General features: G+C 34.7%; 1 long non-coding RNA gene across 1 annotated transcript; it reads left to right on the forward strand.

Annotated features, from left to right (window-relative positions):
• The first annotated feature begins 4,775 nt into the window (after positions 1 to 4,775).
• On the forward strand, positions 4,776 to 93,421 carry LOC103007373 (uncharacterized). The gene is made up of 3 exons (XR_452550.2): positions 4,776 to 4,976; positions 82,856 to 82,940; positions 92,820 to 93,421. It is a non-coding gene; the product is annotated as an uncharacterized LOC103007373 (long non-coding RNA).
• The last annotated feature ends 50,758 nt before the right edge of the window (positions 93,422 to 144,179 follow it).

The raw sequence follows: 144,179 nt of genomic DNA on the forward strand, positions 1-144,179 counted from the left end.
TGTGAATTCATTTGGATTTTTCACGTGTTATTAATAGGTCATTTGTGAATAATGACTATTTTATTTCTTTCCAGTGCTTATGATTTTGATTTCATTTTCTTGTCTTATTGTACTAGCTAGGAACTCCAGTACAATGCTGACTAGAAATGATGGATAGTGAGCACCTTTGTCTTGTTTTGAATTCTGCCATGGATTTTTGTAGATTCTCTTAATCAGGTTAAAGAAGTTCCTTTCTGTTCCTAGTTTTTATTATGAATGGTTATTAAAGTTTATCAAAGCCAAAAAAAAAACCCTATGGAGATGATCACGTGATTCTCCTTTTTCTTTTTCTATTAATACAATGTATTACATTGATTGATTTTGAAATGTTAAACTACCCATGCATTCCTGGAATAAACTTCACTTGGTCATAATTTATAATAATTTCTCTATATTACTGGGTTCAATTTGCTGGCATTTGTTTAGGATTTTTATTTCTATGTTCATGGGACAGATCAGTTTGTAATTTTCTTGTGGTTATCTTGTTTGGTTTTAATATCACCTTTCTTATATTTTTAAAAAGTTTCTGGTGAAATCACAAGAGCTACTTTTGGCAAACTGCAAATTTTAGTGAAAACTTGAGCTGCTGTACTTTATTATGATGGCACAGGGAACTCTGATACTTATGACTTTTTCTTACTCTGCTCTAAGTTCCCTAAGTTTCATGACTCCCTATCCCCTAGCACTTGCTTCTATTATACCAGCTTTTGAAGATACATCTAAATTTTCTAAATTTCATTTTATTTCTCCCTCTGGTGAATTTAAGTGTTCACAGTAAGGATTTTTTTTTTTTGTCAATGATTACATATTAGCCTGGTACCATCTGCAAGAAAAGGTATTGTGGGAAATTAAAAGAAGGAGAACTTATATTCTCTGCCCTCAATGAGTTTATAATGCAGTAAGCTAACTCAGCCACTTTAAAAAATTACAAATTAATTACAGAATAATCTTTAATTAAACTTCTTTATTCAAATTCATGAAGCTTTAAAAAAATGACTTCTGTTATAATGGGGAAAACAAGTTAATGAAAGAAATATTAGAATTCAAGAAAAGCACAAAGAAGGTGCAAAATCACTTGTAGCCACACCAAGAAATATAACCATTTACTAACATTTAAATTTTGTTGAAATTAGATAATCTTCAAAGTATTCATTCTCATATTTTCTTTATAGTAGACAATTTCATAGTTAGTATTTCCTATTAATTTCATCTGTGCATATTTTTTCATTCTGTGTAGTATTATAAAAAAAACTTTTTAAAGATAAATTTAGAAAATAGCTTCTATAGTTTGTATCACTACAAAACGAGCAAAAAGATTAGGAAAAATTTTGAGTGTGTGAAATGAAATTCCCCTCTCTTTCTCAACCAATGAGATATGACACTATACTATGGATCCCATTTCAGAAAGCTTCTGTTACATGTTTGGTAGGTCCAGTATCTTGGCACCTCTCTACATTGAAACTATCCTCCCCTCTGATATATGACAAATTAAGACTTGTGCAAAAAATACTTTTAAATTTGTTGTATAGCAGAAGTACAGAATTGCTATCTTAGAGCTGATTTAGCATAGCGGTAAAGGGCACAGGCTCTGGTGCTAGACTATCTGAGTTTGAAACCTGGCACCACCACTCACAAGGCACATAACACTGGTTAAGTTACTTACATTCTCTATGCCTCAGTTACTCATCTATAAAATGGAAGAAATAATGGTAATGACCTCATAGAGTTGTTATGAGGATTAAGTAAGTTGAGACAAGTAAAGTACTGTTGGGTACATAGTAGGTGCTCAGTAAATGTCAGCTTTGCATAGGCAAGCTAAAGGCCTGCTCATCTTAAATACACACAAGAACAACTATACTTACTGTTATCAAATTGAAAGACCTCCTTCAATTTGCCCCCATTGACATCCCTCTTTTCTTTAGTCTGGAAGACTTTGTCTTTTTAAACTAGTTCACCTCTATTCTTTTTTTTTTTAATAATGAAATGTAACATTTTATTTTATTTTTTAAATTGGGGTATAGTTGTTTTACAATGTTGTGTTAGTTTCTACTGTACAGTGAAGTGGAGTTCCCTGTGCTATACAGCAGTTTCTCATTAGCTATCTATTTTATACATATTAATGTATATATGTTAATCCCATTCTCCCAATTCATCCCACCCCTCCTTTCCCCCCTTGGTGTCCATACATTTATTCCCTACATCTGTGTTCCTATTTCTGCCTTGCAAACCAGTTCATCTGTACCATTTTTCTAGATTCCACATATATGCATTAATATACAATATTTGTTTTTCTCTTTCTGACTTACTTCACTCTGTATGACAGTCTCTAGGTCCATCCATGTCTCTACAAATGACCCAATTATGTTCTTTTTTATGGCTGAGTAATATTCCATTGTATATATGTACCACATCTTCTTTATCCATTCATCTGTCGATGGACATTTAGGTTGCTTCCATGTCCTGGCTATTGTAAATAGTGCTGCAATGAACACTGGGGTGCATATGCCTTTTTGAATTATAGTTTTCTCTGGGTATGTAGTGGGATTGCTGGGTCGTATGGTGGTTCTATTTTTAGTTTTTTAAGGAACCTCCATACTGTTCTCCATAGTGGCTGTATCAATTTACATTCCCACCAACAGTGCAAGAGGGTTCCCTTTTCTCCACACCCTCTCCAGCATTTATTGCTTGTAGATTTTCTGATGATGCCCATTCTAACGGGTGTGAGGTGATATCTCATTGTAGTTTTGATTTGTATTTCTCTAATAATTAGTGATGTTGAGCATCTTTTCATGTGTCTCTTGGCCATCTCTATGTCTTCTTTGGAGAAATGTCTATTTAGGTCTTCTGCCCATTTTTTGATTGGGTTGTAGTTCATCTCTATTCTTGCTGTTTCCTATCTGTCATATTTTCTGTCTCATTCCTGAAACAATGTAAAAGTCCTCTGCTTTTAGAATCTATTTCTATTATGAAGGCCCCATCTAAGCTAACAGCACTCAATTTAAGTGGATAAAAGCTGGAATTGAAGAAATGAGGACAAGGGACATGTTAAAACTGGTACCACTGTCAGGGTTTTCCTAGTTTTCTCTTTTGTTTGGCTAATCTAGAATTCACAGAGTACAGCCTATATCTGTTCAATGAAAGGATCAATTAAAGAGCTGGGAAGAAAAGTTTATCAGTCTGAGTTATACAATTAAATATGGAAGAAATTAAACTTAAAAAATCAGGCCAGGAGCAAGAAAGAATTTTAATAAAAATTCAAAATACAAATCCTAAACAGGTTTTTTGAGGCTGTGATGCTTTATATCATCACAGGAGACTGGAGAGATTAGAGTGAACTGGTTTAAAGTCTTAAAATCTGAGAATGGAGGCTTTCTTTAATCTGCATGCAAGACTGTTTAACACTGTTGCAATTACAGCTTAAGTACTATACAGTATGTGTTAATTTCTTTACTAAATGGCATTGTTATTTTGTAAAACATAAATTCTGTAAAACATTCAGAGGCAGTCAAGGTTATGGGTTCTCTCAGGATGTCTACGTAAAAGAAGGAGTTATAATGGGATAAGGAAGCTTTAATTATAGGCTGGTTCTCACACTCTGAGTACCACCTTTAGATAATCACTCTTTTTGTGGACTCCACATAGTGGCCTCACCTGTTTAAAAAAAAAAAAAACTGTTTCAGAATCTGAAGGATCCTGTGGTTTATTGATTCTTGTAACCACACACTTTGCCACTAATGTTCATCATTTGTGTTTCTCCTGACTCCCGCCTCTTGAGGAGAATGAAAGGTGGAAAATGTGACACAATAGTCTCAAACTGGATGACTCAGTTTAAATACCGAATAGGAAAAAAAGTGTCTTAAACCACCACTAGAAACATTTTCCTTTCAAATGGAACTGATCTTGAAACCCAGTTTAATCCAGCAAATAGGTAAAGAATAACTGAAGTGGGTACTTTCAGGACATATTGTGGCATGTCAGAGATCAGTCTTCTACAGAGTAACAGAAAAACTTTTAGTTCTTTAGTGTTTTTATACGTGCTGATGTTATTCAAATTTAATTTTATCCAGCAGCAATCCTCACTGGCCAAAATATTGCCACTTAGATTAATTCTTTCCTATCCTTTAAGTTAGCCTTTTAATTAAACATTTACAGAAAGTTTATTCCTTCAATATAAAATTTTTTTCACATACGTGTATCTTTTACAAGCCATCTTCCCCCTCAAGTCAGTGATCTACCACAAGTGCCATCCTCTACACCTAAAACTACCTACATAATTTATTTCTATTACAATTCTATTCTTTCCATTACTTCATTGGTTTTATGTACTTGGTGGATCTTAACATTTTTAAGATATACACACCCACACATTCCTCATAGTACCACCCTGAAGTACAAGAGGCAGTATGACATTTTTGTTAATTAAGAGTGGAAGCAATGAAGTCAGACTGCCTGGGTTGGAATCCAAGCTATGCCATTTAGTGGCTGTGTGGCCTTGGGCGATTTACTGAACCCCTTTGTGTTTCACTTTCCTCATTAGGAAAATGGGAGATAATTATGACCTATTTCATAGTGTTGTGGTAAGGATTAAATACATGAATATTTGAAAAATACAGTATAGCTAATATTTATTAGCACATAAATATTAACTATTATTATTATTGTTGTTGTTGTTACATTTATAAATTTATAAAGGAAGACTGACTTACAGGCATCTTCTTTTCTCCACAGCCAAAGGTCCCTTCTTTGATCAAAATCCTTCAGTGGCCTCCTGTCTCATTTGAAGTCAAAGCCAAAGTACTTACCTTGACTTACTGGGCCCTACTTGATAAGACCACACCCCCACCTGCACTCCTCTGACCTCATTTCCTACTAGTCTTCATCTCCTTCACTCTACTCCAGCTTCCAGTGGTCTCTTCGTTGTTCCTGGAACGTGTCAGGTACACTCTTACTTTCTGAGCCCTATAACTGCTGCTCCCTCTAGCTGAAATATTCTTTCCTCAGAGCTACAAGTCTCTCTCTCTTTCTTATTTCTGGTATCATTCCTGATCACCCATTATAGAAGAGCAATCTCTCCCTGCCCATGGTACTCTCTATTTCCTTTACCTAGATTTATTTTTCTCTATAACACTTATCACCACCTAGCATAAATAACATAGATTTGTCTATTGGTGATAACAGAATCTGTAGGGCTTTACTAAATATGATTGCTGATTGAAAATTTGTCCTGTTACCTTATTGTGCTGGCTTGGAAAACCATGGCATAGAATAACAAAGTCTTTCAATTTTAAGATGAATCAGGTAGAATCCTCATAGAATCACATTCTATGTAATATATTACATTAAATGGGTCTGATCCTCTCCTATAGGAATTAACAAAGGATTTTTTGTGTATATGTTTAAGGCTTATATATTAGCAAATTAGTAGCTCTTTGAATAGATCACAAACACATGACACACATACCTGTCCTGGTAGTGAACTTCAACAGAGAGAGCTTTCTATGTGAGGAAGGCTAGAGATAAAAGGGAAAAGAGAACTGGTTTCTACTGGAAGATCCTGAAAATATTACCTCCCACTTTTTAGGAAAAAAAAAAAAGCCCCTTTGAGGGTTTTTATAGGCACAGAGACTTGCTTTAAGTCTCGTGTGTGTGCCCTTTGACTTAGAAAAGGGATCAATTGAAATAAAGAAATGTTTCCTGCTTCTCATCAACAGATGAAAGGACAAAACATTAGACTAGCATCACATCTAGGGAAGAGGGAGGAGAAAGAGAGATTGGAACACAGATAAAGAGAGATGAACAGCAAAAGAGAATAGCTGTCATGGGAGGCTCAGCCTGTGGGCTCCACAGGTACCCAGTACCTCAAATATAGAGGTTTAAACTGAACATTTATTAGCCAGCTACACAGGTACAAACTGATTAACCTTACATACACTGACTATATCACGTTCTTTCACAGTGGTCTTTGATAATTTTTACTTTGGGATTCCTATTCTGTATGTGGTTCCTGGGTCCATTAGCAAAATACTATCTGTTTTTAGTTTTTTAAAAAAATTTATTTATTTATTTATGGCTCCATTGGGTCTTCGTTGCTGCACACGGGCTTTCTCTAGTTGCGGCGAGTGGGGGCTACTCTTCGTTGCGGTGTGTGGGCTTCTCATTGCAGTGGCTTCTCTTCTTGTGGAGCATGGGCTCTAGGTGTGCGGGCTTCAGTAGTTGTGGCACACGGGCTCAGTAGTTGTGGCTCACGGGCTCCAGAGTGCAGGCTCAGTAGTTGGGGCGCACGGGCTTAGCTGCTCCGCGCATGTGGGATCTTCCCGGACTAGGGTTCAAACCCGTGTCCCCTGCACTGGCAGGCGGATTCCTAACCGCTGTGCCACCAGGGAAGTCCCTGTTTTCATTTTCTTTTTAAGAAGTTATCAAATAGGGCTTCCCTGGTGGTGCGGCGGTTAAGAATCCGCCTGCCAATGCAGGGGACACCGGTTGGATCCCTGGTCTGGGAAGAGCCCACATGCCACGGAGCAGCTAAGCCTGTGCACCACAACTACTGAGCCTGTGCTCTAGAGCCTGCGAGCCACAACCACTGAAGCCCGCGTGCCTAGAGCCTGTGCTCCGCAACAAGAGAAGCCACCGCAATGAGAAGCCCACGCATCGCAACGAAGAGTAGCCCCCGCTCGCCGCAACTAGAAGAGCCCATGTGCAGCAATGAAGTCCCGACGCAGCCAAAAGAAATAAACAAAAAATTTAAAAAAAATTATCAAATATTTCAAGCATACAAAGAAGTAAAAAGAATAATGGCATTAAATACCTGGATAGCCATCATCTAGTTTTGTTAAATTTAACATGTTTCCATATTTGCTTAATATTTTTAAAGAAATAGAACATTACAGTTATCGTTTAAGCCTGATGGGGAACACTTCCTCACCTCATTTCCCTCTCTCCTTGCCTCCCGAGATGTAAACTGCACCCTGAATCTGACATCCATCATGCTTTGCCTGTTTTAGGAGTTATACTGATGATATCATGCTGTGCATAGTCTGCAATATTTTCATGCTTAACATTGTATTTTGGAGTTTTATTCCTAATGATACATGTACCTCTAGTTCATATATTTTAAGTGCTATATGTGTGCCATTGAATGAATATTTCCAAATTCATTCATCCATTCTCTTATTGATGGACAATCAGGTTTTCCCAATTTTTCATTATTATTAACAACATAGCAATGAACATTAATTTTAACTTTCTTTGTGGGCATATATGAGAGTTTTGTAAAGGTACATATGAGCATCTTCAGCTTTTTAAGATATTGCCAAACTGCTCCTCAAAGTGACTGCACCTATTTATTGCTACCATCTGTAGTTTTTGAGGTTATTTCTCCATATCTGTGCTTATAAACATTTGTAATCTTATTTTTTTGTCAATGTGATGAGTATGAAATACTCAATTCAAATGCACAATATTTGAATCCCATTGCAATGACTAGGGCTAGTTTGGGGGAAACTATTATATTTACGATATTTAGTCTATTAATGAACATAGTTTCTCTGACCATTTATTCAGATTTTTAAACTTTTAATAAGGTTTATCATTGACTGTAAAGATTATGTACCTCCTTACGTAGATTTATTCCTCTATATATACTTTATGTTTTTTACTGTTGTTGCAAATTTAAAAAATTATATAGATATAGATAGTTTTTGGTATAGTAAATGGAATGCAATAAATTTATACTACTAACTATATACACTAGAAAAGAAGAAAATTCTCAAATCAGTAATCTAAGCTCAATCTCAAGAACCTAGAAAGAGAAGATAAAAATAAACCTAAAACAAGCAGAAGGAAGGAAATAATAAAGAGTAGATAGGAAGTCAATGAAATTGAAAACAGATAAACAATAGAGAAAATCAATGAAACAAACTGTTTTTTTAAAACATCAATAAAGTTGACAAACATAGTAATTACCAATATCAGGAATAAAACAGAGAATACCACTTCAGACCCTTCAAACATCAAAAGGATAATGAAAAAAAGCTGCAGACAACTCTACACATACAAATTTGACAACTTAGATTAAATGGACTAATTCCAAAAAATCTTAAGTCACCAAAAATCACTCAGTATGAAAGACATAACTTGAATACCCCTGTGAGTATTAAATAAATTGAATTTATAATTTTAAAAACCACCAAAGAAGAAATCCCCAGGCCCAGACAGTTTCCCTGAAGAATGCTACCAAATGTTTAAGGAGGAATTAACACCACCTCTACACAATCTATTCCAGAAAACAGAAGAGGGAACATTTTCTATCTCATTTTATGAAGCTAGCATTAACCCTGATACCAAAATCAGACAATGACAGTACCAAAAAAGAGAAAAAGGAAGGAAGGAAGGAAAGAAAGAAAAGAAAGAAGGAGAGAAAGAAAGAGAGGAGGGGGGAGGGAACTACAGACCAATATCTCTTATTAACATAGATGCAAAAATGCTTAACAAAAATTATCAAATACAATTCACAATATACCAAAAGAATTAGAAACCATGACCAAGTGGGATTTATTACAGGGATAGAGACTGGTTAAATATTCAAAATTCAAAGGCTAAATCACATGATCATATTAACTGATGCAAAAAAACAGCATTTGACAAAATTTAATACCTATTCATGACAAAATTTCAGAATGACAAGAAGAGAGGGGAATTTAGAGCAACTGTAAAAAAAACCCTACACCTAATATTATACTTAATGGTACCAGACTGAATGTTTTCCTTCTAAGATTGGAAACAAGAGAAGGATGTCTGCTCTCATTGCTCTAACTTAACATGGCTGGAAGTTCTAGCCAGTGCAATAAGGCAAGAAAAGGAAATAAATAGCATATGCATTGGAAAGGAATATCTGACAAAGAATTAGTATCTAGACTATATAAAAAACGCTTAAAACTCAACAGTGAAAAAAAGCACACAATCCAATTAGAACACAGGCAACAGACATGCAGAGACATTTCCCCAAAGAAGATATATAGATGGCAGATAAACACATGAAAAGATGTTCAGCATCATTAGCTATTAGCCATTAAGGAAATACAAAGTAAAACTGCAATAAGACATCACTATACACCTATCAGAATGTCTAAAATAAAAAATAGCAACATCATCAATTGCTGCTCAGGATGCAGAGAAAATGAAGCTCTCATATACTGCTGGTGGGAATGTAAAATGGTAAAGCAATTCTGGAAAATACCCTGGCATTTTCTAAAAGAAAAAAAAAAAAAACTGAACATGCAATTACCATACAACCTAGCAACTGCATTCCAGGGCATTTATCACAGTGAAATGAAGGCTTACTTTCAAACAAAATCGGGTACCTGAGTGTTTAGAGCAGTGTGCTGGGTTGAACGATGGCTCCCCAAGAGATATGTTCATGTCTTAATTCCTGGAACCTGTGAATGTTACCTTATTTGGAAAAGGGGTTTTTGGAGATCTAATGAAGGATCTTGATATGAAGAGACCATCCTGGATTATCTGTGGGCCCTAAATCTAAACACAAGTGTCCTTATAAGAGACACAAAGGGGACAGTTGACAGATAGGAGAGAGGAAGTCGATATGAAGACAGAGGCAGGACCTGGAGTGATAGAGCTACAAGGAAGCCAGATAAACTGTTAAGAGGCAAAGAATGGATTCTCCCCCAGGACTCTCAAAGGGAGTAGGGTCCTGCCAGATTTTGGACTCTGGGCCTCAGAGAAATGTGAGAGAATAAATTTCCAGTGCTTTAAGCCCGTTTGTAGTAATTTGTTATGGTAGCCACAGGAAACTAATACAAGCAGTTTTATTCAGAAACAGCTCAAAACAAAACAACCCTGATGTTCTTCAAAGGGTAAATAAACTGTGGAACATCTACTGAGTGGAATACCACTCAGCAATAAAATGGAAAGAACAACTGATACATGCAAAAAAACCTGGATGAATCTCCAAAGTATGATGCTGAGTAAAGAAAAAGCCAATCCTAAAAGATTATATATTGTGTATTCCATTTATATAACATTCTTGATGTGACAAAATTATAGAAATGGAGAACAGATTACTAGTTGCCAGGGGATAAGGAAAGCTGGAGACGGGAGGTACGTGTAGCTATAAAAAGCAGCATGAGAAATGCTTGCAGTGATGGAAATGTTTTGTATCTTGACTGTATCAATGTCAACATCCTGGTTGTGATATAGTACTGTAGTTTTGCAAGATATGACCATTGAGGGGAACTGAATAAAGGGTATATGGGATCCCTTTATATTATCTCTTGCAACTGCATGTGAATCTACAATTATCTCAAAATTGAAAATTTAATTTAAAAAAGTGATCTGCTTCGTGGGGGCAGGGCAGGGGGTAGAAAGTAAGAAGTAAAAAAAAAAACCAAACAAACAAAAAACAAACAAAAAAACCCAACCAAACAAAAAAACCCAAGAAGCATCATCTTAAAGATGCCAATGTAGCCCCAAATAAAATTCAGTCTATTTAAAATTGTAGTTTCCCTTTTGACAAAGAAGTGTTTTATCATATTTCTTAGAAGTGAAATAAGAAATGGTGTTAAAAGTAATATCACTTTTTCCTTTTTATTCTTCTCTTTCTGCAATATTAAGAAAGAAAATCATCAGTATGCTGTTATAAAATTTCCCCGCTGCAAACTGCTTCAGACTCAGTTCTGTAACTGACATTTGGGTGGTTCTCTCTTTTCTCTCAGAAATTCTGTTTTTAACTTTTATTTCATATTAAATTACAGGAATGCTTCATCATCTTTTATTTCTGTTTTTCACTCAGAAGTGCAGGTTATTTTAAATACCATAACCCAATTCCCATCCAGTTTACACTTACTGCTTTATTTGCCCTTACTTAATCAATGACTAAGTGTCTATCTGCAGTCTATTTAACCTTGCTAGTTTTCAGTTTCCATGACGCCACTAATTCCCAAATTACTTGTTTCCAACGTTAACTTCATATTAGGACTCCAAGTACCTTTAAATGTCCTAATGCTTTCAGTATTTTTCTTGAATCATTTGCATTTTCTTTAACATAAAGGCAGACCACCAACCTCAAATGAGGGTCACAATCTGTACCTTTACAATGTGTCATGAGAATGTGAAAACCTTAGGACAAAGACCAGATGCCACATTCTTCCATTTTTGTTAAAGGTTCTGACACTTGTTAGTAAAGCTCTTTCAGGACTTCCAAAGTCACAGGTTCTGCTAATTCTTCCTTCACAATTCTCTCAACTGTTTTTTCAATTGACAAGGCCATCATGTCTAACCTAATGCAACAGCTTTTTATCAGATCTCCCTATACCCAGAATCTATTCACTTTAAAATAGACTGCAGACTATGGTCAGACACATGTTTGGCTTATTTTTAATTTTTTGCATCTCACATTGCTATTTGAAGGCATTCAACTGCTTTCCATTTGCTAAGAACAATGTTTTTAAAGGGTACATAATATTTTGTGAAACTTTTTTTCCCAGTCATGTGTTTTGAGTCACAATGTAAATGTATCCTGTGAATCATGGTTAAAAACAAAAAACTGAAAAACAATTCCTTAAAGAATAAGGTCTAAATTTCTACACCAGACATTCAAGACTTATCACAATCTTATCCCTAACTACTTGTTATATCCCTACTGTTCACTTCTTGCTTCACAAATCCATTAACCCTCGCAAATTAATCTAATTGCCCTACCTTAAAACACACCCCATGCTTTGCCAACTGTCTTTGCAGATATGCCACAGGGGTTCACTAAATATATAATAAAGGGAAAAGGACAAAATAGAACCTTAAAAACAAGTCTATCAGAATTTTACCAATATCAAATGCCTCCATCTCCATGAAATTTTCTTTCATCACACTAACAGAGAAGCATTGCTATTTTATCTAAAATCGTACCATACCTGTTCTTTTTACTATTCTTATGGTGATTATGTAATGCCTTTTAATATAATAGTTTGTTATCATCTTATAGCCCTTCTTGTAATATAAGTACATTAAAATTGGTATTGTACCTTATATACCTTTCTTTAATACAACACTTAATGCTTCCAAAAAAGTTACGAGAAATTTAACTAGCACCCAGCTGAAGGAATAAAACATTAAAGATAAAACTGAAGTACCTGTGCAGTTCTCTCCATCCCGACCCCTTCCCCTAGTAGAGGTAACGGTTATCGTAAATTCTCATGCATGTTTTTCTACTTTTATTACATATCACTATCTCTGCATTTTACTTTATATTAATGACACCCCAATGTACACATTATATTTTGGCTTACTGTGTTGTACATTGCTTACCATATTTGCTCATGTTGCTGCAAATGGCTCTAGTTCATTTATTAACTGGGTATATAATACACTTTTACATTAACTGATCACAGGACATTTATTTATTCTCTTTTTGATGGATAGTTTGTTTGCAACTATTCACTCTTAGAGTGATGTAACAAATATTCTTGTACATGTCTCCCCACGTATATATGAGAGTTTCCTTAAGGTACTACCTAGAAGTGGATTTGCTCTACCATAGGGTATGATCATTTTCGCTCTTATGACATGGTATCAAAATAATTTCCCAGTGTCTGGATTGTATTTTCACTGTCTATCATATCTTCTAGTGAACAAAAAATTTAATTTCTTAAGAAGTTATGGATATATTAATTTCTTATAGAATTACAGTTCTATTTATATTTTCTAATGGCTCTTGAGTCAATTTTTTAAAGTTTTTATTTTTCTAAAATGGGAAACGGTCCATTTCAGCTACATTTTCAAATTTATTGGCCCGAAGTAATTTATGCCCACTAGGGGAAGTTTTTCTGTGCTTAACCTACAATTACATGCACATAACTATTATAGGCTACTCTTGGCGTAAATTCTTTTAGCAGAATACAGGTCAGGATATACAGCATACTGGCAGGGCAATATCATGCATTTTTCTTGAGTAGGAGAAGTCATCACAACAGGCCACTAAGCCAAAAAGGAGCTAATCTCAGAACTGAGGGAACAAAATCATATTGGGGGCTTTATGGAAGAGCGGCTGGAATAAGTTGCTGCTGCACATGGCCCGGCTTTAGGAAGACCAGTATAAACTCCATGAAGCCAGACATTTTTGACTGCTTTTTACTACTGAAATCCATGGACCTAGATTAGTACCTGGTTCAAAATTTTCAGAAGGAGTGGAGAAGAGCAGAGATGAGAATGACTCAGAATTATAGCAGCTTGGAAATCCTGAACAGAAGCCAGTCTGAAAAGGTAGAAAGGACCTGATTTCATGTCCAATACAAGAGAATCTCATAATTTGGAGAGGCTACCACATGTACAATGCTCTAATCACCAATACATCTCTGACGATAAATCCAGATACCAGATGAATCCTAGGAGAAAAACGCCAAGACACACATTAATCAAACTATCAAAAATTAAATACAAAGAAAAAATATTAAAAGCAGCAAGGGAAAAGCAACAAATAACATTCAAGGGGATCCCCATAAGGTTAACAGCTGATCTTTCAACAGAAACTCTGCAAGCCAAAAGGGAGTGGCAGGAAATATTTAAAGTAATGAAAGGGAAAAACCTACAACCAAGATTACTCTACCCAGCAAGAATCTCATTCAGATTCGATGAACAAATTAAAACATTTATAGACAAGCAAAAGCTAAGAGAATTCAGCACCACCAAACAGGCTTTACAACAAATGCTAAAGGAACGTCTTCTCTAGGTAGGAAACACAAGAGAAGGAAAAGACCTACAATAACAAACCCAAAACAATTAAGAAAATGGGAATAGGAACATACTTATCAATAATTACCTTAAATGTAAATGGATTAAATGCTCCAACCAAAAGACATAGACTGGCTGAATGGATACAAAAACAAGACCCTTATATACGCTGTCTACAAGAGACCCACTTCAGACCTAGGGACACATACAGACTGAAAGTGAGGAGATGGACAAAGATATTCCATGCAAATGGAAATCAAAAGAAAGCTGGAGTAGCAATTCTCATATCAGACAAAACAGACTTTAAAATAAAGACTATTACAAGAGACAAAGGACAACACATAATGATCAAGGGATCAATCCAAGAAGAAGATATAACAATTGTAAATATTTATGCAGCCAACATAGGAGCACCTCAATACATAAGGCAAATGTTAACAGCTACAAAAGGGGAAATCAACAGTAACACAATCATAGTAGGGGACTTTAACACCCCACTTTCAGCAGTAGACAGATCATCCAAAATGAAAATAAATAAGGAAACACAACTTTAAATGGCACATTAAACAAGATGGACTTAACTGATATTTATAGGACATTCCATTGAAAAACAACAGAATACACTTTCTTCTCAAGTGCTCATGGAACATTCTCCAGGATAGATCATATCTTGGGTCACAAATCAAGCCTTGGTAAATTTAAGAAAACTGAAATCATATCAAGTATCTTTTCCGACCACAGTGCTATGAGACTAGGTATCAATTACAGGAAAAAACCTGTAAACATTACAAAAATATAGACGCTAAACAATACACTACCAAATAACCAAGAGATCACTGAAAAAATCAAAGGGGAAATCAAAAAATACCTAGAAACAAATGACAATGAAAACACGGTGACCCAAAACCTATGGGATGCAGCAAAAGCAGTTCTAAGAGGGAAGTTTATAGCAATACAATCCTACCTCAAGAAACAAGAAAAATCTCAAATAAAAAACCTAACCTTGCACCTAAAGCAATTAGAGAAAGAAGAAGAAGAACAACAAAAAAACCCAAAGTTAGCAGAAGGAAAGAAATCATAAAAATCAGATCAGAAATAAATGAAAAAGAAATGAAGGACACAACAGCAAACATCAATAAAACTAAAAGCTGGTTCTTTGAGAAGATAAACAAAACTGATAAACCATTAGCCAGACTCATGAAGAAAAAAAGGGAAAAGACTCAAATCAACAGACTTAGAAATGAAAAAGGAGAAGTAACAACTAACACTGCAGAAATATGAAGGATCATGAGAGATTACTACAAGCAACTGGCAATTGTCCATGCCAATAAAATTGACAACCTGGAAGAAATGGACAACTTCTTAGAAAAGCACAACCTTCAAGACTAAACCAGGAAGAACTAGAAAATATAAACAGACCAACCACAAGCACTGAAATTGAAACTGTGATTAAAAATCTTCCAACAAACAGAAGCCCAGGACCATATGGCTTCACAGGCGAATTCTATCAAACATTTAGAGAAGAGCTAACACCTATCCTTCTCAAAGTCTTCCAAAATATAGCAGAGGGAGGAACACTCTCAAACTCATTCTACGTGGCCACCATCACCTTGACACCAAAACCAGATAAAGATGTCACAAAGAAAGAAAACTAAAGGCCAATATCACTGATGAACATAGATGCAAAATCCTCAATAAAATACTAGCCAACAGAATCCAACAGCACATTAAAAGGATCATACACCATGATCAAGTGGGGTTTATCCCATGAATGCAAGGATTCTTCAATATACACAAATCAATCAATGTGATACACCATATTAACAAATAGAAGGATAAAAACCATATGATCATCTCAATAGATTCAGAAAAGGCTTTCGACAAAATTCAACACCCATTTATGATAAAAACCCACCAGAAAGTAGGCATAGAGGGAACCTACCTCAACATAATAAAGGCCATATATGACAAACCCACAGCCAACATCGTTCTCAATGGTGAAAAACCGAAACCATTTCCACTAAGATCAGGAACAAGACAAGATTGCCCACTCTCACCACTATTATTCAACATAGTTTTGGAATTTTTAGCCACAGCAATCAGAGAAGAAAAAGAAATAAAAGGAATCCAAATCGGAAAAGAAGTAAAACTGTCACTGTTTGCAGATGACATGATACTATACAAAGAGAATCCTAAAGATGCTACTAGAAAACTACTAGAACTAATCAATGAATTTGGTAAAGTAGCAGGATACAAAATTAATGCAAGAAACCTCTTGCATTCCTATACACTAATGATGAAAAACCTGAAATAGAAATTAAGGAAACACTCCCATTTACCACTGCAACAAAAAGAATAAAATACCTAGAAATAAACCTACCTAAGGATACAAAGGACCTGTATGCAGAAAACTATAAGACACTGATGAAAGAAATTAAAGATGATACAAACAGATGGAGAGATATACCATGTTCTTGGATTGGAAGAATCAACATTGCAAAAATGACTATACTACCCAAAGCAATCCACAGATTCAATGCAATCCCTATCAAACCACCAATGGCATTTTTCACAGAACTAGAACAAAAAATTTCACAATTTGTGTGGAAACACAGAAGACCCCGAATAGCCAAAGGAACCTTGGGAAAGAAAAACGGAGCTGGAGGAATCAGACTCCCTGACTTCAGACTATACTACAAAGCTACAGGAATGAAGACAGTATAGTTGTGGCACAAAAACAGAAATATAGGTCAATGGAACAGGATAGAAAGCCCAGAGATAAACCCACGCACATCTGGTCAACTTATCTTTGATAAAGGAGGCAAGAATATACAATGGAGAAAAGACAGCCTCTTCAATAAATGGTGCTGGGAAAACTGGACAGGTACATGTAAAAGTATGAAATTAGAACACTCCCTAACACCATACACAAAAATAAACTCAAAATGGATTAAAGACCTAAATGTAAGGCCAGACACTATAAAACTCTTAGAGGAAAACATAGTCAGCATACTCCATGACATAAATCCCAGAAAGATCCTTTTTGACCCACCTCCTAGAGAAATGGAAATAGAAACAAAAATAAATAAATGGGACCGAATGAAACATAAAAGCTTTTGCACAGCAAAGGAAACCATAAACAAGATGAAAAGACAACTCTCATAATGGGAGAAAATATTTGCAAACGAAGCAACTGACAAAGGATTAATCTCCAAAATATACAAGCAGCTCATGCAGCTCAATATCAAAAAAACAAACAACTCAATCCAAAAATGGGCAAAGACCTAAATAGACATTTCTCCAAAGAAGATATACAGATTGCCAACAAACACATAAAAGGATGCTCAACATCACTAATTATTAGAGAAATGCAAATGAAAACTACAATGACGTATCATCTCACACTGGTCAGAATGGCCATCATCAAAACATCTACAAACAATAAATGCTGGAGAGGGTGTGGAGAAAAGGGTACCCTCTTGCACTGTTGGTGAGAATGTAAATTGATACAGCCACTATGGAGAATAGTATGGAGGTTCCTTAAAAAACTGAAAATAGAACTATCATACGACCCAGTAATCCCACTTTTGGGCATATACCCTGAGAAAACCATAATTCAAAAAGAGTCATGTACCACAATGTTCACTGCAGCACTATTCACAATAGCCAGGTCATGGAAGCAACCTAAGTGTCCATCGACAGATAAATGGATAAAGAAGATATGGCACATATATACAATGGAATATCACTCAGCCATAAAAAGAAACGAAACTGAGTTATTTGTAGTGAGGTGGATGGACCTAGAGTCTGTCATACAGAGTGAAGTAAGTCAGAAAGAGAAAAACAAATACCATATGCTAACACATATATATGGAATCTAAAAAAAAAAAAGAAGGTTCTGAAGAACCTAGGGGCAGGACAGAAATAAAGATGCAGATGTAGAGAATGGACTTGAGGACACGGGGAGGGGGAAGGGTAAGCTGGGACAAAGTGAGAGAGTAGCATTGACATATATACACTACCAAATTTGAAATAGGTAGCTAGTGGGAAGTAGCTGCATAGCACAGGGAGATCAGCTCTGTGCCTTGTGACCACCTAGAGGGGTGGGATAGGGAGGGTGGGAGGGAGGGAGATGCAAGAGGGAAGAGATATGGGGACATATGTATATGTATAACTGATTCACTTTGTTATAAAGCAGAAACTAACACACCATTGTAAAGCAATTATACTCCAATAAAGATGTTAAAAAAAAAAAAACCAAAAAAAAAAAATCACATTGGGTGGGTAAAGGAGTAACTGATATTTCCTTTAATATAGGGATACCTTAAAGTCACCACACTCAGAGAAGTTTAAAGCTATGATTTCCTACCAGGTATTAATAGCTTGTTTACAGCTCTCCCAGGCCAATGTTATTTACTCATCAAGTGTCATTTTTAATATAACCAATGATGCCTGGTATAAACATAGCTCACATTCCAAAAGTCAGCTGTGGTGATTATTTGTAACTCCAAGGGAACAGAGCTAGGTAATCCTTGATCCTCAAATGTATTCCCTTATGTTTTAAAATATGAATGTACCTTTAGCTATGACTCCCTTTTCACTCCTAATTATTTATGGCTTTCTGCTTTTCTTGATCAGTTTTGCTTCATGTTTCTCTATTATATTATTCTTTTCAAAGAAAAATCTTTTAATTCTATCTTTATCTTCTAATTCCTCAACTTCTGCTCTTTATTTCCTTCCTTTTACTTTCTCAGTTTACTTTTCTCAAGTTAAATATTCAGCTATAACTTTTCCTCTAAGTACCTCCTTAGCTTCATCTCACAGGCTCTGAAATACTATATTTTTGATTATTGTGCCATATTAAGTAATTTCCATCTTCTGTTGCAATTTTTATTTCTGACTCATGAATTTAGAACTGTGGTTTTAAATTTCCAAGGCTAAGGGATGTTTGAGATTATCTTGTTGGTTTTGATTTCTAACTACGCTGGTTAGAGAATACAGTTAGTGTGATACTGATTTTTTTAAAGCTTTTGTTAAGACTTGCTTTGTACCCTAATATGTTGTACATTCTTACAAATATCACACATTTATTTGAAAACTATATTCATTAACTATTGTAATCACTGTGTTAGTCTATCCATTAGATCACACTGTTAATTGTTTTGTTCAACTCTTTTCTAGCCTTACTAATAATTTGCATGCTTGAGCAATTATAGAAAAGGGTATTAAATCTCCCATTATGACTGCAGATTTGTCATTTTATTCTTGTAATTCTGTCAATTTTTGCTGTATATAGTTAATAGGTGCATACAAGTTTTTCTTTTATATTTTCTTTGGAGTTTTTCATTTTATAATTTGTAGTAGGCTCTTTTTCTCTAATAACGCCTTTGCCTTAAAGAACACTGGATCTGATATCAATATATTATATTAGCTTTCTTTTAGCTTTCTTTTTATTAGTGTTTGCCTCATACATTTCTTTCACTTCTAATCTCTGTGTCCTAATGTGTCAAGTATGCTTCTCATAAGTAAAATGTAGATAAATTTTAAAAAATCTGACAACATTGTTTTTTAATCTGATAAGATTAGTACATTTTACATTTCTGAAAACTAATATTTGAGTATATCTCTATCATCTTATTTTGTACCTAATATTTTTATTTTGCTCTTCCTTAGAACTTCCTTGTTTTTTTCTGCCTTCTGTTGACAAAGTTTTTTTAATTTTAAAAATTATATTAAATAATGAGGGAATAAAAAGAATATCTACAAAACATGTGAAAAGTAGGTCTAGCTCTTGATTTTAATGAGTGGTTAATTACAGTAACTAATTTATTAATGTAAGATGAATCTTGCAAAAACTGAGAGATACATGTTAAACACTTCAAAGAAGGCTGGTAAATTTGTCTATTTCTCCTACAGTTCTGTCAATTGTTGCTATATTTATTTTTTTTATTTTTATTTTTTTTTATAAATTTATTTATTTATTTTTGTCTGTGTTGGGTCTTCGTTTCTGTGTGAGGGTTTTCTCCAGTTGCAGCAAGAGGGGGCCACTCTTCATGGCAGTGCGCGGGCCTTTCACTGTCGCGGCCTCTCGTTGTGGAGCACAGGCTCCAGACGCGCAGGTTCAGTAGTTGTGGCTCGTGGGCTTAGTTGCTCTGTGGCATGTGGGATCCTCCCAGACCAGGGCTCGAACCCATGTCCTCTGCATTGGCAGGCAGATTCTCAACCACTGCACCACCAGGGAAGCCCCGCTATATTTATTTTTAACCTCTCTTATCATATGCATTTAGAAATGTTGTATCCTTCTAGTAGTGAAACTTTTATACTTATGTAGTAACATGTCCTTACCTCTAATACAGTTTTCCCCTTAAAGTCTACGTGAAATTTATATAGGTTTTCAAACTTAAAAAAAAATATATGTACATATATATATATATATATATATGTACATATATATATAGCCTGTCATTATCTTTCTTTTAGTAATTCCACATACATTTCTGCACACATACCTACATTATTACAGCTCAAGCTTAATAAAGATCTAAATATCCAATCCTTCCTTCTAAAGATTAGAGGAAACTTAACTTTTAATTCCAATTACTTTGTTCCCTTCTCTTTTCCTTTCAGGTTGCAGCCTTAAGATATTTACTTGGACAGTTCCTGGAATTTCCCTCACTTTCTTACCAACTCATGGATAGAATTAAGTTAAAAAAATTTTTATTCAGCATTTTAAATTGTTTTTAGTGGGAAGTTGCTGTTAGTACTTAGTTAACCACACTGCCAGAAATAAAATTCATCTCCTAAATTTTCTTTACTCTGCCCTATTCCCTTTCTTTATACTGGTTTAGAAATCACACATTAATTACAGTTTTATATTTTTAATGGATATACCTAAGCTTTTACTACAGAAAACTGACTTAAAATCTAAAATCAATCAGTATATCTTCCTCTCAAATAATACAAGGAATTTAAGACTCTTAAGGGAAAATCTTCTCCCTTCTTACATGATATTATTTTTCATTGTTCCAGTTCCACTTTTATTTTTCCTTTTTAGAGAAATTTTTATTTTGAAATAATTATAGATTCAAAAGAATTTGTAGAGATAATACAGGGAGGTCCATGTACACTTTATCCAATATCCTCCAATGGCTACATCTTAAATAACTGTGGCAAATAGCAAACACAGGAGATTTACATTGGTAAAACATCTGTATATAGCTCTGTGTCACTTTATCACATATGTAGATTCATGTAACCACGACTGCAATCAAGATACAGCATGTTCCATCATCACAAAGTTCTCTCTCATGCTACTCTTCTATAGTCACCTCAGTCCTCTCTGCCCACCCTCCACCCATCATCCTTAACCCCTGGCAATCATGAACATGCTCTCCTTCACTATAATTATGTCATTTTCAAGATATTGTATAAGTGGAATCACACTTTATATGATCTTTTGAGATTGGCTTTTTTCACTCAGAATGATGCCATTCTTCCCTCAAGGATCATTCTCCTATCACATGAAGTATTCTTTACTAATTCTTTCAGAGAGTCTATAAGTATATAAACTCTTTCACTTCTTGTTTGTTTTGAAAATTTATTTATTATGCTCTCATTCTTAAATAATAGCTTAGGTGAGATTATGTATCAATCATGGTCAGCCAGGAAAAGCGAAACTATTCCAGATAATTAAAGTTAAAAAGCCTTTATTATATGGGCTTCCCTGGTGGTGCAGTGGAGAATCCACCTGCCAATGCAGGGGACACAGTTTCGAGCCCTGGTCTGGGAAGATCCTACATGCCACGGAGCAATTAAGCTCATGTGCCACAACTACTGAGCCTGCGCTCTAGAGCCTGCGCTCTAGAGCCTGCGAGCCACAAATACTGAGTCCATGTGCCACAACTACTGAAGCCCGTGCACCTAGAGCCCGTGCTCCGCAACAAGAGAAGCCACCTTAATGAGAGGCCTGCGCACCACAATGAAGAGTAGCCCCCGCTCGCTGCAATTAAAAAGAAAGCCTGTGCGCCACAACGAAGACCCAACACAGCCAAAAATAACTAACTAAATAAATTTATTTAAAAAGTTTTTATTACAGAAATTTAGGTGTTTGCAAAACTGTTGGGAAAACTCTCAATAACTTCATCATCAAATATTATCTCTCTTTCATTCTTCCATGGTCTCAATCTGCAACTCCTATTATATGTATGTTGGATCTTCTCATTTTATTTGCCGTGTCTATGAAACTCCAATTCAATTTTTCTAACTCTATTGCCTTTAGGGTAATTTTCTCAGATCTATCTTCTGGTTGTCAATTCTCTCTTCAATGGCCAATTTTTTTCACCTTTAGATATTCTACTTTAATGTTTTGGTATTTTGTTGAAAATATTTTATACTTTTCTATATATATTCTCCATTCAATTATCTGAAGTTAATAGAGGCTAATCCTAGTGTATAATTGGGTCTACTGACTCTTATTCATATTGGCTATATCCTTGCATATTTTGTAACTTTTGTAAAGTGAAACCATGTTGAGCAGTTCATTTTCTGAGGAAACACAGTGTAGCCTGGGTTGAGGGTGCTTCATTCTAGAATAGCTTTTATCTTAGTTTCTTGTAAGGCACCTAGGGAATATTTACGTTCAATTAATATTTTTATATTGATTTCTCAACATACGGAATGTAAGGAGTGTAAGTTTAGACCTCAAACCTAAAAAATGTTATGCCTATTGGTTAGAAATTCTCAGGGAAGCTTTTTTATTCACTTAGACATACAGTCCAGGTTGAGAAAAAATGTACCTTGTGGTCTGCCTGTGATGGAGAGATTTAAAAAAAAAAAAAATTCTGTTCTTTGAACAAATTCCTAGGGTTCCCAATCGTGACTGGCTATTAAACCTATATGCTTGGGCCAGGACATTCCCCCACCCCCATCCCATTCCCAGGATAGCCCATGTTACTACTCATACTTGCCACTCTATTTTTTAAACCCTCTCCATTTTTAGGTCTTGAGGATTTTTCTTTCTGACAAGCACAGCTATATACTCAAAGGGATATTTGTTGCATTTTAGCTACCACTTCTGGATGTTGAGTAGTGGGAGAATTTTCAACTTAATACTAGATTCCCTGTCCAGGAATTCTCTTATAAATTTTTTTATTCTTCACTTAGCCCCTAGCATAGTGGCTGGCAGAGAGCAGTGCAAACAAATGTGTCATTGAGAGATAAAGTGAATCAATTATTATTCTTTATCAGTATTCCTTTCCTTCCTTAATTCTTTTTATCGAACATTTATTTCTCAAATCCCTCATTATAAATTTGTAAATTTATGTTTTATGGACTTCAGTTAGTATAATTTTCTCACGTTGACTACTATAGTAGTCATGGTAATCCATTCTTAACTTCTTTCTCCTTTCTTTTTGCCTCATGTAGAACTGCCAGTTATCTTTTTAACATGAAACTCTTGCCATATCATTTTACTGCCAATGGACTTGCAAATATCTTTTTTTTTTAAATTGCTTTTACCATCTTAAACTCTTCTTTCAACAGTTATACTCAACTATACTTTCCACTAAATAAGGCAGTGCCAAATGTGGGGAGCACATGAGTCTTAATTATTTGGTTCTATTATATTCTGCTTTATTCTTGGTATCTCATTAACTTGAGAGAGATTTTACACAAGGCTTTGGTTTAGTTTCCAGGAGTAAATATAGAAATTGTTCCATATATGCCTCTTTCATCATATTTCTGCCATGTTCATATGCATTAGGGATATACCGTATATTTGCTAAAACATACATTCTAATTATGTAATAATTTTCTTCAAATTTATGTGTATAAAATTATATTCACATAAATCTTTTCCCCTTTACACCTTAGCTCAATCCTGAATGTTATACACCATTGTTTATCTTCAGTGAAATCTCTGCAAAACTTAGAATGTCAAGAATCCAATGGACATTAATAAATATTCATTTGTGGCAATCATGATGACCTCACACAGGCTTTTTGAAAGTGATTTTCAGAAATCATCAGCTATTCTTTAACACAGATTAAGAAATCTTCCCCCAGAAGAGATGATTGCCTATCAGTCAAAGAAGAAACAAACATACAGTAAAAAAAAGTGAGATCAAGTGTTCATTTAAATTCAATTTTTTAAGCTAAAGATCCGGTGTAATATAGCATTAGACACCATGAACATTTTGGATAAATAAAATTGTATGGAAACTCCAGTTAGTGACATAAAATTATACATGGCTTAAAATATTTCCATATACTGTGGTTTGCACTATGAATTTCAGACTTGTGGTTTGAAATACACTAGCACCCAAGCACTGGAACAGAGCTGCAACTATGTCATTGGACATTCTACAAACATCAGTAGTAAAGATACAATTCCACGGCAGTAAGCTGATTAGCAATGCTAATGTGCATACAACACAGTCATATAATTAGAAAGAGTTTTACTCACAGTGATGCTGAGGTTATGGGGTTAGGACAGTTTCCATTTCAAAAGACAGGAGAATCTAGGTTACCACGCCAGGAAAAAGTAAATCATCTAATTAAAGCTGTTGAGAATATGATGGCTTATTTAAATAAAACCAACTTTACCTTTACTTGTGAAAATTAAGGTAGATTATGAGTTAGTTCTTCCCCAGCTAAAAGAGATTAAAAAAAAAGAGAGAGAGAGAGAGAGAGAAGGAGCAGACCCTCAATAGGCATGATAGCTAAAGAATCTCCGGCATGTAAGACTATGTTAGTACAACTAGGTTGTCACCTCATTATTCACTTAAGAGATAATGGAGCTTGACGAGGGAAAAAAATCATAAAAATGTTCACTTCTTCTCCTGAAAAGGACAGATGTACAGGGAGGTGGAGAAGAAGAGGAGAGAAGGCAGTCAGTAACAAATACTTGGTTATAATGATGAGAATCCATTTCCCTTGTGCAATTTCATTAGTGTTCCTTCTTTATATTCCTTTTCAGCTATAATGATCTACAAAACATCCTTAGGTTTGGAGTTCTGTAATTAGCTAAGATATACAGTTATCTTTGCTTTCAATGGTGAACTCGTTAGCTGATCACTGATAATATTTGCAGATGATTCCCACTGTCTCAAAATGTAGGTGTAAATACACTTAAAGTTTAAAGACAAGCTATTTTCTGACATGATTTATCACATTTGGAGTACATCACCCTCATCATGATACTTTATGGTGGGATAAAGATGTGTTGCCCCTCTGCTTTAGAGTAAGAAACTGGATCATTTAAGTCTTGTGATATTTGCATTTTATATACACGTCTTGAAATGAAAAAGCATTCTCACAAATCCTTGCATTACATAGGAAAATGTCAACTACAGCTTTAAATAACATTCTTAGAGAAAAGGAAGCCCAAAGTATCTGCTCTTCAGAAGGACTAAAGGCTAACACACACACACACACACACCACCTACTTCCTTAGAGAGCTATTTCTATTTTCATAATATGGTTAAGTTAGGATTATCCAAGGAAAAAATTTCAAAGGATTTATCATTTAACACTTCAATGGAGTTACTAATAAGAATTATATTGAAGTAGGTCATGCCAAGATCCACCCTCTAACTACAACAAGAGATCAGCAACCATTTCAAACACAACAGCCACAAAAAGGCCACAATTATTACCAGTGTATGTGGCGTAGTATACTGAGAATCAAAAGATTTGAATTGCAACCCAGACATCCAATTACAATCTTATTAGTATCTCAGTTAACCATCTACAAAATAAGTAGATGGTTCATATCATAATGGTTAAAGTAATCATATTAACAATAAAATAAAAATTTGCTTTTCCCTGAGTCCATGATACAAAATATATCAAAGCTAGAGAAATATGAATTCAAGCTGAGGACACTAAACAAAGGGTATTTCTCTTATCTAAATGGAGCACAGAAATAATTTCCTAAGTTGCAAATTCCTGGAGTTCATGGAACATATTTTTCCTATCCTTAGGAAAATGAAATCATTCACATAGAAGACACTATAAAGTGTTAATTAATATTAAGGATGAAATAGTTTTTAAAATCTGAAAAAGAATTATTTATCAGGGATTCTTAATTTACCTGTACATGCATGCCTAAGCTAATTTGCGGGAAAAAATATCCTATAAGCCTATACTATTCTCTGATGAGGGAAGAAGCATTATAAATAGGCTATGCCCTAAAGGAATAAAAATATGTAACGCTTCTTGTTAAAAAAATCTTGTTTATAAAGTAAGCATAAGATGTTAGAAGGTTCTTGTCTTGCATTCTAACTTCACATCAAAAGTTCTAGTTTGTGATCTTAAAATTGGGAACTGGACAAGTGCTTACTGTTGTCTCAAGAAGTCACTTATCCCTGTTTTTTGGCTAACATTTCTGGTTTGTTTTCTATTTGGAAGGGTTAACACATTTTGGCTATCACACATTACACTGGGCTAAAACTATAGCCAAGATAACTTGTCCATCAGTTTTCTAACATCAAATTACTCACATTTGTTCAACCACTTGTGATTAAGAGGGTATAGAGTTGGAGGAGGGAGGGAGGGATTCTCAGGGTTAATGATATTACACTATTTCTAAAAATTATTTCCCTTGTTGAATTAAATGAACTAAGTTTCCAGTTTAGCACTAGTCCCAAAACTTGCTCCTAAGAGTTTGAATATTTTATCTGTGATTAATTATATTATTCTCACTTCTAGTCAGAGATGCTGTATCCTCTTTATTTTAACAGACTTCTATGGACGTGTGTGGGTTCCCTGAGAAAAAAGCAAAGTGTGTGTTGTGTGCGTGTGTGTGTGTGTGTGTTTTTAAGGATTTTACTTTATTCCACTACTGAGATAGTGAGATCTGTTATCCAAAAGCCAAACTGCAGGCTTAGATGTCTAAATAGAATATTCAGGAAAGCTCTTTATAGTTCTTTCAGCATTCTTCTAAATAAGATTTGTTCCTTGCTATGTCCCTATTCTAACAGCTTTGTCCCTATTCTATTCAGCTTTTTTCTGAATGAATGAAAACTACTGAAGGCCCTGTTTCCCCTCAAATTCAAGACTTGCCTTTAATTGTGGGACATGATGAATCTTCTTGTTGACTGAAAATATACTTATATCTTCACTCAACAAACAATTCTCAGTAGTGGAAAGGAGGAAGCACAACTGGATACTTTTGTGCATTTAATATCATTATAATGAAAAAGAATATCATAAATATGACTAAATTATATAATAAAAAAGAATATAATACATAAAAGAATACCTATATTATATAGATATACGTTACCCTTTATATACTTCCTTATCTTGACCTTTTCAATAACTCTATCTTTTAAGCAGGGGAAGAAGTATCAATACTATTCCCAAATTACAGGTGAGAGACAGAAAACACTTTGCCCCAAAGTCTCAAAACTATTAAGTGGCAGAGTCAAGACTTGAACAGGTTAGACATTATTTTCAGTCTGCTTCACTGTGATAAAATTATAAGCACAGTTAGAAATGTTTAATAAAGAGTCAATTTCCTTAATTATATGTTTCAATAACAATTTTTAGTAATATCTGTACTAATTTTTATAGTAAATACAAATATTTGTATACAAATACACTTGTATACAATAAATGAACTTTGGAGGAAAAAACACTGATATTTGTATAGTTTGTAATATAAATCACTTTGTAAATGATAAACAAAATCTCATTCAACTAATAAGAATTATTAAATAGTATAAGAGCACTGAGACCAACTATATTTAAAAATTGATTGAGAGAGAGAGGGAGAGAGAGAGAGACACTTTAAAAAATATGTTGATTTCTTTGTCTGAATTGAGATATATAATTCCTATTAAGGTCAAGAGAGAAGAATAGTTTTTGTAGAGAGCATTATGGGATCACCCTTAGAGGGCTTGATGAGACCTAATTTATGAAAGTAGATATTCACATCATCTCTCCTTTGTCATTCACACATCATCAGCATTGGCTTCCAATTTTTCAACCAAATGCCCTCCAAAGAGTGCTATGCTTTTCCCACTTCAATACTAGTTTTTCTAACATCTGACTATTAAATAAAAGGTATAATATGGCTATAGCCTAATCAAGCCCAGCAAAACTCAGAGGCCAAAGTATCCCCAGGAAACCAAACTGGAAATAGTAATAAAGATAACATGTGTGTGTTTGGATGTTTTAGACATTCTTCTTATGTATTTAAAATTTATTAAAGATTATATAGAGCCTTTAGAAAACACTGCATTAACTTACAATATCTATTTTTTATTTAATCCATATACTGTATTAAGAACTTGATCATGTCCTTCTAAAAATACTACCATTAACTCTCCGATGTTTAATAATGTGTGCTCCAGTTTGCAGGTTATTCAAGGCCCCTCGGTTTTTAATACCCCTTCTTGAGCTCTAGACAAAGAAAGAAAGATGTCACAAAATATTAAATCAGAAAGGCTGTAAAAGGGGTTTTGGAAAAGAGATAAAAATCACATGGATAAAACGGTCTATCAAAAGTCTTCCTATCTACTATTTTTTTGCCTGGCTTTAGTACCTTCTCACTGAGGTATGGATAGGGTCAAGTAACCTGGGTAGAAATACTGTCTGCCAAGATAGAGGTAATAAGCTAGAGATCAAAAGAAGCGTGTAATGGTATTTCCCAACACGCAGCTCTTCTATTCTTTCAAGATCACCATTTTGCCATATATATATATATATATACACACACACACACACACACACAATCATTAAATTGAACAAGTGTAATAAAAAAAAAAGTTATTGTTGCCTTTCAATGTGATAATTTATTCTATGGGACTTCCCATGCCCATGCATGAAATTTAGGGCAGATTTCATGTTTCTGTTCATTTACAGGTATTAAAAATACTCAACAATTAATACATCTAGTCTAGTCTGGTAATAATAACTTTATATTTTAACGTATGGCTACTTTTCTTTCCCAATTCAGTTCTGCCATAGGCTGTCTGCTTGCAGCGGTAAAGAGGGTGTCTGACTCTCACTTGCAGATCCTTTGATTTGGGTGAAGCTCTCTTTCTGCTTACTGTTATTGACAAAATGGCAGTTCACTTCATTATTGGGATCACTGGGCTCCTCCAGGCAGTCTATGGGTCTAAGACAACCTTGTATCATCTCTCTTGTGCATATGGCCTACCTCTGATCCATGACATGACATACACTTAAGCAACATTTGCTCCAAAAAAACCTGAAATTGTAGGTTACCTAATACAGCTACCTGTTCATCACTCCACCTTCAAAGCAGCTGGCCAATCAATATCAAGCTCTAGATCTTTCAGGCATTAGTCAGACAGCAGTTCTTAAAATGCAGGTGTCAGTTATCAAGCTTTCTAGGTCATCTCCAAGGAGCTTCTCTCTTGGATTCAGATGAAAGGAGATGCATCCTTACTCCTCCTCCTTGGAGGTGTGATGGGACACTCAGCACACCAACTCTCTCCAAGAATCTTCCTTTTCTTAATTTCCACCCTCCCAATTCTTTTATACCCTTGACAGGGTTAAGTGGCTTAAGAATCACATAAGTGGTTTTCTCCCTCCTCTTCATGTAAAAACTGCAGTGTGTTTTCGTATTTTACTTTCAAATCTTTTCTTAAGACTCAGCTAAAACAAACAGGGATAGTCCCAGTTTAAGATCCTGTTACACATAGTTCCAAACTACATGAAATTTAGGTGGTGAGGAGAAATAATTATTTTTCACCAAATAAGAAACAGCAAATATTGGCAGATGATTTGAAAATTATTATAGCCAAAGTAAGATCACCAAATTAACAGTATTTACTTACCACCATGCTTTCATTTGCCAACCATATGCTCATCTTCAAAACAATTAAATAAAAATGTAGTTGTTGGTGATTTTCATGTACCAAGAATAAATTATGGCTCAAATTCTAAGAAAATAGACATGCAACTCTGTGCCCCAAGCTGCTAACCGTATTTCCACTGAATGTTGTATCTACGATGTAAACAGGAGTCCAAGGAGAGAAAAATGTCTTCCCTTTTGGCTGCATTATCTTAGGGAACTTACAAGCTCTTAAGAAATAATTAACATTATAGACGTTTAATAGATATTTTGTATCAAAGAAAATATTGGCTCTAAAAAAATCCCCAAATAAATTGACTCTATGTAGAATGAATAATCACGAGCTGAGTTTAAATCAACAGTTTTATAATATGGAGAAACAATTTTAAATGGACTCAAGTTTAAAATTTTTCTCAAAAACATTCAGTGGTGCTTAATGATGATCAAGCTTTGACTCCTGTAGCATTTGGGTTTAAAATTACTTCTGGAACATCAGAAATCTTACTGTTTCAACCTAACCCTTTTCCATTTTTCTGAACATCTGAGATACAATAGCCATACCACTATGGAATGTTTTCTTTACAATTTGCCATTTTAATGGGCCTTGTTTGGCCTTTTAATATTTTACTTTTTCTTTTACCATTACCTGTTTTTAAGGTTGCTCTACTTAGTTTGAATTTTAAGTATTTGTGCAGGGTTATCTAAGATGAAAGAATAATTTCTAGGAAAAATATTAATATTAATAATAATAATAATTAAAACTACACTTCAGTAAATTTCACCAAAACCCAGAAAGAATATAATTTATAATGAAATCCATCCAGAAATGGTTTTTGAGTGCCTGTTTTTGGTTGCTGATTATTCTATAGACCTAGATAAAGAACTGTATGAGCTATACAACTTGGGTACACAGTGAGCATGTGAAACCTAAGAGGCAACACTGACTTAAAAATCTTTGCAGAATTCAAACCTTTAATCATGATTTGAATATAGATTTTCATATCTAATATCATGAAGCCTCCTTAAAAATTTTTTTCCAGTCCCACAGCGTAATATTACTTTGTTTCTGCATTCACTTTCACAGCCTATGGCTTTTGACAAGGATAATGACAGGCAAACATTTATAAGCCATAGCTTTGTCATAAATTTGATCCAATCAAATGATCAGTAGGCACATTCTTTCTTTTTTTTTTTAGTTGGAAATCATTATTATTAGTAGTAGGCACATTCTTATTGCTAGTTTTCTATTTCTTTTCAAAGGCACTGGCAACTTTCATTTTGTTAATTTCAAACCAGCCAATTTCCTAGAACAAACTGAGGTTCCAGTGCCCAGTGAAAAGCTGAAGGAATCTAATATTGCTTCTTTCCTTCTTCACTCCTCTCTTATGTATGTGTATATATGTTTGTATGTGCATGAATGTAATGAAAACATTATTTTTGCAGCTTTTGGCCTGGATGCTTGTCACTCTATTTGCTATAATTCAATTTACCCCCTTACAAAAAGATAGATGGTTTAAGTTGCAATTCCTGCCTCTTTACAATCTTCATGCAGGCAAGCTTAGCTAATAAAAAATTTTGATTAATGTAGTCAAATACCAGCTCCTACCTCAGGCCCGCCCTACTTGGGATACTATCATCAGATAGGTTTACAGAAGAGAAGGAAATAACAATAAGGTTGGGAGGGATGGAGATGGGGTAAAACAGTAATAAAAAGTAATTATATAAAAATGTTAAAGATATAACATCTGTTTTTTTGCTTAACCCACTGAGCTTGACAGTTCCAGATTTATGTTATTGTCCATGTTTAAACAGATACAGAAATGGAAAGAGAAAAGAATGTTTATGTGAGATTATTAAATAGTGCAGGAAAAATAAGAGTCATTATTACACTGGTAAGGAAAAGAGAAACTCAGTGAAATTTCTTTCCACAGATTTGCCTTTGTGATCTGCAAGGTGCTGTTCCCCTGCTTACATCCGGTTACCCTGGCAACACACTCCTGTAAAATAAAGATTATTAAAGCGCATATGATTATTTTGCTGCTGAGTGAATAAGACAAGCCACTTCTGAAATGCCTTATCAGAGAAATTCAATTTTAGGCCAAATTATGTTTTTGCTTCCTTCTAGCTTTCTCTTCCCTCCCCCACCTTTCAAATAAAACTATCATCTCCACAGTTACTACATGATTTTTATTACTCATTCACACTCTTAGTATTTTAAATTAGCTTTATTTTATTTTAACTTCAGAAAAGCATTTTCCCCAATTTTTTTTATAGCCCCAGTCTATTTTTCAGCTATCTACCATCTGTTTGCAAATCAAAATTACAAGGCAATGTGTCTATGCCTTGATTTTATTATGTAGTAGTAATAGAAATATTGGGTTCTATACCAAGTATAAATGCATATATCACATATGGAATATGCAATATTTGATCAAAGAATGATGCAAAGAGCTATGATAAGCCTGCAGTGCCATTTTAAAGGCTGAATAACCAACTGTACCAGTTGTCCTTGTCCTTATGTCTAATGTCTTGTGCTTTCCCATTTGACACTGCCCTAAGGTAATGTTATAGAGATGGCTAGCTTTATGGCTGCTTTGACAGCCAGTCACATCTTTGTTGCTCGATACTTCTGCATTTGCCATTGAGTTACTGAAGATAATAGAGGGAAGATTCCTGAGAACTCTGAAATTACTTAGTAACAAACTTCATAAGGTTTGGTAGAACTATCTAGTGACTTTCTTAAAAACTGTAGCTTTTAGCATGTTCAGTGTCCAAACAAAGGTAGGTTAAAAAATGAATAAATAAATTGGTAACAGTAATCTCTTATTGTATTCATGCTGTATATGAAAAAGCTATAATTAAAAATTTTTTAATACAAGGGTTAAACTAGCTTTGAAGTAGAGGTGGAAGGAATGAAATCTGATCAGAAAAAAGCAAGGATCCAATAGAACCTACATAGAAGACTTCTTACATGTTTCTTAAAACTAATGAACATTATGGGAGGACAAGAATGTCTCTGGAGAACCTTCATCCTACGCTGTCCCAGCAGTGGATGGTCATGATGTATGACCTTGTTTCTACCGAGACTTTTTATAGGGCATTTTCCCACTGCTATGATACTGTTATATCAGAGCATGGAAAAGACCAATAGTGTACAGTGCTGATATTCTAATTACATGCAATTGTTAATTTTTCCTCTGTTAACATTATTTTCAGGCCCAACCAAGTACCATATCCTTATATTTATTAAGCAGGCATACTCACTGCCTTTTTATTTAGTTAACTACAAACCCCTGCTCATTGTAAGAAATGACATCAATATTTAACAGGTTTTAGAAACTGAGCAGAAGCAGAATGCTGTATCAGTTCTTTTGATGAAGCAAACTAAATTTCGTAGTATACACCAAATCTATGGTATGCTAACACCGCCATGGAACTTTTGGCTGTAATTCACTCCCAGTACTGCCCAGAAGGTGTCACCACAGCCTCATTGGCTTGAAGGACTTGGGGACATGTGGGGGAGTAGAAACCAAAGGGAGAAAAACAGACACAAAGAAAAAAATTTTCGTGCAGACAAAGGAAAATAAGAACTATCAGGCAATAATATTCCCAAATGTAGAAACCCAAACATTTACTCCATGCTGAAACTACAAATCACTATAGGAGGAAGGAGACCTCCACTCATCAGTAAGAACAGAAAGTGGGAGATTAGAGGAAGGGGCTAGTTGAGGTGGTTATTTTGTGGAAAGTAAAAAGAGCTAATGAATAGGAAATATCCATGTACTGAGCCTGGTCCAAGCTTCTCACCTAAACTGGTTTACCTCATTATCACATCTAGTTGTATAAGCTGCACCAGATCGCATGAAAGGGAAGGTAAAAGAACAGCTGGGAAGAGATGCTAGGAAGAATCAAGGAATATAAAACACAAAGTCTTTTATTGAGAATCTGTACAAATTAACTCCAAATTACTGCCACAGTCAGAGAAGAGGAGGCTTCAAGGCACAAAACTTGTTGCTGCTCTCCATCTTGCTTTATTGTAGTGTCTTCACTCAAGTACTAGTAGCTAAAAGCCATCCTTTTTACAGTACTACTTCTTTTAATCTCTGCTCTTGCCCCCTGTAGTTTAATTAAAAGACAATGAAGGTTTTAAAGTAGTCAAATGGAAAATATAAAATTGCACCATTTTGTCAAAGCTTAAGATATTTCTGTTCTCAAGCATGAGAAGAATTCAAAATAGCACACTTGGTATTTTATTACACTCCAATCCCTGTGTCATTTCCTCATCAGAAGGCTCTTTGTTGGAATAGCCTTTGGGAATCGGAAAAGCAGTTCAACCCCAGACTGATAAATAGAAGTAAAATTTTTAAAAAACAATGGCCGAATTAGATCAATTTAATTTAATTTGTTCTCTAGATCATTATACTTGATTTTTAGTTTCTAAGATAATATTATTGTAACTCTGTATTCCTCCTATGTTTAATTGACACAGATCTAAAAATTAGTAGCCTTCTTATTTAAGCATTATTTACTCAATGTGTTGTCGGTTTTAGGGCATCTTGACAAAAATAAGATAAATATAGCAAAATATTATTGGATAATAAGCAGACCTAAATGCTTAGCTTCCCTCCAAGTCTGCAGCCCAAATCTATTAATTTTGGCAAAGGGCAACAAGACAAATCCATGCCATTTGAAATGTTCCACGGGAGTCTTTAAAAATGAAGGTCTTGTCTACTCTTCATGGACATTAAAATGCTTCATCCCAAGGACCCCTTTATAGCAAATTGCAGGCTGTTCTGTTTTATCTGCTTTGACAGGATGAAGGGCTGAGCTGGCCCTAGAGGGATGGGATACAGAACCTGAGTAGTTCAAAATTGAGATTTCCAATAAACCATCTCCCACAATTAGAGGAAAGACATGGAAGAGATTCATTTCAGCAGATAGTTTCAATCCATTAAGAATTATTCTATTCCTTCTTACTTATTTCATCACTAAAAACCTAACTGAAAGCATGTCCCTCCAATGCTCCACTCCAAACTAGCATTAAAACTCTCAAAATCAGCCTAGTAGAGCACTGGCATACGTAGTTCCTTCTTAGTCACTTGATTCTGACACCTGCTATCTTACTTCTCGGTTTATTACAAATTAAAACCCTTTACAATACTACTTTTGCCCAGTCATTATTATTCTTTATCCTTAAGTTCAGCTATCCAGTATAGGGTGAAAACTTCTGAAGCTTCTTTTTTAATTACTGGAAATACCTACATATTTCTTTAGTTAATAAGTGCTGGCAGATACAAGATTTAAGTTTAATTCTTCATCTACAGATTCCTACTACAGGAATCGTGCTAAAAACTTCCAAAGATATCACTGAATTCATTAATGCCAACTCTCTGACTTTCTTTTGTCCTTCTGTAATTAGGTTTGTCTCTTATCCTTTAGTACTTCCCTTAGAAAGTAAAATTATAAAACATTAACCCTATTCCAAAAAAATAAAGTTCCCAAAGACACACAATCACAAGTAACCTTACAATATAAAAGTAAGAAAATGGACATCCAGAAAAAAAATTCTCTCAACATCATCTCTGAAAATTTTTTGTTATTTTTGATTTGATTTATATTAAAAAAATTTCCAGTTTCACTGAGAAATAATCGACATATATCACTGTATCAGTTTAAGACACACAGCATGATGATTTGATTTACATATATTGTGGAATGATTACTGCAATAGGTTCAGCTAACATCCATCATCTCACATAGATACAATATAAAGAAAAGAAAGAAAATAGCCAAGGCATGGAAACAACCTAAATGTCCATCGACAGATGAATGGATAAAGAAGATGTGGTACATATATACAATGGAATACTACTCAGCCATAAAAAGAATGAAATAATGCCATTTGCAGCAACATGAATGGAACTAGAGATTATCATACTAAGTGAAGTAAGTCGGACAAAGACAAATACCATATGATATCTCTTATATGTGGAATCTAAAATATGACACAGACTTTAATGAAACAGAAAGAGACTCACAGACAGGGAGAACAGACTTGTGGTTGCCAAGGGGGAGGGAGGGTGTGGGAGAGAAATGGAGTGGGAGTTTGGGGTTAGCAGATGTAAACTATTGTATATAAAATGAATAAACAACAAGGTCCTACTGTATAGCACAGGGAACTATATTCATTATTCTGTGATAAACTATAATGGAAAAGAATATTAAAAAAAGAATGTATATATATGTATAACTGAATCATTTTGCTGTACAGCAGAAATTAATACAACATTGTAAATCAATTAAAAAAAAGAAGAAAAAAAATTTCTCCTTGTGATGAGAACTCTTATGGTTTAGTCTCTTAACAACTCTCCTATATAACATACAGCAGTGTTAACTACAGTCATAATGTTGTACATTACATCCTTAGTACTTATTTAACTTATAACTGGAAATTTGTACCTTTTGAGCACCTTCCTACAATTTACCATCCTCCCACCCTCCACCTCTGGTAACCACATGTCTGATCTCTTTTTCTATAAGTTTGGTTTCGTTTTTTTAAATTTGTTTTTTGTTTTTTTAGATTTCACAAATAAGGGAGATCATACAGTATTTATCTTTCTCTGTCTGATTTGTTTCACTTAGCAATATGCCTTCCAGGTTTATCCATATTGTCACAAATGGCAGGATTTCTTTCTTTTTTTATGGCTGAATAATATTACATTGTGTGTGTGTGTGTGTGTGTGTGTGTGTGTGTGTGTGTGTGTGTATACATTTTCTGTATCCATTCATCCATTGATGGACAATTAGGTTGCTTCCCTGTCTTGGCTATTGTAAATAACGTCGCAGTGAATATGGGGTGCAAATACCTTTTTGAGATAGTGGTTTCACTTCCTTTGGATAAATACCCAGAAGTGGAACTGCTGGATCATATGGTAGTTTTATTTTTAACTTTTTGAGGAACCTCCATACCGTTTTCCATAGTGGCTGCATCAATTTAAATTTCCACCAACAGTGCACAAGTGTTCCCTTTTCTACATATCCTCGCCAGCACTTGTTATTTCTTCTGTTTTTATGACAGCCATTCAGCCAATCTAACAAATGTGAGGTAATACAGTATCTCATTGTGGTTTTGATTTGCATTTCTCTGATGACTAATGATGTTGAGCACATTTTCATGTACCTGTTGGCCATCTGTATGTCTTCTTTGGAAAATTCAGTTCCTCTGCCCATTTTTTAATTGCATTGTTTGTGGTTTTTTTCTTTCTTTTTTTTTTCTATAGAATTGTATGAGTTCTTCACATATTTTGGATATTAACCCCTTGTCAGATATACAATTTGTAATTATTTTCTCCCATTCCATAGGTTGCCTTTATTTTGTTGATGGTTTCCTTCTTGCACAGAAGCTTTTTTCTTTTTTCTTTTTTTTATCTGCACAGAAGCTTTTTAGTTTAATATAGTCCCACTTGTTTATTTTCTGTTTTGTTACTAGTGCATTAGGTATCATATCTAAAAAACCATTTCTAAGGTCCACGTGAAGCAGCTTTAGTCCTATGTTTTATTCTAGGAGTTTCACAGTTTCAGGTCTTATATTTAAACCTTTAATACATTTCAAGTTAATTTTTGTGAGTGGTGTAAAATAGGGGTCCAGTTACATTTTTTACATGTGAATATCCAATTATTCCAGCACCATTTATTGAAGAGACTGTCTTTTCGCCACTGAGTATTTTTGGCTCCTTTGTCAAATATTAGTTGACTGCTTGGGTTTATTTCTGGGCTTCCAATTCTGTTTCATTGGTCTATTTGTCTGTTTTTATGCCAGTATCATATTGTTTTGATTACTATAGCTTTATACTATAGCTTGAAATCAGGGAGTGTGATGCCTCCTGCTTTGTTCTTCTCTCTCAGGAATTCTTTGGCTATTTGGGGTCTTCTGTGGTTCCAAATAAATTTTAGAAGTGTTTTTTCTACTTCAGTAAAAAATGTCATTGGAATCTTGATAGGGATTGCATTGAATCTATAGATGGCTTTTGGTAGTATTGACATTTTAACAATATTAATTTTTATTATCCATGAGCACGGGATACCCTCTGAAAATTTTAACAATGACAAAAATGACAATTTATCAGGAAAGATCCCACCACTTCAGGGAATATCCCTCAAACATATTCTGAAATCCTATACTACAGTAAACACTAGCTAAAGCTCTGACCAAATGCTGAAAACATCCAGTCTGTTCCCTTCCCAGAGAAAGTTTTTTCATTTTTTGAACCAAAACATCATTCAAATTGTACTAATTTATCAAGAGGGAGAAGAGGATGCAAACTTCTCAACAATTAAAATATAAAAGCATAAAAAAGTGATGTAAAGCACAGGCTTTCAAATCAGACAAACCTAGATTTGAATATTGGATCTACTGGCTACTGACTGACAAGTTCTTGAACAGTCTAACATTCAGTTTCTTCTTCTATAATAATAACAACAATATCAACTCTGTAGGGTTGTTGTGATTAAATAAGTGAAATGCTCAGCACAGTGCCTGTCATAGAGCAGTGATACTTATTACCAAAAAGATTTTCATGGAAGAAAGGGAGACCTATCTGATAATGTAAATATAATATTCACTTTATATGACTTGTTTTATTATAACAAAATAACATTCCATATAGAAGAACAAATAATTTTGTTTCAACCTATTGACAATTTAAATTAACTTAAAAAGTAAATACTATTGGGCTTTCAGTAATGAAGATACAGTGACTTCACAATTTGATATAAAATTTGACATACATACTCTGCTCAAAATAGGAAACATAGTAGAAGGAGATAAAATATAAATAACTAAAAACAAAAGACATTAATAGGCTTATAAACAAGATATATGCCTTCATGGACCAGAATGAAAAGTGAACTGCAAAACAGTGTGCAGTGCTTGGGCTACTGGCTTGCTGGACTCTGCAGAGAAATAGTGGTGGCCAGGAATTAGGCTCCAGTGTGGTAAAGGAGACGACACAGGTTTTACATAAACAAGGAATAGAAAGTTATAGGGTTTGACATTGTGGGGTGGCGTGGGGCTCCCCCTCATATGAAAGATGGTTCAGTGACTGAATCTGCAGAACTTCTAATATCACTGGGCTGAACACCAAACTGTCATTGTAAGATCTACATCTGGACAGGAGCCTTGGGGAACCAGATGCAGATAACTGAAAGATTATCATAGGGAGGAATAAGTAGAGTCAAATAGAAAGAAAAAAACACTCATAAAACTTCTCATTCAAAATAGGCCTGCAAACCAAAATTCACAGAAACCTAATCTTAACAAATGTATCCAACAGAAGCAAAAAATCATAGAAAACAAATTAACTTCACATAAAATAAGTTTTATTGAAACAGTATGAAAAAGACTTTAAGAGAAGTAAGTTTAGGACGTTTAAAGACATAAAGGAAGAAATAATTTCCAGCAAAAGAAAATAAGAAATTATGAAATGAAAGAGGCAGAAATAAAATAAGAACAGGTAGACATGGAAAAAAAAATTAGAAGTGAAAAAACAGTCACTGAAATTAAAAACTCAATATGGATAAACTCTAAGCTGGATTTTGTATACAAAACCATAAGGAATCAACAATAACATAAAACTATTAGAAATATTAAGTGAGTTCAGCAACGTTGCAGGATATGAGACCAATATATACAAATCAGTTGTATCTCTATACACTACTAATGTACAGAGGACAATTTGAAAATAAAATCAAGTAAATAATTCCATGTACAATAGCATCAATAAAAATAAAATACTTAGGAATAAATGTGACAACAGAAGGGCAGACTTGTGCACTAAAGCTATAAAACATTGTTGAAAAAAAATTAAAGACCTAAATAAATGGAAAGACATCCAATGGTCATGAATTGGAAAACAATATTGTTAAGATGGCAATATTCCCCAAATTGATCTACAGATTCATCACTATCCCTAGCAAAATTCCAGATGCCTTTTTGCACAAAATGACAAGCTGATCCTAAAATTCATATAGAAATGCAAGGGACCCTGAATAACCAGAACAACCTTGAGGAAGAAATATGAAGCTGTACAACTCATAATTTCTGATTTCAAAACTTACCAGAAAGCTACAGTAATTAAGACCATGTGGTACTACATAAGTATAAAAATATAGATCAATGATACAGTTATTACGATCGCAGAAATAAAGCCTTATATTTATGGTCAATTGATTTTCAACAAGGGTGCCAAAATAATTCAATGGCAGAAAATTCCCCGTTCAACAAATTGTGCAGTGACAAAGGGATAACCACACAGAAAAGAACAAAGCAGGTCCGTACCTCACACCATATGCAAAACTAAGTCAAAATAGATCAAAGACCTAAATATAAGAGCTAAAACTATAAAACTCTTAGAAGAAAACATAAGAGTAAATATTCTTGACCTTGGCTTAAGCAATGGTTTCTTAGATATGATACCAAAAGCCCAAGCAATAAAATAAAGTTTGATAAATTGGACTTCATCAAAATTAAAAACTTTTGTATTTCTAAGGACACGATCAAGAAAGTGAAAAAACAACCTACAGAAAGGGGGAAAGCATTTGCAAACCACTTATCTGATAAGAAATATATATTCAAAATATGTAAAGAACACATAAAACTCAACAATAAAGACTAAAGACCCAATTTTTAAAAAGGTAAAAGATTTGAATAGAAATTCCTCTAAAGAAGATACAGAAATGTCAACAAGCATATGAAAAGATGCTCATCAGTCATTTAGAAAATGCAAACCAAAAACCGCAACAAGATGTCATTTCATGCCCACTAGGATAATCACAATAAAAAGATAGACAATAACAAGTATTAGCAAGGATGTGGAAAAATTGGAACCCTCATATATTGTTGCCGTCATTGTACAATAGTGCAGCCACGTTTGACAGTTCCTCAAAATGTTAAACATAGAATTATCATATGACCCAGCCCAACAATTCCAGAATATACCCCAGGAAATGAAAAAATATATATATATTCACACAAAAATCTGTACATAAATGTTCATAACACCACTATTTACAATAGCCAGAAAGTGGAAACAACCCAAATTCCATCAAATGATGAATGGATGGATAAATGAAATGTGGTAATATTATTCAGCAAAAGAAAAAAAAAATGAATGAAATACTGATACATGCTAAAACATTGATGAACCTCAAAAACATTATAGTAACTGAAAAAAGCCAGTTACAAAATATCACATACTATATGGTACCATACATACAAATGTTTAGAATAGGTAAATCTATAGAGATAGAAAGTAGATTAGTGGTTGGCTAGGTCATAAGCAAATGAAAGTAAGAGTAATGAAGAGTGACCGCCAATGGGTACAAGGTCTCTTTTGGGAGTGATGAAATAAAAATATTCTAAAATTAGCTTTTGGTGATGGCTGTAGAACTCTGTAAATATACTAAAACCCACTGGATTGTACACTTTATACAGGTGAACTTTATGGCATGTTAATTATATCTCAATAAGGTGCTTATAAAATGGCTGAGGATGGAGCTGACATGTAAATTGGTACAATCACTTTGAAAAACAACTCAGCAACATCTAATAAAGTTAAATATACACATATACCCAGCAATTCCATAATTAGGTATATAATCAGGCAAAAAATATTACATGTAAGCACAAGGAGACATGCCCAAGAATGTTCACTGAGGAAAAGAGAAATTATCCAAATGTTTATGAAGAGATGAATGGATAAATAAATTGGGGCATATTCTTTAAATGGAATACCATAAAAATGTGTCAATGAAAATAAATCTCAAAAATAGGATGTTGAGGTAAAAAGCAAATTGCAGAATGACAAACATAGTGTGATACCATTTATGACTCAAAAACATCCTTAATAATATCATGTAACAATTTTGGATACATAACTGTATAATAATAATGTAAAAACTCTTAGGAATAAAACCCACTAACTTCAAGGTAGGAACTACTTCTGAGAAGGAAGGTAATGAGATTTGGGAAGACATGAATTGTACCTGTAAGGTATCATTATTATTATTTAAAAATTCTGCAGCAATCATGACAAAATGGTAAGAATTTATTAACCTGTAAAATAGGCAAGTGGGTATTGCTTACATCAGTCTCTTTTTTACAGTATGTTAATATATTTTAATATACAAAAAATGGGTATAATCCAATAAATTTAAAGTTTCCCCAAACAGTAAAGCTCCTCAAAAAGATTTTTCTGTTTTTCAGTCAACATATCAAGGGCAAATATTACTTACTTGAGCTAGCATTAGAGTACTACTAAAAGTCAAAGGATTCATTTAGTCAAAATGTTACACTTTATTAAAAGGTGAAATTGCCATACATGAATTCAAACACTTTGAAAATCAGGTGCTCTCTGGCCTTACCAATATGTGTCACCTGACAAGGTCATTGTTTCAAGAATATAATAATTATTCAGGAATGAGAGAGAACATTCAGTGGGGTATTCTCCCTACTGTTTTCTCAGTAGAAGTCACAGAAATGACAACTGTAATTAAATCTTTTTAAAAAATTACCTATGGGTTTAAGTCAGGATGAAAATTATTTCTAACCTTATGAACTTTCACACTGCACTAAAAGAAATTCCTCTAGTTTTCCTTTATATCAGCAATACATATGACAGCTAAATAAATAGGAAAGCTTCACTTTCGACCTTTCATAGCTACTCAAATGGAGTAATTCTATTTGTCATTATTCCACTTACCAAAGATACAAATGAAACAAGTATAATATTAACACTTAGTCATCTCTATCCAAAAGAGCTGAATGCTTTAAGAAACACAATGCTACATGTAAATGTAATCATACAATATATGACCTTTTGTGACTGGCCTCTTTCACTAAGCATAGTGCTTCCAAGATTCATCCATGTTATGGCATGTATCACTACTTCATCCCTTTTTATGGTCAAATAATGTTTTATTGTATGGAGATATCACAGTTAACTTTTCCATTCATCAGTTGATGACTCTGGGTTATTTTCACTTAAAAAAATATTTTATTAGATATGTTAAGGAATGTAATTCTCCAATATTTTATCTTAGAATTTCAAAGCACTTGATAAATGATACCCCTTACATCTATGAAACTGGCATTATTATCATATTTTTATAGTTATTGAAAATTAAGGAGAAAAATCTATTCTGATTTTCACTGGTAAAACTTAAAAAGAATCCAGAATTATTGAGACTAAATTTACTGGCCAAAAAACTGAAACAGAATCACTTCCCAAGTATTTCATCTTTCATGATGTTACTGAAGACATTTTTAAGAGGCTCAGAATCTGTTCCAGTACAGAAATAGGGCCAAACAGCTTCTGTAAAAGAATCATTCAAAGTACAGAGAAGAGACCTATTATTCATATTGAACACTCACCCAACTCATAGTTCAGAAAAACACCAGTCTTATGGCACCCTACTAATGGCAGAAGCAAGGTTACCTCAGGACCCAATGCAATATAACGGCTCTCAACATAAGACGCAACTGCCCAGAATCTACCCAGAAATAATGGCTGATTCCACCAGTTCCTAGGAAGTCAGTTTTGATATATTCCCAGAATCTTACTGGGCTTACTTTCCATGTCTATCTCCCATATATTTTCACATTTTGACACAATGAAAAATGCTACTATGAACATGGCATACAAGTTTTTATGTTTTCTCTTGATTATTTTATTCCTAGAAGTAGAATTCCTGGCTCATATGATAATTCTGTGTAAGATTTTGTGAAACTCCTTTCGAAAGTGACTGTGTCATTTACATTCCCATTAGTAGGATTCCCACTAGTAGGGTTCCAATTACTCTACATCCTTGTCAACACTTGTCATTGTCTGTCTTCTTCATTTTAGCCTTTATAAGTAGGAATGAAGTAGTATCTCACTGTGGTTTCCACCTGGATTTCCCTAATGACAAGATATTGAGTATCTTTTCAGGGCTCATTGACCATTTGTATGTCTTGTCTTCTTTTGAAAAACTTCAAATCCTTTGCATATTTTTAATGGGGTGGTTTGGTGTATTTTATTGTTATGATGTAAGAGTTTAAAAAATATATATATGCCTGATATAAGTCCCTTATGAGGTATGTGATTTGCAAATAATTTCAGCCATTCTGTGGGTTGTCTTTTCACTTTCTTGACAGAATACTCTAAAGCACAGAAGTTTTTAATTTTGGTGATGTTCATTTTATTCACATCATAATACTTTTCTTTTGTCACTGTGCTTTTGGTGACTACAAAACCATTGCCTAAACCAAGGTCATCAATATTTACTCCTGTGTTTTCTGCTAAGAGTTCTAGCTTTTACATTTAGGCATATGATCTACTTTGAGTTATTTGAGTTATTTTTTATGTATGGTTTGACATAGAAGTCAAATTTCATTCTTTTCCATGTGGGTATCTAGTTTTACTAGCACAATTTATTGAAAATACTATTCTTTTCCCCACTGTATTGTCTTGTCACTGTCAAAAAATCAAGTTACCATAAATGCCAGAGTTTGTTTCTGGGATTTCAGTTCTATTCTACTTGTGTCCTTATGTCAGTATCACAGAGTCTTGATTACCAAAACTTTGTAGTAAGTTTTGAAACTGGGTCTACATTGTAGGAATGAGTGTATAGAAATACAATATACTTTTATATATTGGTCTTTTATCCTGCAACCCAATGAACTCATTCAATAGACCTAACAGTTGTTTTTGTGGATTCTTTAGAGTTTTTTATATATGAGATTACACCATTTGCAAAGAGAGTTTCATATCATTTTTTCCCCCAAATCTGGATGCCTTTTATTTTTATTTTTTGCTTAAACTTGCTAGAATTTCCAGTACAATGTTAAGTAGAAGTTGAGACTGGACAATCTCATCTGGTACCTGATTTTAGGTGAAAGCATTTAGTCTTTCACCATTAAGTATGTTGTTAGCTGTGGGTTCTTCATAGATACATTTTTTTTCAGGTTAAAGGATTTCCTTTTTATTTCTAGCTGGTTAAATGTTTTTATCATGAAAGGATGTTGCATTTTGTCAAAAGCTTATTCTTCATCTATTCAAATGATCATGTGTTTCTATCCTTTGTTCTATTAATTTGATGTATTACATTCATTGATTACCAAATGTTAAACCAAACTTGGCATTCCTTGGATAAAATCTCAATCAGAGCATATACTTAAAAAAATATGTTGCTAGATTTGGTTTGCTATTATTTTGTTGAAGATTTTTTTCATCTAAATTCATGAGGGATACTGGTCAACATCATTTTTTTAAGTTTGTCTTTGTCTAATTTTGATATCAGTGTAATCTTGGCCTGACAGAATGAACTGCAAAGTGTCCCCTCCTCAGGTATTTTTGGTAAGAAGCATTTGTGAAGGACTAGTGTTAAATGTTCTTTAAACGTTTGGTATATTACCCAGTTAAGCTACCTGTGCCTGGGCTTGTGGGAAGCTTTTAAATTACTAATGTAATTTCTTTACTTATTATACAGGTCTATTGAGATTTTTCATTTCATTTTGTCTTTCTAGGAATTTTTCCATTTCATCTAAGTTGTCTAATTTATTGGTATATGGTTGTTTACAGTGTTACCTTAGATTACATTTTCATTTAATTTCTGTATGTTCATTAGTGTTGAACATGTTTTCAGGAATGAATCATGTTTCATTCATGATTTTAGTAATCTGAGTCTTCTTTTTTGTTGTTAGTCCAGCTAAACTTTTGTTAATTTTATTGATCTTTTTGAAGAAGCAAATTTTGGTTTGTGGATTTTCTCTATTGTTTCTCTATTCCATATTTTTATTTATTTTTGCTCTAAATTATTTATTTTTTTCTACTTCATTGTGCTTAGTTTACTCTTTTTTATCACTTTTTAAGATTAGGTTTTGATTTCAGGTCTGTTTTTTAATATAGGCATTACACCTATAAATTTCCATGTAAGCACTGCATTAGCTGCATCTCAACTTTTCCTATGTTTTGTTTTCATTTTCATTCATCTCAAAGCATTTTCTAATTTCCTTTTTTTTTTTTTTTTTGATTGTGTGTTGTTTACCTTTCAGGTATTTCTGGATTTCTTAAATTTCCTTCACTTGTTTTTAATTTCATTCCAATGTGTCAGAAAACATACTTTGCATGATTTCAATCATTTCAACTTATTGAGATTTGTTTTATGGACTAATAGATGATCTACTCTGGAGAATACTGCATGTACACTTGAGAAGAATGTGTATTTGGCTGTTGTTGGGTGAGTGTTTTATAGATGTCTGTTAGTTCTTGTTAGTTGGTCATGCCATTAGGTCTCCATTTCCTTGTTAATCATTTTCCTAGTTGTTCTATCAACTATTGAAAGTGGGATATGACGTCTTTATCATTTTTTGCATTGTCTATTTCTCTCTTCAATTCTATCAGTTGTTGCTTTCTGTATTTGTGCATATAGGTTTATAATTTTTGTATCTTTTTAATGGAGTGACATTTTATTATAAATTATCCTGTTTTCATTCTAGCAACAATTTTTGTCTTAAAGTCTATTTTGTCTATTATTAGGATAGCCACTTCAGCTCTAGTTTGGTTACTGTTTCCATGGTTTATATATTTCCATCCTTTACATTTAACACATGTGTGTCTTTGAATCTAAAGTATGTCTCCTATAGATATTGTATGGTAAGATCATGCTTTTTTATCCATTCTGCAAATCTCTATTGATTCAAATATTTAATCTACACTTGTTTAATGTAATTACTGATAACACATGATTTAGGTTCGTCATTTGCCTATTTGCTTTCTATAGGTCTTGTAACTCTTTTGTTCCTTCATTCCTCTATCACTGTCTTCTTCTCTTCTTGCTAATACAGAGCATCACAACCAAACAGAGATGAGATCTTAAGGCCTGCTCAGTTATTTCTGGGGCCTGCAAAGAGCCTTCACGTGCAATGTGGCCTTCTAGATTTCCAGGAGTATGTTCAAGCTTTTCAAAGCATCCTATAGACATCTCATTCCCCAGATTTTCCATTTACATATTTTGGTCAACCTTTTGTTGGCTCCAACTATGTCACTGCCTTGGGCAGCTATGATATTAAAGATTTGCTTCTAACTGTTTTCAACAAATGCCCCAGCAATAGAGCTTTCCTCACTGGGTAAGGTCTGAGTCAGGTGAAGTAAAGATAAGCTCTGTGAACAATGCTTTTCAAGGAAGCTGTCAGACAGGTCAAATAGTGACAGTTCTCTGGGGATGGGGCTTCTTGGAGAATGCCAAAACCATTCTGCCTCTTTTATTAGCTATTAGGTTTCTAGTTTACACAGCTACTATGGTTTTGAGGGTGTTGGTTTTCAAGGCTACCATGAAGCTTGGGAGAGGATAATAGATATAAAGCAAGTTAAAACACCACAGAGCTTGTTGTTCATATCGAGATTCAGCCATTCTTCTTGATTAAGTGCTCCTCAGATTGTTGCAAGTCTTTGGTTAAATTCCAAATGTCTCCAAAAGTTTATTTTGACAATTTTTCACCACAGTTTTCATTGATTTAGTGGAGGAGAAGGTTTTTGGAGGTCTTTACTCTGCCATTCCAAAAGTACTTTACATTATTCATCTTAAAAGTATTATTTCATGTTTATTTATGTTTTAATACATGTTCTTTGCAATATAGAAGGATAATGAAATTCATATCTGATACTATGCATTTATCATTTCATACTGCATACAAACATGCTCACTGAGTTCATTATCCATTTTAAAAGTAGTTAGTTTTTAAAGGCTTTATGTTTTACACATACCCTTAGTGGATTGTTATATAGGTTGTACTTTTTTTCCATTTAAAATAACATGTCATTTGTCAATTATATTCAGCTCAATTAAGCTAGAAAAATAAAAATTAAATAAAATAATGCAATGTAGTCTCCAATTATCCAAAAATTTATTATTCAACATGCTTTGAGAAATGAAACACGGAAGTGAAGTTGTTATAAGAATAAAAAGTTGGGGCACCTCCCCATCCATGTTGGTGATGGGGAGAAAGTCCATGAATGGTAGCAGGTAGTCAGGGAAAACTTTCTAGAAGAGATGGTTTGCAAACTATTTTGAAGTATGAGTAGAAGTTAGTTAAGTAAGACCTGAAGTGGAATAGTGGGGCCTCTGAGAATCAGATGTTCCTGGCAGAGCAAAGAGTATGAAGAATTAAAAGAGTGTAGTCTATATGTGGTACTAAATGTTGTTTCTGAATTGCTATAGTAGAAATGGTGGTAGTGAGGTGTGGTTTAAGTTGCCATATATGTATAGTTAAAACTATTAGAGTAGATGATATTATCCAGATAAAAATTGAAAACCTGAACATTCCACTAACAAATTTTTTGTAGTGAGACAATGCGATCTAGTTTACAGTTTTATATTTGCAAGTTGAAATATTCATTAGTATTTGTGAAAAGTTTGGAGCAGTAACAAACCTATACCACTCAGCACTGACTTCTGAGAAGAGCTGCAAATGTTGCCACAAGTTTGTGGCAATGCTTTTTTACAAGAGCAGTAATTAGTTCATAATATCTTTTAACTGTGTACCTAAAAGTACCATATAGACAATAACCCATTAATCCTTACCATTCTGCTCAGAAAATAAGTCCAAATATAAGAAAATCTTAGCTTATTTCTTAGTTTTAAAAAATCTGTCAGAATATATACGAAATCCTATTACATAGTTATTACATAATGTTCATATGATAGCTACCTTAATTCCTTATTTTCCCCTTCATAGTTTTGCCTACTTGTCTATAGAAAGAACACTTTTAGCAACCCATCACAATTTTTATCTATGTTTTCTGTATTCCTTCATTATTTCTAAAATGCATACACACATGTGCACACACATGCACATGCACACACTCTACCCACCCACCCCAAGAACATCTGTTCCTTCAAGGTAAACCATGTAAAGAGAAATAGGAGAAACACCTGATTCATGTTGGTAACCATTTTATAAATTAGAATTTTTTTTTTTTTTTTTTTTTTTGCTGGTTAACATAATCATGAAAAAAGGTTATGAACTATAGAGAGTTATGCTGAAGGAAAAGGTCCTTCTCCAGGCCTGTTCTTTGCTATAGTATATGTGACTAACCACCACCATAGTTGCAGTGGCTTGCCCTTTTTTCCCCATCCAAAACATTCAATATACTGCTGATTTGGCAGGGTAGAAGTGAATACTAGTGACAATAATAGTATTTCTATCAGTGGCCACTTCTGTATTTTGAATATGAAATAGTTCATAACTGTTGGGGAATAAAAAAATATAACAGTTGTGGCTGCAAAAGCAGTCAACTTGCCATCTTCCTGAACTTGATGAGAATCTATTTGAACAATCCTACCTTGTATGTCAAGTATGAACCAGCTGAAAATGTAATTTACAATAACATTTTCCTTTCTATTCCTATGATAAACTGCATGTGTTCTATTATTATATTAAATTCAATGCTATTCTTCCTGCTTCTTGCTTTCATCCTCTACTCTTAAAGTGGCAAAGTATAAAATACTATAATAGTACACCTGAGGAAATTTAGTAATAAGGCACATATAGGCTTAACCTAGACTAAATGGTTTTAATAAATTACTTTTGTCTGTATCTAACAAGTCTGATCTAGACATTGTTACCTCAAGTTTCTTTCAACTCAGAACATCCTAGAGCTGAAGATCAACTCCAATTTGTCTTTTGTCCCATGTCTGTAAATTAGTTGACTCCGTATTTTTTCATGGTTTGAGGGAATGCTCAGGAACATTGCAGTACTAGTGAATCTAGAAATGTATCTTAGAGTTAAGGGAGAAAAGCATTACAATTCAACTCAACAAGTACTTCCTGAATATAATGTTCAAAACTGTGCTAAGTATAAATATAGTTATTCATAAAGCAACAGCTATGTTTAAATGTGTGTTATGTGTCATTAGTTTTATATCTCATTAAATCCGCACAACAACCCAATGAGATATATATTCATCCCCAATTAGCTGGTAAATAAAATGGAATTACAAAACTATTAAGTGGTGCTCATAAATTTGAACCCAGAGCTAACCAACTCTAAAGCCTGCATCTTCAAACAGTATATTAAAATTTTTTCCTGATGTTGTGTTCACTGGCTTTACAATCTATTTGTGATATCAGGTGTATTCAGGTTTAAACTTTCAAATTATAGTTTTTAAAAGGCAATATACTTACATGATTCAAAAGTCAATACTGGGCCTAGAAGAATTGAGAATCTGGTAATAATAAGCATACCTAGTATGTAGATCTTGATTTCAACCATTAAAAGAAACTAGGACTCCTTGGAGAAATGGCTTATTGAAGGATTGAGAGAAGGAATGTACAAGATAAACCTGGAACATCTTGTTAGACCAGAAAGAAAGAAAATGATAAAAAAAATTCTGGAGACATTCAAAGAGACACAAGAGCCAGGTTGAAAACGTTTCCACAGGCTAAATTTGGGACAGTATAAGCATTAAAATAATGTAAAATCCACGAACCATACTGATATAAATTTATTTTTAAATGGGAGGGAAGGAAAAGTTTTTCGTTAGGGTAGAACATCAACTAATAAATGTAGAAAGAATAATAGAGTTAGAATATCACTACTATTTGACCATATGGTCTTATGTTTTAGATAGTTCTTTTTTTTTAATTGAAGTATAGTTGATTTACAATGTTTCAGGTGTACAGCAAAGTGATTCAGTTATACGTATATATGTATCTATTCTTTTTCAGATTCTTTTCAATTATAGGTTATTACAAGATATTGAATATAGTTCCCTGTGCTATACAGTAGTCCTTGTTGTTTATCTTTTTTATATATAGTAGTGTGTATCTGTTAACCCCAAATTCCTAATTCGTCGCTCTCCTCCCCTTCCCCTTTGGTAGCCATAAGTTTGCTTTCTGTTTCTGTGAGTCTATTTCTGTTTCTCCAAAGGCATACCAATGGCCAATAGGCACATGAAAAGGTGCTCAACATTGCTAATAATTAGAGAAATGCAAATCAAACCTACCATGAGCTATCACCTCACACTGGTCAGAATGGCCATCATCAAAAAGTCTACAAATAACAAATGCTGGAGAGGATGTGGAGAAAACAGAACCCTCCTACACAGTTGGTGGGAATGTAAATTGGTGCAGCCACTATGGAAAACAGTATGGAGGTTCCTTAAATAACTAAAAATAGAGTTGCCATATGATCCAGCAATTACACTCCTGGGCATATATCTGGAAAAGATGAAAACTAATTTGAAAATGCACCCAATGCTTATAGCAGCACAATTTACAATAGCCAAGACATGGAAGCAACCTAAATGTCCATCAACAGATGCATGGGAAAAGAAGATGTGGCATATATATATATATAAATAAATATTACTCAGCCATAAAAAAGAATGAAATAATGCCATCTGCAGTAACATGGATGGACCTAGAGATCATAATACTAAATGAAGTAAGTCAGACAGAAAAAGACAAATATCATATCACTTATGTGTGGAATCTTAAAAAATAATACAAATCAACTTATTTACAAAGCAGAATATCACTATTTGACAAATAGCAAAGTAATAATAGATTTAGGCAAATATCATCAATATATGTTACAACTAGTGGGTGAAAGTTTTATGAGGAATAGGATGCCTCTATGGTCTCAAATTACCTCCCCACAAAATTCTTAATAATTACAAGGGAGAAAAAATTAACTTTACAATGGAGAAACCTGCCAACTATCACCTAAACAAAATGATCAAAGTTAACATCAACAATAATGGGACAAAAAGACATCAAATGTCTCCAAATATGATACATTGAGAAAGACACATCGCTTATGTGATATCTTTGCCAAAACTTCATAACCTGGATCTAATCATGAGGAAATATCAGACAAACCCAAATTGAAGTATATCCTTCAAAATATCTACCCTGTACTCCTTAAAAAATGTCAAACTCATGAAAAACAGACTGACAGAGAAATCACTCCAGATTAAAGGAGACTAAGACATATGACGATAAATGCAATGTGTGATCCTGGATTGGATCTTGATCTGAAAAAATTTATTTTATTTTCTATGAAGGCTACCACAAAGTAAAATAGGTATATTATGAATCAAGTTTATAGATTAAATAATAGTATTGTATAATGTTAATTCCTCCTGTGATTATGTACCAGAATATTCTTAGGAAATACGTACTGAAGTATTTTGGAGTAAAGAAGCATTATGTCTGCAACTTATTCTCAATTGGTTCAGAAGAAAATACATGCACATAATTCATATATATATTCAGAGAAAGGGTGGAGAGGAGATGATAGAAAGCAAATATGGTAATATGTTAACATTTTGGGTACCTGGGTGAATAGTATATGGTAAAATTATTTACAGGGCTTCCCTGGTGGTTCAGTGGTTAAGAATCTGCCTACCAATGCAGGGGACATGGATTTGAGCCCTGGTCCGGGAAGAGCCCACATGCCGCAGAGCAACTAAGCCTGTGCGCCACAACTACTGAGCCTGCGCTCTAGAGCCCACAAGCCACAACTACTGAGCCCGCATGCCACAACTACTGAAGTCCGTGTGCCTAGAGCCCATGTTCCACAACAAGAGAAGCCACCACAATGAGATGCCCGTGCACTGCAACGAAGAGTAGCCCCCGCTCTCCGCAACTAGAGAAAGCCCACACACAGCAATGAAGACCCAATGCAGCCAAAAATAAATAAATAAATAAATAAAATAAAATTATTTACAAATGAAAATTTATCAGTAAAGTGTACTACAAAGCCCCACAATAAACTCACACTTTATAAGGAGAGAGGCAAACAGGGCAACTGAAACATAAGGTAATGTTCATAAAAATGTACTCTAATTAGCTATTCTTTAAATTTCTTTGATATATAAGAAATTGTAACATTTGTAGTGTCATGATTGTTTAAAAATAGTTCTTATGTGTTAGAGATACATAGTGAAATACTTGTGGATATTTATAGATTCAATAATATGCCTGAGATTCACTTTAAAATAACCTTGTGAAGGGGTATGGGATTTTGCAAACTTTGGGGGTTTTGTCCATCTGATAGATGAGAAATTCTGTTCAGTACAGTTTTCACTTGCATTTGTCTTGTTCTGGGCAATATAACTGTTACTTCTGCTACCTCGCATGTCAGAGGATGAGGAATCTTTCCTGATTTATAAGTTTCCACTTATGCCTTTGACTCAGTTTCCTCCTATTGCATTTGACTTACTTCCTCAATTATTCACTATTTCTCCAGTATCTTTAATATTCCCCTCACTGTTTCCTTTCTTTTTAAGTTCAAATATTTATCTTTTCTTTATTTTTTGGCTAGATATTACATATAAACAATATGGTATAAAAGGCAGAACATGAAAAGTAAGTCTCTCTCATATGCTGAAACTGAAATCAACACCCCCAGGGTGAACCACCATTCTCAGTTTCTTATGTATTTCTTCAATCACACTCTATACATAAGGAAGCATATATTTATGTATTCAGTTTTATAGATACATTCAAATGGCAGCATACTGTTAGGCTAAGGTAAAGCTAGCTGCCACAATAACTAAACCCTGAAATCTCAGTGGTTTAACACAAAAGGTTAGTTCACACAGACAGTCCAATGTTCAGTGGGCAGGCTTCCATGTGTGCTTCAGGAGCCCAAGTTCTGCCACAGCTCAGGGCTTTAGAGTCTTCACGTCAACAACAAATAGGGGAAAATGAAAGAGAAGAGAAGACATAACTGCTTCTCAACCATCTTGCCTAGAAGTCACCAGATCACTCTGAACATATTCTACTGGATATGAATCATGTGGTCCTTTTAGATGTAGAGAGGCTGGGAAATTTAGTCCCTGGCTTGGCACTTAGTCAACTTTACTCTGTGGAAGGGTAGCATAAATCTTTGGGGAGTAGCTGTTTCTTAAACATACATTCTTCAACCTGTTTTATTCCACAGGGTGTGTGTGTGTGTTTGCTTAATTTATCTTAGAGATGTTTTCAATAGTTCATATATGGTTGACCTATGTAAAAACTTGAATAGCTGCATAGTACAAGCATTTCTGCCTGAACTAGGAAGTTGCATTTTCCATCTAAGCTGAATGACTGTAATAAATACAGGTATTTCTGCTACGACAGTTCTGAAACACCCGAGTTTCTGCAAAATCAGGGTGCTGAGAAAAATATTGGTGGGGAATTACCCTGAAGAACAGGAGTTTGCAGACTTGAAGACTAAGGCAGCTTCCTCTCTCCTAGTCCTTTTGGCATTGGCAATCAGTTTTGCAGCTTATCGTGGCAGATTTCATCCCATCTTACAGCCTACAGAAGTGGATATTATCCCCCCTTCCTACCATCCTGCCCCTTCCTCCCCACAAACATCCCCCCTTCTTGCTCTTGGCAGAGGGCTTAACAGAGCATGAAGGCTTTCCCCTAGGCCCTCATGTACACAGCTTGTACACAGCTGGTTGGAAGGGTAGAAGAATTAAAACAAAAACAAAACAAACAGTTAAAGCTCTCTACCAATGACTGATGGGATTCAGTGTGAATCTACACCTATATTTGAGAATAACTCTTAAGCACTATATTCCACTGTTACCCAGAATTTATACACAGGACTCCTCTAACTTGATACCGCATCCTTTATTGACTACTTATTTCCCTACTTCTCTACCAGTGTCCCTAGGGATCACCTCTGAAATAAAGTCTTCAAATCTTTTTATTCTAATTCTTGTCTCAGGGTCTTTTCTGAGCAACCCAAACTAAGACATTCCTCTTCCCAGCTTCCAGCCTGTAGGCTCTTCAACAGTCAGGGCTGGTTGGGGGCTACCAGGCAACGTTCAAGCCGCAGTCATTATTAATGGGCGAGATAGCATTTATAAAAAAGCACTTGAAACCACCGCTACTTGGCGCAAAGCATTAACATGCTAATGAATATCACATTAGAATCACCATGACTTCTGTTATAATGACAACACTTCCCTACTTATGAGGAATTATGCATAGAATTATATCAGAGTTTCTTTAAATAGTCCTCTCCTGGTAGACATTTATCTTGTTTGCACTCTTTTTGGTATTTATAGACAATGATGCAGGACTCCTCTTGTAGTTTTAATTCAAAGTTCTCATCTGTTCAGAATTTTAGGAGTCCCTATATTTCCTTTTTCATCACCTGTCTGTATACATTCTTATCAGACTGTTGGTATTTCTATTATCGATTTGTAAGAGCTCCTTATATATCAAGGTTATCTTTTATCAGCAACATAGAATTGTAAATTCATTTCCCCAGTTTTTAGTTGGCCTTTTTACTCTGCTTCTGGTGTTTTTTTTAACGTGGAATTTTTTTCTTTTATTTTTGTTTAGTCAAATTAATTAATCTTTTCCATTATGACTTTTGAGGTTTGTGTCCTACTTAGAAAGAACTTCAAACCTCTGTGATTAAAAAAAATAATTCTTCCAGGGTTTTTGCTAATACTTTTATGTTTTTATTTTTCAATATTAAATCTGAAATTTTTGTTGTAAGGTACGAGGCAAAAAGTCAACATTTTATGTGTATACAAATGGCTAACCAGTTGTCACATCATCATTTATTATTGAATAATCTACTCCTCTCAAACTAAGTCAAAACATTACCTTTATTATATGCTAAATTTCCACATGTATTTGAGTCTATTTCTGTACTTTCTATGCAATCAATTAATTTGCTTGTCTACTCATAGATTCTTACCACACTATTTAAATCAACAGAGCTTTATATTATTTAAGAGTAAAGTGAAATAAAATTGTGGTTTTCAAAACTTTTTTTTTTAGGAGTGAACAAAAGAGATTTTTTTTTTCCACATCTTTATTGGAGTATAATTGCTTTACAATGTTGTGTTAGTTTCTGCTGTACAGCAAAGTGAATCAGCCATATGTATACATATATCCCCATATCCCCACCCACCGTATCCCATCTCTCTAGGTCATCACAAAACATCGAGTTGATCTCCCTATGCTATTCAGCAGCTTCCCACTAGCCATCCATTTTACATTTGGTAGTGCATATATGTCAGTGCTAAAACCCAATAAAGCAAAAATAATCTGGAGTTGCCCTGGTTTAAACAGAGTGGAGATTCACACTCCTCCCACTCAAACTCCTGCCCTTTCTTAATATTGGCATCTAAGGAACCTCTTACAGGTTCATGGAAGAAGCTGGAAGTTCCAGCAAAAGGCAACACAAAGAGTAAATACAGCTAAGTAAAAACTCTGCAAGTTGAACTGTCTGTTACCCAGCAAGCTACCATACAACAATTGCTCACAATTGTCTTATGTTAGTAATATACAAACATATGAATTCTATTTATGTAAGTGAATTCTGCTTCTATGATTAAATTTAAGGCATGTTGTTTAGAAGTGTGAATTGTTCTAAAGTCAAGATTTATCTCTAAGTTATGTGGGGCTATTTTTTCTCACCTAGTTGGATTAGGGACTTTTGAATTTTGTTTATAACAAAAAATATGTAAACACCCCAAAACTAAAAAATAAGTATCCTAATTCTATGATGTTAGAAGAGCTGCTTTCCTAGAGCAACACTATTTACTCAGTCAAGAAGAAAAAACGGGCAGTTTTCAACTCATCTGAACTTATGTAACGTTTGTAACTCACCTCTACATGACATGTTATACTGCATATGTTTTAATTATACCAAAATCAGAACTGATCATTTATTTCCCTCAAAAATATTTTTAATATATTTAAGAGTAAAGTGGAATAAAATTGTGGTTTTCAAAATTGGTTTTTCAGAGGTAGACAAAAGAAATCTTTTTTGGAAACCAAATAAAGCAAAATAATCTTCTCAACTTCCCCATTTCCATTTAACAACTATTAAATCGCCAGACTGATATATAGCTTTAAACTCAAATTAGTAGTCTCTATTTATACTTGTGGCTTATGACCAAACTGTAATATCTGGTCTTCCTGTCTGATGGCCTTTGAACTAAAACATCAACTCTGCAGATTTTGGACTCGCCAGCCTCCATAATCATGATAGATAGATAGATAGGTGATCTAGACCTCCTTCCTTTCCACTTTCTTCCTTTCCCTTGCTTTCCCTTCCTCCTTCCCTTTGTCTTCCTTCCTTCCTTCCTTCCTTCCTCCCTTCCTCCCTCCCTCCCTTTCTCTCCCTCTCCCTCCCTCCCTCCTTTCTTTCTCTCTCCCCCTCTATCCCTTCCTCTCTCTCTATCTCTCGATCCTATTAGTTCTGTTTCTCTGGAGAACCCTAATACACTATGTCTATTCCAACTCTGTAGTCCCATTTCACCAGCTCATTTCTTATTAAACCTCAACAGATTCTCCACCCCACTGAATCAAATCTATTTGTCACCTTCTACATAATTTGCACAATTCCATTTAAATGCTTTTACGAAATTACTAATATTTATCTATAACACCTATATTTGCTTCTCACATATTTCTCTCCAGCTATTCTGTTAAGCACTTCAAGGACAGAAGTCTCTGTTTACTTCTTTCTACAGAGATAATAACAAGAACTAATAATGTAAAATATATAGTGTATATACATACCTTAAAACATAAATATATGCATATATATAAAGTTTACCTCAAAGTCTGGTACATAATTTTAATTTGTTTTTGTTTTTACTTAGAAGAATCACACTTTGGTTTAAAATTGATTATCATTTAAAAGAATTCTTCCACACTCATTTCACTCAGTGGGGACACAGAACAAAATTATAGACAAACTTTAGGCTACATAACTTAAAAGTACAACTGACAGAATGTTTTAATGTTGGGATGAAGTGCATACTTTATATTTTTCAAACTCAGTTATATTGCTTGCTAAAAGTAAATAGTACCTCCAGGACACCATCTGGTAAAAATCTCTCTGTGGATTAACCGAGAAAAGGAAGTGAATGAATTTTTATATACTGCATAGTTGTGGTTGCGAAACTGCAGTAAAAATATGTTTTCAATGCACTGGTATAAGTGAGACTTCAGAGTTCAGCTACCTCACCTGATTTGTTCCAAAAGGCTTGGAATATTTAAGGCCAAAGCTCATCAATAGGGAAAAGGAGGGGTGTTTTCTAGCACTCCTATGACTTGGAAGAAAAAAATAATTATCCAGGAAATTGAAGTCCATGAGCTGGAAAATATGAATTTGGTCTTTTAGAAATCATTCATTAAAAAAGTAACATGCAGCTCCTTAATGATAGGACATAACATGTCAGAGAAGTCTGAGGCCATCTAAGACAATTGGATGAGACCCAACATTGTTATCGTGAGCAGTCCTGCCAATGCAAACTGATTGAATTAGTTTTTACTTTTTTTTTTTTTTAAATAATGTGTTGTCCAAGCCTTGATCTAGTCCAATGACTAGAGCAATGGAACTTCCCCTCATCTCTCTAGGGAATCCATTCCAGAGACTAATAGATTTCACTGTCAGGAAACATATCCCCGATTCAGTCTTAAATTTCCGTTACTTAATTTCATCCCATACTTGACTATAAACCCCTTATTCTACCTTTCAAACTGACTTGGTTTCCATGATGTTTACATCTTTCAAATATTTGTGAAATGTTATCAAAATTGGACTCAGTCAGAAATAGACAGATCTTGTATGTTTTGTTATTTTAATCTTCTCCGACAAGTTAAAGTCTGAAGCCCATTGTATATTTATTTTCCAGTTTGAACACTACTCAATTTATTTATTGGAGGTATTTATGCCCTAACCTGGTATTCTCGTTGTGATCTCAGCAGTACCATTTAAATAACTTTTATCTTCCAGCCATACAATGTGAAGCTTTTGCATATACAGACTAAAATCTCATTGACTGATTTTACTGTCGTATTACATTACTAGATCATATATAATTTGCTACCCACTATCATCTCAAAGTCTCTTGGTATTACTGCTTTCCAAGTACTGTATATCCTGCCAATTGAATGGCTGTGTTTCTGATTATTTTTCCCCAGATGTATTAGCTACATTTTTCCAGGTTGAATCACATTTCATTTCCTGCCCATATTTCTAACCACTTTAGGTCCCTTTTATCTGCCCTCACTGGTTTTTTCAACACTATCCAATTTAGCATCATCTGTAAATTTAATTAACATGATATGTATCCTCTCTGATAAATCATTAATAAAGTTCTTCTATGCTTTATTTTTTTAGATTCTAAGGCTGTTCAATGTTTATAGTCTTGCTGCATTCTTAAGAACATACCACTTTTTTGCCACTTAATATTTGTTTCATTATTTTAGGAGTGGCTGATGGTGGACAAAAACAGAATCATGCTCAGGGTCACTGGTTTTATTTTTTTAATATTAGCACTAAATTACTATTATGATTGTTTCTTAGCAGAATAACAATGCTTTTACTGACAATTTTCTATCCTCCTGCAATTGCTATGTTTTTAATAAATGCAGTCTAATGGCATGGAAGCCTCACTCTGCTTTTCTCACATCCATGATGTAAACTTACAAGGATATCTTATTCCAAATTCTGTTGTTGTGTAATGAGTTGCTTAAATTTTAGATACCAATTTACCATGATAATGTTGTTATATTATATGAATAAAGATTAATAGAATGCTTCTATTTTAAGTATTTTGGAATTGATAAGTTGAACCAAGATCAATATGGTTCATGTGAATTGAACAAAACTATTGTTCCTCCTTACATTTATAACTGTAATTTCTTTTATTTTTTTAATTAAAATAATTATTTTGGCTGCGTCGGGTCTTCGTTGCTGCGAGCGGGGGCTACGTCGTTGCGGTGTGCAGGCTTCTGATTGCAGTGGCTTCTCTTGTTGAGGAGCATGGGCTCTAGGCGTGTGGGCTTCAGTAGTTGCAGCACGCGGGCTCAGCAGTTGCGGCACACGGGCCCTAGAGTGCGTAGGCTTCAGTAGTTGTGGCGTGCGGACTCTAGGGCACAGGCTCAGTAATTGTGTCGCATGGGCTTAGTTGCTCCGCAGCATGTGGGATCTTCCTGGACCAGGGGTTGAACCCGTGTCCCCTGCATTGGCAGGCGGATTCTTAACCACTGTGCCACCAGGGAAGTTCTGTAATTTCTTTCTAATTTATTGATTATTTAAAATTCTTTTTGCTGTATTAAAACATATTTTTAATTTTATTTTTATGAGGAAATATGTCAGACTTCTCTAAGTGTGTTTTGAAAACATAATATTAAAAACAACATGTGTGTACCCACCACCCAGATTAAAAAAATGCCATCCCCAGTAACCTTAGCAGCTATCTATATACATCTTTCCAATTGCACACCTCTTTCTCTCTCTTAGGGGCAACTGCTTTTATGAATTTTATGAAAATATTTATTTTTTTGTTTATACAGTTATCTAAGTATCCTTATAGCTAAGATGTATTTTTTTCAAGAATTAACTATCTCAGGCATTTTAGTTATCCATTTCCATCTTATACTAATTTATTCTCTTTTCTAAATATTGCATTTTCCCTGCATGAATAATGAATATCTTGTGATATGTCCACAATAATCTTGGAAGAAAGCAATCATTTTTTTCTTTAATTATTCCTTTACCTAAATCCTTAGTGTTAGCTTTACATACAACTTTTTTTCTTCTCCTTGTTCTTCTTCTTCAATGCATTCCCCTTCACTTACGTATTTTTGGACCATTTTTTGGTGTTGCCTCTTTCTCATTTATGGGTGTATACACATTCTTAAATTACTTATTATGGTCTAATTATGGCATATAGGTCCAATTTCACCTGCTTAAATCAATAAGAGGATCTCTCAACCTGCTTTTCAGCCAAGTCTTATATGTCAATACATTTGTTAAGAGATTAGCAAATGTATGCAGGTACCTAAAAATAAGAACTATATTTATTCTCTAACAAATGTAAACTTCTACTCTTTCTTACTTATCAAAATTTTCCTTGCATAGTTTTTGGTTCCATTTTAATTTCCACTTCTCATCTCTATATCTATGTAACAACTTTAACATATTTTCATCTTTTAAACCAAACTTAACTCAAATTTCATCCTTAAATTATATAGGTATTACACAATAAAAAGCTGATGAGTCTAGGTTTTTTTCATATTTTTCCAATTATCTTGTTATTGCTTTTTAAAAAATTGCACATGCTCAATTATTTAGAGAATATGTTAATCTTCATCTGGTTTACAACAGAAAAAATGAAAACAATCAAAATGTCTAATAATTAGGGCTCTTGCTAAACAAAATATAGGTATAATCCTACATTGGAGTACTAGGAACCTAATTAAAATTAGTGATTGCCAATCTTACCCTTTGTTAATGAGAGTCTCTTTATGCAGTATATCTGTGATATGAGTCAACTACCTAGGGGTGGCCCACAACAGTTGAGTAACAAATACAGGGCTACAAAAGCCAAGTCATCACATCTTGGTCCCACAGAGGGGTTGTCCCATAAGAGGATAATTTGGGGGTACCATTCATTCTCCAGAGCTCCCCATGGGGTCAAAATGAAGCTAGACTTCTGAAACCACATCTTTGTCTAGCTTCTTCTTCTGTCCATTCCTGCTTTCCTTATTTTCTTTTGAAGAGTATCCTCTTACTAAATCACTGCACAAGAATCTCTTTCTTGAGCTCTGCTTCTAGGGGACCCAACCTAAGAGAATTGGTGACATAAGTGGCCCTACAAAGCATACTCTAAGGATGAGACTCTAGAGCTGATTCACTCACTGACTGGCCGTCTGTCAATAAGGACAAAACTAGTGATCAGTGATTCCTGGTACGTTGTGCAGGGCAACTGTTAAAAGACTTTCACCTGGGTACACTGAGATGGAATACATGTAGCAAATAATTCACTTCTTATACAATATCTCCAGATTTTGTACAATATCAGATAAGATTTCAGGGATAGAGTCATCAAGATATAGAAGGATGTCAAGAAACTATGTGACTGGGCTTCCCTGGTGGCGCAGCGGTTGAGAGTCTGCCTGCCAATGCAGGGGACACGGGTTCGAGCCCTGGTCTGGGAAGATCCCACATGCCGCAGAGCAACTAGGCCCGTGAGCCACAATTACTGAGCCTGCGCGTCTGGAGCTTGTGCTCCGCAACAAGAGAGGCCACGACAGTGAGAGGCCCGCGCACCGCGATGAAGAGTGGCCCCCACTTGCCGCAACTAGAGAAAGCCCTCGCACAGAAACGAAGACCCAACACAGCCAAAAATAAATATAAATAAATAAAAATTAAAAAAAGAAACTATGTGACTATGTTATCAGACAGAACATTTCATTGAGTCTAGTGATGGCATCAAGCACAGAATACTATGAAATTAGGGAAAAGGACTCCCATCCTGGCATAATCCTTTAATTAAAATGGAAAAGTAACTTGGAGATTGGTAGAAGACCACAAGAAAGCAAGATAGTCATATTGTTGACAGACAGTTGTGCCATAGGAGATTATTTTTAGCAGAGAATAGAGGAATGATGAATTATAAGCAACAAAAAACAACCTGAACAATACTGAGTAACCAATGTCCCAGACATATGGATATATAATGAAAAAGACAAAGAGTTTCCACTCTAGAGTGTATTCAGGGGTAGTCAAATTCTTGGTGTAGCTCCAAATAGAAGCCAGTACCGGAATAATTCCGAGAAAAGCCTGAGGACCTAAGGTAATTTTTTCTCATAGGACCAGTTCCACCAGGCACAATGGAAGGGATGAGGAGGAGCAAAAGCAGTGAAAGATCATAAGACTACGCACAGAGCATTACATGAATGACAGTTTAAGGTAAAAGAAAGGAGTTTACAGGGGATAGTATTTGGGCTCGTGAACAATGAAGATATAAATATGGAGCATGGTGAATTAAGGAACGTTAGGGAAACGAAAAATGGCTGGTACTATAGAAGATACTTCGGATATAATATCTCATAACAACATTTCGTGGTAGATCAGAAAAGACCAAGAAGCTAAATAATTTTCTCAAGGTTAAATAGCTATTAAAGAGAGGAGTAATGATTTTTACTCAGTTTTGCTTAAATCTAAACTCTATACTTTTATAATTATGCCCACCAGATGCTCTAGGTTACAGATGCAAATTTAGTAGGACTTGTTTAAGTTGAGGATTCAGTTAAGTGTAGAGGGCTTGACCAGCAGACAAAGATCTTTGCACAGATTCTGTTGGTGCTGCCAAAAAATTCCTAGTCCAGATATACTGGGAAAAGAGTGGCTCATTTCCTAGACTTCTGTCTTGGTAGAAATCATAAGAGCACCTAAAGGGTAGAAGAACTTTCTCAATGGAGCTGGCTGTGGCATAGATTGATGGCTTGGAACATTAATCCCAGAGAAGTCAAAAGTCATTAGTTCCCATGAAAGACCCTCTTTTACCTTGTGATGGCATCAATCTAATTCTGAAGCTTGAGGAAATATGCGTTTTGACTTTAGTTAATTAAAAAACTGAAAAATTAATTTTTGCTTTGTAGGTTATCTAGACTAGTTTGCGTTCTCTGTTTTGATGTTTCATTCATACATCCATTAGAAATTGGCAAGGGCTTCAGAAGAGCAGATACAAACTAAACCAGTTATTCTGCATCTAGCATCTTTGGGGGGAAAATTGAGATTATTGGTGGAAATGAGGTTATGTTTATTGGAATAATCCCTCTCGTATATAAAGAACCATTATATATAAATATTATTGTACATAGATTATATACACAGAAAAAACCCCAGTAAAAATACAACTGATTACAGTACCATTTAGAGCAAATAATTTCTTCTTAATACCACTACCTTCATTAAGAACAAAATAGAGCTGAGAAAAGTACTCTCGATAGACCAGATATGGTCACTGGCAAAGGGCAAAAATCAGAACACTGTTTCACTGTATTAATTTTTAAAGTTCAATTAAAGGTAACATCTACAACCTTTCTTCTGTTGTATTTGCCAAATATTTTAAAACATTAAACACAAAGTGCTGATTGCAACATAAGACGAAAGTTTTTGCTGCTACACTCTGCCGGTGATAAAAGCTTTGTCCCTGGGGACTTGGCTAACATTCAGTCACATGATACAAGGTACATTACACAAAACTTCATTTTATTCCAAGGGTTTTTTCATAGAAATGACCAAATATAGCCTAATGTTAATATTATCTCTGATTTCATTACTGCCTATAAAAGCATAGGCATGAGATTCTGAAATAATAATATTAAACAAACAAGAAAACCGAAACAGTCTAAGTTTGGAGAAAAGTGTTTTAATGAGAAGTGTTACATATTCTTAACTACTCATCAATTTGCATATCTTCACAATTTAATTCTAGGAATAACAGCTTTCTATATTTGGGCAGACTCTCATGTGCAGGTAGTTCAGGGTAAGGATATGAATTCATTTTTGTTTTGGCTGCGTTGTGCATCTTGTGGGATCCTAGCTCCCTGACCAGGGGCCGAACCAGGGTCCTCAGCAGTGAGAATGTGGAGTCCTAACCACTGGACCACTGGGGAATTCCCAGGATATGGATTCTTTTCCCACATGTACTTCCTACTACTCACCTTGCCTATAACTAACTCTATCAGTTAGGACTCTTCTGGTTACAAGCGACCAAAACTATCTTGAACTGGCTTAGCAAAACTGTACAAGGAAGAAGTACAAAATGAAGGATAAAGATACAGTTGAAACTTGTAAAGGCTCTTTCTTATATCTATTTCCACAGGCCAGCTTAGTTTTCAAACATCACTGCAGTCTGCCTTTTTCCACATAAAGAGAAACATGGCTGCCTAGAGCTAGGGAGTTGTACATTTCACAGCTTCAATCATAGTGTTTTAGTCCTAAACACAAAATTATTAGGGAAGGTTCTCATTGACCTAACTAATGAGTCATGTGTCTATCCCTGGACAAATTAACTTTGCCTTGGTAGGTAAGGAACTGTGTCCAAGCTTGGGCAAATAATCCCTGAAGTACATATCCGGGACCAAAAGTCGTGTTAAACATATGAATGGGGAAAAAATTTCCAGAAGAGATATGCTGGACACACTATCCCACAGATGTTCCCTACCCTAAAAAAAACAAATTCTCTCCCATAAGTTCATATATTAAAATTTATCAATGTCCCTATGTATTTTTTCTGTTGAACTAAAAACAGTGACTATACAGAAGACAGAACTCATCTCATTTTATTTGGCATTTCTACCAACTTAAATTTCTGTGGGCAATGCTATAACATCTGGGTTTATTTATTTATATTCTACCTTGCTCCAGAAAGAATTTAAGACAGCTGGAAAAAAAATACATTATGTAACAGCAGAGCATAAATTAAATGTGAAACAAAAGAGGGAAAAACAAGGGTGGAAACAATGAAACCATAAATAATGTATTCTATATTGCAGGGATACACATTCACTATAGGTAGGTTATAAAGTTTTCTGATAACTTTCCTAATAACTGGCTAAGTTTTCTAGTAATTTTGTCAGTAATATAATTCATAATGTACATTAGGTAATGAACTAATTCCTTAAGAAGCATAAAACGCACACACAACAAATGTATATGTGCATTTCATACATGATCAGAAAGGGGCTTCTGCTGGAAATCCTCACTTAGCCTGACATGTTCTTGATGTCTCTTTCATTTATTAGGGACAAAGAGATAGGTAACTATGCTAGCAAGGGGGCAATGTGGGAGAGTTGCTACTTTAGAAGTGCTCTGTGATATGGCTCTGAGAAGAGGCTTGAGTAAATAGAGGATGCCAACTTTGAGAATACCTGTGAGAACATTCAGACAGAAGAAACAATAAGAATAAAGCCCAGAAAATGCAGCATGTTCAGCATGTTCAAGGAAAAGCCAATGTGTCTGGAGCAGAATCAGTGAGGGGTAAAATGGCAGGGCATTGAGAGGCAGACCCAGACTATGCAGAGCACTGTACACCATGATGAAGACAGGCTGCTATTTTAAGCATGAAGGAAAACCATTAAAGGGTTTTGAGCAGAGAAGTAAGTAATATGATCTGACTTTGATTTTAAAAGGATGACTCTGGCTGCTGTGTAAAGACAGACTTTTAGGAGGTAAGAGTAAAAGCAAAGAGACAAGTTAAGAGGCTGTTAGAGACGTCTAGATAAGAGATCAAAATATTTTTACTAAGGGAGGGCACTAGAGGTGAAGAAAAATGGTCAGATTTGGGATATATTTTGGAGGTAAACCTGACAGCTTTTGCTGATAGATTGAATATACAGTGAGAGAAGACTGGCAGTTGAAGAACAGTCTCCTAAAGCTGATGGAGATAAGATTGGTTAGTACATACTTCTGCTAAAGTTATTTCTTGACAGCAAGAGATAAAAGATATTAACTGTAAAATAGGAAAATGAATATTGTGTAACTTGAAAACTCCTCCCTTAAATTTCCTTTAAGGCCTCAACTGCTCATGTACAAGAATAGAACTTTTAATCACTGCAGACAATGTTACAGGAAATTTTAAAATACACTTCTACTAGTCTTACAGAGTGCCTTTTCATGCCCTAGTGTTCCCTTTTCTTAAAAAGGCCTATACGGTCATCCCTCAGTATCCATGGATGCTCAAGTCTCATATAAAATGGCATAGTATTGCATAGTTGCAGTGTGTGGCAAATTTAAGTTTTGCTTTGTAGAGCTTTCTGGAATTTTTTTTTCGAATATTTTCTATTTGTGGTTGGTTGAATCCACTAATGCAGAACCCACAGATACAGAGGGCAGACTGTAGTGCCGTGAGATGGCTGGGTCTACCAGACCAAATCTTCAAAGTTGATGAGACTAGAGACCTTTTAAGCAGGTCACCTACATTGAATTTCACATGGATTGGTATTCCTAATAATAGGAATGATAAAAAGAGGAGAGAGGCTATGAAGTGAAGTAGTCTGGAGAGAGTTAATGAAACTCATTTTCCAAATCATCTGATGGTTAGAGTCATCTTGTAATTTAGAAATGAAACATTTGGCTTCAAAGGGAGCTAGGAAGAAAGGGGGGTAAAGGAAAACAAGTAAACTGGGTAGTATATCTAGAAGCATCAAGGGTGTTGTCTAAAATCTCCAGTTTGATTAAGATGTTTTTCTAAGAATTTCATATCCCAGACAAACAAAAGCTCAGAGAATTTGTTTTCAGAAGACTTGCACTATAAGAAATGTTAAGGAAAGTTCTTCAGGCTGAAGGAAAATACCAGATCTACACAAAGAATGAAGAGCGTTGGAAATGAAAAATGTATGGGTAAATACAAAAAAAAATTCAAAATCAATCACCTAAGCTTCTATCTTAAAAAGTGAAAAAAAAAGCACACAAATTTAAATCAAAGAAAGCAGAGAGGAGGAAATAATAAATATATGAGTGGACATCATAGAAACAGAAAAACACAGCAGTAAGAGAAAACCAGCGAAATGCACATACATTTAAACCTTGTAGTTCCTAGATATACATATATAAAAATCATCATCATGTAGTGATAGCCATTGTAACAGAATTCATAATTTAAGAAACCTAAAAACAACTTAAATGTCAGAAATGAAGCAACTGGTTAGATAAAGACATCTATATAACAAAATGCTATGCTTCATTTTCTTTTTTAATGTAGCAACTTTACAGGAACTATTGTGGTATGATCTGAGATGTCAAGTTAAAAAGGCAAGGTGCGTAACAATATAAAAGGAATACTATAATATGTGTAGGTGTGTACTTTTTAAAAAATGCGTGTATGAGTGTATATTTTTATATATTCACATACACATAAAACATCTTGGAAATACACACCAGAAACTGGTGATAGTGGTTGCTTCTGGAGAAGAGGCCTACGTGGTTTGGATACAAGGGTAGTATTATGTTTCACTTAGTATTGTTTTCCCCTTTAGAATTTAATACTGTGGAAACATTCCCTATTCAAAATATATATATATATATATATATATATATATTTGGCTGTGCTGCGTGGCTTATGGGATTTTAGTTCCCTGACCAGGGATCAAACCTGGGCCCTCGGCAGTGAGAGCATGGAGTCCTAACCACTGGACCGCCAGGGAATTCCCCCCAAAATATTTAAGTAAAAAAAAAAAAGGTAGAAAATATCATGAAATAACAAATAAGAAGAAAAGCAAGAAGGATTGAAGTCAGAGGTCCTTGATAGGTTACAGTTTGGCTTTCATATATATGGAGTCTCCTTTGAGGAAGCAGGCCATTGTTTAGATAGGATAGCCAGAAAAATCAAAGAGCTTCTGTGACCTTTTTCTCTTTACCCTTACAGTTGTGTCTAAAGCAAACATGGCAACTCCTTTGCTATATTCCTAAAGGGATTAAAAAGGTACAGATGGACAAGCTAATAGGTGTCTCTATTTACTGATAAAGTTACCCAAACTCAGGCATCTTTCTTTGAGGCTGCAGATTCCATCCAAGGTGCCATGTATCCTTTGTTCTGTATCTATGATGGAGAATAAAAGGAATGGTATACTAATTGTTTCATGACCACATACACAGTGTAGTCATGAAAGCTAGCAGTCAGAACTTGTTATTGTGGTGTTTTCACTGTGTCAAGAACCCAGATAAAAGCAATTTTCAGGAAGTAAAATAAAAATATTGACCTTTCCTTGCATAAGATGTTTGAATTCTCCAGAATTTAAAATTAAAGCTACCCTCTGTGTTCAGAACTACAATAGTGTGACTCTATTTATAGCTCTCTAAACAGCCAGGTTCTATTTTATCTTCTAGAATAATTTCACATCTCTGATTTTGTTACCTTCTTCTGAAACAACTTTTTTAAACTGAAGTATAGTTGAGGTACAATATTACATGTTACAAGTGTACAATACAGTGATTCACAATTTTTAAAGGTTATACTCCATTTATAGTTATTATAAAATATTGGCTATATTCCCTGTGCTGTACAATATATCCTTGTACCTTATTTTATACATAATAGTTTGTACCTCTTAGTCTCCTACCTCTATATTGCCCCTCTCCCTTCCCTCTCCCCACTGGTAACCACTAGTTTGTTCTCTGTATCTGTGAGTCTGTTTTTTTTTTGTTATGTTCACTAGTTTGTTGCATTTTTTAGATTCTACATATAAGTGATATCATACAGCATTTATCTTTCTTTGTGTGATTTATTTCACTTAGCATAATGCCCTCCAAGTCCACCCATGTTGTTGCACAATGAAAAAAATTTCATTCTTTTTTTTATGGCTGAGTAGTAGTCCACTGTATATATATATACCTCATCCTCTCTATCATATTCATCTTTGATGGACACTTAGGTTGCCTCCTTATCTTGGCAATTGCAAATAATGCATTGGGATGCATGTATCTTTTCAAAAGAGCATTTTTGTCTTCTTCAGATATATATCCAGGAGTAGACCTGCTGGGTCATATGGTAGTTCTATTTTTAGTTTTTTGAGAAACCTCCATATTATTTTCCACAGTGGCTGTACCAATTTACATTCCCACCAAGAGTGTATGAGGATTCCCTTTTCTCAACATCCTTGCCAACATCTGTTATTTGTACTCTTTTTGATGATAGCCATTCTGACAGGTGTGAGGTGATATCTCATTGTGGTTTTGATCTGCATTTCCCTAATGATTAGTGACGTTAAGCATATTTTCATGTGCCTGTTGGCCATCCGCATGTCATCTTTGGAAAAATGTCTATTCAGGTCTTCTGCCCATTTTTCAATTAAGTTGTTTTTTTGATGTTGCGTTGTATGAGCTGTTTATATATTTTGGATATTAACCCCTTATCAGTCATTTCATTTGCAAGTGTTTTCTCCCATTTGGTAGGTTGTATTTTTGTTTTGTCAATGGTTTCCTTTGCTTTGCAAGAGCTTTTAAGTTCAATTAGGTTCCATTTGTTTATTTTTGTTTTTATTTCCTTTGCTTTAGGAGAAGGATCCAAAAAAATATTTATATGATTTATGTCAAAGAGTGTTCCGCCTGTTTTCCTCTAGGGCTTTTCTAGTTTCCAGTCTCACATTTAGTTCTTTAATCCATTTGGAGGGCTTTTTTTTTTTTTAATATGGTGTTAAAGAATGTTCTAATTTCATTCTTTTCCATGTAGCTGTCCAGCTTTCCCAGCACCACTTATTGAAGAGACTGTCTCTTCTCCATTGTATATTCTTGTCTCCTTCATCATAGATTAATTGACCATAACAGTGTGGGTTTATTTCTGGGCTCTCTATTCTGTTCCATTGATCTATGTGTCTGTTTTTGTGCCAGTTCCATGCTGTTTTGATTACTGTAGCTTTGTAGTATAGTCTGAAGTCAGAGGACATGATACCTCCAGCTCCATTCTTCTTTCTAAAGATTGTTTTGGCTATTCAGGGTCTCTTGCATTTCCATACAAATTTTTTAAAAATTATTTGTTCCAGTTCTGTGAAAAATGGCATTGGTATTTTGATAGGGATTGCAATGAATCTGTAGACTGCCTTGGGTAGTTTGGTCATTTTAACAATATTGATTCTTCCAACCCAAGAACATGGTATATCATTCCATCTGTTGGTGTCGTCTTCAATTTCTTTCACCAGTGTCTTAGTTTTTCAAGTATAGGTCTTTTACCTCATTAGGTAATTTTATTCCTAAGTATATTATTCTTTTTGATGTGATGGTAGATGGGATTTTCCTTAATTTCTCTTTCTGATAGTTGATTGTTAGTGTATAGAAATGCAACATATTTCCGTATACTAATCTGTATCCTGCAAATTTACCAAATTCGTTGATGAGCTCTAGTAGTTTTCTGGTAGTGCCTTTAGGATTTTCTATGTATAGTATCATATCATATGCAAACAGTGACAGTTTTACTTCTTCCTTTCCAATTTGGATTCCTTTTATTTTTCTTCTCTGATTGCCACGGCTAGGACTTCCAACACTATGTTGAACAAAAGTGGCAAGAGTGGGCATCCTTGTCTTGTTCCTGATCTTATAGGAAATGCTTTCAGCTTTTCACCTTTGAGTATGATGTTAGCTATGGGTTTGCCATATATGGCCCTTATTACACTGAGGTATGTTCCCTCTATGCCCACTTCCTGGAGAGTTTTTATCATAAATGCATGTTGAATTTTGTCAGAAGTTTTTTCTGCATATATTGAGATGATCATATCGTTTTATTCTTCTTTTATTGTTGTTAATGTGGCGTGTTATACTTGACTGATTTGCAGATACTGAGAAATCCTTGCATCCCTGGGATAAATCACATTTGATCATGGTGTGTGATCCTTTTAATGTATTGTTGGCTTTGGATTGCTAATATTTTATTGAGGATTTTTACATCTATGTTCATCAGTGATATTGGTCTGTAATTTTCTTTTTTTGTGGTATCTTTGTCTGGTTTTGATACCAGGATGATACTGGCCTCACAGAATGAGTTCAGAAGTGTTCCTTCCTCTGCAATTTTTTGGAATAGTTTGATTAGAATAGGTGTTAATTCTTCTCTAAATGTTTGGTAGAATTCACCTGTGAAGCCATCTGGTCCTGGACTCTTGTTTCTTGGGAGTTTTAAAATTATTGAATCAATTTCATTACTGGTAATTGGACTTTTCATTACTTCTATTTCTTCCTGGTTCAGTCTTAGGAGATTGTACATTTCTAAGAATTTGTCCATTTCTTCTAGGTTGTCCATTTTAATGGCATATAGTTGTTCATAGTAGTCTCTTAATACAAAATAGTTCATAGTAGTCTGTTAATACAAAAAAATGAAATACAAAAGCAATCTTTTGTATTTCTGTGGTGTTGGTTCTAACTTCTCCTTTTTCACTTCTGATTTCATTGATTTGGGCCTTTTCCTTGTTTTTCCTTGATGAGTCTGTAAGGGTTTATCAATTTTGTTTATCTTTTCAAAGAACCAGATTTTAGTTTCATTTATCTTTTTTACTGTTCTTTTAAAATCTCTGTTTCATTTATTTCTGCTCTGATCTTTATGATTTCTTTCCTTTTACTAACTTTGGGTTTTGTTTGTAGTTTCTGTAGTTCCTTTAGGGGTAAGTTTAGATTGTTTATTTGAGATTTTTCTTGTTTTCTGAGGTAAGCTTGTATCACTATAAACTTCCCTCATAGAACTGCTTTTTCTGAGTCCCATAGGTTTTGGATCATTGTGTTTTTGTTTTCATTTGTCTCTAGGTATTTTTTGATTTCCTCTTTGATTTATTCAGCGATCCACTGGTTGCTTAGTAATATATTATTTAGCCTCCATGTATTTGTGTTTTTTGCAGTTTTTTTCTTTTAGTTGATTTCTAGTCTCATAACGTTGTAGTTGGAAAAGGTGCTTGATGTGATTTGTTTTCTTAAATTTACTAGGCTTGTTTTGTGGCCTAGCCTGGGATCTATCCTATGAAACTAACTTTTTTGGGGTGTGGTTTAAATATCTTTTCTATTTTAACAAATAGAAATATAAATTCTATCACTCTTGTGGCAGCATATTTTATAAAAGGCTACAAAAACTGACTTACCATCTTGATGAGTCTTTGTATAAAGGACCTAAACTTGTCTTATTAAAATCACCCATAAGATAAATAGTCCTTGTTTGATTCATTTGTTCTAATAGTACCATTAATACAGAAAAAGCGTTGTGACAGAAGTCTTAGTATTTAAAATTTATCTTATGAATTCTTAAGTTCTCCTTGAAGTACTCCATTTAAGTCTCATATTTATTTCCTTCAACCATGGGTAAACTATTATACTCTTTTCAGGCAGGACAGTAATTAGTCCCTATAGTCATATAAATAAGCATTACATTAGTAGGTAAAAAAAGCAAATATGTATCCATGTGTCATTTCTTGAACATGGACATGGGTTGATATTTAGCTCAAAGTAGGCAAAACATCACTTGAATTTGTTTAAACTTTGGGAAAGGATACATCCACAACCAGGGAAAGCTGAACCAGACTTCTAAATAAATAAAGAAAATTCTTCAATTTACTTCCAGTCATCAGCAATTATCCAACCAAAAAAGTGACTACTTTTGCCTTTCTTCTCTGTCTTCAGTGTCAAAGCTAAAGAGAAAATTTATGTATAAAACCAGACTGATCTTGGTTCTGTGGACTTGGAATATACTATGTATAATTTAGGTTATATTTTATTTGTCTATCATTTATTTATTTTGGCCAAGTGTTTAAGAAATTGGGCTATGGGTGAATGAGGCAAGAGCTAAAAATGCCTAAAAGCAATGGTAGCAAAATTTCACCTCATTGAGTTATAGTTAAAATAATTAACTCAAATATTTCTCATATGATATGGAAATGTCTGTGGGAAACATACATGATTATGCTCAAATATATTCCTTCATTTGAAAATGTTATACTTTCCTCTCTCTAGAGGTTTCTCAAAGAGGAAAACAGTATAAGTTACAAAGATGCAATGTTTTAGCTAGAACCTAGGAGCAAAATACAAATTACCAATACTGTAGGTAGAAAGACCTTCTTTAGAGACTACTTTCTACTAATATAATAATATTAAACTGTTGTTTTAATAAAGGACATCAAGCCATTCACATTATAAAACACAATAATACTTTATATTGCTAACAAATACATAAACATATAGTGGAAATATAAAAACATGTATAAGAATGAAAACACTGGATTTGTGAAACACTAGAGAAGGAGGGAGGGAAGAGAATGAGATAGGAGAGGATCACAGTGGGAACAGTAATTGTATTTATAATGCTTAATTGGAGGAGAAAGAGCAGCAGCAGTAAATCAGCCATAGTGGTAATATTTTACAAAGCTGGGAATAGGTCCATAGGTGTTCATTACATTATTCTCTATTCTTACCTATATATTTAAAGTGTTTACCAGTAAAATAAATAAGCCAGTGGCAATATCAACACAAGAGGTATATGTAATAAATACAGCAAAATATATAAGATTTATAAAAAAAATTATAAGACTTTATTAAAAGACAGTAAGATATCAATATAAAAAAACGGAGAGGGGGCTTCCCTGGTGGCGCAGTGGTTGAGACTCTGCCTGCCAATGCGGGGGACGTGGGTTCGAGCCCTGGTCTGGGAGGATCCCGCGTGCCGCGGAGCAACTGGGCCCGTGAGCCACAATTACTGAGCCTGCACGTCTGGAGCGTGTGCTCCGCAACAAGAGAGGCCGCGATAGTGAGAGGCCCGCGCACCGCGATGAAGAGTGGCCCCCGCTTGCCACAACCAGAGAAAGCCCTCGCACAGAAACGAAGACCCAACACAGCCATAAATAAAAAAATAAATAAAATTAAATAATAATAATAATAATTAAAAAAAAAAAAAAAACGGAGAGATAATAGTGCATGTACAAAGAAAGAAAGGTTCGTTCTATATTTTAAAGAGAGTAATTCTCTCCAAGTTAATCTATAAATGTAAAAAATTTCAATAGCTTTTTCCTTGAATTTGATAAGTGATGATAAAATATACATGGAAAAGCAAAGAGCAAAGAATGGCCAATATACTCATGAAAACAAGTTAGGGGGATTGTCCTACCAAAAATCCTCTTCCAAACACCAACACTTATTAAAGCCAAGATAAACACACAGTGGTCACAGTACAGGGACCAACAAACAAAAGAGAGAACTCAGAAATAGACCCACTGATTATGAAAACTTCATTTTTAACATAGCTGGCACTGATGATCAATGAGAAAAGATCAGACTAAGCAGTCTCACAATGGGACAGTTGGGTTTCAATATGGAAAAAGATTAAACTGGTTCCCTGTTTCTCACCATATACTGAAATCACTGCCAGGTAGATTACAGTCCTAAATGTGAGAGACAAACTACAAAAGTTTTAAAAGACAATTTGTAACAGAATTTTTATATTACACTGGGAAAGATTTCTTAATCAAAAGACCAAAGTACCATTTAAAAAACAAAGATTGATAATTGGACCACAGCAAATTAAGAACTTTTGTAAAACAAGGCACAATTAAAAGAGCTTTTAAAGATAAGCCATAACCGAAGAAAAGATGTCTGTAATATGCATACATATACATCCAACAAAGAAGTCATATGCAGACTATTTAAATAACCCCCACAAATCAATCAGAAATGAAATATCTGCAAAAGAGAAGAGCACATCAGAGAAGAGAAAACACAAATGGTTCATCAACACATGACAATCTTATTATTAATGATGTAACTGCAAATTAAAACCAAAAGATACCACTTCAGACCCATGAGACCCATAAAATAATGACAATATTTTAAAATCCTAACAAATCTCAGTGTTGCCAGAATGTCAAGCAAGAGGAATTTATGCATATTGTTAGTGAAAACAAAACCACTATAGGCACTTTGGAAAATAAGTTTGGAATTTCTAGTAAAACTGAACATGCACATATTCTCCAACCCAGTAATCCTATTCCCAAGTGAACAGAGCTTAGAGAATATAGCCTAGATGTGTGTATATATCACATATGCAAAATTTTCTTAGCAGCATTATTTATAGCAACATAAACCATTAAAGAGCCTAATTTTCCATCAATAATGGAATGGATAAATATTATACGGCAGTGGAAATGAAAATGAAAGTATAGGTATATTTACCACCATGACTGAAATTTACAAATATGACTGTAAATATATTAAAGAGACAAGCACAGAAGAATATATGCAAGATGGTTCCATGCATATTGAGTTCAATATCAAGCAAAACTAAAGACTCTGTCATTTAGGAATCCAAATATAGTTGGAAAAACTATAAAGAAAAGTAGGGGACTCATTAAAACAAATTTCAGGATGGTGGTTAACTCTGAGGAAAGCAAGTGGGATAAAACAGGGAACAACACATAGGCGTTTTTAACATACTGGTGTGTTCTATTTCTCAAGCTGGGTAGTATGTACATGGATATATGTTTTATTACACACACACACGTTTCTCTTTTATATGAAAACTACTTTTAAAAATGTCTGATATCAATAAAGATAACTTACAGAGACATTTCATCCTAGGAACCAGTGGTAGCTGAACATTTCAAAGGAACTTTAGATTATAAATATCCAAAGAGTTACTGGGAAGAAAAAGACCACTGATAAAATAAGAATGAGAGATCATAAAACAGGCAAATATTAAAATGAATGTCTGGCATTACATGAAATTTCTAAAAATCTTATATTTGTATTTGTATGGAAATATGTATGGAAATATGTTAATATAAATGTTTCAGACATTACATGAAATTTCTAAAAATCTTATATTTGTATTTGTATGGAAATATGTATGGAAATATGTTAATATAAATGTTTCAGACATTACAGGAAACGTCTAAAAATCTTATATGTTCTGGTATAATGTTATAAGTAATAATCCTAGTTATTACTTTAAAATGTATATCTCAGAAATAACTAATTTTCTTGTCAACTGCGTTATTATGAACTTTCATCAAATCTTTAACCATGGTCATTTTTAAGTCTTTTGTCATTTACAGACAGTTCTGGGTGTACTCTGATGATTTTGCAAATATGTTCCTATAAAAGGGTTTCATCTTCAAGAAATTCATGGAAAAGACTCTGACAAGTACAGGTTTCTGGTAACTGACTGTACTGCTGAACTGAATGAATAAGCATTTTCAGAACTCTAATGAAAAACTGATGAACTCATAAAAGTGCTAACAAAAGATCAAGATGAAAAAAAAGAAATTAATTACATGGGACTGAGTGAACTGATGAGGATGAGTATAATTTTTGTGACTTTCTGTCTGAATTAAAAAAAAAAAAAATCCCACAAGGACTCAGAGGAAAAGAATATACAAATCAATTTTCACTGCAAAGTAAAGGAGCTGTTACAGTGGAGGATTACTGGACTGAATGTCAATATTATGACATAGTATAAGTGTGTTTCATGTTTGGTAATTGCAATCATTGTTGCTTTTGTTGTGGTCATCCATGTACAATGCTTGGTGTCAGTCTATTTATCTCTTGTAAAAATAAAATACACTGTGTGTGTGTGGAAAAAAAAAAAAAAAAAGAAACCCTTAGGTTTTGGAATACATAGAAACTCTTAGATTTCTATATTTTACCTTTTCAGGTTTATATATGCAAGTCTTATATTAATAGTTACATATTTTAAGATGGGAAAACAAGTTACTTCTAACAATTTTTTTTTCTAGTAGCATGTTACTATGTTAAGATTTGACAGTGCATTCATTTAACCTGGTGATCTTCTATTAACAACAAATTAAACCTTATTGTAAAGAAAAAAAAAAAAAAAAAAATGAATGTCTGGGCATGAAAAACAGATGTTGTAATTTTAAAATCCATTTAAATGGGTAAATAGTTACCTGGACAAAACTAAAGAGAGAATTAGTGAATTTCAAAATAAGGGGAAAGAAATCCCCCAAAGTGCAGTAAGAGAAATAAAAACATGGAGGATATGAAAGAGAAGTCAGTAGATATGGAGGATAAAATGCAGAGCTCTAATATAGAAAGCACCAGGAGAAGAGAATAGAGAAAACTAAAGAAGGAATATTTGAACAGATAATGGCTGAGAATTTTCCAAACATGCAGAAAAATATGAATCGTCAGATTACAAAGGCCCAGCAGGCATCATTTGGAAGTTAAAAAAAAATAATCACACTCTGACCCACATTATAATGAAACCACAGAGCATTAAGGGAAAAAGAGAAAAACGTAAAAGATGCCTTCTAGAAATACACTGTCTACAAAGGACAATCAGATTGACAGCAGACTTCTCATCAGTAGTAACAGAAAATATTACCAAAATGTGGAGCAAAAAATAACTGTAAACTTAGAATTCTATTGCACAAGAGAGAGGGTGAAAAAAAAATAGTTTCAGACATATAAAAACTTTTTATAAAGTAATATAAAGAAATTTTTTATAAAGAAATTTTACTATCTGCAGCCTTTATTGAAAGCAATACTAAAGATGTACTTAAACAGGAAGAAAATCAAACCCAACAGGAAGCAGTGAACAAAGCAAAAATGAGCAAGGATATTCATAGCAGGGTAGTGAATATCAGTAATAACTGATTGTAAAATTAGTAAGTATAATAACAATAAGAATGTGTTTAAAAACTTGTGTGATGAGACAGTACAGGGTATACTATATAGAGTACAGACTCTGAAGCTAGACTGGGTTTGAATATGAACCAAAGGTCCCCTTAAAACTAAAAATAATGACTAAAGAACACTCATGACATCAAAGGAATATAATTTACTTTTTTTGTCTTTGTTGACTAACTGTCATCTTTAATAGATCAACGACAGAAGAGCAATACAAGGGCTAAAAAGAAAGACAAGTGTGATTTTCAGACCAGTTGAACTTTTGTTACAAGTCTTAAGCGAAAGATATTCAGAAAGATAATCTTCATATTGTTCAAGAAAATTTTTCATGGATGGCTAGTTTGGATATTCAACCAGAAATTAAGTATGTTATGTATTTGTAAAACAATTTCTATCTTTTTATAATATTCTTCTGTAGAAATGCTATCAGACAGAAGACAGAAAGGTAAAGGAATAAAACTGTTTTGGAGACAGCTAGCCCACTAGGCCAGGAAGAGGACTAATATCCTGGATTAATAAAGTTGACAAGTTTCTTTTAGTCTCTTATATTAACAGTAGCCATAGAACAGAATTAAGGCTTGCTTGATTTCTTTGGGTCACAGCCAAAAAACTGTTGCAGTTCAATTATATTCTTAGTTCTGTAAGTATTTAAGTGCTTACTATATGCTAATTTGCAGTGAATTGCTTCCATCTAAAATCACCTCCTTCCTATCATTTTACAATGATGGAATCTCTGACTCCTTCAGAATCCCAAAAGGATGGCCACCAAGTTCAGTCTTGTACTTTTTGGATAACTAGCTCAATTTCAAACACAATGGGCTTTTCTTTGGGTTGAAAAGATTCCACCAAATGGCTTTCACTTGGCAAGCAATACCTTACTCCTGTCTCACCAGGATCTCCCCTTTTTGTGAGTCATTTCTATTTGATTGTTAATAACTATCATTTCTAAGCCTTTGGTTATTTTACTCCATTCACTCTCTAAGTATTTCTCTCTTTCATTATTTTGGGAAGGCTTACTTAAGTCAGAATAAGTGTCATCACCATGCATTCACTTAACAAATATATACTGGGCAATCATCACATGCCAGGCTGTGCGCTGGTCAGATCATGTTATGCTTCTGCTCAAACCCTCTTAGGCTTCTCATCTCGTTCTGAGAAAAGCCCAAGTCTTTACCATGATATACAAGCCTACCTTCCCACCATCCTCCACAATCTCTCTGACCTCTCCATTATTCTCACTCTCACTCTGCTATGCTTACACTGGCCTTCTTGCTGTTCCTCTAACAGGACAGGAGTATTCTCACCTTAGAATTTTGTGTTTGCTGTTCTCTCTGCCTGAATCACCCAGATAGCCACATGATTCCCTCCTTCACCTCTCACTTTACTCAAATGACAGCAAGGATTTCCCTGACTTTACATTAGATTACATTATCAGTCTCAATTTTTCACTCCTCTGTAGTAGCATTACATATCCACACTCTGGCTTTATGGTGGCCAAGATGTACATCCTTGCCCCCAGACTTTAGACTTGACCATGTGATTTGCTATTGCCACTGGGAAGTTACTGGACATGATTCAAGCAGACTTAAAATGGTCTGGCCTACTACTAGGCCTGGGCTCTTATACTCCTGCTTTTTGCCATGGAGGATAACATGATTTGGTATTCCACCGGTGCCAGAAAAATGGGAGACACATGGAACATACCTGAAACTGAGCCATAAACTGGAGCCAAGTCTAGCCTGGATTATTTCAACCTCAGGAAACCCACAGATATGTCTGGTGTTGAAAGGCCACTGATTTTTAGGTGGTTTGGTACAATCATTAGTGTGAAAATAGCAAAGAGAAAGTGAAAACAACTGCCAACATCCAGATGATCCTCATCCCCTTTCCTTATTTATTTTTCTTCATAGAAGTACTTAAGTTTAAACTACTATATATTTTATTTATCTGTTTATTGTCTATCCTCCGGCATACAGAAACGTACATGCACACATGCACACAAATAAAAGTTCTATGAAGGAAGTAATTTTTGTCCATTTTGTTTATTGTTATCATCCCTGCATGGCAAAGGATCTGGCACATAACAGGTACTCAACAAACATTTTGCTGAATGAATAAATAAACAATACAAAGTCCCTGCACTCATGAAACTTATACTTTAGTGGGAAAAGCCAGAGAATTAACAAGTACACAAATAATAATATTTAGATAGTTGTGTTATGAGGAAAATAAAACAGAGGAATGACACGGAAAATGTGGGAGTACGAGGAAGAAGGGTTGTATAGGTGATTAAAAAGTGGTCAACAGGGGGTGCCATGTAAGCTGAGTCCAAATAAAGAGCCCTGCATGCAGCTGGGACAAGAGCATACTACGCAAAACTGAGAATACAATGACACTGAGGCAGGAGTAGGAGGAGACAAGGAAGAGGTAGACAAACACCCTATCACCTAGGGCTTCATGGGCCTCAGAAGAGTCTTTGGATTTCATTCTAATTACAGTTGAAAGCCTTTGGAAAGGTTTATGCAGGAAAATGATTTATTTTTAAGGTCACTTAGTTTATTATATGGATTGTAGAGGGCAAGAAGGGAAGTAGGGAGACAGGTACAGTGGTCAGGTTCAGGATAGAGGTGGTGGAGGGGTTGGGATATCTTTTGAAGGTAGAATCAGCAGGACTGACTGACTGACTGACTGACTGAATGGATGTGGCATATAAGAGAAGGAGAGGCATCTGGAGGCTGGAGAAAAATGAATGACCACTTAGTTTCTGGTCTGAAAAATTTACCAAATGTTAGTTTCATTAATTGCGTTGAAGATGAGCAGTTATGGGGTAAAGGACATCATGAGCTCTATATTATACATTTATTGATCAACTCCTCTATACAGGGTTGTGCTACACAGATGATACAGGTACCTGTTCTGAAGAACACTTATGCCTTTGTCAGTTGCTAAATAGAATCAATAGTTTCACAGCTATCTGTATAATACTGGACTCAACTCAGATAAAAATAAATAAATAAAACAGTCCAAGGAAGATGTTTTTTACTCTCCTTCCCTCCTTATTAAAAGAATCCTGGTTTGTTTTTTTAGTTTAGTTTGGTTGAGGCAGCTATGTGACCAGTTAAAGATACTTATCTCATGCACCACTTACAATATTTAAAAAAGGGGGGAGAAAAGAACACATATTTGAATCATATACATTTAAAAAATTTCTAGAAGGATAAAAAAGAGACTAAACCAGTGGTTACCTGTTTCTTGGGTGGGGGGTGTGGGTGGGCAGTACATGAAGGTGGAAGGATGAAGGAGGTGTGATATGAAAGGGAGATTCTAACTAATATACCCTTCTATACTTTGACGTTTTAAGTTTGAGACTGTATTGGCTATTAAAAAAAAACAGAAGAAATAATTTTTAAAAAATACTCACCTTCCATAGGTATGTATGTGTATACATACACACACACACACACACACACACACACACACACACACACACACCCACCACACTATGGAAAACTACTCAGCCATAAAAAAGAATGAAATTTTGCCATTTGCAACAACATGGATAGACTTGGAGGGTATTATGCTTAGTGAAAGAACTCAGACAGAGAAAGACAAATATTATACGTTATCACTTGTATGTGGAATCTGAAAAAAAAAACAAGCTAGTGAATACAACAAAAATGAGACTCACAGATATAGAAAACAAACGAGTGGTTACCAGTGGGGAAAGGGAAGTGGGGAGGAGCAAGATAGGGATAGAGGATTAAAAGGTACAAACTATTATGTATAAAATAAATAAGCTACAAGGATATATTGTACAGTACAAGGGATATGGACAATATTTTATAATAATTATAAATGCAGTATAATCATTAAAAACTGTGACTATGTTATATACCTGAAACTTATATAATATTGTAAATCAACTATACCTCAATAAAAAAAGTACTCACCTCCTCAGATTCCCTCACAACTAGGCATGATCATGTGACAGTACTAGCCAATGAGATATAAATGAAAGTCCCTGAGGACAGTTTCACTTTCTTGATAAACACAAGGCTAGCAAGATAAATTTTGCCCTTTGTTATTTCTCCTTTCTCCTTACTTGGGATGTAGATACAATGCCTGCAGTCAGAACAAGCATTTTGACTGGAAAAACAAAAGCTGCACACTAACTATGGAAGAACAGGAAATTACCAGAAGGAACCTGGGTCTTTGATGACTTCCTCAAGTAGATGAACCAGCTCTGAACTGCCTACTTCTGGACTACTTATTTGATTTTTTTTTTTTAATTAAAAAAAATTTTTTTGGCTCTGTTGGGTCTTTGTTGCTGCACGTGGGCTTTCTCTTGTTGCGGCAGGCGGGGGGCTACTCTTCACTGCGGTGCACAAGCTTCTCACTGCAGTGGCTTCTCTTGTTGCGGAGCATGGGCTCTAGGCCCGTGGGCTTCCGTAGTTGTGGCTCGCGGGCTCTAGAGCGCAGGCTCAGTAATTGTGGTGCATGGGCTTAGTTGCTCCACGGCATGTGGGATCTTCCCAGAACAGGGATCGAACCTGTGTCCCCTGCATTGGCAGGCAGATTCTTATCCACTGCGTCACCAGGGAAGCCCTGGACTACTTATTTGAAAATAAGGAAATAATATGGGAAATTGGAGAAAATATTGGATTAATCTACTGTAGTTAAGATAAAGTTGTAACTGATATAGTTTTAGAACCCACATTAAAGCTTGTACTATAATATAACCAATGGGTGGTCACAACAACAGTAAAATGTGTCATAAGGAACATAATGTCCCCAAGGTACTTCTAAGTTAACTTCTAAAAATAGGATAGTATTAACAAGTAATCATAATTTCCAAGTCTCATAATTTACCCATTCTTGTATGTGTTTGTTTTCCTGGATTCCTCACATAAGCAATGTGTAAGTGTCCTTATTGGTTTCTTATCTTATGTAAGTCATGGAAAGATACTGTGAAAAGCATAGGCCTGAGGATCTAAAGAAAATTCTGGTTCTTGGTCATGTAAAACCATAACCTTTAGATATAGCTCAGGATTTGGTTTAAAATCACTCTGTTAACATTGTATTTTTAAAATAAGCACTGCAGAATAGATTTTTAACATTACAAAGCCTCAAGTCCTACTATTTTAACGGAGAGGAATAGTTTAAGATAATGACAATGAGGATACATTTTAAGATGAAGATGATGATATTTTAAGAAGTAAGCTTGCAATAAGAATTATTCTTATGTTCAAGTTTGACTTACTGTTTTTAATGTCTTTTATAGAATGCTATCTTCCAAAAGCACTTATAAGAAGAGAAAATGTTTGTGTTAGAGACATCCTTTCAACCCCGCTGTATCTTGGAATGAGGTATGTCATTCAGTATAACACAGAGTTTGGTCCTTCTATTTATAACACCGCAGATATTAAAAGAAACATTTTTGAGAAACAGAGCTAGTGTAAAAATCAAATACTTCAGTGATAATGTCAGCACATTTCCTTCTAACTAAAAATAGAAATAAATTTTATTTTAAAGATTTTAAGTCATGTTTCTAATGTAAACTATCGCATGACCAGGATATTGTAAAAACTTCAAGAAAACTGAACTGATGTAGAAAATTTTTTCAAATATTTGGATAAGAAAGAAAAGTAGAAGATTCCTACTCTGCTCTAAGTATAATCACTTATAATAGGTTGATCTTAACTATTAAGACTTGTCTGTGGAATTCATTCCCGTGAAATTGACCAGATAATAGCAAGAAGTTTTGAATAGGCAAAAACTCTTGCTTATTCAGGAGCATGTATTATTTCTGTGCTGCAAGTGGCCATGTCAAATGGTTGCGAAATGACTTAGGCAATTCTGGAGAAGATTTTGATATCAGAACTTAGATTGGTATATACAGTTTTAAAATTACATGTTCTTGGAAATTTTTATTAATTTATTAAGATAGTCAAATCCAGGCAGGATTATAATCCAGGGAATCATTTAATCAAGATTTACTGATATGTAAAATATAGTCCATCCAAATTTTATTTCTAACAGGAAGAGAAAGACTGAATTCAATAAAAACATTTTAAAATATTGATCAAAATGCCAGAAAGTACTAAAAGCTTATTAACTAAGAAATGAGTGTTCTCTAAACAGTCCTTTGAAGAAGGATTTTGTTTTGCTGTTTGTTTTTTTCTTGGGCTTTGTGGCTAGGAAGATTTTCTTGGGCTGATTCAGTCACATACATGTAGACTGATCATCAGCTTTTGGGAAGAGTGGTACAAAATGCTCTAAGACTATTCGATTTCCATTTTGATGAAGACATGTATATAAGAATTAAGGTATAAGCTTTAGTTAACTAAAGAAAATAGTCATCGGGGAAAAAAAGTGCATGCCTGTAATTATCACATCTATGATGGCTGACAAATCCTGAAAACAATTTCATAAATGATAATACAATACACACTACATTCCTGAGAAAATATGTATGATATACATTGGTTATACATTCTTAGACCTGGTAGTAAAAAGGAATATGCAACATGCTGAAGAAAAAAAAAAAAAAAAAAAAAAAAACAATACCGAAGAATCCTAATAACCCTTCCGGGCTACCTTTACACAAAAATTCCAACCTATAAACTCTGAAGCAAAAATTACTATCAGACTCAACTTCTACACTTTGGCTTCTTAGTATTCTTTTCTTTCTTTTTTTTTTTAAATTAATTTTTATTGGAGTATGGTTGCTTTACACTGTTGTGTTAGCCTCCACTACACAACAGAATGAATCAGCCATATGCATAAAGATATCCCCTCCCTTTTGGACTTCCCTCCCATTTAGGTTACCACAGTGCATGAGGTAGAGTTCCCTGTACTATACAGTAAGTTCCCATCAGTTGTCTATTTTATACATAGTATCAATAATGTATATGTGTCAATCCCAGTCTCCCAATTCCTCCCACCCCACCCCTTTCCCCCTTGGTATCCATATATTTGTTTTCTCTGTCTGTGTTTCTATATCTGCTTTGCAAATAAGATCACCTATACCATTTTTCTAGATTCCACATATATGCGTTAATATACTATATTTGCTTTTCTCTTTCTGACTTAGTTCACTCTGTATGACTCTCTAGGTCCATCCACTTCTCTACAAATGACCCAACTTCATTCCTTTTTATGGCTGAGTAATATTCCATTGTATACATGTACAAAACCCTAAGTGAGTAGAAGGAAAGAAATCATAAAGATCATAGCGGAAATAAATTAAATAGAAATGAAGAAAACAATAGCAAAGATCAATAAAACAAAAGCTGGTTCTTTGAGAAGATAAACAAAATTGATAAACCTTTAGCCAGACTCATCAAGAAAAAAAGGGAGAGGACTCAAATCAGTAAAATTAGAAATGAAAAAGGAGATGTTACAGCTGACACCATCGAAATACAAAGGATCATAATCTATGATCGTAGTTTTCTTTAGTTCAAGCCAAAGCAGTGGTCAATATCCTTAAGATTTGTAGGGAAAGAAGCAATCAGAAAAGGTACTTTGACTTCCAGTTTCAGTCACCTCCATGAGAATATAGAGAGAGATGTCACATATTCCTAGTTAGTACCATTTCATTCTTCCTAGTGGTTAAGTCACTCCTTGGTAGTAAGCGAAAGGACACAGAAAGGTGCGTTAACTCTTTCAGGCCACTTGGTAACTATTCGGTATATAGCTACTGAAAGGCACTAAATGTACCCTTCAGTGCATGACTTACTATCTCAAGTCACTCAAGCACTAGGGGAAAAACACTCCATTGTTGTTTAACATTATGTATTGGGTTGGCCAAAAAGTTCATTCGGTTAGTGACTACATTGTTCAATAAAATTCTTGGTGAAAATGAAAAATGTCTTTTTACTTAAAACTGAACAAACTTTTTGGCCAACCCAATACTAGATTTTGCTGCTATTTAAACTGGGTCTATGCAAAAGTTTTAGGAGATGATATCCAAATGCAAATATATATATATATATCAAAGGCTCTGAAAATAATAAATCTATCAGGCAACCATTACGCTCAAAATTGTATTACACCTTAATAATGCAATCTTCTTCTCAAATGTTTTCATGTAAAATGAGACCATTTGTTTAAGCCAATTGTGACAGTGACTTTAAAAACTGAAGAGGATGCACATGTGCACATACACACACACACATATGCATACACACAAACATACAGCTTAATGTAGGAGAAATGGAGTAAGTAAATATTTCATAAAGCATTGAAATGTATGTACAGATGTGATTAGAAGACACAGACTGTGAGATCAAATATCCATCTTAAAATTTCAGTGCTTTGGCGGTTAAAACAGTAAGAGAAAAACAACATTGTTTTGCACTTAGAAACCTGTTTCTAATCAACTGAGCTACTCCTATGGGGTCAAATAAAAATGATTAGCTTATTAAAAGCATAGCTTTGCTATTTAATAAGCAAAAATGATTGAAAATTCTGCTCCAGATCCTGATAATTTTAGTGTTTCTAGTTAAGCCTGCAAAATTGCATTCATTATTAGTGTCTAGATTCATTAACAATTCAATTTATAGATATTAATGCTTATAATGCATGCTTCGCTTGCCAAAACTTGAAGAGAAATTGTTTCAATTAGCTTTCATGGATCATGAATCCTACCGGCTGGGTATTTTTAGACAAAAGATACAAACACATCCCCAAGCAATGCTAATGCACAGCTGGGACTCGTGTGTAAGGTCACTTGAGCTAACAGTTTAAAAGGAAAAACAGTAAATGAGTTTTACCCAGATGAGCAAGACAGGAACAGTCTTCTGTTTCCAACCAAATATTTGAAAGGCATATACACACCTTGAGAAAAATGGCAACAGAATTATTTGCTTTTGAGATTTCTAGAAGATAAAACCATTAGACAGAAATTGGCAATCTAAACTCAGCAAGCAGTATTCAGCACATAAGACAACGTGGGAAGTCTCAGTGAGAGATCTTAAATTGTCCCTTTGTAGAAAAGAAAGGGGATTTCTTAGAAGTCTCAAGCTTAACAGAAATATAAATTCTGTCACTTGCACAAGGGCCATGCTCTAGGTAGAAGAATAAAAAAATAGATTGATGTCCCAAATGATCTAGAAGAGAATTCAGATTTAGAGAAAATTATTAATTCTCCACTTCATTTTGGGCAGCATAAAACTTGCTCAAAGTTGCTAATTAATGTCAATAGCAAAGGGCACCCTTAGGCAGAAGAGGGTTTTTGGAGGCTCTCCACCTCTTTGAGGTACATTTCTTTCACACAAATCTTCATATAAATTGAGGACAGTAGCCCATCCTTGCACTTTTCACTTAGTGTAAAGTAGTGCAGTGTAGTGTAGTGAAGCCTAGCATAGCATAGCATCGTATCTCCATCTACGTGTGGTCTGTGGTTGTTCGTAGCTTGGTATTTAGCAGAGTATGAAGAGAATGAGGTGACTTTCACCTTAAAACTAAGAGATATTTCATTTGTCTTCAATGAAATGCTGACCCACATCACGTACTTAAGAACAGATTGAATAATCATTCTTGAGTGCCTCAAGAACAAGTCCAACTCCCTCAAGGATCCCTTGAGAGAATCTTAGAGAAGTTTAAAGCTAGTAGTATGAAATCAAAATTAGGTTTGAGAAAACCATGAGATTCCAGAAAACTAATGAAACACTAAACTCTAAGAACATTAATGTCATAAATGTACAGTTGGGAGAAAGAGAGCATGAAAAGCATATAAACTGTTCAGGAATATTTTAGATGAGGAAGTATGGAAAGATGTAAAATGTCTCTTCTAAAACTAACTGAACTTTGGATTAAGTCTTAGATACTGGTCTGGAGGAACTATAAATACATGTCTAGAAGAAATATTCATTTCATTATCATATTTTTTAGACTTAATAGTGGTATAACGTCTCTATTGACAACTGGGAGTCTATTATAAATCATTACTGCCACAACAGACACTTAATAAAACTCACAAATATGAAGATTAAAATCTAGATTTCTGAAAAAAATGTAAATACAAACAAAAGGAAATCTGATTGCCTCTAGGTTATAAAAACTAATGCATGAGAATGAATTAAAGGATGATGGGAGAAAATGGGAAAACAATTTAGAGAAAAAACTTGAAAATTTCAGTTTTTGATAGAATAATTTGGAGAAAGATCTAAAAGACTGACAGAAAAAGGACTAGGCTGAAAGCAGTATGTACATGGGACTAAACACACAAAAAAATGATGTAACTTATTTGTTTGTTCAGTCAGTATGATTGTAGAAACATATAACGTGCATTTCCCACACTGCCAAATTCATAATAACAATTATTCTTGAAAAACTACAATTTATTTTTTAAGTCAAATAAGTTATTTAATAAGTTAATTGGCCCAAATGCACACACATAGACACACATACACCCAAAACGGAATGACAAAGGCCATGGTCACTGATGAAATCATTAGCACTACCACATTACTATTCAGGTCCATAATTCATTCTTTAGAGTCCATAGGGGCCTGGTTTGCTTTGCCGCACTGAAAATAGAGAACAGCAGGGATCCCTGTTACAAGAAGCTCACTTCCCCATTCTTTCATAAGCTTCCTCCAGCTTTTAAGTGCTCTGATTATTCTTTTGTCTCTCTGTGGCTAACCTATTACTTAAGGTACTTCTTCCTCCCTGCTCCTCCCATACCTCTATAATGGATGTAAAGGTCAATGACCCACCCCCCTCAGGAACAGTAGTATTTTCAGCAAGGAGTGTGGTGAGGTAGTCATGGGATTCCCATTTCTGTTAACAGACTTGAAGGCTATATTTCATCACTGAAAATCTAACGCAGGCTTCTGATGCTGAGAACTATATTTTCACATAATCTATACTACCTACAGAGCCAATGCATTTTAGGTTGTAAGCCAACAGAGGATGTTTAGAGGATGACAATATACAGCAATAAATATAACTGGGTATACAGATAATCAGAAATCCGAAATGGCATATGTTACCATTACGGAGCAGTTTGAGAAGGTGGCTAAGTGTAGAGACCTTGAGCTAACTACATCTCATAATTTTGAGGAAACAAATTGGGTGGTGGGCGATAGTCAATACTACTTCACCCATAAGATAAACATTTCAGCGCTTTTCCTATAATGACTTCCTAGAGAAACAAAAAGGAAATTAGTTCAACGTAGTACTATGCAGAACAAATGACATAAATATTACAATTCCATGAAGGCAGGCATACCATCTTACTCACCAATGTATGCCCATGGCCAACCCTAAAATAATGCCTGCCACATAGTATGCACTCAGATATTTGTTGAAATAATAGATATATTATTCCTCACAATATGGCCTACGTTTCTCCTTACAGAAAACAAAATAATACTAGCTTCTATCAAAGGTTGTTTGTGAGGATTAAAAGAAACCAAGCAGTAATGTAAGATGATAACCTGAGGGGAAAGTGAAATCTGGTAAAGGGTATACCCAGACTCTGTACTATCTTTGCAACTTTTCTGTAAATCTAAAGTTATTCCAAGATAAAAAGTTCAGTTAAAAAAACATATCATGCAAAATACTTAAGCCAGCATCTGATATTTGGCTGGTATGATCAAGTATTTCCTGACCCTCCTCACAATATCACCCATGCAACTCAGAGGAATCAACAGCATGCTAGTGATGTTGACCAAGGGGACTAACCAGCCAACTGACAAATCACAGTAGAGATTTGCTGGCTTTATCTATTTGTTGGTTAGTGCCTGAAACCTGTAATGGCCCTAAATTATTTTGAATATTCTCACTAGATACTACTGAAGGACTCTACCACAACCACCCCTCACTTTTCCTTTTTTTCTCTCTTATACTTTTTTACCCCATGGTAGTTTTATTTCCTTGTTGTCCTCCCAAGTGGTACCCATTGACACTTACTGGCATTTCTTGGTGGTGACTCCCAGCCTAACACGTGGTCACTAACGCTACTGCTTTTGGAAGAGAACAGTTAGACTTTATTAAAAATCTAACTCTGGTTCCCAGACGTTCCAATGCCTTAAGCCTCATATTCATGAATAGGATGGCAGCTCAGTTAAAATATAAAAATAATCATCCCCTTGAAATGCAAATAAATGTTTCCACAGATAATTTTCCAAATAATGGTGAAATAATTGCCAAATTTCTACATCTACATATGAGAGCTTTGGTGGGATATTTATTCCTGCAACTGACAATTATTATATTTTTAAAGTTCTTTCAGAAAAAAGAATTGGTTCTTTCTAGAAAGCAATCTCCTTTTTTTATATCAGAAAGTTTGAAAAAAAAAAAAAGATTTAACATTGATTATCAGTCTATCTATCTCACTTTTGAAGAATATACAGAACCATTCCTGAAGGCTTCAAAGCAAAACAAATACAGTGAATGGAATCAATTTCCTCATAACTTCTACTAAAAACTGGAAATGAGTTACCATTTTTTAAAAAAACGAACATTAATTTTAAAAACACCGCTTCCTTAAAGATGAAGTAAATGTTTTTAAAGAAAAATAAAACATTGATATAGTCAAAATACACTTCTTTGCCTAGGCTTAAAATACATCAGAAATTACTACTTCTTTAAGTCAGAATCATAGAAAGAAAACATATGCTTTGACAACTCCCAATACTTTAAACTATCTTCTTATAATGGAAACACGCTTATCTGCCTCCTTACTCGCTCCCCATTCCCAGTCCAGGTCTTTGCTTCACCTAACTCTTTGCAAAACTGAAAGAAAATAAGGAGTAAAAATGAAAGTGAAACAAGAAGCTGTAAATATTTTCCATGGACAAGGCTGTGAGGATATATTTAAATGTTAGCTAAGTTGGGGGAAAGTAGTCTTTTACCTAGTCCAGTGGTTCTGGTTCAAACTTTGTGGTTTCAGGATCTCCTTTATGCTCTTAAAATTATTGAGAACTCCAAAGAGTTTGTTTATGTGATTATAACAATTAATATTTGCAATAATGGAAATTGAGAAAATTTAAAAACATTTACTAAATCATTTTAAAACAATAAATCACTACATATTAATGACACATTTTTATGAAAATAATAAATTCCCTATTCTAGAATATATACATATTTGTTTCCATACAAAAATAAGGTTTTATATCACGAGCATCAAGGGAAAGTGATGCTTCAGAAAGAAGTGTCATGTTTATTCCCACCTCAGGGGAGTGAAATAAAATGTACAAGACACCAGTTTGAGTTTGGCAAACACAGAATCTTAGACAATTTTCTTATATTTTAATATAACATTCACGGGGTTTTTTGGTAAAAATTTATACTCAGGGAGACAAAATTGCATAATTGTCTGACTGTGATCAGAATAAGCATAGCATGGCTTCTACTTGGATACACTGGTCCTCACCTAGAAAAGCTCCAAGTTATCAATGACCTCATAATTAAAACAGCTTGCCTTCTGCTCAGAGTTCTTTAACTAGGTTGACTCTTTGGTAAGATATACTTTGAATTATATCTGTTAATAAAACCTGGACTGGGGTTCCCTTCAAATTAGCTGAACCTGAAGCTAATCCATAGTATTCTTAGAGACTCTGGATAAATACATGTCCTATAGACAATAAAAAAAGTTTTTAATCTGTTATCAACAATAACCTCACAACAGGATTCAATATATTAGCATCTGGGGTTTTATTCAATACTGAATATTATTGAGAATTACTAGGATTTTCACCTTGTCAGATAAAGCTAGCAACTAGACTTCCAAATATATATATATATTTTACCTTGTACAACACAACTAGCATAGAATTCTACATAAAAAGGCAAAATTTAATGAAAGACTGATTTCTCCCTTTTTTATTTCTAGTCAGGTAAAAGCTTTATGTCTATCAAGTAAAGGGGTATATACCTATCTCACATGCATGAGACATGCACAGCATTTGCAGTAACCAGCGCTGTTACTCCAGTGTGCTTTAGCTGAAATTAAAGTAAGCTTCTGCTTTGCCAACAGTGTTACCTCATATAACATTGCAGTCTAACACTAATGATTACAAATTTGGCTGATTAGACTCTCTATGGGTGGGTCCCAGAAATCTGTACTTATTGAAAACTTCCCTGGTGATTCTAATGTAGTCAATCAGACAAGTTTTTGGATCTAAGCAGTACTGCTTCAGAGTTAATAGACAGCCATCAGTTACAGCATAGGTTTTCATATCAAAATGTATTTTTCTTTAAAAAGAGAAACTCTATTAAATTAGCTAAACAAACACAACTGACAACCACAACACTCCTTTTGGTTCCTTGAACAGTTAAGTCAAGTTCATTCTCACCCGTTTTGCAAATGCTCTTGTCTCTGGCTGCAAAATTCTTTTTCATCACACCCCTTCCCCTTTCACCCAGCTCACTCTTCCTCTCAGCCTACTGGTCTCAGGGCAATCATTTTACTTTCCTAGCCTTCTTTAAGGATCCCTTGCCCCCCATCTCCAATTTCCCCTCTTTTATTTATCTTTTTCCTGTTCACTTCCTTTGTGCTACTTATAGTCTAGAATTATATTGTCAATTTACCTTCTTACTAACCATCAGCCTCTCCCCACTAAACGTTTTTCTTTTCACCATGATAATCCTACTGCCTAGAGCATTTGGTGGAGGGTAGGCTATATTAGCCAGGGATTTTGAGGGGCAAGCAACAGACACCAATCCTAGTTAATTAAGCAGATAGGCTACCCAGTCAGAAACAAAACCCGAAGAAGCATGCCAAAGAACCAGTCTGGTGAGGAAACTACTGTCTTTGGCTCTGGGTGTTTACACTGCTGACTCCACCAAAGTGGAGTCTGGTGAAACACTGCCATCTCTGGAAAGTGGATATGGCTTTACTCACTATTCTGCTGGCACAACAAACCATTAAAAACAAAATTCTGGTCCTTCACAACACCAGGTCTGATTAAAAAATTTGTCTGTTTGGCAGAGCTTAGGTTTGAGGCCTGCAGCCCTTTCAATAACGTTGCATTTTCAGTCTCTAATGTGGTAGATGAGCTTGGCTTCATACAGAGGAGTTCCCAAATATAAGGGATTCAGCTAGTAGGTGGCCAAGATGAAGGATAAATGTCTCCATTAATATAAGCTCTCAAATATTTCTTGAATGAATAAATCATAAAACATATTCAAAAATGTTATTAGAATAAGTTTTAAATAATGTAATCATGAATTTTCTAGTATTTAGCTGCTATCAATTACTCTTTATTCTAATTCTGGTTTCCTCCTTTTAGACTTGAATAAAAAACACCTGTGCTTCCAAGCAGCTTGAATTTCCTTAACAGCAATGTGAGAGACAATGTGAGATACTTTTCAAATTCCCCTTGGATGAAGGATTTGTTGCCCAGCTGCTGAGAGAGTGGTCAACCATCATCTGACAGGCCCTTCTATGATGGCCTCAACTGCAGAAACCCACATTCTCTAAGGTTGAGTCTCTTCTCAGGGCAGCCTGCATCCAACAACTGATCAAAATGGGAATATAAAGGCTTGACCCTCTTGCCCCAACTCCAGATAACTCTACAAAGCTAGTCAAGGCCCAGAGTTCTTCATGGGGTCAGTCCAGGATGGCATTTGGCCTTCTGGCAGCTTGACTCTTCCTGCTACCCAGTCCTGCTCTCTTCCCCTGCCTTCACAAATGTTGACCCCAAGGGCACTCCTTAATAAACACTCTGCAAGCTAAACTCCCTTTCAGAGTCTACATCCTGGGGAGCCAGCTGGGGACAGTTAGTACCATTAGTGATTCAAGAAAGCAAGCATTCAGATGGAGTTTGGAACTGAAACACTCACCTCCTGGCTGACAGAAAAGTGGCATAAGGGAACTTTCTGAGGTGATGTAAGTACTGTATACTTAAATTGGGTTAGTATTTACATTTGTGTACACTTAAAATTTGTGTAAATTTGTTTAATAAACAATTTTAAATAAAAATAAATAACTAAAAAATAATAAAATGTTTATGTAATTTGTTTAATTTATTTTATTGTTTATAAATTATACCTCAAAAATATATAAAGAGAGAGAAGGCAGAAAATTAAGAGTATCTTATTGATTAGGTGGCTTCTAGTTCCTTTCACAGTGGGCACTGACATATGATGTAAAAAAGATAGCAGATAAGGAACAAATATCAGCTAATAGGCAGTGAGTGATGCCTTCTGGTCTCCAATGGAAGGTGTTAGTAGTTTGGAAAGAAGACCTTTTGTGAGGCATTCTCACTGTGAGTATATAATTGATACAAATCTATTAAAGTTAAAGATGATTAGGTTCAACCAACAAATTGTTAAAATGAAATCATGTGTTAGCTGCCATATTCTATCTGAATAATATAAATCATTATCAAGACACTACAGGTAGAACAAAGTAATTACCAGGATATTTTAATTTTCTCCCTTAAGCTAAATAGCTTTTCAACATAAAAATAGCAGTTACCGCTTGAGAAACTATTTAGTGTTCAGTGCTCTTTTGATTTTGCTTCAAAATTTCAGTGAACACAGAACAAACAATTAAATTTGAGGGTGATACGTAACTAAGCCTTTATCTAAATAAGTACCTAATCATCTCAAGGATCAAAATTTGAACTCTTTGGTGGGCTTTTATTTAAAAATGCAAAGAAACTGACAGAACATTGAATATCCTCAACCAAAAATTAAATGGAAACCAAGAAATATCACCAAGAACCCTTTCTCTAGTTTTATTTTTAAATGCCACTACTATATAGAAGTCTGGATAATAAAATTTTTTAATTATATTTTTACTCTTCTTTACCAGTACTTTCCCCTCCTCCTCCACCCCACAAAAAGTCCCTGATTTTAAACAAGTAGGATATAACATTGAAGTTACCTCATAGCTATGGTGTCTTTATTATTTTCAGAATATAGATAGAAAAAATGGAATTGAGAAATAGCTTGCCTCAAGGAACAGTTCAGGTTGTAAAGCACTGAATCAACCAAAGCAGGAATTCTCAACCTTACCTTCCTACTAATAGATTCTAGATTGTAGCCTGAAGAAAAATATGTACCTAAACATCCTATGCTGAAAAATTATTTAGCTTAGAAAATAAGTTAAACCTCCTTTATGCAGAAGCAGGTTTCTTGGTGTGATTTGAGGTTAGTGAGAGGAAACCACTCCCTTATTAAGACATATCCAACTATGGAAATAATGTGCAGCTCCAAAATTAGTAACTGTTTTATTATTACCACAGTGTGGAAATAAAGTATGTTCTTTTGCTCTGTTATTCAATCTGGTTAATTATACATGTAAAGGGCTTCCCTGGTGGCGCAGTGGTTGAGAATCTGCCTGCCAATGCAGGGGACACGGGTTCGAGCCCTGGTCTGGGAAGATCCCACATGCCACGGAGCAACTAAGCCCGTGAGCCACAATTACTGAGCCTCCGCGTCTGGAGCCTGTGCTCCGCAACAAGAGAGGCCGCGATGGTGAGAGGCCCGCGCACCGCGATGAAGAGTGGTCCCCACTTGCCGCAACTAGAGAAAGCCCTCGCACAGAAACGAAGACTCAACACAGTCATAAATAAATAAATAAATAAATAAATAACGTGAATTTCTTTAAAAAAAAAAAAAAAATTATACATGTAAAGTAAAGTTATTCCTGGCAACTCCAAAGCCAAAACTCTAACTTTAACATAGTTAGGGTTAAAAGAGAGAGATTTCTGCTAAAGGAAGAAAGTCCTGCTTACTTCTAATATATATGCTATACTTTACTGACTCAAAGGAATGTGATCCAACAACCACTAACACTGAGCACTCTGGTTTCAAAGCTAATAGATAACTTACTTTTTTGCTCAGACAACCTACATGATATGAGTTACATTGGTTTTATATATCTATATCTAACAATGGCAGCATTCAAAATGCTAAAATAGGGACAGGAAGAGGAAGAAATTCAGAAAGTATTCAATATAACGCTTCCATGAGCACCACTGTATTTAGTGGGTTTACTTAGGCAATGAAGCACAACCAACAATTTACAGCACAAATATACTATTATAAATCATGACAATGCAGAGATTGTCAAACTTGATTAAAAAAAAAAGATCCAGTTATATGCTCTCTACAAGAGATATACTTTAAATAAGTTGAAAGTAAAAGGATGGAAAAAATATATATATAAATTCACAGAGCTACCCTAAGAAAACTGGAGCAGCTATACTAATACTAGGCAAAATACAGTTTAAAACAAAAATATTACTGGAGATGAATAGAAACATTTTATAATGGTAAAACTGTCAATCCCTGAGGAAGATTTAACAATTATAAACATACATACTCCTAACAACAGAGCCACAAAATATGTGAGGAAAAAGTGACAGAATTGAAGGGAGAAATAAACAATTAAAAAAATAATGTTTGGGGAAAAAAATAATGTTTGAAGATCTCAATATCCCATTTTCAGTAATGGATAGAACTACAAAGATCAGTAAGGAAATTGAAGATTTGAACAACACTATCAACTAACAGGGCCAAAGAGACATTTAGATGTAAAGAATACTCTGCCCAACAACAGCAACACATACATTCTTCTCAAGTGCACACAAAATGTGCTCCAGAATAATATTTGGCCTTACGTTAGGCCATAAAATAAGTCTCAATAAATTTAAAATGACTGGTATCATACAGAGTGGACTGAAATTAGAAACCAGTAACATAAGGAAATCTGGGAAATCCATAAATATGTGGAAAATAACAACACAATTAAATAGTCAATTAATCAAAGATGAAATAACAAAGGATATTAGAAAATTCTTTTAGAAGAATGAGATGAAAACAAAACATAGCAAAATTATGGGTAAAATTATGGGATGCAGCTAAAGAAGTGCTTATATAGAAATTTATAGCTATAATGCCTATATTAAATAAGATGATCTCAAATCAATAGATCAACCTTCCACAATAAGATACTAGAAAAAAGAAGAGAAAACTAAACCTAAGGCAAGCAGGAAAAAAGTTAAATAGTGGAAATTAATGAAATAAAAATATTTTTAGAAGGCAGAGAAAAATCAACAAAACCAAATGCTACTTCTTTGAAATGATTAACAAAATTGACAAATCCTTAGCTAGACTGACCAAGAGAAAAAGAGAGAAGACTTAAATTACTAAAATCAGAAATTAAAGAGGAAACATCACTCCTGACCATACAGAAAGAAAAAAGATTTGAAGAAAACACTACAAACAATTTAAAACAACAAATTAGATAACTTGGAAGAAATGGACAAATTCCTAGAAAGACAGAAACTACTTCTTGAAACTGGCTCAAGATGAAATAGAAAATTTGAATACCTCTGAGTAACTAGTAAAGAGACTGAATTAGTAGTTTAAAAACTTCCCACAAGCCCAGGCTGACAGCTTCACTAGTGAGATCTACTACACATCTGAAAAAGAATTAATTCTATGTCTTCACAAATTGTACTACAATTCAAGAGAAGGAAACACTTCCAAATTATTCTATAAAGTCAGCATTACATGATAACAATACAAAACAAAGGCATCACAAGAAAAGAAGACTACAGACTGATGTCTCCTAAAATATAGATGAGAAAATCCTTGACAAATACTAGCAAACTAAATCCAGAGGCACATAGAAAGGATTATACTTGATGACCAAGTGAGATACATCCTAGGAATGCAGGAATGGCTCAACATCCAAATCAACACACACCCATATCAATAGAATAGAAAGGCAAAAATCACATGATTACCTAAATAGAAACAGAAAAAGCATTTGTCAAAACCCAACACACTTTTATGATTAAGAAAACACACAACAGATTAGGAATAGAAGTTACTCAGCCTGATAAAGAAAATCTAAGAAAAACACACAGCTAACATCATACTTGATGGTGAAAGACTTAATGTATTCCCTCCAAGAAAAGGAAAAAAAAAAGACATCTACTCTAACCACTTTCGTTCAACATTGTACTGGAAGCTCTAGCCAGGGTAATTAGGCAAGAGAATACAATAAAAGGCACCTAGTTGAAAGCAAAAAAGTAAAACTATCCCTATTTGTAGACAAGATGATCTTACATATCAAAAATCCTAAGGATCCACTAAAAATCCAATAGATACCATAAATCAGTTAAGTAAGGTTGTAGAAATGTACTTTTTTATTTTAACATCTTTATTGGAGTATAATTGCTTTACAATGGTGTGTTAGTTTCTGCTTTATAACAAAATGAATCAGTTATACATATACATATGTTCCCATATCTCTTCCCTCTTGCGTCTCCCTCCCTCCCACCCTCCCTATCCCACCCCTCTAGGTGGTCACAAAGCACTGAGCTGATCTCCCTGTGCTATGTGGCTGCTTCCCACTAGCTATCTATTTTACATTTGGTAGTGTATATATGTCCATGCCACTCTCTCACCCTGTCACATCTTACCCCTCCCCCTCCCCATATCCTCAAGTCCATTCTCTAGTAGGTCTGTGTCTTTATTCCCGTCTTGCCACTAGGTTCTTCATGACTTTTTTTTTCCCCTTAGATTCCATATATATGTGTTAGCATACTGTATTTGTTTTTCTCTTTCTGACTTACTTCACTCTGTATGACAGACTCTAACTCCATCCACCTCACTACAAATACCTCCATTTCGTTTCTTTTTATGGCTGAGTAATATTCCATTGTATATATGTGCCACATCTTCTTTATCCATTCATCCGATGATGGACACTTAGGTTGCTTCCATGTCCTGGCTATTGTAAATAGAGCTGCTATGAACATTTTGGTACATGACTCTTTTTGAATTATGGTTTTCTCAGGGTATATGCCCAGTAGTGCGATTGCTGGGTCGTATGGTAGTTCTATTTTCAGTTTTTTGTTTTTTTTTTTTAACATCTTTATTGGAGTATAATTGCTTTTCATTGTTGTGTTAGTTGCTGCTGTATAACAAAGTGAATCAGCTATACGTATACATATATCCCCATATCCCCTCCCTCTTGTGTCTCCCTCCCACCCTCCCTATCCCAGCCTTCTAGGTGGTCACAAAGCACCAAGCTGATCTCCCTGTGCTATGCGGCTGCTTCCCACTAGCTATCTATTTTACATTTGGTAGTGTATATATGTCCATGCCACTCTCTAACTTCGTCCCAGCTTACCCTTCCCCCTCCCCATGTCCTCAAGTCCATTCTCTACATCTGCATCTTTATTCCTGTCCTGCCGCTAGATTCTTCAGAACCAATTTTTTTTTCTTTTTAGATTCCATATAAATGTGTTAGCATACGGTATTTGTTTTTCTCTTTCTGACTTACTTCACTCTGTATGACAGACTCTAGGTCCATCCACCTCAGTAAAAATAACTCAATTTCGTTTCTTTTTATGGCTGAGTAATATTCCATTATATATATGTGCCACATCTTCTTTATCCATTCATCTGTCGAAGGGTACTTAGGTTGCTTCCATGTCCTGGCTATTGTAAACAGTGCTGCAATAAACATTGTGCTACATTTGTCTTTTTGAATTATGGTTTTCTCAGGGTATATGCCCAGTAGTGGGATTGCTGGGTCATATGGTAGTTGCATTTTTAGTTTCTTTTTTTTTTTTTTTTTTCCACACACATACACTGTATTTTATTTTTACAAGAGATAAATAGACTGACACCAAGCATTGTACATGGATGACCACAACAAAAGCAACAATGATTGCAATTACCAAACATGAAACACACTCATACTATGTCATAATATTGACATTCAGTCCAGTAATCCTCCACTGTAACAGCTCCTTTACTTTGCAGTGAAAATTGATTTGTATATTCTTTGCCTCTGAGTCCTTGTGGGATTTTTTTTTAAAATTCAGACAGATAGTCACAAAAATTATACTCATCCTCATCAGTTCACTCAGTCCCATGTAATTAATTTTTTTTATCTTGATCTTTTCTTAGCACTTTTATGAGTTCATCAGTTTTTCATTAGAGTTCTGAAAATGCTTATTCATTCAGTTCAGCAGTACAGTCAGTTACCAGAAACCTGTACTTGTCAGAGTCTTTTCCATGAATTTCTTGAAGATGAAACCCTTTTATAGGAACATATTTGCAAAATCATCAGAGTACACCCAGAACTGTCTGTAAATGACAAAAGACTTAAAAATGACCATGGTTAAAGATTTGATGAAAGTTCATAATAATGCAGTTGACAAGAAAATTAGTTATTTCTGAGATATACATTTTAAAGTAATAACTAGGATTATGACTTATAACATTATACCAGAACATATAAGATTTTTAGAAGTTTCCTGTAATGTCTGAAACATTTATATTAACATATTTCCATACATATTTCCAAACAAATACAAATATAAGATTTTTATGGTAGTTCTATTTTCAGTTTTTTAAGGAACCTCCATACTGTTCTCCATAGTGGCTGTATCAATTTACATTCCCACCAACAGTGCAAGAGTATTCCCTTTCCTCCACACCCTCTCCAGCATTTATTGTTTCTAGATTTTTTGATGATGGCCATTCTGACCGGTGTGAGATGATATCTCATTGTAGTTTTGATTTGCATTTCTCTAATGATTAATGATGTTGAGCATTCTTTCATGTGTCTGTTGGCAATCTGTATATCTTCTTTGGAGAAATGTCTATTTAGGTCTTCTGCCCATTTTTGGATTGGGTTGTTCGTTTTTTTGTTATTGAGCTGCATGAGCTGTTTGTAAATCTTGGAGATTAATCCTTTGTCAGTTGCTTCATTTGCAAATATTTTCTCCCATTCTGAGGGTTGTCTTTTGGTCTTTTTTATGGTTTCTTTTGCTGTGCAAAAGCTTTTAAGTTTCATTAGGTCCCATTTGTTTATTTGTGCTTTTATTTCCATTTCTCTAGGAGTTGGGTCAAAAAGGATCTTGCTGTGATTTATATCATAGAGTGTTCTGCCTATGCTTTCCTCTAAGAGTTTGATAGTGTCTGGCCTTACATTTAGGTCTTTAATCCATTTTGAGTTTATTTTTGTGTATGGTGTTAGGGAATGTTCTAATTTCATACTTTTACATGTAACTGTCCAGTTTTCCCAGCACCACTTATTGAAGAGGCTGTCTTTTCTCCACTGTATACGCTTGCCTCCTTTATCAAAGATAAGGTGACCATATGTGCGTGGGTTTAACTCTGGGCTTTCTATCCTGTTCCATTGATCTATATTTCTGTTTTTGTGCCAGTACCAAACTGTCTTGATTACTGTAGCTTTGTAATATAGTCTGAAGTCAGGGAGCCTGATTCCTCCAGCTCCATTATTCGTTCTCAAGATTGCTTTGGCTATTCGGGGTCTTTTGTGTTTCCATACAAATTGTGAAATTTTTTGTTCTAGTTCTGTGAAAAATGCCAGTGGTAGTTTGATGGGGATTGCATTGAATCTGTAGATTGCTTTGGGTAGTACAGTCATTTTCACAATGTTGATTCTTCCAATCCAAGAACACGGTATATCTCTCCATCTATTTGTATCATCTTTAATTTCTTTCATCAGTGTCTTATAATTTTCTGCATACAGGTCTTTTGTCTCCTTAGGTACGTTTATTCCCAGATATTTTATTCTTTTTGTTGCAATGGTAAATGGGAGTTTTTTCTTAATTTCACTTTCAGATTTTTCATCATTAGTGTATAGGAATGCAAGAGATTTCTGTGCATTAATTTTATATCCTGCTACTTTACCAAATTCATTGATTAGCTCTAGTAGTTTTCTGGTAGCATCTTTAGGATTCTCTATGTATAGTATCATGTCATCTGCAAACAGTGACAGCTTTACTTCTTCTTTTCTGATTTGGATTCCTTTTATTTCTTTGTCTTCTCTGATTGCTGTGGCTAAAACTTCCAAAACTATGTTGAATAATAGTGGTGAGAGTGGGCAGCCTTGTCTTGTTCCTGATCTTAGTGGAAATGGTTTCAGTTTTTCACCATTGAGGACCATGTTGGCTGTGGGTTTGGCATATATGGCCTTTATTATGTTGAGGAAAGTTCCCTCTATGCCTACTTTCTGCAGGGCTTTTATCATAAATGGGTGTTGAATTTTGTTGAAAGCTTTCTCTGCCTCTATTGAGATGATCATATGGTTTTTATCCTTCAATTTGTTAATATGATGTATCACGTTGATTGATTTGCGTATATTGAAGAATCCTTGCATTCCTGGAATAAACTCCACTTGATCATGGTGTAGGATCCTTTTAATGTGCTGTTGGATTCTGTTTGCTAGTATTTTGTTGAGGATTTTGGCATCTATGTTCATCAGAGATATTGGCCTGTAGTTTTCTTTCTTTGTGACATGTTTGTCTGGTTTTGGTATCAGAGTGATGGTGGCCTCGTAGAATGAGTTGGGGAGTGTTCCTCCCTCTGCTATATTTTGGAAGAGTTTGAGAAGGATAGGTGTTAGCTCTTCTCTAAATGTTTGATAGAATTCGCCTGTGAAGCCATCTGGTCCTGGGCTTTTGTTTGTTGAAAGATTTTTAATCACAGTTTCAATTTCAGTGCTTGTGATTGGTCTGTTCATATTTTCTACTTCTTCCTGGTTCAGTCTCGGCAGGTTGTGCATTTCTAAGAATTTGTCCATTTCTTCCAGGTTGTCCATTTTATTGGCATAGAGTTGCTTGTAGTAATCTCTCATGATCGTTTGTATTTCTGCAGTGTCAGTTGTTACTTCTCCTTTTTCATTTCTAATTCTACTGATTTGAGTCTTCTCCCTTTTTCTTTTGATGAGTCTGGCTAATGGTTTATCAATTTTGTTTATCTTCTCAAAGAACCAGCTTTTACTTTTATTGATCTTTGCTATTGCCTCCTTCATTTCTTTTTCATTTCTTTCTGATCTGATCTTTATGATTTATTTCCTTCTGCTAGCTTTGGGGTTTTTTTGTTCTTCTTTCTCTAATTGCTTTAGGTGCAAGGTTAGGTTGTTTATTCGAGATGTTTCCTGTTTCTGGATGTAGGCTTGTATTGCTATAAACTTCCCTCTTAGAACTGCTTTTGCTGCATCCCATAGGTTTTGGGTCGTCGTGTCTCCATTGTCATTTGTTTCTAGGTATTTTTTGATTTCCCTTTTGATTTCTTCAGTGATCACTTCGTTATTAAGTAGTGTATTGTGTAGCCTCCATGTGTTTGTATATTTTACAGATCTTTTCCTGTAATTTATATCTAGTCTCATAGCATTGTGGTCGGAAAAGATACTTGATATGATTTCAATTTTCTTAAATTTACCAAGGCTTGATTTGTGACCCAAGATATGATCTATCCTGGAGAATGTTCCATGAGCACTTGAGAAAAATGTGTATTCTGTTGTTTTTGGGTGGAATGTCCTATAAATATCAATTAAGTCCATCTTGTTTAATGTATCATTTAAAGCTTGTGTTTCCTTATTTAGTTTCATTTTGGATGATCTGTCCATTGGTGAAAGTGTGGTGTTAAAGTCCCCTACTAGTATTGTGTTACTGTCGATTTCCCCTTTTATGGCTGTTAGTATTTGCCTTATGTATTGAGGTGTTCCTATGTTGGGTGCATAATATTTACAATTGTTATACCTTCTTTGTACTTCTAATATACACTTAAAATAAACAATCTGAAAATGAAATTAATAAAAATATTCCACTTATACCATCAAAAAGAATAAAATATTTTATAATAAATTTAACAAAAGAATTTAAAACTTATAGAAAACTATAAAACACTGTTGAAAAACTATAGAATATCTACATAAATGGAAAGACATCCTACATTTATCGATTGGATGACTTAATATTATGATGACAATACTTCCCAAATTGATCTACATATTCAGTTCAACCTGTTTCAAAATAACAGCTGCATTTTTCAGACCCTAAAATTCACATGGAAATGCAAAGGACTCAGAATAGCCAAAACTACCTTTCAAAAGAAGAACAAAATTGGACGATTCACACCTCCCAATTTAAAAACTTACTACAAAGCTACAATAATAAAGATAATGTGGTACTGACATAAGCATAGATGTATAAATCTATCAAATAGAACTGAGGCTCCATAAATAAACCTTTACATTTATGGTCAACAGGTTTCTTTGGTTTTTTGTTTTTTTAACAAAGGTGCCAAGACAATTCAATGGGGGAAAATAGTCTTTTCAACAAACAGTGCTGGAACAACTGGATATCATGCAGAGTAATGAAGTTGGACCCCTTCCTCACACCATACACACAAAAATAACTCCAAATAGATCACAGGCCGAAATATAAGAACTAAAACTTTAAAACTGTTGGAACAATATTTAGGGGTAAATCTTTATGACCTTAGGGTGACCAATGGTTTCTAAAATATGACACCAAAAGTACATGGGACAAAAGAAAAAAATAGATATTTGGAGATTCATCAAAATTAAAAACTTTTATGCTTCAAAAGACACTATCAAGAAAATGAAGAAAAAAAAAAAACAAGAAAGTGAAAAGACACTTCCACAAAAGGGGAGAGAATATTCGCAAATCATATATCTAATAAGGGATTTGTATCTAGAATGTATAAAGAACTCTTATAACTCAAATAAAAAAATAACTCAGTTTTAAAAATGAGATCTGAATAGATATTTCTTCAAAGGAGATATACAAATGGCCAAAATCACATAAAAAGATGCTCAACATCCTTAGCCATCATGGAAGTGCAAATCAAAAACACTGGGAGATACCACTTTACATCCATTAGTATTAGTACCATTGGTTAGTATCAAAAAATAAAAAGGAAAATAACAAGTGTCGGCAAGAACATGGGGTAATTGGAACCCTTATACATTGCTGATAGGAATGTAAAATGGCACAGTTGCTTTGTAAAACAGTCTGGAAAACGTTATGACCCAGCAATTCCACTCTTAGGTATATAGCCAGGAGAAATGAAAACCTATGTCCACACAAAACCTTTAACATGAATGTTCACAACAGCATTCATAATAGCCAAAAAGTAGAGACCACCCAAACATCTATCAACTAATGAATGGATAAGTAAAATGTGACATATGCATATAATTATGTATTACTTTACAGTCAAACCTGTGAAGGTTATGATCAGAATGTTTTCTTATAAAGATTTACTGTAGTGTCAATGTGGATAATCAACTGGGGGGAGAGGATACTAAGAATGGAAAAAGGAAAGACATTAGGAGATTGCTGCTATATCCTAAAGAAGCCTGAACTAAGGCAGTAGCAGGTGTGATAGGAAAGAGGCAACAAATCTGGGAGACATTAAGAGTCTAGAATTAATGGTACTCAGCAAGTAATGGAAGAGAAAAGGGAAAGGGAGGGGTCATAGCAAGCTCCTACTTCTGAGGACTCTACTCGGGCATCACCTCCTCCAAGAAGCTTTTCCTGAATCCACAAGTTGAGTTCTATGTTCCTTTTTGTGTTATAAGTGCATATGGCACACACCTCTACCATTGTATTTACTAAATTGTAATGTAATGTAGTTCTCTGTTCATGTGTCTTCTCTGTATTGGTCTTTGTGATTGAGGGCAGGGACCTTATCTCATAACGTCTTTGTAGTTCTATACTCCAGAACCTAGTGCCTGGCACAGAACATTGTAAAAAAAAGAAAGAAAGAAAGAAAAAAAAAAAAAACTTATGAACTAAAGAAGGATGCAGAAGGTGCCACCAACTAGGGTAGAGACTACAACAAGGGAAGCAGGTTTATTCTGGGGAAGGGATATGCTGAGGTAAGATAATAATGTCAGTTTTTCATATGTGACTGTGACATATCCAAATATAACTGTCAGTCTGAAAGTTGGAGATCAAGAGAGAGATTCAAAATAGAATTAGTATCAGAATGTAGGAGGTACAGGCAATAATTAAAACCTTGTGCATGTGGACCAGATTGTCCACAAAATGCAAAAAATAGAAGTAAGTCCAAATAAAGACCGAATCTTGGAAAACTCCTACATTTAAGGGATAGGGAAAATAACTGGAGTTCCCAAAAGGAATCTGAGGAGGGATTAGACAGGAAGAAGGAAAAATCAGAGAAAAAAATATCAAAGAAGGGACTTCAAAAACTGGTGATTTTGGCAGAAGCAGTTTCAGTGAAGAAAGAGATGAAAAGCCATCCTACAGTTGAGGAAGAGCAAATGAGAGATCAGAAGTGGAGACAGTGAGAAGAGTCAAGAAGCTTGACCATGAGGTGAAGAAGAAAGGTTGGATAGCAACTAGAGGTTGGTTCAAGGTCAAGGGCAAACTTTGTATTAACTTGTTTAATTGAGAAGTCTCAACCATGCATATATACTGAGTAGAAGTCAACAGAGAAGCTAAAGGGGAAAAAGGGGATAAACTGACAAAGTGAATCATTGAGATCAAAAGGGATGTAATCACACCTTCAGAAAGGAAGAACAGATAAGGGTATATAAATACAGGGGAGCAATGAGAGGACTGCCAGGAGTTAAGGGAGCTCCCTCCTGAATGCCTCAACTTTTTGGTGACCTAAGAGGTGAAGTCACATGCTAAAAGGTAATATGTAAATCATAAGAAAGAAACTCTGAGGACAGTGACAAAGGTTTGAAATAACTTTAAAGAATAAGAAGAGGGACTTCCCTGGAGGTCCAGTGGTCCAAATGAAGTTAAATCCAAAAATCTAAACTAAGTATAGCAGTCTTCAAGATTATGTGATTTTTCCCTCCAGTCATACAGGATAAAAGAGTAACAGTTGAATAAAATGGAAGTGGAGAAAAGAGAAATGAGTTATATATATGTGAAAATTCATTTAAGCTATATTCATTTAAGCAGATTTGTTCACTCAACTGTTTTAAGTTATACCTTAATATAAATGTTAACTTTTTAAAAAAGAACTCTATTATATGTCTCAGTTCAAGTACCCTACCCCTTTCACCCCCAAATCAAGAGGCAAAAAAGTACCTCTAAAACAATGTCTATTTAAAAACAACAGGTTAAAAAAAAAAAAAAGTAACAAAAAGACTGGAAATGAAAACAAACAAAAACCTGGGAAAAGACCCTCGTTCCCCTCAAATGCTTGTTTTTAATCTGGAGTAAATTACAGACCACCAAGTATAGTCTGACTTGGATATCGAGCACCACTTCCCACATGAAAATTGTTATTGTTGGCTTTAGCACTTTAATCCAAAGAGGACACAAATTCTGCTCATGTTTGAATAACCCTTGCCAACAAATTGATCCCATAGCAGCAGGGCTGCAGTTTCAAAGATTGAAGGGAAACATAAATGAGGAAAAATTCAGTAAATATATTTCCTCCTACTTAGAACCTAGGCTAGATTCCTTTAAAAAGAAAAAAAGCTTTTAATCTTTCCTCTTTTTTTCCAAAGCAACCCAAAAGGGCATTGGAGAACATCTGTAATTTACATAGAAGGGAGCAATGCCAAAGAAATAGAGATTCCACTGCTGTTAACCCAGGGGACAACTCAAATCGAGCAAATCTCTAAATAAGGTCTGAAAGGCAGATGCTCTGCTAGAGGTCAGCTAACTTCCAAAACCAGGAGTATGGAATGGGCACTTGGAATGCTAATGTCTGCCTTTCTGGAAAGCTACCTTTTGCCTTTATATGGGCAAACCAGAACAATTCATAATTCCTTTGCCAATTATTGATAAGATATACCCAAAGAAGACTAGACATTTTGCCTGGCCACCACCTTGCACATGAACATAAGAAGGGGCTTTCCTCATCATTTTAATATCTATCTTCTTCATCTACTCAATATTATGTGTTGGTTTAACAATGTAAAATCCCCCAAATTGTACAATATCTAAAGTTAGTAAACTTTCAGAAACTCTCTAAAAGAATAGGCTACAGAACCAAACTCCCTGGATTCAAAATCCAGCTTCTCCATTTCCTGTGTTGCCTTGGGCAAGTTACTTTACATGTACAGGCCTCAGTTTCCCATCTGTACAGCAAAGATAATATCACCTATTCATAGAGCTGTGTGGATTAGACAGTCAATACATCAATACATATAGACATTTAAAATATTTCAGATACATGCAAGTGTTCTATTAGTATTAGCTCTCTTATTAAGTCCCTACCTTATCAATTTGCAGCAAGCCTAACTCCATGATTTCTAAAATTTGCACAGCACCCAGCATTAATTAATGTGGCTTATACCCTGTGAATGCCTGATAGGCAGAAAAGAGTCTCAAGCTGTAGCACGGTGGATTTGCTGGCCTATTCACCAATAACTAGCTAGAAAATATTAATGACTCCATTGTAAAAACAGATACATTCAGACTTGTGATTTGAAGGTTAAAGGCTCAATACACCAACTCCATTTCCCTTGACTAGTAGCCCTCTTCCACGTAATATATGTGTTTACTGTAATGACTGCCTTTTGCGGAAACTGTCAATATTCTGCATACACAGCATCTAGAAGGATTAAGCAGAACTCTAGGGAATTAAAAGATACAATTAAGTGAAAATTAAGAAGGAAAGAGAAAGAAAAATGTGTTCTAAATCCCTAGAAAAGAGTTTTAGTAAGCTTTCATACTTTTTCCCCCTTTTTGTTAGGCTAATATTAAAGAGTTCTGTCCCTTTAACTGTCAAATGGCTTTCCAGCCTACAAGTAATCTTTCTCCACAGAGGAGTCTTTTAAAAGTTATAAATAAAATATCCCAAATATTTTCTTTTTCCCACAGATGAGAACATTAGAACACTGACATTTTAATCTGTTCTGTACAAGAATGAGTTGTGTCAACACAGTGCTCCCAGCTACAGCACTGAAAAAAACAAGTTTAATTAAAGACAGAGAAGAAACCGCATGTGGAGCCTAAGCCACTGAGATACAATGAAGAGTGTCATCTTCAGAGTCAGTTCTCTCTGAACAAATCTCTTTGTCAGTGTCAGGAGGGAAAAAAAAGACAGCAAAGTAAAGATGTGATGCTATAAAGGAAAAACATGGTGGTGTCAAACGTCAATATTCAGACTAAGAACTAAAACTTAGTATTTGTGTAGTACTTACTACTTAACTTCCAGAGTCTGAACAGTACTCCTAACATCATAAAACATCTTTGGATATAAATAGATACCTATTAAGCACATATATGTTGCCCAAGATAGAGCTGAAGCACAAAAAGGGAAAGAAGCTTAGCCAAGATCTCAAGGTAATGGTTTAGCAAAAACAAATAATGCTTTTACTGAGTCTATTCCAAAATATCAGTTATATTCCTTCCTCAAATTCTAATTTGAAGACAAAAAGTACCATTATCAGAGTACTCTTTTCCAAAATTAAGCACAGATCTAACTACATTCTAACAAAGGAGAGCCTGCCCATCTCCTGCCCTTCTGCCAGGGCACCTACCATCAGAGAGGCAGGACAGCACAGAGAAAAGAAAACAGAGCAGATGGGCCCAGGTTTCAACTCAGCTCTACCACTTCCCAGCTTAGTAACTTTCGGACAAGTTACATATTTGAGATTCATTATCCTCATCTATAAAATAGGGATGATAGCAACTACTCAATAGTGTTATCATAAGGCTTCGATGGGATAATATATGTAAAGTACCCAGTTCATTTCTTGGCACATACAGTTGATGCTCCATAAATAATATTCTTATTAACATTTGATTTCTGTAACACTGACCACTTGCTGATTGTATGTTATCATACTCTCCAGATTGTATATTTCTTATGACTACAACTTCTCTTTCTATCTGTAATATAGCTTAACTCACCTTAGTGGGAATGTTTAATATTAGGTATAAGTACCTATTGGTCTGCTCAGATATAAATAACTTGGTTTTTTGGCAGCATAGTATTACAGAATGTTTATTCGTAAGGGCTCAGTGTCAACACTGCCCGCTGTAACTGATAACATTTCAATCCTGGCATTGATACTTAACAGCGTACAACTTTTGGCAAGTTGATTTACCTGTGTCTCAATTTCCTCATTTGTAAAATGGAGATATGAAAATACTTTATATTTATAGGGCTGCTGTGAAGATTAAATACATTCAATATACATAAAGCTTTTAGAATAATGCCTGGTCCAAGTATGGGCTTGAAAAACATTTGCTATTACCTGATAACTACACACACATGATGAATATTATTTTATATTTATTGTAATAGTATTAAATATTTCTCAGAATTTATATGATACAAAGTTGTAGGGAGAGGGAGCGGGGTAAATATCATAACAATTGGCACATGTATAAAGGGAAAATACTGACAAATATAACACAGAAAGTAAGTGAATAAGAATTAATATAAAGAAAGAATCCAGGCTTTACAGAGGGCACCAAACTTGAATGAGTTAATGATGTAATCAAATGGAAAAGAATACAAAAAACAAAACTGCCATATTTTAACTGTATTAGGGACAGCATCACAGAGAAGAGAGGAGGAAGATTCAGAGATGACAAAGGAAATACAGGTTATTCAAAAACAGTAAAAGAAATGAGCAAAGGCACGAGAGGAATACTGAAGGCTCATTTGGAGGCCAGTAAACAGATTTGTCTGCCTGGAACTGAGGGCTCATGTAGGAGAATACCTGATACAGTGCTCTCAATTCCTTTCTCCCAGAGCTTAGTGTGGACACAAACAGTGCTCATTAAATATCTATGTAAAAGACAGAATGAATTCCAACTGCAGCCAGTCTAAAATGCTAGATTAAGCAGAGCTTTCCAGTAAGTATACCAAGGCATACTGGTGTGCCCAAATTAGGTGACAGCTGTACTGAGAGGGTGACTCAGCCTTTAGAATCCAAAACCTCCAGTCATAAGATGGCTTGCTTCCTACCCCAGTGTACCACACAAATATCATCATTTTCTAAGTGTACCATGCCATAAAAAGTTGGGAAACATTGAGTGTAAAATATGGCTATTAGACAGTATGTAATGGGCTGAAGATAAAGAAGACTAAATAGAAGAGGATATACTGTACAACAGTCATTGCCTAGTTTGGTGGTAGTGTGGAAGATCAAGAGGGAAAAGACAGGAGCAAAAAGAGCCATTCAAAACTGCTGTTAATAGGCAAGGCCCAAAAAACAGGCCTAAATTAGACTAGCAACGAGATGAACTCAAAACAGGTTGTGAAAGAATAAGTGCGTAGAACTCAGTTTAGTTCAGTTCGATAAACATTTATTGCTGCCTATTATGTGTCAGCCATTTGCCAGGCACTAGGGATTTAAAAAACTGAAAAAACAATTCCAGTCATTAGGGATTTTTTTTAAATTGTAGAAACAGAATTCTAGGTTTTCCTTAATGCATTCTATTTCACGTTAGCTCTAAGAAGAAAGGAAATATTAAAAGATATTACATATTGCACTATAAACCAAAGGTGGTTTTAACTTACTCATTAAAGTTTCCAAAAGTAAGCCTTTTTCAGTTAAAAGGCTCAGTACCAGGAGGCAGAGGGCTATGAACAGAATTCTGTGGACTAGTCACTTAAACATAATAGCTGTACCAATAGTTCTTAATATATCTGAGCAAGTGTTAGAATGCATTCTATTGGCAAATTCCTTCTACCTTTAAGAGATGATAATATCAGCTATCATTTATTAGGGGCTCACTATTTATCAAGCATTGTGCCATTTTACATATATTATGTCATTTTATTCTCCAAACGTCCCCAAAGGGTAGGTATTATTATTCCCACTTTGTTCATAAAAACCAAGGCTTAGAATATTGTCACCTGTCCAAGGTTATCCAGCTAGTAAAATGGCAGAGCCAGAATTCAACCCAGGCCCATCTAACTCTTAAGTTTGTGTTCTTATTAAATGCATTTTAATAAATAAGTCATTCAAGAAAGGGCTTTGAGGAAGGCATCTGATATACAAAGAAAGAAGAGCCACTGAGGCAAACATGGGCAAGGCCCACCTGCACTGTCCTAGGAGAAGGTGTGCTTGCCCAAGGCTTACTGACTAGATCCATATTATAAGAAATCTAGAGGTCTGTGTTTTATTGTGTTTTATTTATTTATTTTATAGTCTTTCATTGCTGCTGTAGCCAATTACCACAAATTTAGTGGCTTAAAACAATACAGATTTATTGTTGTCCAGTTTTATAGGTCAGAAGTCTGACATGAGTCTCACTGGTCTAAGATCAAGGTGTCAGCAGGGCTGTATTCCCTTCTGAGAACTCTAGGAGAGAATCTACTTCCTTGCCTTTTCCAGCTGCTAGAGGCCACCAGCATTCCTTGGCACGTGGCCTCTCACCACCATCTTCAAAGCCAGCAGTGGTGGGTTGAGCTCTTACCGCACTGCCCTATCTCTTGTTCTTCCATAATCCCATCACCCTTTCACCACAGGAAGGTTCTCCCATTATAAAGAAATGTGATTAGGGTGGATTATCTAGGTGTGTCCAACCTAATCTCCCCATCTCAAGGACTTTAACTTTATCGCATCTGCACAGTCCTCTTTGCTGTGGAAGGCAACAGGTTGTAGGGATTAGGACACAGGTATCTATGGGGGTTGGGGGGGGCATTATTCTGCCTACCACATTCTGACTAAGAGAGTGGTGCCACTCCGTGTTTGAACCATCTGACTAGCCTCCTCATTCTGGTTCCGTATGTGCCAGGCAACTGACTGAGGACACTTTAGCTTGCCCTATAGTTTACTTATAGGAAGAGAATGTGCTGTTTGGGGGAATACAGTGTCCCGTGCCCTGGGCAAATGTATTTTACATTATATTGACTAATTAGTTTTCTGAGTTATATATTAGTATCTTGGGAATGCTGTCAGAATGAGTCAGAACATCTTGTCCAAAAACTTGGACAAACTAGGACTTGGACAAAATCAATATTCCGAATCTTTAAGTTAAGGATCAGAGTCAGGGGTATATTTAACAGGTCTATATCTATGATAAAAACAACCATTTGAAAATCATGTTTAAGAAGCTATATATTTAAGAATGCAGTTATATGTCACCTTCTTTGATTTACAAGACATATCAACAAAGAGAACAGTCATGGTTTTCTGATTGTACCTGTGTAATCAGTCAAATGGTGTGAAGTAGAATGTCCTTGGAAGACACCAGGGAATTTCAAATCAACAACTTTTAAAACTTGGATCACATAGATTCGTGGTTGCCTAGGGCTGGAATATTGGGGGAGAAGAGGGAGTGACTGCTAATGAATACAGGGTCTCATTTTGAGAAAATAAAAAATGTTCTAAAATTGGTTGTGGTGATAGTTGCACAACTCTGTGAATAACAAAAAAAGTCATCGCACTGTACATTTTAAATGAGTGAATTGTATGGTATTGAATTATATCTCAATAAAGTTTTTAGAAGAATAACTTGGGTCACAAAGAGAAGGCAATGAGAGGAGGATTCAATTAAATACTATGATGAAATGGGGCAGGGGGGTGTTATGTAATTTATGATCTTAATGAAGATCCTTCCTTAACATCTTAATATCTACTACTTTCCTTCTTGTTCTTTTCGCTACTCTAGCTTTTTATAGATTCTTCTGGAAAAGTCACAACTTTCCACCTCTTTCCTTTTTTTTGTTTACTAATCAATTAATATACACATACAATATATACAACACTTATTCCAAAAATTATAAATAATATAGAATGTGATTCTGATGTTAACTCCCACTGCTCTTTACTCAAGAGTAAGTGTAGATGAGGGAAGTGTTCCCATCCTGATCCTGTTTTAGATGCTCATGTTTTGTCACCCTTATTCTGTATTGTGTGCTAATTCTCTACATGCCCTAAATCATTCCATGTGCCACACAACAGACTGTGTAAGATTCATGCCTCCTTATATCAAGATTCTCATATTAAATTCAAAGAATTTTTGCTCTGTTTTATAGTTGTAACTATTACCGTGCCTAATAGTGACTCCCACTGATCTGTACAATGTTATTGAACGAGCTCTCTGCATTTCTTTTTATCTGTATTCTCTTTCTCAAGAGCCATGATATCCCCTTTATCCAAATACCACAGCAGAAGAAAAACTGCATGTCAGAGGTCACTAGGTAGTTATGCTTACAAAGTGGAAGGTCAGACAGGGTTTTGCATAAAGCTTTCTTGTAGTTGATATGAAAATAATCAACTAAATGTCCCCTTTGAACAAGTGATCAAGCCATTTCAAAGAAAACACCTTCCTGAAACTGACACATTAAAGTTGTAGTTTATTTAAGTTAATAAAATACGAATCTCCAAGCCCATAAACAGGGGTTCCGTCAACCATGAGATGAAATACTTTCCTCATATGAGCTTAGACGAAATGCTTTAGTTACTTTTCTATATCAGCATTAGGAGATCACTCTCTATTCTCAGAAAAACAGAAATAACTGAAGTTACAACCCTAATCCTTGAGTGTAACTGCCTATATATACTGTGTTATCCACTAAACCACAAGCCTATCACACTCTGTCATGATTCCATGAAATACAATTTATTCCCATATCATGGTATACCTAGTTGTATATGAAGGAACTTAATGCTCCAAGAAGAGAAGATCAATATTTACAATCCACACTATCCTTTCTCTTAAATATGAACAACTGACCTTGTAGAACTAATATACCAAAAATTCAGTTCCTGATGCAAAACAACCTTTGTCAAATAGTTTATTCATTTTCCCAGGTTTCTGCAGTTGAAACTGGATACCTCTGAATGTTGTTACAAAATAGCTTACAAAGCAATTTATAACACATTTATAAGTTTGTCAAGATAGTGTTGTTGTTGTTTTAATGCACACAGAAACTCAAGTCCATATTCCAAGGATCCTTTCACATGATCGAAAGCTGAATTTTCCAACCAGGCAGCTGTAGCTCATTAGATCTGCCATGGACTGTGAAAACCACTTGCCAATAGTATCAAAAGACTATTACTCATTTCAATCTCTCCAAAGAGGACAGATCTTTCTTTGACAAACATTAGTGAAAAAAACTGAGTTTGGGACTGTGACTGGAATAGCTCAGCACACAAAGATGGAAACTCAATAGCGAAACTAAAGCCAAATGGAGATAAGCTGATGTTCTAGCTTTTCACTTTCAGAGACCAGAGCTTCCACCTAGATTTTAAGGGAAAAAACAAAACAAAAAACCCACATAGCAATAAGAATGCACTTGCAGCATGCATAATAATCGTACCATCTGACCTGACAGAACTGTCAGTCTGAATGGCAAATTCTCTGCATATGATTGAGATTTGTAATCTCAGCAGCTCAAAACAGAGAACCTTAAGGGGTCAATCAAATCAGCTTTGAATGTCAGTCACTGTCCAAGCAATGTAGTTAATCAGAAAAATCAGGATCCTCAGAAATTGTCTAAATCCTTATTCAGCAATCACAAAGGCAACTAAAGAAACTGTAGACATTTAAACTTCTATAGATTTAAACTGAATATTGCCATAGATAGTATGCCAAAGATGAAAATGTAACTATCTCGATAATTTGTGCAAATATTAAGTAGTCTTGCTCTTCAGACAGTTTTATATCTCGATAACTAAATACTCAACTAAAATTCAGCTGGGTAAATAAAGCCTGATGTTAGTTTAGAAGCTAGCACTAAGAGGGATTCCAGGGTGCAAGTTATGTTCTATTTCTTGATCAAGGTGCTAGCTTCATAGGTATTATCAGGTTATAAAAATTCACTGAGCTGTACACTTAAAATATGTGAATCTTTGTGACCAAAGAAGCTTTGTGATCAAGAAACATCATGTCCTCTAATCAACTGTCCCATGAATTTAGTCTCTGAGAAAAGCTATAGTATCAAATTCCCATTTGATCAAGATCATCCCTGTTTTACACTTACTTGTTTTTTAGCTTTTCAAGCTAAACTGTTTAAGGATAGACTCAAGTTAGATATATATTACAGCAACAGAACATGTTTCATTATATTTGGGTCTATTATCTCATAATATAGTTTATAACAATGTGAATGATTTCTATTCTAAAGACTTAGGAAAGTATTTTTTAAATAGTCTTGATAATCATGATGCTTTATTCCTGAAAAGACCTACCAAACCACGATTCATGCATATTACTCTTTAATAGAAACAAAATAGTTTGTGAAAAATACATAAGATTGAGTACAATACTTCAGTAAGAGAGGGCACTCAAAATATTTGATATCAATGACAGAGGCAGATCAAGAGATATATTAAGACACCATCAAAAGTATTTAAGAAATATCATGATGGGAAAAAGAATGAGACCCAGATATGAGTTCCAATTTTGCAAAATACTGTTAAAAGATATATCTATCTCCCAGGTCACTGAAAGAGTGTAAGAGATGCAAATGTCTTAAAGTTGTAGTTAATTCCTTAAAATTCTATATTAGTTTATTATTTTTATAAGGTAGAATCACTGCTCATGTCAGCTTAGTCTACTGTATCCACAACTAGGAACCATAAAGGGATCCCTTCCCTTTTTATGAGCCAAGTGTTAGACAAATGTGGGATGAAAGAGGCAAAAGACAAAAAAAAAAAAAAAAAAAAGTATGCTTTTAACATCAAAAATTCACATGTGCAATTTTATACATACCACAAGAATCTCAAAATTATGATAGCATATGAGGCTGAGACAAGTAGTAACTGGCTCCATTTCTTCAAAAAAATTAATAGTTGTACCCTGTGTTTGTTCTAGAAGCCTAAATAATCCAAGAAGGTAATACAGCAACAATTTTAAATCATATTCCATGAAAGGAGCATTTTTCTTCCAAAAAAAAACTTTTACATTACCCACTATAGCTTAAAATTAATATAATGGGTCAAAATTCTGAGAAAGAAAATGGTTAAATTTGGTCTTAACCTTTGGTTAAAATAAATTTGTAAATGCCTGTCTAACATTAATGGCTGTGCAATGCTCAGTTTTTCCACATGAGTTATACATTTTAAAATGTAATTTTAGCAAATGGGCAGCATAGAGTAATAAGCCCAAAGTTCATCTCAGTTCCTCCATAACATTAAACAGGGTTTCAATGGAATACTCTGCTTAGACTTAGGTTAGTAGCCTAATATTTTCAAATAACCAAAAGTTGAATTAACTATTAGTTGAACCATATGACGATGCCATTGCTATAGGTCAAAAACAGCCAAATCTTGGCAATTTCATGTGGTTTAATCTAATAAGAGTTTTTCACAGTTCAAACTCTAGAAAAAAGCAAATACACACAAAAAATTGTTTACATGATGTGAAAATACATGTAAAAAATGTTTCCAAAGGAAACAACTAAATGCAAGGTATAAAGAGAAATAAAAATAGTAGGCTTTAAGAGAAGGCGAAAAAATCAGGTAGTTCAACGGGTTACTGAAATCCTGGTAGTGATCGATAAATCGATTTCTGCTTCACCTTTTATGAAGAGGCTGTACTTAGCAAATCACTGTGTAAGCTGCCTCAATAACAGGACTCCTGCTATCAAGTTTACTTGCAATGATTCCAACAAAGAAATTAATTTCTTCATGACAAGAAAAGGTTATCTGAAACGGGGAAAACACAGGAGACTTAGCTTTCTGCTAATAAAACAGACAAGTAACAGTCTAGGCACTGAATTCAGAGCTATTTTATGCTCGATAAGATCTGAATTCCTTGTAGCTCAACTACTACCATTACTTTAGAGACACACTCACACATATACATACATGTGTATGTAGATATATACTTGTCTGTTACCTGTTTTTGCAAGGTTCCTAGTTTTAGCACTGAAAGTTCCATGATCTAGAAACCCAAGCCTAGGCAAGCTGGGATGATTAGCTACCCTAATGTACAGCTCCCAATCCATGCACATGCGTGTGCTTGTGTGCATATACCTCCACACACTCACCATCCACATCCCAAACCCCAAAGAATGTTTTCCTATAACATAATGAATTTATTAATTCTTCAGAAAGTAGGGGTGTTATAAAATTATCCAAAAGTTATTACGTGTTTTATGACTATATCAATAAAATATGTAACTAGCAGTGATCAAATCTGAGAACTTAGAAACTACCATTCATCACAAGTCATCAGACCCACTCTTTCCTAAAAACTTACATGTTTCATTCATATTCATATGCTGACAAGCATTATCATTGGTTAAGCTCTTACAATTATGCTCCATTTTGTAAATATGAGGAAAATCTCTGGCATTCTATAGGTTCAAATCTCAGCTTCACCACTTATCAACACTGTAGCTTTAAGAGAAATTGCTTCACCTGTCAGTTCTCCATTTCCTACTATGTAAAATGGGAATACTAATTGTACGTACATCATAGGGTTTTCATGAGTATTAAATGATGCAATGTATATAAAATGCTTAGCATAAAATTAATTCCCAATAAAACTTACTTATAACTATAATTGCTATTAGTATATTGTACAGGTGAGAACTTGCAAGTGCCTTGAAGGTGGCAGTCACCCATTCCTGTCTTCTTTGATGGAAACATATTCTATTAAAAACAATTTATTTCCTTTTATAACATTAAGATTTCCAGAATTATTCTTTCTGAGTGAAAAACTAAGAGAATCTTGAATAGTTTAAAAGTGTCCTTATAATAAGATTAATTACTTCTTTACATGGAATTTCTTTCCATTATTGAATTTCAACATTGGATATAATAGTGCAAGTAGAGAATAAAAATCAGAGCTCCTTGCACCCTAACTTTAATAAAATATAATATTTAATGGGCTAAAATAAAGGCGGTAAAGTTCTATCTGTACTAAAGAGAACAAGTATAAACATTAAATCAAAACAGAGTCAAGTTAGATTTTAGAGTTTGGGAAAACCTTTAAAATCATCCACTCCAATGTCCTCATGTTTAAGACCCCAAAAAGGTGATTTGTCTGACGTTATATGACCATAATCAGAAATAATACAAGAATTCAAGTCTCCTGATACCTGCTCCAACTATCTCTTCGAGATGCTTCTCTCCAAATCATAAGTGAAAACCATGAGACAAGTTCATTTTCCAAAATTTCTAATAAAAACCATCTTCGAACACACAAAGATAATTAAGGTGAGGTGTGATGAGAAGGATGAAGGAAAAATAACTACTATTATGTAGTAGAAAATATACTTTGAAGTCTAACAGAGCCAGCTCTGTCACTCCTTCCCTCTGTGTCAATGGGCAAAGGACTTACTCTGTCTGAGCTTCAGGCTCCTCATTCGTAAAATGGGGATAATACCACCTAGAACAAATAAATAACATATAAAAAGGGTTTGAACAGCACAATAATTGAGAGTCACACTATCAACCTTTGAATCTTAACTCCACAACTTACTTGTTGTTTGACCAAGTTATATAACTTCTCTGAGCCATGGAAAGTACTTTAGCACAGAACATGGCACATAATAATTGCAACAAGTTTTAGTTTTATCGATACTATATATAAATCACCTGGAACTTAGTGGGTAGTGAATAATAAAAACAACCACCACCACCACCACCAACAACAACAACAAAACACCTGCTTTTACAAGTAAAACAGACAACAAAGGCAACATACTTTATAAAAATCAATGCCATCTATCTTAAAATATGCTCACGTATGTAAAGTTCATTAGATTGGGGTTAAATGTCAAATTTAAAAAGTACAAAACTTAAAATATATCAAGTAAATAATCATTCTATAGTGATTTATTTAAGAAAATTGTGGTTTTCAGGGTACTGGATTTTAAAACGCTCAGTTCACAAGTTAGAAAATATGGTATAAAGTTAAAAATTAGGTAATAGCAGAAGTGTTACAAATAGTGAAATAAAGCTAAAATTATAGAATTAGTACATTAGAAAATCTGTAGAAGACCAACTGTGCATAGAAGAAACCATGTGTCTATTATGACATGGTTTTCATAAGATCCTAATCAAAAATATAATAAAAAGAAAAGAAACAGTAGAAAAATACATCCAACATATCACCATTTAAGAGAACCAATTCCCAGGTGATTAGAAAAGATCTATCTCTGAAGTGGGTGGAAAGGCATGATTCCTAAATCCAAAGGGAAATTAAAACCACAAAGTTTAAACAAAATATCATGAAAAAAAATCAATACCTCACAAAATAAAAAGTAATAATTTAATTTTCAACTTTCTCTTTACAAAAATTCTATTTTTAGATCAGATAGAGTGGTTTAAGATGCTACCATGTCTTTAAGCTCCATTTGGTAGGAAAATACCTAAACTCTGCTACTTTTAAAGGTAAGTAGGAGGTTTTGTATTTAAGTTGTGATGCGTAATACTTCAGGGTAACCTCATGCCAAAATGGCACATTTCTGAGGGAAGCAAAGGTATTCAATAAAAAGCTTTTAAAGGCATATTTTTAAACTTGCAGCAGGAAAGCTTTTCTGTGTCAAGACAGTAATTCTTTTAACAGCATTGATCAAAATGTCATTCTTTTATAAGTGTACAATACCTTTTAATGGCATACAACAAGCCATTAGGGTTATACACCTCTGTATAGCAGACAGCTTACTGGAAAAAAGGGAACACTGGCCAAGATACAGTCAGTAGGTTTTATGCTTCTAACAAGGAACCTTTTTCCCCCTAGTGGCTTCATTCTAAAGTCCACACTGAAATTATCCAAAGTTTAAGTGTAAGCTCTCTTCACTTCGGTAATTTAGCAGCATTTTCACAGAGGCTAAACTGCAAGGTCTAAACTGTATCTTTGTAGATACCATGGGATGGTCCTGAAAACAGCCTCTCACTCAGGGCCAGTTAGAAATTATTCATGAAGATTAGAAAAGAATGATGGTTTCATTTGCTTTGCTACTTTCTGGGGAAGAAGAAAGTGAATTTAAAAAATGTTATGAGATAATTGCTTTTCATATTCATTTATAAAGCCAAATACTAAAGGAACACTAAAGTTATGTAATACTCTACCATAAAATATCTCTCTTCATCAAGTAACATAAAATCTTCCGTAAAAGGAAACTATTTAAATCATCTTAAAACAAGTCCTTGTCTTTGGGGTATTCATGCTTTAAGAAAGACAAAATAAATTCTGAAACTACTTATAAAACTTAATCACATAATTATACAAACTCTCAAAAAACTTCCATTAATTTACCATATTTCTAACCATTCAGGAAATGGAGAGCTAAGGGGTGGGACATAAATAGAAAGGGAGACTATTCCTGCTTTTCATGTTAAACCTTTACTTATTTTTCACTATTAAAGGTAATATGACTTGAGTACAAGTAAATTCCTAGAATAACAGAAATATCCCAGATTTATTCATTGTAGCCTAAATCACCTCCTTCTGTAAACTATTCAAGGGCTTCACAGAGCCTAAAAATGTTACCCATAATAATTACATTCCTGCACCAAAGAATAAAACTCAACTTTACAGACAACACTAGATGAATTTCATAAACCTTTTCCTAAAAGTAAAGTTTAAAAAGTAGAAGAATCTGTCTCCTTTTAAAGGTGTGAGTGGGTAGGTGAGTGTGTGGGTATGTGGATGCTTAGTGGAAAGAAAATGGTAAGAGAATAAGAAAGTTCCTAGGAATGGCTTTCCAAATTTTTTCATCAAACAGAAAGTTGTTTCAGGCAATGTAGAGAACAAGTAAATTCCTAGAATAACAGAAATATTTGCACCAACTCCATCACTGAAAACAACTAAAAATGCAAAGTAGTATACAAAAACATCTTTAAATCATCCCAGTTGATAAAAATAGTAAGAAATTACAAATACAAACTCTAGAAAGTGGACACTCAGTGAAGGTCGGTGGAGTGCTGAATCTGCTTTTCCCCATTGTGACCAGAGTTAAAATGTACAGATCTGGTTTGGAATGGATAGAAAACAAACACAAGTACCACCTAAGAGTCTAACAAGAGGCTGTCCTCCCAAGAAGCTGGGAACTCAAAGAGTTACCCCCTCAAAGTAAAGGTTATTCAGGAGTCTGTGCTTAAGGGACTGTAAGGAAAGCTGTCTTAGAAATGAGCAAAACAGGGGACAACATAAAGCAACAAGTTGTAACCACAACCTAGCACTCAAGTAAATGTACATGTCAAGTTCACATCACACAAATGGGTCCAAAAAAAGAAATAAACAAAGTGGTATGCAAGCCAGAATGCAAAAAACACAAATGTTATCTGGTGGCACAAACTATTAAATATACAAGTAAACAAGGCACTGTGAAAGAGAACCAGTTAAAAACAAACCTACAGGAATTTCATTTCTTGGAATTATCCAACATAGATTATATAATAACCATGTTTAATATGTTTAAAATAATTTTTAAAGTGTAAAAATATCTTCACAGAAAAGAAGATTAAAAACACATGACATAAAATGTTCACAAGACATTTATACACATTAAATACACAGTACTTGAAATTTTAAAACTCAGTGAAGAGGCTTTTGCAGATTATCTCAGAAAAGACTAACACTCCCAATAAAAAATAACTAGAGAACGTAGGTAAAATATGGAAAACAACAATGTGAAGGCATTAGAGAGCTACCAAAGGCAGCCAAGAAGTACAAAAGAGAAATTTAGAGAGGTAAGCTCAACTTTCAGCATGGGCTTTATTAAGTCATTTGCCAGTCCTCAGACAGGAGGCCAAGAAGCTAAGCAGAGCTGTTAGCAGTAATAACATATAGGGGGAAAATTTTTTGAAGTCTGGGCACTGCTAGCAGTAAACCAGAAACGTATCAGAAGAATGAAACCCAGCTATATATCAACTCAATCCCAGATTAGATTAAATTTAATTGTCTCTACTCTACCTACCTGCCAGAAGCAAAATTAAACCCTCTCTGGGAAAAGTAAATATCATCCAGATCCTCAGAATATCACATCCAATGTGTGACATTCCTCTGACAATTACTAAGCATACTGGAAGACAAAACCACAATAAGATTTAAAGAAAAGAACAGAAAAGGAAAAGAACAGACCTACAGAAAATACAGATTGGAGTTATTAGATCTGGACTTTAAAGTATCTTAGGTTAATTATGTTCAAGAAAATAGAAGATACTCCAGTCTCCCATAAAGTAAGGGCAACCACCTAAATCCAAATACCTCCACATAATCTCAACAAAACTTTAAAAATAAAAACAGAGTGAAAAAGCATAATCTACATCTACAGCATAGCTAAGAGACAAAGACTACCATAAACTTCAAACATGTGTAGTTGAGAAATGAACACTAAAAGCCAGCAACTATTTCTAAAGCCCATGCTGGAGAAAGAGAGATACAGACTACGTAGATAAGAGGAGAGAGAAACAGGGGCTTAGGGTTGACCCAGTACAGATAAAATAAGCAGCAGGAAGTAGGGAAATCCTAAAAATAGGTCTAAGACTTGTTAGATCAGAGCACTGATTACTATGGAATCTAAAGGAAGAGGCTTGCAATTTCAAGAAATAGACGTGACAGTCTTGGGGAAGCACCACTTCTAGGGGAGAGGACAGTGAGTGACTTAAAAGTGATATTCCTTGGATGTTTGGTGGTAAAGAGAAAGAAGAAAACAAGAGAGTAAAAAAAATAATGATCCTTCAGAAATGAAAGGAAGCACAAAATTAAAGAAAGGAAAACTGTTTCACCCTCCCAAACAAATGCACCATAGATTCAAGATACTGCACTTCATTATAGCAATAGAATAGGGTGCTTTTGAACTAAGAAACCTTGTAAACTCCCTCACCACTTTCTATATAAACTATTGTTGCTGGTCATGAAAAATAAAACTTTCAAAACTGATTACAGGGCTTCCCTGGTAGCGCAGTGGTTGAGAATCTGCCTGCCAATGCGGGGGACACGGGTTCAAGTCCTGGTCTGGGAAGATCCCACATGCCGCGGAGCAACTAGGCCCGTGAGCCACAATTACTGAGCCTGTACGTCTGGAGCCTGTGCTCTGCAACAAGAGAGGCCGCGATAGTGAGAGGCCCGCACACCGCGATGAAGAGTGGCCCCCACTTGCCACAACTAGAGAAAGCCCTCGCACAGAAACGAAGACTCAACACAGCCATAAATAAATAAATAAACCCAAATTAAAAAAAAAAAAAGCTAATGTTTTAAAAAAAAAACTGATTACAAAACAGCAGGCAACAACTGTAAAAAATTATTATAAAAGAATACAGAAAATGAGAACAAAAACTCTTCAGCGGATAAACACCCCTCTCCAAAAAGAAAAAAAAAAGAAAAAAAGAAACCATAAACTACAATAATATCTCAAATTGAACAATATATTATTAAAGTATTTACAGATTTTTTTTCAAAAACCTCAAAACAAACATTCAATAATTCAAAACAGAAATAGACCAGAAATGGGCAAAAATCTTCATATCAGGAAGATGCAAAATGAGAGGTAACTGGTCTCATGAAAGAAATTGAGCACAAGAAAAATATTATTTTAGAAATGAAGAATTATAAAATATTCAAGAGAGAATAGGATTGAATGAAAATATAATAAGGGGCACTGAACAAAAGCATGAAAATAGCCAGGGAACAAAACAAAATGAAGCAAGAGTGTAACAAGGATCAGGGGAAAGTGTTAACATACAAGAGAGAGAAAGAGGATCCAACATACATAAAATTAAAGAGCTAATATTTAAAACTATGATACAAAAAAAAAACAATAACTGAAATAAGAGAAGACATGAATATTAAAAAGGCCTAAGAAGGATCTGGGAAAACTGATACAAAAAATTCTGAGACGTATTGTAATACATAATAGATTTTAAAGATAAGAAAAAAAGTCTTCTGGGATCACTTACAAAGGAAGCAAAATCAAATTGGCATCAGACTACTGAGCAGCAGCCCACAAAGGAAGATAGTAGGAAGGTAGGAATCAAATTATGTTATTTAATCTGACAAACCAAACAATGAAATCCTAAGTAAACGAAAAAGGGACAAAAATAACGGCATTATAAATAGTAGTATAAAGATAACCACTAGAACAAAAATACAAACCTTCCAAAATACCAAGGAAAATACAAAAAGGGAGGAACATACTACAAAATGAAAGAGGGGAAATGTAATACAAATGATAAATACATATATAATAATATAATATTTTGTTAGAATAGTGACCACACGATCATAACAATAAATGTACATTGATTAACCTTTCCAATTAAAAAAAACCCCACAATTTTGAATCAACTTACAACGGAAAACAACTCTACAATGTACTAGAGAAACTCATCTAAAATAAAGTAATTCAAAAGTAAAAATACAAGAAATAAATTTATTCAAGGCAAATGGAAACAATGAGAAAGCAGGTATTGCAATTCTGATATCAGACACGGTAGAGATGAGACCAAAAAGCGTCACATACTAAAAAAGAACATTTTATGATCTAAAGACCAATTCAAAATAAATATATAATAGTTAGGAATATCTATGTACCAAATAACACAGTGAGTACCATGATAAAATAGAATCAAAGAGAAGTAAAGATGCAAACAAGAAAAACACAAATACAAAACATCAACATACCAAACTCAATACCAGTGTACAAAAAATATAAAAGGACATGGAAATATATGCTAAACAAGATATCTCAATATCTTTATCTTTAAACTCCCATTACAAGTAATTTCCTTAATAAGTACATATGAAACATTCACAAAAATTGACCAAATGTATTGTCTCAAAGAAAGCTTCAATATGTTCCATAAAGTAGAAACAATATAAAAATATTCTGATCACACAATACAAGTAGAAATTTAAAAAACAAATAAATAAAAAGATCCTCAGGACTTCCCTGGTGATGCAGTGGTTAAGAATCCGCCTGCCAATGCAGGCGACACAGGTTTGATCCCTGGTCCAGGAAGATCCCACATGCTGTAGAGCAACTAAGCCCATGTGCCACAACTACTGAGCCCACGTGCTGCAACTACTGAAGTCTGCACACCTAGAGCCCATGCTCCACAAAAAGAGAAGCCACCACATTCACAGAAATATAGACAAAATGAAAAGGCAGAGGGCTATGTACCAGATGAAGGAACAAGATAAAACCCCAGAAAAGCAATTAAATGAAGTGGAGATAGGCAACATTCCCAAAAAAATATTTCAGAATAATGATAGTGAAGATGATCTAGGACCCTGGAAAAAGAATAGAGGCAAAGATTGAGAGATGCAAGAAATGTTGAACAAAGACCAAGAAGAATTAAAGAACAAACACCTAGAAGAATTAAAGAACACACAAACAGATGAACAATACAATAACTGAAATGAAAAATACACTAGAAGGAAACAATAGCAGAATAACTGAGGCAGAAGAACGGATAAGTGACCTTGAAGACAGAATGGTGGAATTCACTGCTGTGGAACAGAATAAAGAAAAAAGAATGAAAAGAAATGAAGACAGCCTAAGAGACCTCTGGGACAACATTAAACGCACCAACATTCGCATTATACAGGTCCCAAAAGGAGAAGAGAGAAAGAAAGGACCCGAGGAAATATTTGAAAAGATTATAGTTGAAAACTTCCCTAACATGGGAAAGGACATAGACACCCAAGTCCAGGAAGTGCAGAGAGTCCCAGGCAGGATAAACCCAAGGAGAAACACTCCAAGACACATAGTACTCAAACTGAAAAAAGTTAAAGACAAAGAAAAATTATTAAAATCAACAAGCAAAAAGTGACAAATAACATACAAGGGAACTCCCATAAGGTTAATAGCTGATTTTTCAGCTGAAACTCTACAAGCCAGAAGGGAGTGGCATGATATATTTAAAGTAATGAAAGGGAAGAACATGCAACCAAGATTACTCTACCCGGTAAGGATCTCATTCAAATTCGATAGAGAAATCAAAAGCTTTACAGACAAGCAAAAGCTAAAATTCTCTTAGAGAATTCAGCATCACAAAACCAGCTCTACAACAAATGCTAAGGGAACATCTCTAAGTGGGAAACACAAAAGAAGCAAAGGACCTACAAAAACAAACCCAAAACTATTAAGAAAATTGTAATAGGAACATACATATCAATAATTACCTTAAATGTGAATGGATTAAATGCTCTAACCAAAAGACACAGGCTTGCTGGATGGATACAAAAACAGGACACATATATATGCTATCTACAAGAGACTCACTTCAGACCTAGGGAAACATACAGACTGAAAGTAAGGGGATGGGAAAAGATACTCCATGCAAATGTAAATCAAAACAAAGCTGGAGTAGCAATATTCATATCAGACAAAATACACTGTAAAATAAAGAATGTGAAAAAGACACAAGGAAGGACACTACATAATGATCAAGGGATCAATCCAAGAAGAAGATATAACAATTATAAATATATGTGCACCCAAAATAGCAGCACCTCAATACATAAGGCAAATGCTAACGGCTATAAAAGAGGAAATCAACGGTAACATAATAATGTGGGGGACCTCACGCCTCACTTACACCAATGGACAGATCATCCAGAGAGAAAACTAATCAGGAAATACAAGCTTTAAATGACACAATAGACCAGATAGATTTAATTGATATTTCTAGGACATTCCATCTGAAAACAGCAGATTACACTTTCTTCTCAAGTGCACACAAAACATTCTCCAGGATAGATCACATCTTGGGTCACAAATCAAGCGTTGGTAAATTTAAGCAAACTGAAATCATATCAAACATCTTTTCTGACCACAACGCTATGAGATTAGAAATAACTTACAGGGGAAAAAACGTAGAAAACACAAATGCATGGAGGCTAAACAATACGTTAGTAAATAGCCAAGAGATCACTGAAGAAATCAAAGAGGAAATCAAAAAATACCTAGAGAAAAATGACAACGAAAAAACGATGATCCAAAACCTATGGGATGTAGCAAAAGCAGTTCTAAGATGGAAGTTTATAGCAATAAGTTCTACTTCAAAAAAGAAGAAAAATCTCAAATAAACAATCTAACCTTACACGTAAAGGAACTAGAGAAAGAAGAACAAAGAAAACCCAAAGTTAGTAGAAAGAAGGAGCAGAGCAGAAATAAATGAAATAGAAACAAAGAAAACAATAGCAAAGATCAGTAAAAGTAAAAGCTGGATCTTTGAGAAGATAAACTAAATTGATAAACCTTGAGCCAGACTCATCAAGAAAAAGAGGGAGAGGACTCAATAAAATTAGAAATGAAAAATAAGTTAAAATGGATACTGCAGAAATACAAAGCATCATAAAAGACTACTACAAGCACCTCTATGCCAATAAAATAGACAACCTGGAAGAAATGGACAAATTCTTAGAAAGGTATAACCTTCCAAGACTGAACCAGGAAGAAATAGAAAATATGAACAGACCAATCACAAGTAATGAAATTGAAACTGTGATTAAAAATCTTCCAACAGGGGCTTCCCTGGTGGGTCAGTGGTTGAGAATCTGCCTGCCAATGCAGGGGGCATGGGTATGAACCCTGGTCTGGGAAGATCCCACATGCCGCGGAGCAACTGGGCCCGTGAGCCACAACTACTGAGCCTGCGCATCTGGAGCCTGTGCTCCGTGACAAGAGAGGCCGCAACAGTGAGAGGCCTGCGCACCACGATGAAGAGTGGCCCCCGCTCGCCGCAACTAGAGAAAGCCCTCGCACAGAAACGAAGACCCAACACAGCCAAAAAAAAAAAAAAAAAATCTTCCAACAAACAAAAGTCCTGGTTCAGATGGCTTCACAGGTGAATTCTATCAAACATTTAGAGAAGAGCTAACACCTATCATTCTCAAACTTTTCCAAAATTGCAGAGGAAGGAACACTTCCAAACTCATTCTACGAGGCCACCATCACCCTGGTACCAAAACCAGACAAAGATACTACAAAAAAAGAAAATACAGACCAATATCACTGATGCATATAGATGCACAAATCCTCAACAGAATACTAGCAAACAGAATCCAACAACACATTAAAAGGATCACACACCATGATCAAGTGGGATATATCCCAGTGATACAAGGATTCTTCAATACATGCAAATCAATAAATGTGATACACCATATTAACAAATTAAGGAATAAAAACCATATGATCATCTCCACAGATGCAGAAAAAGCTTTTGACAAAATTCAACACCACTTTATGAGAAAAACTCTCCAGAAAGAGGGCACAGAGGGAACCCACCTCAACATAATAAAGGTCATATACAACAAACCCACAGCAAACATCATTCTCAATGGTGAAAAACTAAAAGCATTTCCTTTAAGGTCAGGAACAAGACAAGGATGTCCACTCTTGCCACTATTATTCACATAGCTTTGGAAGTCCTAGCAACGGGAATCACAGAAGAAAAAGAAATAAAAGGAATACAAATTGGAAAAGAAGTAAAGCGGTCACTGTTTGCAGATGACATGATACTATACATAGATATCCTAAAGATGCCACCAGAAAACTACTAGAGCTAATCAATGAATTTGCTAAAGTTGCAGGATACAAAATTAATGCATAGAAATCTCTACATTCCTATACACTAACAATGAAAGATCAGAAAGAGAAATTAAGGAAACAATCCCATTCACCATTGCAACAAAAAGAAAAAAATACCTAGGAATAAAATTACCTAAAGAGACAAAAGACCTGCACTCAGAAAACTATAAGACACTGGTGAAAGAAATCAAAGATCACACAAACAGATGGAGATATATACCATGTTCATGGATTTGAAGAATCAATATTGTGAAAATGACAGTACTACCAGAAGCAATCTACAAATTCAGTGCAATCCTTATCAAATTACCAATGGCATTTTTTATAGAACTAGAACATAAAATCTTAATATTTGTATGGAGACACAAAAGACCCCAAATAGCCAAAGGATTCTTGAGGGAAAAAAATGGAGCTGGAGGAATCAGACTCCCTGACTTCGGACTATACTACAAAGCTACAGTAATCAAGACAATATGGTACTGGCATAAAAAACAGAAATATAGATCAATGGAACAGTATAGAAAGCCCAGAGATAAACCCACACACCTATGGTCAACTAATCTATGACAATGGAGGCAAGGATATACAATGGAGAAAAGACAGTCTCTTAAATAAGTGGTGCTGGGAAAACTGGACAGCTACATGTAAGTGAATGAAATTAGAACATTCCCTAACACCATACACAAAAATAAACTGAAAATGGATTAAAGACCTAAATGTAAGACCAGATACTATAAAACTCTTAGAGGAAAACATAGGAAGAATGCTCCTTGACATAAATCACAGCAAGATCTTTTTTGACCCACCTCCTAGAGTAATGGAAATAAAAACAAAAATAAACAAATGGGACCTAATGAAACTTCAAAGCTTTTGCACAGCAAAGGAAACTATAAATAAGACGAAAAGACAACCCTCAGAATGGTAGAAAATATTTGCAAACAAATCAACAAAGGATTAATTTCCAAAATATATAAACAGCTCATGCAGCTCAATATTAAAAAAAAAAATCCAAAAATGGTCAGAAGACCTAAATAGACATTTCTCCAAAGAAGACATACAGATGGCCAAGAGGCACATGAAAAGACAGTCAACATCACTAATTATTAGAGAAATGCAAATGAAAAGTAAAATGAGGTATCACCTCACACTGGTTAGAACGGGCATCATCAGAAAATCTACAAACAACAAATGCTGGAGAGGGTGTGGAGAAAAGGGAACCCTCTTGCACTGTTGGTGGGAATGTAAATTGATACAGCCACTATGGAGAACAGTATGGAGGTTCCTTAAGAAACTAAAAATAGAATTACCATATGATCCAGCAATCCCACTACTGGGCATATACCCAGAGAAAACCATAATTCAAAAAAGATACATGCATCACAATGTTCATTGCAGCACTATTTACAATAGCCAGGTCATGGAAGCAAGCTAAATGCCCATCAACAGATGAACGGATAAAGATGTGGTATTTATATACAATGGAATATTACTCAGCCATAAAAACGAACGAAATTGGGTCATTTGTAGAGACATGGATGGATCTAGAGACTGTCATACAGAGTGAAGTAAGTCAGAAAGAGAAAAACAAATATTGTATATCAATGCATATATGTCGAATCTACAAAAATGGTACAGATAAACGGTTTGCAAGGCAGAAATAGAGACAAATATGTAGAGAACAAACGTATAGACACCAAGGGGGGGAAGTGGCGGGGGGTGTGGTGGTGGTGGTGGGATGAATTGGGAGATTGGGATTGACATGTATACACTAATATGTATAAAATAGATAACAAATAAGAACCTGCTATATAAAAAAATGAATAAAATAAAATTCAAAAAAAAAAAAGCGAGAAGCCACCACAGTGAGGAGCCTGCACACCTCAATGAAGAGTAGCTCCTACTCACCACAACTAGAGAAAGCCCACGTGCAGCAATGAAGACCCAACACAGACAAAAATAAATAAAATTTAAAAAAAAAGATTGTTTCACCAGGTAGTTTTAAAGCTTTCTAGAAAAGTCTTTGGTGAAGGGTAGATATAAACTGACACACTAAACAAAACAGTCAAAATTAATGACAATACCAAGCGCTGGGAAAGATGTGAAGCAAATGAAACTCTTATATAAGTGGGACTGTAAATTGGTACAACCACTTTAGAAAACTGTTTGGCATATACAATGGAATATTACTCAGCCATAAAAAGAAACGAAACTGGGCTTCCCTGGTGGCGCAGTGGTTGAGAATCTGCCTGCTAGTGCAGGGGACACGGGTTCGAGCCCTGGTCTGGGAAGATCCCACATGCCGCAGAGCGGCTGGGCCCGTGAGCCACAATTACTGAGCCTGCGCGTCTGGAGCCTGTGCTCCGCAACAAGAGAGGCGTGACAGTGAGAGGCCCGCGCACCGTGATGAAGAGTGGCCCCCGCTTGCCACAACTAGAGAAAGCCCTAGCACAGAAACGAAGACCCAACATAGCAATCAATCAATCAATCAATTAATCAATAAAAAAAAAAAAAATAAATCTTTAAAAAAAAAATAAAAAAGAAACGAAACTGAGTTATTTGTAGTGAGGTGGATAGACCTAGAGTGTGTCATACAGAGTGAAGGCAGAAAGAGAAAAACAAATACCATATGCTAACAAATATATATGGAATCTAAAAAAAAAAAAAAAAGGTTCTGACGAACCTAGGGGCAGGACGGGAATAAAGACGCAGATGTAGAGAATGGACTTGAGGACACCGGGAGGGGGAAGGGTAAGCTAGGACCAAGTGAGAGAGTGGCACTGACAGAAATACACTACCAAATGTAAAACAGATAGCTAGTGGGAAGCAGCTACATAGCACAGGGACATCAGATCGGTGCTTTGTGACCACCTAGAGGGGTGGGATAGGGAGGTTGGGAGGGAGACGCAAGAGGGAGGGGCTATGGGGATATATGTATATGTATAACTGATTCACTTTGTTATACAGTAGAAACTAACACAACATTGTAAAGCAATTATACTCCAATAAAGATGTTAAAATTAAAAAAAAAAAAACTGTAGAAACCTGTTTGGCAATTTCTACTAAAGCTAAGACATTCCTGCTATATGCCCCAGCAATTCTCCAGACAGACAGTCACATACATATATACATACACATACATACAAAAAAACATGAGTATATATGTCTATAAAATGACATGTACAGGAACATTCATAGCTTCTTGAATAATGATAGCCAAACACTGGAAATGATTGCATTGTGTATGAACAAAAGAGGAGATAAACAAACTGTAGTATAGTCATACAATGCAATATTACACAGCAATGAGAAAGAATAAAATACGGCTATAGGCATGGTATTTTAAGTAAAATAAACTAGACACAAAGTAGTACATACTTTTAAATGAAGTTCACAATCAAGCAAAACTAAGGGATGTTAGAGCATTTAGTGAAGAAAAAAAAGGCCTCCAAATTGGAAAATAAGTAACATTATCTCTGTTCACAGATGATGTGATCTTTCTTTTTTTTAAGAAGATATCGTTTATTATTATTATTATTAATTTATTTATTCTATTTATTTTTGTCTGCGTCAGGTCTTAGTTGTGGCACATGGGATCTTTTATGTTGAGCCATGTGGAATCTTTTGTTGTGGTGTGCAGGCTATTTGCTGTGATGTGTGGTGTGTGGGTTTTCTCTTCCCTAGTTGTGGTGCGCAGGCTCCAGGGCACATGGGCTCTGTAGTTGTGGCATGTGGGTTCCAGAGAGCATGGGCTCTGCAGTTTGCAGTACAGAGGCTCTCTAGTTGAGGCACACAAGCTCCAAAGTTATGGCGTGCGGCCTTAGTCGCCCCGCAGCATGTGAGATCTCATTCCGTGACCAGGGATTGAACCCATGTCCCCTGCATTATAAGGTGGATTCTTTACCACTGGACCACCAGGGAAGTCCTGATGTGATCTTTCATGTAGTAGATGAAGAGTCCACAGAAATATTTTTAGAACCAATAAACGAATTTAGCAAAGTAGCAAGTTACAAATTCAACATTCAAAAATCCATTCCATTTCTATACACTAACAATGAACAATATGAAAAGGAAATTATGAAAACAATTCCATTTACAATAGCATCAAAATGCATAAAATACTTAGAAATTAACTTAACCAAGATGTTGAAAGACTTCTACAATGAAAACTAGAAAACATTGCTAAAAGAAAATACAAATATCAATGTGATACACCATATTAACAAATTGAAGAATAAAAACCATATGATCATCTCAATAGATGCAGAAAAAGCTTTTGACAAAATTCAACACCCATTTATGATAAAAACTCTCCAGAAAGTGGACATAGAGGGAACCTACCTCAACATAATAAAGGCCATATATGACAAACCCACAGCAAACATCATTCTCAATGGTGAAAAACTGAAAGCATTTCCTCTAAGATCAGGAACGAGACAAGGATGTCCACTCTCACCACTATTATTCAACATAGTTCTGGAAGTCCTAGCCACGGCAATCAGAGAAGAAAAAGAAATAAAAGGAATACAAATTGGAAAAGAAGAAGTAAAACTGTCACTGTTTGCAGATGACATGATACTCTACATAGAGAATCCTAAAACTGCCACCAGAAAACTGCTAGAGCTAATTAATGAATATGGTAAAGTTGCAGGATACAAAATTAATGCACAGAAATCTCTTGCATTCCTATACACTAATGATGAAAAATCTGAAAGAGAAATTATGGAAACACTCCCATTTACCATTTCAACAAAAAGAATAAAATACCTAGGAATAAACCTACCTAGGGAGACAAAAGACCTGTATGCAGAAAACTATAAGACACTGATGAAAGAAATTAAACATGATACCAACAGATGGAGAGATATACCATGTTCTTGGATTGGAAGAATCAAAGTTGTGAAAATGAGTATACTACCCAAAGCAATCTACAGATTCAATGCAATCCCTATCAAATTACCAATGGCATTTTTTACAGAGCTAGAACAAATCATCTTAAAATTTGTGTGGAGACACAAAAGACTCCGAATAGCCAAAGCAGTCTTGAGGGAAAAAAATGGAGCTGGAGGAATCAGACTCCCTGACTTCAGACTATACTACAAAGCTACAGTAATCAAGACAATATGGTACTGGCACAAAAACAGAAACATAGATCAATGGAACAAGATAGAAAGCCCAGAGATTAACCCACGCACCTATGGTCAACTAATCTATGACAAAGGAGGCAAAGATATACAATGGAGAAAAGACAGTCTCTTCAATAAGTGGTGCTGGGAAAACTGGACAGCTACATGTAAAAGAATGAAATTAGAATACTCCCTAACACCATACACAAAAATAAACTCAAAATGGATTAGAGACCTAAATATAAGACTGGACACTATAAAACTCTTAGAGGAAAACATAGGAAGAACACTCTTTGACATAAATTACAGCAAGATCTTTTTTGACCCACCTCCTAGAGTAATGGAAATAAAAACAAAAATAAACAAATGGAACCTAATGAAACTTCAAAGCTTTTGCACAGCAAAGGAAACCATAAACAAGACGAAAAGACAACCCTCAGAATGGGAGAAAATATTTGCAAACGAATCAACAGACAAAGGATTAATCTCCAAAATATATAAACAGCTCATTTAGCTCAATATCAAAGAAACAAACACCCTAATCCAAAAATGGGCAGAAGACCTAAATAGACATTTCTCCAAAGAAGACATACAGACGGCCACGAAGCACATGAAAAGATGCTCAACATCACTAATTATTAGAGAAATGCAAATCAAAACTACAATGAGGTATCACCTCACTCCTGTTAGAATGGGCATCAGAAAATCTACAAACAACAAATGCTGGAGAGGGTGTGGAGAAAAGGGAACCCTCTTGCACTGTTGGTGGGAATGTAAATTGATACAGCTACTATGGAGAACAATATGGAGGTTCCTTAAAAAACTAAAAATAGAATTACCATATGACCCAGCAATCCCACTACTGGGCATATACCCAGAGAAAACCGTAATTCAAAAAGACACATGCACCCGAATGTCCACTGCAGCACTATTTACAATAGCCAGGTCATGGAAGCAACCTAAATGTCCATCAACAGACGAATGGATAAAGAAGTTGTGGTACATATATACAATGGAATATTACTCAGCCATAAAAAGGAACGAAATTGAGTCATTTGTTGAGAAGTGGATGGATCTAGAGACTGTCATACAGAGTGAAGTAAGTCAGAAAGAGAAAAACAAATATCGTATATTAACGCATGTATGTGGAACCTAGAAAAATGGTACAGATGAGCCAGTTTGCAGGGCAGAAGTTGAGACACAGATGTAGAGAACAGACATATGGACACCAAGGGGGGAAAACTGCGGTGGGGTGGGGATGGTGGTGTGCTGAATTGGGCGATTGGGATTGACATGTATACAGTGATGTGTATAAAATTGATGCCTAATAAGAACCTGCAGTATAAACAAACAAACAAACAAAACAACTAATACTAAACTTTCATTGGGTTATTTGTATGGAAATATGTTAATATAAATGTTTCAGACATTACATGAAATTTCTAAAAATCTTATATTTGTATTTGTATGGAAATATGTATGGAAATATGTTAATATAAATGTTTCAGACATTACATGAAATTTCTAAAAATCTTATATGTTCTGGTATAATGTTATAAGTAATAATCCTAGTTATTACTTTAAAATGTATATCTCAGAAATAACTAATTTTCTTGTCAACTGCACTATTATGAACTTTCATCAAATCTTTAACTGTGGTCATTTTTAAGTCTTTTGTCATTTACAGACAGTTCTGGGTGTACTCTGATGCTTTTGCAAATATGTTCCTATAAAAGGGTTTCATGTTCAAGAAATTCATGGAAAAGACTCTGACAAGTACAGGTTTCTGGTAACTGACTGTACTGCTGAACTGAATGAATAAGCATTTTCAGAACTCTAATGAAAAACTGATGAACTCATAAAAGTGCTAACAAAAGATCAAGATGAAAAAAAAATTAATTACATGGGACTGAGTGAACTGATGAGGATGAGTATAATTTTTGTGACTCTCTGTTTGAATTTAAAAAAAAAATCCCACAAGGACTCAGAGGCAAAGAATATACAAATCAATTTTCACTGCAAAGTAAAGGAGCTGTTACAGTGGAGGATTACTGGACTGAATGTCAATATTATGACATAGTATGAGTGTGTTTCATGTTTGGTAATTGCAATCATTGTTGCTTTTGTTGTGGTCATCCATGTACAATGCTTGGTGTCAGTCTATTTATCTCTTGTAAAAATAAAATACAGTGTGTGTGTGTGAAAAAAAAAAAAGAAAATACAAATAAATGGAAAAGCATTCCATGTTCAGGGTATAAAAGACTTATTATTGTTGAGATGTCAATACTACCCAAAGTGATCTACAGGTTCAGTGCAATCTTTATGAAAATCCCAATGATATTTTTTGCAAAAATAGAAATACTCAACCTAAAATTCAAATTGAATCTTAAGGGACCTTGAATAGCCACAACGATCTTAAAAAGGGAGAACAAAGCTGTAGGATTCACACTTCCTGATTTCAAAACTTACTACAAAACTACAGTAATCAAAATAGTGTGGTACTGGCATAAAGACAGATATATTGATCAATGAAATAGAACAGAGAGCCAAGAAATAAACCCTTACATTAATGTGTGGTCAAATGATATTTGACAGGGGTACCAAGACCATTTAATGGGGAAAGGATAGTCCTTTCAACAGGTGGTACCATGGTCACTGTATATGCACATGCAAAAGAATGAAATTGAACTCTTACCTGATACAAAATTAACTCAAAATGGATCAAAGGCCTAAAATATAAAACTCTTAAAAGAAAACATTGGGCAAAAGCTTCACGACATTAGATTTGGCAATGATTTCTTGGATATGACACCAAAGGCACAGGTAACAAAAAAAAAGTATACAAATTGAACTTCATGAAAATTAAAATATTTTGTGCATGAAGACACTATTCATCGAGTAAAAAGGCAATCCACAAAATGGGAGAAAATTTTGCAAATCATATATCTGATAAGAGATTAATATCTAGAACATACAGAGAACTTCTAAAATTCAACAACAAAAGAACAAACAACCTGATTCAAAAATGGGCAAAGGACTTGAAAAGACATTTCTCCAGAGAAGATGTACAAATGGCCAATAAGCACAAGAAAAGATGCTCAACATCACTACCATTCAGGAAATGCAAGTCAAAACTATAATTAGATACCACCTCATACCCATTAGGATGGCTACTATAAAAAAAAAAGAACTCAGAAAATAATAAGTGTTGCCAAGGGTGTGGATAAATCAGAATTCTTGTGCACTGTTGGTAGAAATGTAAAACAGTACAGCCACTGTGGAAAACAGTACAGCCGTTCCCCTAAAAATTAAAAATATAATTCTCATATCATCAGCAATTCCACTTCTGGGTATACACCCAAAAGAATTGAAAGCAGAGTCTTGAAGAGTTATTTATACACCCATATTCTCATCAGCATTATTATCAATAGTTAAAAGATGGAAGCAACTGAAGTGTCCACAGACTAAAGAATGGATAAGCAAAATGTGGTATATATATATACAGTGGAATATTATTCAGCCAAAAGGCAATTCTGCAATATGCTACAACATGGATGGACCCGGAGAACACTATGGTAAGTGAAATAAGCCAATCACATGAATACGAATACTATATAATTCTACTTATATGAGGTACTTAGAGTAGTCAAAATCAGAGGCAGAAAGTAGAACGGTGGTTGCCAGAGGCTGGAAGAAGAGGGAAAGAGGGAGTTATTGGTTAATGGGTATAGAGTTTCAGTTTACAGGGTGAAAAGAATTATGGAGATGGATGGTGGTAATGGTTGCAGAAGATTATGAATGCATTTAATATCACTGAACTCTATAATTAAAATGGTTAAGATGGTAAATTTTATACTATGTATATATTACCACTATAAAAAAAATTGGAAAAAAACCTGATTGATGCTGATAACAGCTAGAACTGTGGCCATCTATGGGAAGACCGGGGGTGGTAGTAACTGAGAAAGAACACAAGGAATCATGGGATGCTGGAAATGTTCTACAGCTTGATCTGAAGACATACACACACATATACATATAATATATATATAAAACAATGTAAAAAATGTTACTGTACACTTAAGATTAGTGCACCTGACACACTTTATTGCACAGTGAACAATCAGAACAACAAGAGAAATGGTCAGCTACAGACACTTCAGTAAAAAAAAAGAAAAATCCAAATAGTCAGAAAACATATGTAAATATGTTCAGCCTCATTAGGTATCAAGGAAATGCCAATTAAACCACTATTACAACCTCCACAAGATTAGCTAATACACTATTTGACTGTTTGACTTATCAGTCAATCAGATTGACTAATATACTATTTGTGGGAGTGCAAACTGGTGCAACCATTTTGAAAAACTGGGATGTATCTACTAAGCCAAAATACACAGTTCTCTCAGAAAGTTGTCTGGCTTCTTATGTATTTTGTTTTAGTCAGTTTCTTAGCAACAGCCACATCTACAGTTCTCTTCTAAACGTTTTTAGGGTTGCTGTACCTCTTATTTTCTGACCCTCTGGCTTCCATCTCTCTTCCTAATTATGATAATTTTAGGTCTATCAAGGATCAGAGGCAGAGATTTTTTCATAAGATTTTCTGTTTAATGGAAACAAATTGAATAGATACCATAGCAATAGTCGAACTTCACTCTGAGACATCTTGATAAAGTTTGAGGTTTTATCATTGGCTGTGAAGGTCATATCCCTGATTTGATGCTTGCTAAAAGACAAGTTTTAATTGATCTTTGTCACTCGATACATTTATAAATTTTATTTTTTAGAAGTTAGTATTAAAAAACAATTACACCTCCCAACATTACTGTCCCTTTAAATTTCCTTTCATGCCTGTTTTTAAAAAAAATGACAGTTCTTATCTGAGCTTTCTTCCTTGCAATGCCTTCTAAACAGAGCCTCCAACAACCAACACACAAAATATTGAAATTCTGTTTTCCTGCCACTTGTCCTAGAGCTACAAATTTACTAAGTACATGATCTGCATCAAATATAGATGGTTTAAAAAAAAAAAAAAGCTAGGTGCCCTATAATAATTTATCCTTCAGAAAAGTTGATTGGTCTACATTTTATTAAGTTCCACTTATTAAAATAGTTGCTAATAGTATAACAAGAATAACACCAGATGGAAGAAAACTATTCAAATACAGCTCCACCATCCATGTCCCCAATTCATATCCTATAAACTTAGGAGATGTAACTACAACTATGAAACATTTTAGACTTCACAATATATCCATAAACAAAAGCAAACTGTCTTTCTAACTTTTAGATCTCAAATATAACTCAATCAGACACAGTAGGGCAAAAGAAATCTAGAATTTTAAATGACTACTTTGTAGTTTTGTGTAAAATTCAAAGATGATAAAAAGTAGACAGATTTTAAAACCCTCTCCTCAATATTTTCAGTATAGGTAATTATAATATAAATGCCCATCACACTGAATGAAATGCCAAAAAACTAACTATATTACACCTTTCATTTGCCCTACATATATAATTAAACCCAGTAAAATATAAAAATATAATGAAATCTTTCCACAACATTAGTAGGTCACCCTCAAACAATCTGACCTACACGTGACTTGTCTAGCCAGGTCAACCTATCATTCACAAATCAATCATCCCCTCTTCTCTACACATAATACTCCATATATAGCAACAAATAGTGAGAAAAAAAAAATCTAGTAATAAAGAATCAAAAGTCCCTGCTACACATTTAGAAAATTCAGATGAAAAGCAGACAGTAACCTTAAATATTACGCTATTTATAAAATATTCAGGGCAAAGAAAGAAACAAACATACCTATTCTTCCAAAGACACTCCAGATAGCAAAAAAGTTCAGGTGGAAGAGGATATTAGATTAGTTTTTATATAAATAGTAATTCCTCATTTCATTTTAAAGGACATAAACCATTATATGTTATATGCTGATGAGATTTAACCACTCATTATTTGCAGAGTAAAATTTGGCTCATCTAGATCCAGCACCCATAAAAGTATAAACTGACATGATATACTTATATTACCTTCCCTGGTCATTTAATTGAGCTCTTGTTGTCCTGTTTGTTCTACAGGCAAGGAATTTCTTCCAGATCTCACAGCACTAACTAATAAATTTTATGTCACTGTTCACAAAAGGACAGTGGATATCATTGAAAATCTCAGAGTAAAGAGTTCTAAAAACCTTTCCTCCATAAAAGCAATGAGAACACTAGCAAAAACTGTCAGAATCAACTTTTTCAAAATGCTAGAAATTAACCAAAGACATGCAGCAATCTAGGGAATGATTATTCAAGAAAAAGAGCTAAATAAGAACAATGAGCTTTGTGGCATTTTAATTTGCCCTTTGCCCATCTGCCCATCCCCAGCTCCACTGGAGTCTTGAAAAACAACAGCCACAGTCAAGTCTGGCAGTCCAAGAAGTTGGAATTCTTTCAAAGCCCCATTCCCAGAGAAAGGTCGTTATTGGACACGAAAGACTCCACATGTAAGGCTGTCATTATGTGAACTTACTCAGAGCTCACTAGTACAAAAAGTGCTTTCCCCTGAGAGAATCTGTCAAAACCAACCAGAGACAGTTGTTGAACATAACTCCCAAAAGTCAACCATAAAAAAGAATCCCATTTATAAAGAGGCAAAAGATCTGAAAAGATAGCTCACCAAAGAAGATATACAGATGGCAAAAAAGCATATGGAAAGATGCTAAACATCATAATGCATCAGGAAATTGCAAATTAAAACAATTAGAAACCACATCTATAAGAATGCCAAAAATCCAAAACACTGATAATACCAAATGCTGATATGGATGTGGACCAACAGGAACTCTCATTCGTTGCTGGTAGAAGTGTAAAATGGTACAGCAACGTTGGAAGACAGCTAGGCAGTTTTGCCTCTTTTTAAAAAACTAAAATACTCTTTCCATACAACCCAGCAACTGTGCTCTTTGGTATTTACCCAAAGGAACTGAAAACTCACATCTACACAAAAACCTGCACATGGATGCTTAGAGCAGCTTTATTCATAATTGCCGAAACTTGGAAGTAAGAAAGATGCCCTTCAGTAGGTGGATGCTGTTGTGCTATGAAAAGACATGTTGAAACCTTAAATGCGTATTACTAACTGAAAGAAACCAATTTGAAAAGGCTACATACTGTATGATTCCAACAATATGGTATTTTGCAGGGGTAAAACTATGGAGACATTTTGATGATGGCTATTCTGAACAGTGTGAGGTGATATCTCATTATAGTTTTGATTTGCATTTCTCTAATAATTAGCGATGTTGAGCACCTTTTCATGTGCCTTTTGGCCATCTGTGTGTCTTCTTTGGAGAAATGTCTATTTAGAACTTCTGCCTATTTTTTGATTGAGTTGTTTATTTTTTTGATATTGAGCTGTATGAGCTGTTTGTATTTTTGGAGGTTAATCCCATGTCAGTTGCATCATTTGCAAATATTTTCTCCCATTCTGTACGATATGGCCATTATCAAAAAGTCTACAAATAACAAATGCTGGAGAGGGTGTGGAGAAAAAGGAACCCTCCTACACTTTTGGGGGGAGTGCGAATTGGTGCAGCCACTATGGAGAACAATATGGAGGTTCCTTAAAAAACTAGAAATAGAGCTACCATATGATCCAGCAATCCCACTCCCGGGCCTTATATCCAGAGAAAACCACAATTTGAAAAGATACAAGCACCCCAATGTTCACTGCAGCACTATTTACAATAGCCAAGACAAGGAAGCAACCTAAATGTCCACTGATAGATGAATGGATAAAGAAGATGTGGTTTATTTATACAATGGAATATTACTCAGCCATGAAAAAGAATGAAATAATGCCATTTGCAGCAACATGGATGGATCTAGAGATTGTCATACTGAGTGAAGTAAGCCAGACAGGGAAAGACAAATATCAAATATATGATATTGCTTATATGTGGAATCTAAAAAAAATGATACAAAGGAATTTATTTACAAAACAGAACAGACTCACAGACTTCAAAAACAAACTTATGGTTCCCAAAGGGGAAAGGTTGTGGAGGGGAGGGATAAATTAGGAGGTTGGGATTAACATATACACATGACTATATATAAAATAGATAACCAATAAGGACCTACTGTATAGCACAGGGAACTATACTCAGTGTTCGTAACAACCTATAAAGGAAAGGATCTGAAAAAAAATAGATCTCTATGCCTGTATAACTGAATCACTTTTCTGTACACCTGAAACTAACACAACATTGTAAATCAACTATACATCAATAAATAAATAAATTAATTAATTAAAAAAATTATGGAGACAGTGAAAAGGTCAGAAGTTGCCAGGGGTTGGGGGTAGAAGGGATAAATCAGCAGAGCACAGAGGATTTTTAGGGCAGTGAAAACATTCTGTACAACACTAAAATGGTGGATACATGTCATTATACTTGTGTCAAAACCCATGAAATACAAAACACCAAGAGTGAACACAAACTGTAAACTATGGACTTTGAGTGATAATGATATGTAATGTAGGTCCATCAATCATAACAAATGTTCTCTGGGTGCAGGATGTTGACAGTGAGGGAGGCTGTGCATAAGTGGAAACAGGGGATATATGGGAACTCTGTACATTCCACTCAGTTAATATTACTAAACAACTGAGAAAGAAATTGCATTAACTCCTCACAGACTTTTTTTAAAAATAAAGAGGAAGAAACACTTTCCATTTCATTTTATGAAATCAACAATACCAAAATCATACAAAACCACTACAGGGAAGAAAATTAGAGAACCATAATCCTCACAAACTTAGACATAAACATTCTTATCAAAACATTAGGAAATCTGACTTGGCAATATAAAAATAATTACAGTAATAATACTTCATAATGAAGTTGAGTTTATTCCCACAATGCAAAGTAGGTTTCACAGTTAAAAATCAATGTAATTCGGGGCTTCCCTGGTGGCGCAGTGGTTGAGAATCTGCCTGCCAATGCGGAGGACACGGGTTCGAGCCCTGGTCTGGGAAGATCCCACATGCTGCGGAGCAACTGGGCCCGTGAGCCACAACTACTGAGCCTGCGCGTCTGGAGCCTGTGCTCCGCAACAAGAGAGGCCGCGATAGTGAGAGGCCCGCGCACCACGATGAAGAGTGGCCCCCACTTGCCGCAACTGGAGAAAGCCTTCGCACAGAAACGAAGACCCAACACAGCCATAAATAAATAAATTTTAAAAAAATCAAAAAAAAAAAAAAATCAATGTAATTCTCCATATTAGTAGTATAAAGAAGAAAACCATATGATCATCTTAACTGACACAGAAAAACCATTTGGCAAAATTCAACATCTGTTAGTGATAAAAACTCTAAGCAAAATAGGGAATGAAAGGGAATTTCTTCAACCTGATAAAGGACAACTATGAAAAAGCTTTCATCATACTTAATGAAGACAGACTAAACATTTTTTCCCCAAGGTCAAGAATAAGGTGAAGATGTACCCTCACTTCTGTTAAACATCACACTGGAGGTCCTAGACAATGCAATAACGATAAATAAATAAATAAAATAAAATTAAAGGCATACATATTTGAAAGAAAGAAGTAAAACATAGATAAGTTTTTGTAAATGTGAACTAGTAGTGAATTTTAGAGAGGTCACAGAATTTTAATACAAAAAATCAATTGCATTCCTAAATAATGGCAATTAGCAAAAAAATTAAAGGAAAACAAAATCTGCAATATTATCAAGAAACATGAACTACTCTCAGACAAATTTAACAAAATTTGCACAAGATCTATACAAGGAAAACTACAAAACACTGCTGAGAGAATTTAAAGACACTACAAATAAATGAAAGGAGATACCACATAGATTGGAAGAATCATATTTCTTATTAGGATAATTACCAACTTGTTGGTCTAACATAGATTCAGTGTAATCCCAAACAGGTTTTTAGAAAACTTTGTGTAGAAACTGATCAGTTGATTCTAAAATTTATGTGGGAAAGGGCCAGCAATCACAAAGGTGTCTTCTTAGAGAAATAAAAAGCTGGAAGAGTGACAGTACTAGATATTGTCTTACAGACTTAGAATTATTATACCTAATTTCAAAACAGTATATGGTAGCAGTATAATAGACAGACATATCAATCAGCAGAACAGAACAATGAGTCCAGAAATAGAATAATGCACATTAGGTTGATTGATTTTCAGCAAAGTTGCCAAGGTATTTCAGAACTTCCTTTAGCATTCCTTATAGCGAAGACCTGCAGGCAGAAAATTCTCTAAGTTTTATTTATCTAA

Source organism: Balaenoptera acutorostrata, chromosome 19, assembly GCF_949987535.1.
Source record: "Balaenoptera acutorostrata chromosome 19, mBalAcu1.1, whole genome shotgun sequence".
Taxonomy (NCBI): domain Eukaryota; kingdom Metazoa; phylum Chordata; class Mammalia; order Artiodactyla; family Balaenopteridae; genus Balaenoptera; species Balaenoptera acutorostrata.